At 51.8% G+C, this 141,869-nt stretch overlaps 3 protein-coding genes across 4 annotated transcripts; 1 reads left to right on the forward strand and 2 right to left on the reverse strand.

Moving 5' to 3' along the window:
- Positions 1-5,344: 5,344 nt before the first annotated feature.
- On the forward strand, positions 5,345-39,052 carry TRPV4 (transient receptor potential cation channel subfamily V member 4). 2 transcript variants are annotated; one of them, XM_033098558.1, is made up of 16 exons: positions 5,345-5,410; positions 19,480-19,895; positions 20,867-21,039; positions 25,218-25,370; positions 26,152-26,292; positions 26,714-27,012; positions 28,468-28,647; positions 29,975-30,133; positions 30,373-30,465; positions 30,779-30,852; positions 31,568-31,733; positions 31,976-32,042; positions 34,352-34,668; positions 35,942-36,069; positions 37,756-37,877; positions 38,355-39,052. In XM_033098558.1, the coding sequence occupies exons 1-16, from the start codon at positions 5,393-5,395 to the stop codon at positions 38,510-38,512; spliced, it is 2,664 nt and encodes an 887-aa protein (XP_032954449.1). In that variant the 5' UTR covers positions 5,345-5,392; the 3' UTR covers positions 38,513-39,052. The 2 variants fall into 2 exon arrangements, with proteins under 2 accessions (XP_032954449.1, XP_032954450.1); XM_033098559.1 differs by lacking the exon at positions 5,345-5,410 and adding an exon at positions 5,589-5,672 and having other exon boundaries at positions 38,355-38,514.
- Positions 39,053-46,597: 7,545 nt separating this feature from the next.
- Positions 46,598-103,701, reverse strand: FAM222A (family with sequence similarity 222 member A). The gene is made up of 3 exons (XM_033098191.1): positions 102,817-103,701; positions 73,793-73,920; positions 46,598-49,113 (listed from the first exon to the last, which is right to left on the reverse strand). The coding sequence occupies exons 2-3, from the start codon at positions 73,872-73,874 to the stop codon at positions 47,837-47,839; spliced, it is 1,359 nt and encodes a 452-aa protein (XP_032954082.1). The 5' UTR covers positions 73,875-73,920; positions 102,817-103,701; the 3' UTR covers positions 46,598-47,836.
- On the reverse strand, positions 102,977-104,164 carry LOC117017822 (translation initiation factor IF-2). The gene is made up of 3 exons (XM_033098413.1): positions 104,100-104,164; positions 103,725-103,978; positions 102,977-103,636 (listed from the first exon to the last, which is right to left on the reverse strand). Exons 1-3 carry the CDS (start codon positions 104,162-104,164, stop codon positions 103,014-103,016), a joined length of 942 nt encoding a protein of 313 aa, XP_032954304.1. The 3' UTR covers positions 102,977-103,013.
- Positions 104,165-141,869: the final 37,705 nt, after the last annotated feature.

The following is a 141,869-nucleotide window of genomic DNA, read 5'->3' on the forward strand; positions in this document are numbered from 1 at the left end:
ATAGGACCACGTAAGCAAAACGCTTAACAAAGGGCCTGGCACCTACTGGGGTGTTTGATAAAGGGCAGCTGTGATGATGGTTAATCCTTAATGACCTCTCGTTCATACCCAGAGAGGATTGTCTGGAAGGTGAGTCATTCACTCCTGTTAGCTGAGTGTCTGCTCTGTCTGAGGCTCTGGGTAACGCTCAGGTGGGTCCTGCAGGACCAAGACAGGTCAGATGCCACCTGCCAAGGGGCTCATGGTCCCCTGGGAGATGGTTAGATGGGAGAGGGCTTCTGAGGAGGTGACATTTGAGCTAAGATCTGAAGGGGGAGAAAGAGCAGGCTATGGAAAGAGACTGGCTACAGCTAGTGCAAAGGCCCTGAGACAGGAGAGAAAGCAGCATATTCTAAGGACAGACAGAGGTCAAAGTGGATGGAGCCTGGAGATCAAGGCGGGAGGACAGTGAGCGATGAAACCGAGAGATGCTGAGGCCAGTGTGAGTTCGGTTTTATTCTAAGAGCAGGGGAAGTCAGAAGCCTCTATGAGTAGAGGGGGACAAAGCCAAATCTCAATTTAAAAAGCTGTTAGCTAGGACCCTACACTCAGAAAAGGGGCTGTCTCCACACCCCGATCCAACGTCTGCCTCTTCCTGTCTGGGAAAATCAAGCCTTCGTTACTTGCGTGCTGTGCAAATCATGGGCTTCTCTCAAGAAAGTGCTCATTGACCCCGCTTACAATTGCACTCACCACTCTAGGGGTCTCCATGGACCCCCAGTAGCTTACCCAGGAAGCCCTGAATTACTGGGACCCTGCTGGCACCCAGGCCTAGGAGCCCCCTCCCTCTCCACGCCACAAGTTCAGACGAAGGCTATCTTTGAAGTGCCCATGACCAGCTGTGGGCCGGCCACACCCACAGGCCACTAGGCCTGCTGCCCAGAGAACAGGAATCAGCCAGTGGCTGAGCAGCTGAGCGGCTGTGCCCGCGGTGACAACAGTCATCTGAGGGAGGGAAAGGCTTCCTCTCCACCTGGCCTCAGGTTTCTGCCCCAGGGAGAATTCCAGAAGAGCCTCATTGAAGGTCCCTGGCAGGGCGGGCCTCCAATCTCTGGGACCAAGGCCAGCTATTTGCAGGACAGGGGTAGACAAACCAGCTGATTGTCTCCAGCCTCTTTGTATCCTGTCTCCATGGCTTCTTTGTAAATGTGGGGGGATGTGATTTCGGAGGGGCGAGAGTGCTGCTGTGCATTGGGGCAGGATCCCAGAGGAAGATCGCCAGACCCCATGCCCTCCTGGCTGTGTGACCTTAGGCAGGTTCCTTCACCTCCCTGGCTGTGCTTCCTCTCCTGTAGCTGGAAGGAAACCTGGAGGATAAAGCCCTACGCAGCGTCCGGCACTCAGCAAGTGCTGCATAAATGCACACATGCTAGCCTTGTAGTTCCTCCATCCACTTTCCCCAAGTGTTTCCTGTTTCTTCTTCTCCTCATGACTTGAGCCCACCTGTGGCACTCACTGGAGAAAGAGCCAAAAGGCCAAGCAGAATTTCTCACCCCCACCACCCCACATTCCTGATCTCATCCAGGTGGGAGTGGGAGGGCTTCCCACATCAGAGGTGAGGGGACTGAGGCACACGGAGCGGTGCCAGGTGGCTGCTCTAGTGGCTGGACGGTGCTGAGTTCAGGCCCTGACTGTACCTGATGGCAGATGGTCCTGAGTTCAGATCCTGACTGTACCACCAGCAGGTACCTTGGGCAAAGGGCTTTCAACATGCAGAACCTCAGTTTGTCCATCTGCAAAAGGGGCTGCAGAAGACCCACCCCTCTGAGGGCTGTGGGGAGGAGGGGAGGAGATGGCCAGAGTCTGCAGGAATCCAGCCCCACGTGGTAGTTTTGGCTGAAACCATAACTTGGAGACCCACTCCAGGCCCCCAGGACCTGGACACCACCTGTGGGCCTAAGCCAAGCTTTGGAGCTGTGGGGTCACCAGCTGAGCTAAGGGTCTGCTCATGGAAGAGAAAAAGGGAAGAGAGCAGAGGCAGAACAGCATGGGGAGGGTGAGAAAAGAAGCTCCTTCCTGGGAGTGTGGGGTAGAGCTGAGCCAGGATGCTTGCTGTCTTCTTGACTCAGTAGTTCTCATCTGTAAAATGGACAGATGAGAAATGGGGACACTACTGCCAACCTTACAAGCTGGGAAGATGTTTCGTAGTGTAAGGGAGAACACGGTATAAATGGGAGAGCACTCTGGAGGGGATGTTAGCTAGTCTTGGTTGGGGAAGTGCAGTGACCTCATGGGGCTACTTACTGAGCAGTGACAATGTTCCAGCACTGCCCAACCCTCATGAGCACTATTGTTTAATCTTCCCCTCTGTGCAAGGTAGGGGCCGGTACTAGCCCCATTTTATAGATGAACAAAGTGAGACCCAGAGAAGCAGAGTCACCTGCCCGAGGTCACAGAGCTTAGAGATGTGATAGAGCCACACCCACATCCTTCTGACTCCAGAGACCGTGGTTTGTTTTCTTTGAAATGTTTTGTAACAGCTTTATTGAAATATATATAATTCACATACCATACAATTCGCCCATTTAAAGTGTGTAATTCAGTGGTTTTTAGTACATTCATGGAGTTGTGCAACCATTACCACAGTCAATTTTAGAACATTTTCATCACCCTAAAAAGAAACCCTATACCCTTTAGCTCTCACTCCTCCAAATCTCCCCGTCCCCAGTCTCTGGCAACCACTAATCTGCTGTCTGTCTCTATGGATCTGCCTATTCTGGACTTTTCATGTCAGTGGAATCATACAATATGTGGCCTTCAATGTCTGGCTTGTTTCACCGAGTATCAAGTTTTTGAGTTTCATCCACATCAGAACACCTATCAGCTCTTCACTCTTTTTATGGCTGAATACTAGTCCATTGTATGGATAGACCACATTCTGTTTATCTATTCACCAGTTGAGTTGTTTCTTCCTTTGGGCGATTATGAATAACGCTGCTATGAACATTCATGCACAAGTTTTTTGTGTGGTCATCTGTTTTCATTTCTCTTGGCTATATGCCTGGGAGTGGAATTGCTGGGTCACATGGTAACTGTGTTTAACATTTTCAGGAGCTGCCAGACTGTTTTCCAAAGTGGCTGCACCATTTTATATTCCCATCAGCAGTGTAAGAGGGCTCTGATGACCATCTCCACATCCTTGCTAACCCTTGTTATTATCTGTCTTTTAGAGACTATTTTCTTATTGACTGTGCTACACTAGAGGATCTGCTGGGCGCTGGGTTCAAATCGTAACAGCTGTGGGATCTCAGGCAAGTGGCCTCTCTGTCTCCTTTTCTAGAAAATATCATAAGAATCTTTCCTTTCTAGGTTGTCAGGAGATGAACGGGGCTGCTGACAGCATCAGGGCTATGCCAATTGTAAAGAAACATGCACATGCCTTGTTTATAAGACTGGGTATCTGGGGAGATAAGGGCAGGTAAACCACGTGTAAAGTGCCTGTCAAGCGGACCCATCTGGCTCACCCATCTCTCCCAGTGCCTGGCACTCAGTCTGGCATACAGTAGGTGCTTGATAAATGCAGGCCTGAGGCGCTTCATGCAGGGTGTGATGCGGAGTCTCAGCTCCCGCTCCCTGCATAAGAACACAGGACATGGTGAGGCCAAAAAGGAACACCCACGGAGCCACAGACAGGGGAGTCATACTGCTATATTCTCGCTGGCGGCTGGGTTGGAGACACAGGGAGCAGGAGTCACACAATCTGCAACCCGCCGACTGCTTCTCTGCCAAACAACCTCACTTGCTAGCTGCAAACCATGCCTCTCTGCAATCCGCAATCCACACTTGCTAGCTCCGCCACAGCAGTTATATTAGTGGCTAATGGCTAACCGATAACAGCTGATGGTCAACTAGTCACAGCTGATGACCATGTACTACCCGAGCCAGCACCTTTCCACATGAGGCCGAGAGCCTGGAAACTGCTCTTTGGGACTTTGTGCCCTCAGGTGCTGCCCAGGAATCCTCTTAGCAGAAAGGGTTCCACTAGATGGGCTGAAGGGCTGGGCTGCCTGCAGCCTCCACAGGATTCTCAGCCTGTGCTGAAAATTGTTCCTTTTCTAAGAGGAAAAATTTTCTGTCAAGAGTCTCTTGTCTTTCCAGGGCAGAGGCTGGAGAGTTTCACCAGTGACAGAAAACAGTAAAATTAATGGCAGTCACATCCTAGCAGTGGCCCTTGTTCATACTTAGTGAAAACAGCCACTGATTGTTCGGTGCCATGAGCATCTCACTTTCTCTTCCTACTCACGCCTTCCATGCGAGGTCCACCTTCATGCTTTTGATCAATCAGTACTTTTTCCCCCAATTTTTTTTCCCCCAATTTTTTTTATTGTGGTAAAACACACGTAACAAAATCTGCCATCTTAAACCATTTTTAAGTGGACAGTTCGGTGGCATTAAGTGCATTCACACTGTTGTGCACGCATCGGCACCATCCATCCCCCTAACTTTTCATCTTGTAAAACTGAAACTCTGTACCTGTTAAACAATACCTGTCTATTCCCCTCTCCCTCCAGCTCCATCAACTGGTATTTTTAAAGCACCTACTAAGCACCAGGAAGGAGCTGGTCTGGTAGCAGCAAACAAGACAGACGTGATTCTTGCTTCATGGAAACTGATGCCCATTTTTTCGATGAGAAGACTGAGGTGCTGAGAGGGAGAGGCTTCCACCTAACCAGTGGCAAGGCGGAGTTTGAACCCAGACATGGGGCACGGAGGACGAGGCCCAGCCTCCTGGCCCAAGATGAGTCACTTCCTCGCACGGGGACCTCAGTTGCCCAGACTGTGAGGTAGGGATTGCTGTGTCCACTTTATAGATGGAAAACTGAGGCCTGGAGAGTACGGGGCCTCTCCAAAAACTGCTCCCTCCATGAGGGGCTGGGGAAGAGAAGCTTTTCCATCTGGGATTCCAGGATTTTAAACAGCTCCAACAGGCTGCTAACTGGCTGGTGGTGAGGAATGTAAACTGAAGAACCCTCATGCCTCCACCTTCCTGACCCCTGATGGAAAGTCCGTCTGCTGGAGGCATTCCTGGCTGGGGCTGGGGGCTGGGCCAGCTTGGGAAGCAGAAGTAATGGGCCGAACTAGTCGGGGGCCCATTTTACAGACAGGCTCTTCTCAAATTAAAGGAAAACAACACGTTGCTTACTCTTCTCCACAGTCAGGGGGATGAGGCGTGAGCCCTCAGCCTCAGCGGAGCTAACCCAACTCCCCCCTGAATGAATGAATGAATGAATGAATGAGCAGATGCGTGGCTACATTAACGGATGAGCAAGCAGAGCCAGGGTGGTCAAGTCAGGAGCCCGAAATCTCAGGATTCCAACCAGAGCTCTTTCCAAGAAGCGCCAGCTCTTGGATCATGATGCCCGTTTTCCAGGTAAGGAAACTGAGGCTCTTGGTAGGTTCCCCGCAGAGGCGGCGGATCCCCGCGGAGGAGTGGGCGCAGGGGTCGCTGGTCACCTTCCGCGCTGCCCTGGCCGGCGGGCGGCGGGGTGGGCGGGGTGCAGGCCCAGGGGCGGTGCGCGGCCTGGAACCTGAGCCGGGGGAGGAGGGCCGAGGCGGGCTCGCGGGCGCCCAGCCGGCCGCCGGCATTCAGGAAGCGCTGCGCTCCCGGCCGCCGGCGCCGCGCCGTCCCGGAGGTGAGTGTGGTCTGGGTCCGCGGGGCAGGGGAGGAGCGGCCCAGCGAGGTCCCCTCGCGCTCCTGGGAACGTCGCAGAGGCTCCAGAGGTTCTCTGGGAGCGCTGGAGGCGCGGAGACCCGCTGGGCGCCCTTGGGCTGGGCACCACTTCCCCTTGGGTTCAGTTTTATCACCTGTGAAATGGGCGCCAGCGTGGGCCCTGTGGTTGCAGGTCCGGGGAAGGGAGGTCCCGGGGCCAGGGACCCAAGCTAAGGAACCACAGGCAGGAGGCTCGGCAGCCCACCTTTGGGGGTCGGCCCCATTTGGAGGTGCTTGGAACAGGGAGTTGGGATCCTGAGGTTGGCCCTGGGTCTCTAAGCTAGCTGGAGGGAATTGGGAGTCGAACTTACAAAGTCTACTTTTAGTTACTGAGTCCCAGAGAGATGGCTCTTCCCCCAAGAGGCAGGAAAATCTTTAACCTCCAGCTTTGCTGTGGACTCTCCAGAGGTCTCCAAGGACAGGGAGAGACCTCCCACACTCCCCACTTGCGGGGAGACACCAACTACAGACACGTTGCTTGAGCTACTTACACCATCCATTTTGCAGATGAGGAAACTGAGGCTCCGGTCTGGGATGTAGCCAAGTGGAATTTCAACCCAGGGCTGTCCAGCTCCCAAACCCTCCCCACCTCGCACCTACGGGGTGCCCTGGAAGGGATGGGGGAGGGGAGGGCCCATGGCTGTTCTGGCTCAGTGACTACAACAAGGGCCTTGGGTGGGGATGGGGGTGGGGGTGGGGGTGTGAACCCCTGAAATTCTAAGCAGATGTCATGAGTGAGATTTGTTCTGGGAGGCTGAGAATTACTCAAGGATTTCAGTTTTGCCACTTTGGCTCTGGGGCAAGAACAGGGGGGTAATTTGGTGACTGCCTTCAGAGGAAGATGAAGAGGTGGCCCTGTTTGGAGAGGTCAGGTAGAAGGATCAGGACTGGGCCATCTGTGAGGTTAAAAGTGGGGCCTGCATGAGCCCAGACCCTGCTCTGCCACCCCACTACTGTGTGACCTTGAGCTAGACCCTTCGCTGTCTGTGGGACAGGTCATCTGTAAAACGGGGATAGCATGAGGGTGACCCACTGCCAGGGCTGTCACAAGGATGGGTGACCTGTGAGGTGCCTTGTGCAGTGCCTGGCACGCACGCAGAGCTCAGCGTTCACCATTATGGTCCTTGTGTGGTGGTGGTTGCCCCGAACATCTTAATGGAGGGGCGTGAAAAACGATCACTGGCCATTTCCAGGTTTCTCTAGTTCATTCTGTTTGAATAATGGTGGGAACCAGAAAGACTGGGGACCCCTCTTTCCCACCTTTCTTGGTAAGTCAGGGTGGGGACTCCCCAAACAGATGGCAAATGGCACTCATGGGCCAGTCAGGTTCACGTCTGTAAAAACCAGGTGGGGTCATTTGACGTGGAATAAGTTGGTGAGGGTAAACCTGGAGTTTGTAGAGCTGAGAAATCGTTCCTTGCGGAGTGTGGGTGATGTGAACAGGAAGGGCAGGGATCGGATAGGCAGGGGCTTGGTCAGACCCAGAAGCCCTAAAGGTCCAGGCTGGGAGGGTCATGCGGGATGTGTGGTCTGGAAAGGTCCGTCTGGCTGCAGAGTGGGGGCCAGGTGGAGAGGCCAGGCTGCAGGCTGGGGACGTCATCTAGGTGTGAGATGGGGATTGGAGAGGGGCGTGGGAAGGAGATGTAGGAGGGAGAGAAACACACAAGATTGGCCTCACTGTGCCTGGCACATAGTAGCTGCTCAGTGAATCTCTGTTGCCCTGTTGAGTGACTGAACACATCATTTAGAGAGGGCCTGAGTTCGTTGAGCTTCCTCATCTGCTCCTGAAAGGGACGGGGGGGTGTGTGTGGCCCACATGGTGTTGGCTGCTCTACCCCTCACAAGCCCCTGACCTGCTGTTGGCCTCAGCTCAGTTCCCTCACCCCCATTTGACTCCAGGAAGGACATTCCAACCCCCTCCCCAAATCCTAGGGACCCAGGGAACAGCTCCTTTTCTTGTCACACACAGGATCTGGTGAGCCAAGAGAACATTTCATGCCAGCCTGACCGCTGGAATGCTCTGCATCGCTAATTTGGAGTGGAGTTCACCTGTTAAAGATTAATTCAGATCTCTTGAGATACCTGTGGTCCTGGGCTGCTGCTCTGAACTCTGGGTGTAAGGTTCCGTCTGGCTTTCGCCAACCCTGGGCTGTATTAGTGGTCGTGATGACGGTAGTGAGCCTTTAGTGAGCACTTACTATGTGCCAGGTACTGAGCCAAACACTCTTAGCACATTTGGATACAAAACGATGATTGTAACTGTTTTTGAGAGCAAAACTGAGGTCTGAGCAGTGAAGTCGCTTGCCCAGAGTCTCTTAGTTGGGAAGAGGCAGAGCTGGGATTGGAACTCCATTAGTCTAATTTCAAAATCCATGCCCTTTACTTCTAAAGTGGCCTGTCCCTGGAGTCGTGGGGAAGATGCTCTGTAGTATAGAGATAAGAACCTGAACTGCTCAGACAGGCCTGCTGTACCTTCACCAGGGAGCTTGGGCAAGTGACCTGGCCTCCCTCAGCCTCAGTTTCCTCATCTTTCAAATGGGGCTCTCAGCAGCTGGCTGGCCCAGCCAGGCACATCTCATGTGTACAATAAATTCTATTTCACACACCCTCACCTCCCCCACCCCCAAATGGGGCTCTCAGCTCCCACTTTGCAAGGACAGTCAAGGCACATGGACGAAGTTTCCTCACCCTGTCCCCTGGCCTTTTCCAGGGTGTGTTTTCCTCTGGCTCATCCCCAGGGCACCCGCTGAGAGCCCCTCCGTGCCAGGCAGGCGAGCGGAAAGTAGCAGAGGCAAAGCTAGACTTGTATTTGGATAAAGGATGATGCCTTTTCAGCCATGAAATATTTACAGGCAGCAACTGAGTGCCAGGAGCCATCAACGTTTCCTACTTTCCTGATTTAATGCGTAAAAACCATGGCTGGCTGGAGCCGGGCTACATGGTTCAAATGCTAGCTCCCAGGGTCTCAGTTTCCTCATCTGTAAAATGGGGCTATGTTAGTGCCTGCTTCGTGGACTGGTTGTGGACTGTCTCCAGCACATCACTCTTTAGTTTAGAACCAATGTCTAGTGCCCGATGTTCACTTCAGTGGTGTCATAACCTCGCCCCCGCTGGAGGTGGGCAGGGGCAGGAAGGCTGACTCCCATTTTACAGCTGAGAAAACAGACTCAGATGAAAATCAATTAACGCATGGTTGTCCCACTCACTGGTTCATGGCAGAGCTGGACCTGGAAGCCAGATGTGAATGACTCCGGTCCCATTGGGTCTCTGAAAAGCCCAGTGGCCAGCTTAGCTTCCTTCTTGGAAAGCCACCTTGGACTCACCCCTCTTGGAGTCTGACCCATGTCTGTTCACATTTCAGCTCTGTTACTCACTGCTGTGTTACATCAGGAAGTAGGTTAACCTCTCTGTTCCTGGGTTTGCCATCTAGGGTTTGCTGGAAGTCAGAACTCTACCAGCGTGAGGGGGATTCGGGCACTCCCTGGAAAGCCCCTGCATTGGGTGCCCTTGGATCCCGAGAGCTGGCACCCTGGCTGGCAGAAATGAGGAAGGGAGACCAGGCCCTCATTTTCACTGTGACTTCAACTTCCTTTCCCTCTCAGTCCCTTCCTGATCATCAGCTTCCCCTCTCTGCCCCGAGCCCTGGTCCCTGCTGGCTGTGTGACCCCCAAGGAGGTCACCCCACTCCACCTCTCTGAGCAGGTTTTCTCATCAGTGAGGGTGGGTCACAGAGACCATGCCAGGGGCATAGGAGGTGCTCCATAAATGCTTGCAAGTCAGCTCCAGATGAGATCAGGGAATAGGAAAGTCCACAGGAGGTGAGGCAGGAGAAGGGGGTGACAGGCAGGCCATTGACCAAATGGGAATACTCTTATTTTTCTTCAGTGGTGAGTAACAGCTGCCCTTCCCTGCCGCCCGCCCTGCCTGCCCCCCACACAAAGGGCTGCTCAGTCTCACCAGGAGCCTGTTTTTCCTGAGGGTGGAGTGGCCTGGGTTCCACCCAGCTGACCAGGAGGGCTGACCACCTTCTGGGACAGCTCCGTGTGTGTGTCAGCGGGGGGGAGGAAATATTCCAACATACACCCTGGATGGATCCCACAGGCTCAGGAGGGGAGATCCCAGTGGGCCAACTGACCTCAGGTGGGGACCTACCAACCTGATTCACTCCTGCCTTCCTGTGGCACAGAGGAGAGGTTCAGGCATACCTGTAGACAGAGTGAATAAATGAAAGGAAGAAAGGAATGAGTGATTGAACAGACAGATCAACAAGGCAGGGCATCAGAAGAAACCACCTGCTCAGATTCAGGCTCTGGCTCTGAGACTGAGTGAGCTTGGGCAAGTGTCCTGGCCTCTCTGAGCCTCACTTTCTTTATCTGCAAAATGGACTCTTGATAGCTGTTGCCCTCTCAGGGGAGTGCTGGGTCTCATAATAGGTGCTCGGTAAATTATCTGTTAGAGAACGGGAGGGAGGAAGTTAGCTAGTTCGTTGTGTAGAGGTTCAGCTTTGGAGATCTGTCTGCCCTAGGGAGAATGACTAAGCTTATCTTGATTCCTTTCATTTGTATCCATGCGTTCATTTGTTCATTCATTGATTCATTGACTGGGTATATCTTGAGCCGCTACTATGTGCCAAGCCTTGTTCTAGGCATTGGGGACTCATTGGTGACCGAAACAAAAGAGGGCCCTGCCCTCCTGGAGCTTGCATCCATGTTCCCATTATTCCACACTCAGTTTGTTTGGGCTGCACTTTATGAGGCCCAAACAAACTGAATGTGGAATAATGGGAACATGGACGCAAACTCCAGGAAGGCAGAGCCCTCTTCTGTTTCGGACCAATGAGTCCCCAGTAACAATAACCAAGCAACCCATAACAACCAAGGAACCCAGTGGTGGGTGCTGTAATTCATTCCATTTTAGAAACAAGGAGACTGGCTCAGAGAGGTGAAGTGATCTGCCTGGGGTCACACAGCTACTAAGTGGCAAAGCCAAGATTCAAATTCCAAGTCTGTTTGGCTGTAGCATCTCAGCTCCTCACTACTGTGCCAGCTGTCCCGTGAGTTCCAAGGGGCATAGCATTTTAGAAGGGAGACCCCCAAAGGGATGAACTCAAATGGGTTTAAAAGCAGATGGTTGGAATATTAGCCACATTCCCTTCCTGCTGAGCAGTGACCTCTGCTGGGTCTCTTGGTCTCATTGAGCCTCAGTTTGCTCATCTGTGAAATGGGATAATAGTAATGCCCATCTCAGATGGGAGGTAAATGTGTAAGTGCTTGGAGCCTGGTAAGTGTTGGATAAATGTCAGTTCCCACCTCCATTCTCCCGGACTCTATTCATGTGGGAATGGAGATAATAGTATCTAACTTCTAGAGTTATTATTTGGATTAAGACAGATAGAAGGTGCTGTGTGAAATGTACCAATGAGGGCAGGCACTGCTGATGGTGGAACTTCAGGCACTGGCCTTAACCCTAATTCTAGGCAGTTAACCATAGACAGCAGCCTGCTGTTGGCATAGGCTGGTGGTGAAGCAGGCTGGGGCGGAGGGAGGACCTCAAACTGGTTTTCTGCTGCCTCGGGCTCCCTTCCTCGGCTCCCGCCCGCCCGATGCATTCATTCCACGGTGTCTGCTCTTTCCTCTGACGCGCTCACCTTGGGGTTTTGCATGTGGGAATGAAGTGGAGGGGTGTATGTACGGGTGGGTGGGTGTTCTGTGCCCTCTGGGCCTCAGCCTCCCAGCTGGGAAATGGGCCAGTGCCTGTCCTGACAGCCTCCTAGAGGTGGCAAGAGATGGAAATGAGGAAGTGAGGAAACCCTTTCTCCTAGCAGTCACGAGCCTGGCCTTGGAGCCGGGAAGTCTGGGCCCCAGCACGCTGTGCCCTGCCCTCTCTGGGCCCCGTCTCCCAAGCTGTAAATTGAGAGAATGTTAACAATCAAACAGCAGCCGCCATTTGTGGCTGGGACTGTCCTCCAGGGGAGGGGATAGGCCAGGGAGAAGGGACTCCTACGGTTCCGAGGCCTCCCTCCTCCTGGGCTGGAGCTGAGTAGCATTGCACTCCCAGCGGGACTGAGTCTGAGAGGGTGGACTCCCGGGGCGGTGCTCTGACGGGAGGCGGGAGGTGGGAGGCGGGAGGCAAGGGAAGAAGCAGCTGGAGCCTCCTGGGGCCAGGACAGCATGTCCTTGAGCCCCTGCTGTGTGCCAGACCCTCTGCGTGTGTTTAATCCTCACGATGTTCCCAGGTGTCTCTGAGGAAACTGAGGCTCAGGGAGGGGAAGCCCCTTGCCCAAGGACACTGAGGCGGGAAGGGTTATGGGGCCTAATTCTCATACCATACAACTCATCCTTTCAAAGTGTACAATTCAGTGGTTTTTTAGTGTCTTCAGCGTTGTACAGATATCATCTCTATCTAGTTCCAGAACGTTTTCATCGCCTCCCCAGAGGGGAACCTCGTACCCCTTGTCAGTCATTACCCCCCACGCCCCTCTCCACGCAGCCCCTGGCAACCACACGTCTCCTTTCTGTCTCTGGATTTGCCTGTGCCGGACATTTCATGTCAATGGAATCCTATCATATGTGGCCTTAGGGTTGCATGGTGCGCATGGACCCTTAAACCACTGAGCAACACTGAACACTGCCTCCCGGTGGCTCCCACCCTGGGACTTGGCCACACGTGGGTGCCCATGGAAGCTTGGGAGGGGGCGGTATTTGTGTGCATTGTCAGAAGCCCTCCAACCAGGGGCCTGCAGAATGACCGAGTCTGTGCTGTGGCCATACTGGCCTTGCCCTCTGTGGGCCCATTGAGTGACCCCAACCCTGCCCCGTCTAGGCAGTGTGAGTTTGAGGGGGGCACCCTCCTGGGTAAGGGGACCCGACAGGACACTGGGGCTCTGTCTACCCTGGACAGGCGGCCACTGTGCAGCAAACAGGAAGTAGGCTAGGCTGAGATCTGCTAGGTAAATACTGGCTGGCCTGGGAAGGTGCCCGGCATGGCACGATGCCCCCTGCTGCTGCCGCTGGCCAGGGAACCTGGCAGGCAGGAGGTTTCATTTGGCCAAGGGGCTGAGCTCCCAGCCGGCTGCTTCCAGCGGCGGCTGCTCCAAGGTGGTGGCCGGATCCCCGTCTCGGCCCAGCCACTCCACCCTCCCTGGTCCTCGGTTTGTTCACCCATCGTCTAATAAAAATAATATGATAACGACGACGCTAATAAGAGCCATTCTTTGCTGAGTACATGCGCTCTGCCAGGCACTGGGCTCAGTGTGTCACACACTATCTCATTTAAGCCTCACAACAGTCCCCTGGGGTGGGTGCTGGGATCATCTCCATTTACAGGTGAGGAAACCGAGGCACGGGAAGGCCAGGTGACTTCCCCAGGGTCACGTAGCTTGTGAGTTGGCAGTCAGTCTGCCTCCAGGGCCATGGTCCCCACCACCTACCCTGTTCCACTTCCTCCACCCCCTCCTTCCACCCTGCCCTTCTCGAGTCCCCTGGTCCTTGTAAAGTATCCACGCAAGACACAGGTCCTGGGGCCACACGGGCCGCTCTCAGGAGCTGGGCACACTGGACGAGTGACTCGACCTCTCTGAGCCTCAGTGTCCTCCCCTGGAAGGTGGGGGTGTTGGACAGGCCAGGTGTTTTCTCTCCAGCACCAGCAGATCCCAGGGTCCTATCCTCCTAGTCCTTTCCCCACCCACCCCATCTCTCCCAAACTGACCTGGAATGCCAGGCACTCAGGATCATGTTGATTCCGGTACCGCAGGAAGCCGGGGATCCACAGGGTGGACAAGGAGCCCCAGGAGAGGGGGAGGAGGAAGGAGGAAGTGTACTGGGTCTGTCTGAGAGCCCCAGACCTTTCCCTCCCCCCCGTCTGCCTGCACCCCTCCCAACCCACGCACCTGTCTTTCTTCCTGAACCTTTTTTCTCACCTTGCGTCAGGCCATCCCTCAATGCCCCCTGCACTTTCTCACCCCCACACTTTGACGTGCTGTCTCCTCTGCCCTCCTGTCTGCTTCTTGTTGTCAAGCCCCAGCCCATCACCTCTCCTCCTTGCAGCCTCTCCCTGTCCCCATCAGGATGAGTGTCACTTGTGCCCGCCTGTACCCTGGACCATCAGAGGCCCCTGGTCTTAGAGTGTAAGAAAGCAACTGTTTTTTTTAATGTCCCTTTCTGCCTCGGCACAGTGCTAAATGCTGGGGGGACAGCAGACCCAAAATGGACCCTACCTCGTGGAACTAAACTTCTAGAGGAGAAGAGAAAAGATAAATAAAAGAATAATAAAAATGTAAATCATGGAAACTGCTCTAAAGGGAGACACATGTTGCTCTGAGAGTGAACACTGGGAGGTCAGGAAGGCTTTTCACAGGGAGTGTTGGTTAAAATGAGACCCGAAGAGGGGCAGCCGGATGGCTCCATTGGTTAGAGCCCGAGCTCTGAACAACAGGTTTGTCAGTTCGATTCCCACATGGGCCAGTGAGCTGCGCTCTCCACAACTGGTAGATTGAAGACAACGAGCTGCCGCTGAGCTGCCAGAGAGGCAGCCGGATGGCTCAGTTGGTTAGAACGGTTGCCAATTTGATTCCTGCATGGGATGGTGGGCTGCGCCCCCTGCAACTAAAGATTGAAAATGGCAACTGAACTTGGAGCTGAGCTGCACCCTCCACAACTAGATTGAAGGACCACTACTTGGAACTGATGGGCCCTGGAGAAACACACTGTTCCCCAATATTCCCCAATAAAATTAAAAAAAAAAATCCTCAACCTGGTAGGGTTTATCCATTAAAAAAAAAAAAAAAAAAAATGAGACCTGAAGAAAGGGAGCCAGCCAGTGGAGTAGGAGTGCCAGGTAGGCCCGGAGTGGGGAAAAGCCATTTGCCTTCCTTCCTAGACTTTCATGAGCTTCCACTCTTTATGTTCCCTTGGGTGCCTTGCAAACAGGTGGCACTCAACGGATGCCTGTCGGAGTGAATTAATCCCAGGAGGGAGGGAACCAGGAAAAACCAGCTCCCTGGAATTCTTCCTCCTGGGTGTAACAGCCCCCACATGCCCAAACTTGTCCCCAGATTTAAGCAGCTTTCCTTGATCATGTAATCAGGAGGATGGGATTTGACAAGTGTGTGCCAGGGTTTCCATGAGATCAGGCAGAGCTGCAGGGGTGGGTGGGCACTGGTGAGGTAAGGGTGGGCCCTTCCACCCTGCACAGTGGGGGGCGGGACAGGGGGGTGGAGCCGGAGACTCCCTCATCCCCAGATGAATCCAGGATTCTCAGAGAGAAGGCACCTGTCATTCACTTAGTCGTGCAATTTGCTGTTTACTGACGGCTTCCTTTGTGCCAGGTGCTTGACTCAATTTGTAGAATTCTCACAATAACCCATTAAGATCCCCACCGGTAGGTGAGAAAAATGAGGCCCAGAGAAGCTGAGTAACTTGCTTGAGCTCGCCCAGCTAATGAGTGAAGGACCTGGGAGTCCACCTGCTGATCTGTCTGACGTCAAAATGCTCACTCTTTCCATGCCTCACCAGCTCCCGCCAGGTGAGGAGTGGATTTGGCTGCCCCGACTGAGTCCCCAGGGGCCATCAGAACAGAATGTGTGACCTTCCAGATGGCCCTGTTCTTAGAGAGTGCGGGGCCTGTCAGGGCAGAGAGGAACGCTTGGGGACTCTGGCTCAGCCCTGTGTCTCCTCACCTTACTCAGGAACCCCTGCACCTCGTAACTCAGCCTCTCCCGAGCCCTCTGGTCTACGCAGCTTCCAACACCCTCAGATATGACTGCTTCTTGCTTTGTCTGGCTGTTGACTCTGCTTCCCCGCCAGAAGGTCTGCCCCAGGAGGGCAGGGATTTCTCTGTCTTGCTCCCATCTGTGTCCCCAGTACCTGGCACACAGTAGTTGCTCAATAAATTCTTGTTGGATAAATGAATAGATGAATGGTTTCTAATCTTGCTCCTTGGGCCCTGAGATTCAGATCCTCCCTTCCGTCCATCCTGCCACAACTACCATCTGTGCGTGGACTACAGTCTAGCGTATATGTATATTCAAACACAGGGTTTGGACGCCTAAAACAAAAACATTTGAAATCCACTGCTTTAAATGAATGCAGTGGTGACACAGCATGTGTGGGGGTGTCGACACTCATGTAAACGTCTGTGATGGAGCCCCTGATGCTCGCCTGGTGCCACGAAGCATACAGGACGCTCACAGGCCGAGGAGAAGCCCGAGGACTCTCTGCCTCTCCCCCGGCTGTCTCCCTCCTTCCCTCCTAAGTCTGGCAAGTGTTTGGAATGTGTAATTACAGCCTCCAGGGCAAATTAGAACAGGGAGGAACTCTTTCCCCAACCACAGAGAGCAGGGCAGTGTGTGGGGAGGGAATTGCCACCGTGCAGTGTGTGTGTGTGTGTGTGTGTGTGTGTACACGTGTGCGCTGGTGTGTACACATGCGTGGGTGGTGTGGTGTGGAAGGAATCCAGGGTTAGGATCCAGAGGCCATTTGCTCCTGGGTGGCCTCACAGAGCCTCAGTTTCCTCAGCTATTCAACGAGAGCAGCAGCCCAGCTTTGCTCACCAGACTCGGGGGGATTAACTGAGGGCATGGCAGGGAATTTGGTGAATTTTAACGTGGTCATAAATGCCAGGCTGTCGTACTACCTATATGTGCATAGTAAGGGCGTGAGGAGGGCATAAGGGTGCTGGTGGTGAATAAGGCATTTTTCAAGGGCTTAATAGGTACCCAAGAGACACCTGACCTGCCTTATGTCCTAGCAGTTCTACAGGACGGATGCTGTTATTGCAACCCTCCTTTTAGGTAGGGAAACTGAGGCTCTGAGCGATTAGCATGAGCTGGTAGTAATAATCCTTACCTCCCAGGGCTGTCGTGCAGCTTGAACAAGACACTGTAAGGGCTCAGCATGGCGCCTGGCACTCAGGCTGTGTCAACGGAGGGGTTAGGGCAGCCCAGGCTCTGCAGCCAGCTGCCCAGATTTGAATCCTGGCTCTGTTGCTGACCTGCTGTGTGGCCTCAGGCAAGGCACTCACCCTGTCTGAGCCTCCGTTTCCTCCTCTGTAAAATGGGAATTGTAGCAGTGCCGACCTGCAGGGCAGGTTTTCCAGCCTCAGCACTATTGGCCTTTGGGCTGGATCATTCCTTGTGATGGGGACTGTCCTTGCATTGTAGGATGTTTAACAACATTCCTGGCCTTGGCCCACGAGATGCCAGTAGCCCTCTCTCCCCTGCACAGTGTGACAACCAAACATGTCCCCCGACACTGCCCAGTGTTCCTGGGGAGCAGAATGGCCCCCACTGGGAACCGCTGGTCTAGGGTTGCAGTGGGGATTGGGCGAGAGCACAGTGTGAGGCGTGGAGGCTGGTGCCTGGCGCAGAGTGAGACCAGCATAATCCTGATGATGATGGACGTGCATTTCATAATTATTATTTCATCATAATTAAAACGCCAATAACGATCACCGTGGGCCTTGCCCAAGGCTATGAACCATGAGTAAGTGGCTGGGAGGGGATTTGAACCCCAGGCTAGCTGACTTCAGACCCCCAGTAGTGGAGCCCCCAGAAACCCTGCGTGCTATCTGGGTTGGAATTCCTTAGGGTGCAGGCCCTCCTGGCTGCTTCCTCTGGCCTTGGGAGCTCCCTGAGCTGGGGAGTGTCCATTAAGCCCTGCCCCGGCGGGGGAAGGGGCGACTTGGGAAGGGGTGCTGTCACTAGGAGGGTGTTGCCAGCAGAGTCATGTGCCCAGTGCCTCCTCTCACCCTCACCCTGGCGTCCCCAATGAGGCAGACATTCCCCCCTCAATGCCTGTACCTCCAACAGATACCCCTCCCTGCCTCAACATGCCCCTCGTTCCTGCAGAACAAAGCCCAAACTCATGCGGCAGCTACTGGGGGCTGAGGATCCAGGTCTCCCTCTCCCATCTGGCAGGTGGATGGGAGCTACTGTCTTCTGTGGTCCTACTAGGTACCAGCACTGAGTGGGTGCTTCAAATTCCTGAAGTCACTGGTATCTCCCAAGAACTCTAGCAAGAGGTGTGGTCATCCCAGTTTTACAGGTGGGGAAACCAAGGCCCAGAGAGAGGAAGTGATTTGCCCAAGATCACACAGCTGCTAGTTACCATGGCCAGGAAAGAACCATGTATATCTGATTTCAGAACCTGTGCTCCTAACCTTTCCTTCTTCCTTTGATTAGAATCACTGACAGCTCACAATTTAATCCCAAGGTCAGCAATGGACGTGCCTGATCTCATTTAATTCTTCCCGCAAACCTATGAAAAAGCTACTACAATTGTGCCCACTTTACAGACGAGGAAACTGAGCCTCAGGTAGCTAAATAATAGGTAAATGGTAGAGCTGGGGTTAGAACCCAGGCTGGAATGACTGTAAAGTCCAGGCTCCCCTTCCACACTAGTGTCGAGTGGGACCAGTCCCTGGACAGAGCAATGACATGTGTGTGCCCTGCTGAGCCCATCAAGAGAGGCCTCTGGCAGTGCCCCCCACCCCTCTCTGGCCCAAGCCTTCCCTCCTGGCAGCCACAGAACAAACAAAGTGGGAACCCGTCTTTATTTGTTCCTCTGCTAATGTGTCGGGCAGGAGGCAGACATAGAAAAGAGAGCTTCTCAGACATCTCCCTACAGCCCGGGTGGCATGGGGAGTTCCAGGCAACTCGCCCTCAGTGCAGAGGGCAGGGGGCTACCGGCCAGCCAGCCGGGTCTTGCCCCTCCCTGCCCTTGTTCCGGGCTGAATGTTGGGCCTGGAACCAGAGAGACCTGTGTTCAAGTCCAGCTCTTCCCCCTCTAAGCTGTGACTGTCTTTCTTGAAGCTCCCGTTTCCTCATCCGAGACATGGAAACAAATAGTACCTTAGTCGTAAGGTCGTTTGTCTTGTAGCACCCTTGTAAGTGTTGGGTATGCAGGAGTGAACAAGACAAAAGCAGCCTAAGAAATTAACTAATCCTGTGAACAAATGGTCAGGGAGGGCTTCCCAGAGGAAGGGGCAGTTGAGTTGGGAACCCAGGAGGGTAGGAGTTAACCAGGCAAAGGGTGGAGGGGAGGGATTGGCACCTGGCACTGGAAGCAGAGTCTGTGGCCGGGGGAAGTCAACTACAGTCTTGGAGCATTGCTTCCCTGCTCTGGAAAATGGGGGTCATAGGGATGGTGCTAGGCGAGGAAATTGAGGACTTCTGGGTTCACTACTGAGGGACACAGGGTTCACAGGATTTTTGTAGCATCTACTGTGCCTGAGGCATGCAGTTAATCGTTATATTTTATAATAGTAGGTGCTGACTGTCAGGCACTGTGCTTTGACGGCCCCATTTTACAGGTGAGAAGACCGAGGCTGTGGAATGTTGACTTGCCCATCATCACACAGTTGCTCAGTGTGGAACCTGGCTTTGAACCCTGCTTTGTGGGGCTCCAAAGCTGGTTAGGTTGGTCAGGAGTCAGCTTCAGGCTCCAGGTTTGGGGTCCCAGTGTGATTCGGAGGCCCTTCCTCCTCCAGCGAATGCCCAGGGTAGCTGGACCAGCAGCTGACTCACATTTCCAGGGCCCTGAAAGAGGCTCCTGTTGCAGCTCCTGCCTGGGGCTGGCGGCCAACCACATCTGGGAGTGGCTACCCCACACCCCTGTCATTACAACGGTGGCTTTGAAGCAGCTGGCTGCAGTGCTGTTTGCCCACGTGGGAGGGGGCTTCCTGGAGCCCCCACCACTGGCCGGGCTCTGCCTGACTCTCCTGTTCCGTTGCAGGCCAAGCAGTGCAGACAAATCGGGGTCAGCATGGCGGATCCCAGCGACGGCCCCCACACTGCACCTGGGGAGGTGGCCGAGCCCCCCGGGGATGAGAATGGCACACCTGGTGGGGAGGCCTTCCCCCTCTCTTCGCTGGCCAACTTGTTTGAGGGGGAGGATGGCTCCCCCTCACCCTCACCAGCTGATGCTGGTCGCCCCTCTGGCCCAGGTGATGGGCGACCAAATCTGCGCATGAAGTTCCAGGGTGCCTTCCGCAAGGGGGTACCCAACCCCATTGACCTGCTGGAGTCCACCCTGTATGAGTCATCGGTGGTGCCTGGGCCCAAGAAGGCACCCATGGACTCGCTCTTTGACTATGGCACCTATCGTCACCACCCTAGTGACAACAAGCGGTGGAGGAAGAAGGTCATGGAGTGAGTATTCCTGGCTGTCTGGCCAATGGTCTCCCCCTCTGTATTGAATTTGTCTACCCATCCATCCATCCACCCATCCATCCTTCCATCCACCCACCTGTCCACCCTTCCATATACTTGTCTGTTTATCCATCCACTCATCCATCCATCATCTACTCATCCATTTATCCAGCTACCTATCTTTCCACCTGTGCATCCACTTGTCCAAACCATCTGTCCATCATCATTCAAATATCTGTTTACCTATTTGTTTATCTTTCATCTATTTGTCCAGCCTTCCACTCATACAGTCAACCTTTCATTCATCCACCCCTTATTCATCCATCCATCCACACTATTCTCATCTACCCACTATTTCTGTTCATCCAACCAGTCAGTTATCTATCAAACTATTCACCATTTATTCATTCATTTCATTTCTGATATTTTTCTAATTTCTCTCCCTCTCTCTCTCCTTCTCTCCCTTCTCCTCCCTCCCTCCTTCCCTTCCTCCCTTTCTCTCTCCTTCCTTTCCTTCTAACCCCCAGTTCAGTCATCCAGCTGTCCGTTCATCCATTTGTTCATTCACCCATTCATTTGCTCAATCACTGACTCATGTTTTCATCCATTTGCCCATCTATCATCCATCCTTCCATCCATCCATCCATCCATCCATCCATCCATCCATCCATCCATCCACCTACCTTCTCCTGCTGGCACACTTCCCAGCTGCCCCTCCTGGGTCTTCTCCAAGTGTCACCTTCATTCCTGGGCATCTGGTGGCTCTCCTGGGGCTTGGGGAGAGTTCAAAGCTCCAAAGCATTCACGCTTTCTCTCCTACGGAGACCCGGCTGAAAGAAGAGGAGAGTGGAGAGAAGTCCCTGGGTGTAGTAACAGCACAAGGCCATCTCAGTGATGCATTAGACAGGCAGCCTCCCATCCCCTAGATCACCTTGTCTGGGCCCTCCCATCACCCTGCCTTCCCCCTCCAGGAAGCAGCCACAGAGCCCTAAAGCTCCTGCACCCCAGCCGCCCCCCGTCCTCAAAGTCTTCAACCGGCCCATCCTCTTTGACATCGTGTCCAGGGGCTCCACCGCTGACCTGGACGGGCTGCTCCCCTTCTTGCTGACCCACAAGAAGCGCCTGACTGACGAGGAATTCCGGGGTGAGCCACCCAGGCAGGGATAGTGGGTAGACCAGCCGGGATGGGGGAACGGCCTAGCACTGGGGACCCCAATACTAGGGAGTCTGGTCCTGTGTGTCCATTACCATATTACTTAACTTCTCTGGGCCTTTGTTACCTTTATTCATTCATTTATTCAGCCTTTATTTATGAAAAGGTCAGTGTAGTACCGTGTTTCCCTGAAAATAAGAACGGATCTTATATGAAGTTTTTGCTCCAAAAGACACATTAGGGCTTATGTTCAGGGGACATCATCCTGAAAAATCATGCTAGGGCTTATTTTCCGGTTAGGTCTTATTTTGGGGTAATCATGGTAGATAAGCAGATTTTACCTACCTCAGTTTAAATTCCACCCCTTAAGTGATGTGTGGCCTTTCTGAGCCTCAGTTTCCTCATCTGTAAACTGAGGACTAATAATATCATGTACTGGCCTCTGAGAAGAGAGAATTCCATAGTGCTGAGCACAAAGCAGCTAGGGTCCCAGGAGCCCGTACTCTCTCTGAGGGGAGCTCAAGGGTGGGGTGGGGGGCTGCAGGGCATTGGAGCCGGGGTTCCTGCTTCTGCATCTAGGCTCTGCCCCATCCTGCCCAGCTTTTGGCTCCCCTCCCCTAGGCTGAATCCCCAGTCACCACAGCCCTGGGATTCCCCCAACCTGGAGAGCTCGGCCTCCAGCCTTGTCCAGGCTCCAGACACCCACCTCAAGGCACGAGCAACTTCCACTGCCCCAGGCCTTCCCTGTAAATCCAGGAAGTTGGCCTGTGAGCCCCTCGGCCCAAGCCAGCCACCTACTATGTGCCAGGTAACAGGTGAGCCATAATTAACTGGCCAAATGACACCACAGATCAATATAAAATGTCAAGAATTGTGTCCCCTGCTCCAAAGGAGGGTGTATCTCAGGAAGGCCGGCTGTGGTCTACCCTCGAGGCTCTCTTGGGGCTGTCGAAGCTTCGGGGAGGTCAGGAGGGGCCGTTTTTCGAGGCGCAAGGTACTTGAAATAAATTAAGTGCCAAAATCTGTGACCGAATCTGTGGTATGTTTTTCACATATACCTTTATCAACCGGATTCTCTGAGCACCAGAACAATACAATGCAGTATCGTCAATGCAGTCAGAAAATTTTTAAAAAATTTTAATTTGTAAATGACCGGATTTATTAAAAAACAATCATTCGTGGTGCCCCGCCAGAGGATGTCACCTCGTTTGGAGCACACACTCAGCGTTGTGGGAGGATGGGGGCTCCTACCTGCCCTCAGAGGGTCTCAGTGTGAATAATCTCCTTGGATGTAACCCCTGGCCAAACGGCCCCTCCTCGCTTCCCACGTTCGTTAGGCAAAAGTGGGGAGCCTTGGGGCAGAGCGAACCCCTGTGAAATGGGGACCATGCAGCCTGTGCCTTCAGTGGACAAAGCAGCACCATGTGGGGCTTGCCAAGACTCCTGGGCTTCTGAGTTCCGGACGGAGTGGGGGACACAGCCTAGGCTGGGAACCCCCAGGCAAGTGTGTGTCTGTGCATGCGTGTGGGCGGGAGACTCTAAGTAGGCTTAGAGAATGTATAGAGGGGGATTTACCAGGAGGCCTGTTAAGGAAGTTTCAGGGCCCCTCACTTTCGTTCTCTGGCTCCTAATGCCCTGGACCTAATTTTGAATTAATAATTGTGTTTGTTTTCATAAACAAGACCCCACATTGTATAAGCCTCAGGCCCCACAAAACCTAGATCTAGCCTGGATTTCTAGCCAGAGGCCCAAGAGCTGTGACCCTCTCGCTCACCCGCTTCTGAAGTTTGACCACGACCCTACGTCGGCTGCCCCACCCTCTCCTGTGGGCAGAGACCCTTTGCCACCTGGTGGTTCAATCATGCAACTGCATGTCCCCATTTTTTGGGAAGATGCTGTTCTTGGCATCTCATCCCAGGACCTAGGCTGGCAGCCTCCCACCCCGCTATAGCCTGGGTCTGGGGTTGTGGAATCCCAAATCCAGGGTCTAGTTCCATGCCAACAGAAACAACTTTGGGTTACCTGTGGTTTGGAAAATCCTGTGGTACCCAACTTACTGCTTCATTGAATGTTATTAACTCAACAAATGGTTACTGGGCACCTACTATGTCTCAGGTGCTGCATGCAGGCCATGGGGTGAACAATGGTGAGTGAAGTAGACATGACCCTGTCTTTAAGTTGCTCACAGTCTCCTGGGTGAGACTGATATTGAAATAAATGCACAGTTGCAAACTGTAATGTGTATCAACAAGAGGTATTATTGGTCGATTTGACCTAGCCAGAAAAATCTGGGAGAGCTTCCTAGAGGAGGTGACACTTGAGTCTGAATGAGTTGCAGTTAACCTGGTGAAAAGAGGAAGAAGAACCAGGGCGAGGGTGAAGGAACAGCATATGCAAAGGCCCTGTGGCTCACTGTGATCAGAGTTGTACTTGTGGTGACCACTCCAGCTGCAGTGTGGACTGAAGGAAGACTAGAGAGACTGGGGGAAACCAGGCAGATGCCTTGGGCACGCGGGAGAGCCAGTGGCTGGGCCAGGATGGTGTCGTTGGAAAAGGAGAGTGGAGGAGGGATTGGAGACATAGGAGGTAAAATCAACAGGACATGCTGGGGGTGGAGTGGATATGGGGGAGGATGGTGGACAAGAGTGATGCAAAGGTTTTTGACTGGCTGGGGACACCATCCTCGGAGCAGGGGACATAAGCAGGCTGGGAGTGGGTTTTGGGAGGGAATGATGATGTCAGCATGAAGAGTTGTGAGTTGCCTGGCAATTAGAAAATAAGTAGAAAACAGACTGAGGCCACTTTGAGGTTCGAGCTGAGTGTGGGTGTGTCTGGACAAAATCCCCAGGGCCTTGGCCAGCATTGGGGCAGCTCCTCTCCCACTTACATAGGTGGGGAACTGGAATTTGTTATTCATTCAAGAAACGGTTACCTGGTGTTGGCGCTGGCTGGGCACCATGGGTGCAGCAGGAAGCAGCCAAGAATGAGGCTTGTCCAAGTACCCACATTCCTGGGGCGCTGGGACTGGAAGCCAGGTCTCCACGGGTCTTTTGAGTTCTCCCCACCGATTCCCAGCAGCTAGGGCGAGGTTCCTGAAGCATCTCCTGTGGAATAGTAACAGCAACAGTAGTATTTATTGAGGACTCCTGTCTGCCTGCACTGGGCTCATCAACAAACATCTGTTAGCGCATCCATCTCCCTTTGTGGCCTCAATTTAGCTAGAAAGGAAACTGAAGCACAGAAAAGCCTGCACAGAAATTGGGAGCAAAGTCAGATTTGAACCCCAAGGTGCCTGGCTCTAGAGCGGACCCCTCTATCCACACCTGCAGTTTCCGTTTCCGCTCCCATTCCTGCATTGGGCCATTCCCGAGGCCCCCCACATGATTTTTGCCCCATGCTTGATTCACAGGGGAGTTTTCTTTTTCATTACTCATTGTTTTAAAGTATAAATCAATTCATATAGCCATAAAAATTAATACAAGGGAAAGAAAATTGCAAAGGGACATTAACAAACATTAGTGGCAAGTGTTAGGGACCCATTAGTAGCAGAGACTGACTTTATGAGAGAGATTTGATGATGGGATGAAAGCTTGCTCATGGCGGGACTTCAGTTGCTGCATCTGTGGAACCTCCAAAGTCTTCTCCCACCCCCCCCAAGGGAATTCACGGCCACAGTGGCAAGCAGTCCATACTTTGGGGAACACCGCACCCCCTCTGCTCCCCTCTAGGGGCACTAGTGTAACTGCTTCATGGGAAAAGGATCTATGTTCAAATAGGTGCTCAGAGGCTGCCTGCTATATCAGCCTTAGAGGGTCACAGTCCTCATTAGCATATTAACGGCTCTGACAAGTCCTGTAGTAAAGAAATATGGTTGACTTTGTTTAACCCAGCATTCCCCACACTTATTTGATTTTTAAAATTCCCTCCAAATCTGCTTTGGTAAATACCCATCTCTGTATAGGCTGCGGCTTCCGACATTTTAAAGAACTTCGGCCCCTTTGAGTTTATTTGACCCCACCCCCCACCCCCGCTCAGCTCCCGGGGGAGCAGGTGAGGAACAGGCTCAGAGAGGAGGGCTTGCGAGAGTCCGGAACTCTGGCTCCCTGCCCAGTGCCCTGTCCTGGGCTCCAGGCTGAGCAGCCTTCATCCTGTCCGTCCGTCCCCCGCAGAGCCGTCCACAGGGAAGACCTGCCTGCCCAAGGCCCTGCTGAACTTGAGCAACGGTCGGAACGACACCATCCCCGTGCTCCTGGACATCGCGGAGCGCACCGGCAACATGCGCGAGTTCATCAACTCGCCCTTCCGGGACATCTACTACCGAGGTGGGGCCCGGCCCAGGCAGGTTGGGAGTGATGTGGAGGGGGCGGGGGCACCACCCTCGTTTGTCGGACCTCCCAGAGCTCTGGTCTGGGCCCCAAGTGCCAACATGTACCTAGAAACCGATTGTTGAATGAATGAAGACACAAATGAAGGAAACAGTAACTACCCCTTCCTTTGCTGATACTCTGCATTTCAAAAGCAAAAGTGCCAAGACGCTGGGATGCACTGAGCCTAGTGATCCGTGAACTTGAAATTCTGGGCCTAAGATGCTGCGGTTCCGGATACACTAAAGCTCTATGATAATGGTTCTGTGAGCCAACAGGGCTAAGAGGCCTAAAGCCCTGTCACGAGTCCCAGCTCCTGGGTCTCTCAATTCTGAGATTCTGTGAATCAGACTGGACCTTTCAGATTCCGGAATATGAGGAAAATCTGAATTTTATATCCAGAGTCCAAAATTCTGTGAGACCATGATGCCATTGTTTCCTCCGGGATTAAAGCCTCTTGTGAGTTTGAAAGGTCCCCACATCTGGGATCCTACAAGTCAGATGGACACAGTTTGAGCCTAAAATTCTGCTTGCAGATCTAGGACTTCCTGCATCAGAGATGCCACATTCGGAAATGATTGTCTGAAGGTCCATTGGTGTCCTTGGGTGGAGCCAACCAAGGCTCTGGCATGCAGCCCCCCTGGCCCTGATTTGCACACTGCACCCCACTCCCTTCAAGCTGGGTCAGGTCTCTGCTCTGCGGGAGCCCCGGGTAACTGTCCTCCCACCCCCTCTCTAGGTCAGACTGCCCTCCACATCGCCATTGAGCGCCGCTGCAAACATTATGTGGAGCTCCTCGTGGCCCAGGGAGCCGACGTCCATGCTCAGGCCCGGGGGCGCTTCTTCCAACCCAAGGACGAGGGAGGTTACTTCTACTTCGGTGAGGAGGCCTGGTGGGGTGGGGGGCGGAGGGGGGTCCATGGTAGTGTCCACGGCCCTGACCCCTCCCCAAATACCTAGGACACAGGCTGTATGTTGGTCTTGGTCATTGAGGTCTTGCCTTTGAGGGGTAGAGCATCACCTCACTTCCCTGAGCCTCAGTTTCCCCATCTGTACAATGGGGATCATGATGCGGTGTCAGGACCCCGCACCTTTTCATGTGCATCCTCGCATGGCCATGCCCCCAAATAGCCACATGTCATCTCCTCAGCATCACCCACAGAAATGTGTAGGCACCGCAGGACACGTTCCTGTCGGCTGTTGGTGCTGCGTCCAGCGTCACGATGTCTGTCCCCCAAGTATCTGCCGGCAGAGCCCCACCCTGGGCACCTTCACTGACCCTCATCCACCCCGGCCCACAGGTGAGCTGCCCCTGTCCCTAGCTGCCTGCACCAACCAGCCCCACATTGTCAACTACCTGACGGAGAACCCCCATAAGAAGGCAGACATGCGGCGGCAGGACTCCCGTGGCAACACGGTGCTGCACGCGCTGGTGGCCATCGCAGACAACACTCGCGAGAATACCAAGTTCGTGACCAAGATGTATGACCTCCTGCTGCTCAAGTGTGCCCGCCTCTTCCCCGACAGCAACCTGGAGGCCGTGCTCAACAACGATGGCCTGTCGCCCCTCATGATGGCTGCCAAGACAGGCAAGATTGGGGTGAGTGCTGGGTCCAAGGGCAAGGCCAGCCCACCCACTCTTGTTCCTCTACACACACACACACACACACACACACACACACACACGAGGGGCTACTGCTGGCATTCATTATTATTAATACTCACAACCAACTCTCATCAGGCCAAACCCAGTGTTTGGCTCCCTGCTATGGCTCCCTATTGTCCAGCTAAGCTACTCAAATTCATCCCAGAGCCTCTGTCATTCCACTCCACTGGATGCTTACAGCCCCACTCCCACCTGCCAGGCCAAGCCACTGATAGAAACCCGAGTCCCAGGGCGCCAGCCCTGCAGTACTCCCCTATACCCTACTGCCAGGGTCCTGGCTTAGCCCCTCACCTGCTGAGTTGCCCCTGCGCCAGTTCCTTCCCCTCTGGGGGTCTCACAGCATGGGACCTAGAGCAGGATTTCTCAATCTCGGCACTACTGACATTTGGGGCTGGAGGGTTCTGGGCTGTGGGGCTTTACTGTGCATCTTAGGATGTTGAGCTGCGTCCCTGGCTTCCACCCGCTCGCTAGATGCCAGTAGTACTCTCCACCACTGTGACAGCCAAAAAATGGCTTCAGACATTGGCAAATGTCCCCCTGTGGGACTCCATCGCCCTGACTGAGAACCAAATCTGACTGCTCTCGAGTCAGGAGCACCTGGGGCTGGGGCCTGGCTCTGCCACTTTTCAGCATGTGACCTCAGGCATCTCACCTTTTCTCTCTGCGCCTCACTTTCCTCATCTGTGAAATGGGCATAATAACGGTGCCCTGTGGTGTAGTGTTGTTCTGACAACTAGATGAAGTAATCCACTTAAAGCTCTTGGTACAGAGCCTGGGATAGGTAATAAGTGCTTGGTAAAAGGTAGGGGTCATTATTAATCTACTTAAAATATGGCAAAAATTGCTACTACATTTGCAATTTATACCAGAGTCTTGGGGTAGTGGGAAAGGCCCAGGTTTAAATTCTGGCTTTGGTCTACTAAACTTTATGGCCTCAGGCAACTCCCACCCCTCTGTTCCTCAGTTTCCCTGTGTGTAAGCCAAAGAGTAGGAGTGGTAGCAGGAAGGACTGGTATGATACGAATAATTATTACTAAAATGAACATACTAACAAGATTGATTAATTGCTGTTTTAAGTACATAAAGAAGATATTCATTACAATTCAGATTTTTAAGGTGGGCCTGGGTTCAGTCTGGCTTCAGCTGACTGCTTTGTGGCCTCAGGGAACACCATTTCTCTGAGCCTCCGTTTGCTCATCTGTAAACCAAGATGGCGAGAGAAAGAATTAAACAAGAGGATGTCAGGGAAGGGCCCGGCACACAGCACATGCTCAGGGCACATGCCCTGCCCTCTATCCTGCTCTCTGGCGAGGCACCATTTGATGGGTTGCACGGGGGCCCCCTGGGGTCAGACCCCTGGGCCCCCTGAGCCTCCCTTTTCCCATGCAGGTCTTTCAGCACATTATCCGACGGGAGGTGACTGATGAGGACACCAGACACCTGTCCCGTAAGTTCAAGGACTGGGCCTACGGGCCGGTGTACTCCTCGCTCTACGACCTCTCCTCGCTGGACACGTGTGGAGAAGAGGCTTCCGTGCTGGAGATACTGGTGTACAACAGCAAGATTGAGGTGGGCACCAGGCCATGGGACAGGGGACAGGGCCCAGGGTAGGAGGGGTGTGACTGAGAGCAGGGAAGGGACCCTGGGGCCAAATGGGGGAGCCCAGCCTCTGTAGCCCAAAGCAGTGGGTTTGTGGGCTGAGTACAAAGAAAAAGTATCAACTAAATGCCCAGAACAACGTCTGACACTGGGGAAAGGGGAAATGAGAGGATTGTAAGGACTGGGCTTTAAGGGCAGGCTGGACTGGGTCGGGATAGTGGCGCTATCATTTCCATGCTGTGTGACTCAGGACAAAAGACCCAACCTCTCTGAGTCCCAGCTTCCTGTTTTGTAACAAGGGGATAAGCATAGTGCATATCCCATTGGAGGACCAAATGAGTTATTTTTAGAACAGCCTGGCACAGAGTAAACATTACATGTCAGCTATTATCATTAGTAGTTGTTATATGAAGTTTTGAAAGCTCTTTTTTTCACTTAGCAGTATTTTGCGAACATCGTTCTGCACCATTAAATATTCTTCTGCAATATCATTGCTGTGTGTAAATGTACCACATTCTAATGAATGAGTCCTCTATTCTTGGCCGTTGGGTTTGTTTCTGCATTTAACTATTAGGAATAATATTGCAACAGCATCTTTGTGGCTACATTGTGGCACAGATCCATGGTTATAAAGAAACAAGTCATTAGAGGGATAGGATGCTGTACAAATGGGGCAGAAAGTACTGGGGCCTGGGTGCAGAAGGTCTCCCTTCCAGCCCCAGCTCTGTCTCCTTTGGACAGATGCTGTCCCTTGCTGGAGCTCACTTCTCTCATCTTTGAAATTAGTGATTGACTTGATTTAGATTGGGGGTGACTGAAAGTGTAACACCTCTGGTTCAAACTCTGATTGATTGGTAGTGTCTGCCTAGGGAACTGTATAGAGAACTATTGTGCAGGCCTCAATTATTGATGTCTGCCCTGGGTTCACAGTTGGAAAAATAAGCCCAGGGATTTATATTTTTGGCAAGTTACATAGGTGATTTTGCTACCAGAAGCTGGTACTATCCACAGATTGGAGCTGGGGACCATGAAAATAGCTTTCCACCTCTGGGTTCCACGGTATGAATCTAGAATAGGCTGGAAAGGTAAGTTGACGCAGAATTGGGCAGAGCCCGAATGCTGAGCCTAGAAATTTGAGGCTGATTCTGAATCCCCATCAAGTCCCCTGTGAATCTTCGAGTGTTGCTGAAGAATGGGTCAGGAGGAGAAAACGCTGTCAGGGCAGAGGGTGTGGGAAGGCATATTAGAGTCAGCCTGTCCATGGGAGGGCGGTCCCTGACCATCCTGCCTCCCACAGAACCGCCATGAGATGCTGGCCGTGGAACCCATCAACGAACTTCTGCGTGACAAATGGCGCAAATTTGGGGCTGTTTCCTTCTACATCAATGTGGTCTCCTATCTGTGTGCTATGGTCATCTTCACCCTTACCGCCTACTACCAGCCGCTGGAGGGCACTGTGAGTGACTGTGAGATGGGCAGGAGCTGGGGTACAGCCGGGTTCCCATGGTTTCCCTGTGGGAGAGATTGGAGAAAGCTCCGGAACAGGACAAAGAGGTGCACCCCCCCAACACCTGGGGGAAGAGAAGGAGGGAGAAGGCTCCCCGGAATCCAGATATTTGGGGCGTTGGGATACAAATGGATCTGGGTCCAGCTGGTGGGGGGCTGGGTGAGAACCTCCATGTCTCCTACCCCCAGCCGCCATACCCTTACCACACCACAGTGGACTACCTGAGGCTGGCTGGAGAGCTCATCACACTCTTCACTGGGGTCCTGTTCTTTTTCACCAATGTGAGTGCTTGGCCCCCAACCCCACCCACCCTGCCCATCCTCTTCCTCCTCTCTATGTCTTTTAGCTCTCCTCTCTCTTCTTTCTTCTCTCCTTTTTCTTTTTATTCCCCCCTTTTTTTCTTCCACCTCATTCTCCAACCCTGTGCTCTCCTTCTCTGTCTTTTTCTCCTTTCCCAATAGAAAAGAGTCCGTCGTCTTTTCTCTGTGCAACTCCCTGCCTCCCTTTCTTCTCTCCCTTGCTCTTTCTCTCCTCTTCTCCCCTCTGCACTTGTGCTGGCTCCACCCTTCTCACATGCCTCCATCCTACCTCCAGATCAAAGACTTGTTCATGAAGAAATGTCCTGGAGTGAATTCACTCTTCATCGATGGCTCCTTCCAGCTACTCTAGTAAGTGGAGGTCCCTGGGCTGGCAGCTTCTGGGTGAGGAAGATGGGGTTGGGCTGGGACATCCTCTAGACTGAAGGGGGCTGCTGACTCTATTAAGAATAAATTCACTGAGCCTGGACAGCTATAGCCCAAAGCCAGGACAAAGCCAATCAATGTCAAGTAATAGAACCTTCTGATTAAAGCAAGATTTTGCTTTCTAGAGAGTGAACCACATATATCATGGATAGAAATAATTTAACCTCTTATGCTGGTGATTGATAGCTAGTGTCTGCCTGGAGTGCCATGTTGAGAAGAATCTTGAGGCTGTGTTTAGTGAGAAAGAGTGCTGTGATTGATTAATGATGTCTGCATAGGGCACAGGATTTGTTACTGCATGTGTGTTACATTTTTTCCCTTTTCCTTAGCGTTAGAGAACAATGAAATTCACTTAACCCAAAATCCCCACTGAATCTTTCTCTAGCAATTCCAGAGGGCATCACTTTGGGCTCTTGCAGGGCCTCAGGACCATTGCACACAAAGCAATTGTCAATTAATTGAGTGTTCTGAATTAACAGAATGCTGGGGAACCCAGCAAATTCACTTTGTTTATCTCCTGGGGCTCTCGAGGGCATCAGGATGTCCTGGTACCCTGGAGGGCTTGGGGCATGTCTCTCCCTTCAGGGACTCATTGTCTCCTCTCCCTTCTGGCCCCTCTCATGGTCTCTGCTGGCTGTAGCTTCATCTACTCCGTGCTGGTGATTGTCTCGGCGGCTCTCTACCTGGCGGGGATTGAGGCCTACCTGGCCGTCATGGTCTTTGCCTTGGTTCTGGGCTGGATGAATGCCCTTTACTTCACCCGTGGGCTGAAGTTGACAGGGACCTATAGCATCATGATCCAGAAGGTATGGAGTGGGGGACCTTCTGGACTGTGTGTCCCTGGGGGGAGCCACACACGCCATGTACACATGTGTGCACCTAGTGCCTGTGGACCTGAGGTTGTGGGGCACTGTGGGGGCAGCAGGCAGGGCCTGGCCATCAGGGAGGGACAAGGGTGGAAATGGAAAGAAGATTTGGGAGGGAGGTACTGGGAAGCGAGAAACCATGTGTCTCATCTTTGCCTCCATTACCCTGGTGGGGCCGGTAGATCCTCTTCAAAGACCTGTTCCGCTTCCTGCTGGTGTACTTGCTCTTCATGATCGGCTATGCTTCAGGTGAGTTCTGGGTGCCCAGGTGGGCCTGGCGGGGGTGGCGCAAGGACTAGAATGGCAACCCTGAAGTGTGGAGGAAAATAGCCAGCATTTGTTGAGTTCTCACCATGTGCCAGGCACTGGGCTTTCCCAGCCCTGCCTCATTTAATCTGCCCAAGAAAGTTGCAAAATGAGTACTTTATGATCCCCTTTTACAGATGAGGAAACTGAGGCTTAGAAAAGTTAAATAACTTGCCCAAGTTCAAAAGCTAGGAAATGGAGTATTTGCTATTATTGCAAAAGAAGCCACCTAAAACTCAGTGACTTAAAACAACCATTTATTATTTATTGCTCACAAGTCTATGAGTCATCCGTCCTGAGCCAAATTTCACTGATCTGGATGGGCTCCTCTGTGTGTGGTCAGGGGGCAGGTTGGCTACCAGCTTACTAGTCTCACTAGGATGGCCTCAGTGGGGATGACTTTGTTCTCTTCTTTATGGTCACTTGTCCTCCGGCTGGCTAGCCTGGGCTTGGTCACATGATGGTCTGAGGGTTCCCAGAAGGTGAGTGGAAGTGTTCAAGGTCACTGCCTGGCACAGCATCACTTCTGCCTTGCTCTATTAGCCAAAGCAAATCTCAAGGCCAGCCTTGGTTCAAAGGGCAGGGAAATAGATTTCACCTGTTGATGGAAGAAGCTTCAAAGCCACACTGAAGGGGTATGGATACAGGGGAGGGTAGATTTTAATAATTAACCTACCAGCCCGGGTCTTTTTTAAAGCTTAATACTGGCTCCTTCCAATATGCTGCCATGGAGACATGATGTCATGATGCCATGAGACCTCAATGTCACAGGCTATAGGGGAAGGACCGAAGATGGGGCAACTGACCATGCCATTGGGCTGGTCCCCAATGGATAGGTGATCTTCCATCCAGCGCCCAGTAGTGGAAAGGGAGTGGCCAACTCAGGCTTCACCAGGCCTCATTCACATCTGAGGAGGTTGGTCTGGGGACCAGCACTGAAGCAGGAGTCTGATGGTGGCGATATTTTAACCCAGATGATTTTGGAGAAGGAGAACTGTAGCCCTCGCTAGGGAGAGAGGGACAGGCCATAGCTGCCCTCTCCCAGGGATAGGACTTGGAAGAACTAGACGTAGTGTCAAGAGTTCCACAATGGTTGCAGTAGGACTCCAGCCCTACTGCAGTCCTAATTATAGAAACTGAGGCAGAAGCTTAGGGGTTAAAGTAGCAACTTAGTGGTCAACTTGGCCCCAGGGCTTCTCCTGCTACAGGACACTAGATCCCTAGTCTGAGATTGACATGACACAAACATGACATGTGCTGCTGTTCTCCACTTTTGGGCCCATGGCAGACATTGCTAATGGATCACAGAACTATTTTTCTGATGAGTCCAGACAAGATCTCAGAATCCTAAACACACATTTCAGCAGCCACTACATGATTGAGTAGCATGAGCATATGAGTTGAAACCTGCATACCATAATCCCAGGCTGAAGGCACTAGGACACACTATGTCCCACTGACTGAAAGGGCTCCAGCTTCCTTATCCTCCCTGCCCTGGATGGTGTAAGGACAGTTATTGCTGCTAAACTGTGTTAAGAAGGACTCTGAAGCTTCATCCAGGCTTAGTGGGAAGGGACGAGCACCAAGATCAAAATTTGAGATGTCTGGAGTGGGTGAGGGCCTTGGTGAGCACAGCTTCTGGGACAGTCAGGACTAGTACCTGGTTTCAAGTTCCACTCTTCCTCTCTGAGCTGGTATGGGCCGAAAAACAGGAACATGAGAGAGTCTTCCCCTTGGAATGCTGGCATTTCAGGCTCCCAGGAACTGGCTAGATGAGGGCTTCTCTAGGAACTGTCGGCTAGATGAGGGCTTCTCAGCCTCAGCACTGTTGCTATTTGGGGCCAGATGATTGTCTGTGGGGGGCTGTCTTATACATGGTGGAATGTTTAGCAGTGTCTTGGGCCTCTCCCCGCTAGGTCTCAGTAGCACTCACCTCCAGTTGTGACAACCAAACATGTCTCCAGTTGTTGCCAGATGTCCCCTGGGGGAACAATCGCCCCAGGTTGAGAGCCGCTGGACTAGATCCTGGGAACCTCTTCCTTGTTAGCAAGAGTTTATGGAAAGAGCAATGGCTTTGGGTTCAGGAGGACCCAGGTGTGGCCCTTGGCTTGGCTTACATGCTGGGTTACCTTGGGCCAGAGCTCTCCCCTCCCCAAGCCTCAGCTTCCCCCTCCATCAAATGGGAATGATTCTCTCCAGCTCTCAGCTTGTGTCTTCACACTCAGCGAATGCCACTGTCACCCCTCCCACAGCCCTGGTGTCCCTCCTGAACCCATGTGCCAACATGAAGGTATGTGACGAGGACCACACCAACTGCACGGTGCCCACGTACCCCTCGTGCCGTGACAGCGAGACCTTCAGCACCTTCCTCCTGGACCTCTTCAAGCTGACCATTGGCATGGGCGACCTGGAGATGCTGAGTAGCACCAAGTACCCCGTGGTCTTCATCATCCTGCTGGTGACCTACATCATCCTCACCTTCGTGCTGCTTCTCAATATGCTCATCGCCCTCATGGGAGAGACGGTGGGCCAGGTCTCCAAGGAGAGCAAGCACATCTGGAAGCTGCAGGTGAGGCCCCAGGACGCCCACCCCACCCTGCCAACTACCCTTGTTCCAAGATGGGGAGACCTGACCCATTGCACCTCCTCTGCCTTCTGCTCCGGGCCAGCTACCTCCTCTTCTGCCTCTACTTCCCTGTCTATAAAATGGGTATCAAAGGCTGTTGCCTACTTCCTAGAGCCGCCTGTTGCATTTGCAGTGGCTTCTTGCCTGACCACCAGCAGTGGTGTCAGATTCACCTTGCCGTCTAGCTCACAGGACACGGTCGGCCTCACCCAGCACCACTGAATGAGCTCTGTGGGCACAGGAAATTCTCAGAGAGTATCGACATTGCAGCAGGGGTCCACGCTGAGCCCAGGGGCAGCATCTAGGCTCCACCGCCCCTGAGGATGCTCCGTCATTGAGGAGTTGAGGAGGAGCCGATGTGGACATGGGCCCCATTGGCACAGGGGAGCTGCTGCTTTGCTTCCCAAAGGTTTCCATGCAATCCTGGAAAGCAGAGGCCCTGGGGGTTACAGCCCGCCTGGGCCACACACAGTTCACGAACCAGAGGTTCATAATAAACAGTGCCATCCGAGGCCCAGGCATGCAGCACCCACATTTACCTTGACTTGGTGCCTTTCAAGGAAATGGCACAGTGAGGAAAAAATTACTCTCCTCCCAGGTCTGGTCTCAGAGAAACATCCGGGCTTGCTCTTAACCTTAACTGGACCACTGACTTCCCAGGTCTTGGTTTCCCCACTAGGTGTAACTCAGAAAGTGTAAACTGGCAGCCTGCCGAGTGCATTTGACCAGCAAAGATTTACTTTTCTTGCACTACCATGTTTTTAAAAAATGTAATGCAAAATTTTTAAGTTAAGGGATTGCATATAAAAATCCGGGTTTCTGGCCTTTCTTGAAAAGTTGGAGGCCTGGCAAGACGGGCTCACATCTCTGCCAGGGAGGGCTTGGGTCAATGTGAGGCAGCTGCCCCCTTTACAGGGGGCTGTGCTCCCTGGTTTGCCCCAGTCCCCACCCCTCCCAATACTAAGTGGCAGCGGCTGTGCGTAAGTCACGTGGCCTGGGATGGGGCTTTCGGGCATCTGATCCTGCTTCACTTATTTGTTCTCCTGCCAGGCCCCTGTGGGTATTTGAGTTTATAACCCTGTTTCCAGGGGCAGACAGAGCCAAAAAGCCTAATTGTCTGCCCACCCCGGCCCGGCCCATCATTTCTGCCATTAGGGCAGTAGGCGCCAGCTGGCAGAGCCTCACCAATGGCCTGCGTGCCCCTCCCTCCCTGCAGTGGGCCACCACCATCCTGGACATCGAGCGCTCTTTCCCCGTGTTCCTGAGGAAGGCCTTCCGCTCTGGTGAGATGGTGACGGTGGGCAAGAGCTCGGATGGCACCCCGGACCGCAGGTGGTGCTTCAGGTGAGGCAGGGTGGGCGGGGTAGAACCATCCCGCAAGATTGGGCCCACATTTTCTACCCATTGCAAGGTCTCGAGCCACGGAGGCCATGATGGTCCTGGCCACAGTGCAGTTCTACCGACTGACCTTGGCCAAGTTGCTTTACTTCTCAGCCTCGGTTTCTTCATCTGTGAAATGGGGACTGTGATAGCACCACCCCCTTAGGCCAGCTGGGCGGGTTAGATGGGTTAGCACATGAGACATGCTGGGCCAGCCCCTGACACACACTGGGATACCCACATAGCAGCTCTGTCCCTTGCAGAGACTTGGAGGCAGTACTCATCTCAGAGCATCACCCTCTATGACGGAACAGTGGGGTGGGCTTTGGAGTTTTGGCTGAAAGGGGGAAGCTGAGGAGTCTGCAGCTTCCAGGACTTGGGATGTTATGCAGATGTACGGGGAATGCCGGCTTCTTAGGGGAACCCCTGGGTCAATCTTATCTCTTAAGGGGAATCATTCTTTGTAAAGGGATTGCCAGCATAGGGTGCAGCGTCATTTTTGGAGTCAGGCAAAGTCAGTTTCTGCATCTGGGAAGTGGGGATGATAAGAGAACCCACCTCATAGGCCAGCCAGTCAATCCTGTTCAATTTGAAACCAAAGTTTAAATCCCGACTCTAATTTATCAGCTTTGTGACTTTGCATGAACAGTTACAAGGCCTCAGTTTCCTCATCTGTAAAATGGGAACAAGGAATGTATCTTCCTCACTGGATCCTGCCATGTAGCAATTGTTCAAGAAATGGAGATTGGATTAAAAATAGCAAAAATGATTTTTAAAAGGAAAAGTTATATTGAGCCAATTTGGGCCCAAGAGGCTGTAATCTGACTATGAGGGTGTCCCAAGAATAAGAGGCGAGAGTATCAAGAGGGAGCTGCCACCCACCTTCAGATGAGTGATTAGCGAAATTTGGTGCATCCATACAATGGAATATTATTCAGCCATAAAAAGGAATGAAGTACTTAGACATACTATAACATGGATGAACCTCTAAAACATGCTAAGTGGAAGGCCGTGTACTGTATGATTCCACTCATCTGAATTGTCCAGAATAGGTAAATTTGTAGAGATGGAAAGCAGAATAGAGGTAACCAGGGTCTGAAGGGAGGGGGAGTGGGGAGTTATTGTTTGATGGGTACAGAGTTTCTGTTTGGGGTGATGAAATGTTTTGGAAACAGATAAAAACATTTTGGAAACAGATAAAACCATTTTGGAAATAGATAATAGTGATGGTTGCACAACCTTAGGAATATACTGGGGGGGTGCCAAAAAAAGTACACATTTTAAGAGATATTTTTATTACTTTTCGAAGTTGAATTGAATTACGCTAGCAATGTGTAGTATGATGTTCACTCAAAAGATGGCGTTCATCAAATGAATGCTAGCATCATTCATTGTATTATAATTTTAACACAGTTTTTTTCTTTCTTAAAATGTGTATACATTTTTTTGGCACCCTCTGTATTTAATGCACTGAATTGTGTACTTAAAAGTGGTTAAAATGGCAAATTTGATGTTATATATATTTTACAAGAATAAACATAAGGAGGAGAGTGTGCTGGGGAGGCCAGAGCAGGGAGGCTGCCTGGGGGTGGGGAAGGGTGCCGTCTCCCTGGGGGCTTCCCCGACCTCTGTCTGCTGTGGCCCCACCAGGGTAGACGAGGTGAACTGGTCTCACTGGAACCAGAACTTGGGCATCATTAACGAGGACCCAGGCAAGAACGAGAGCTACCAGTATTACGGCTTCTCACACACTGTGGGCCGCCTCCGGAGGGGTGAGTGGAAAGACTGGGGGGTAGTAGGGGAGGGAAGACTCAGGGGTGCAGAGGGGAAGCCCTGGGCCAACCACATCACTAATTGGTTTGAGCAATCCCATCCCCTTTTTGGGACTCAGTGTTCACATCTGTGGAATGGGAGGGTCGGATGGGCTGACCGCTGAGTGTCCTTTGCTGCTTGTCAATGCCTGGGGTACCTCTCTTCCACTACACTAAGTGCATGAGACTCACTGGGGAGGTCATGGGGAGGACATGGGCACTCAGGCATTCTGACCTGGCTTGAATTCTGGTTCTCCCATTTACTCCTGTGCGCTCCTGGGAAGGCACCTTGACCTCTCTGAGCCTCAGTTTCCACCTCTGTAAATAGGGATAATATGTCCCCCTCTAGATCACTATGGTGTGCCCGGTATACAGTAGGTGCTCAATATATGCATGTGCCCTCTCCACCAACCCTCACTTCCGTCATGCTCATTATAGATCGCTGGTCCTCGGTGGTGCCGCGCGTGGTGGAGCTGAACAAAAACTCGAGCCCAGATGAGGTGGTGGTGCCTCTGGACAACATGGGAAACCCCAGCTGTGATGGCCACCAGCAGAGCTACCCCCCGAAATGGAGGACTGATGATGCCCCCCTCTAGGGGCTGTGGGCAGGGGCAGGGTCTCCAGCCTGCAGCCCAACCCCATTCCCTCCACCTGCCCATTTCTAGTCCACCTGCATTTCAGTGGGGCCTCTTGGGGGCTCCTCCACATGCTCCTTTGACCCCCAGAGGTGAGGGCCAGGCGGAGATGCCAGGGTGGCCCCAGGACCCTCTGGTCCCCAGGCTCCTGCCCCCAGCTCTGCCTCCCCACCTGGGCAAGGGGTTCCTGGCTGCCTGTCTCACTCCCATGGAGTCACATAAGCCAACACCAGGACCCCTCAGCCCACAGGGGCTCACCCCTGCCTCTCCATTATTTATTTGCCCTGCTCTCAGGAAAGCGGCATGACCCCCACCACCAACGGAACCTGCCAGAGGCCTCAGGAGCCCGTTCCAGGCGCGCTGCCTGCCAAGCCCCCAGCCCCACCCTGCGCCCTGGGCTGCATTGCACGGTGTGGTGGCTTTGCTGAGGGCCAGGTCCTCGGGTAGGGTCACATCCTCTGTACGTTCTGTAGAGGGTCTGGGGTTTGTTGGTGCTGAATAAATGTTCATTCACTGATGGTGGAGATGGTGGTGACCATGGTTGGGGGAGTGGGGACAGGCATGGGATGACAGCAGCAAGATGGGAGAGCTAAGCAATGCCTATGGTGGGGGCACGGAGATGTAAACGAGGGCAGTTGTAATGGCCAACGCGCTGGTTAGAGTGATGGTTCAAGGACTGGACTGGAGGAGGTGGTGGCCTGAGGGATGGGGGTGCTTGGAGTGGTGAGGGGAAGGTAGAGATGATGGAATGGTGGGAGAAGAGTAATACTGGTGGAGGTAACAGTAATGTAGGTGGGGGGAGAGTAATGCTGGTGGGGGGAGAGTAATACTGGTGGAGGTAACAGTAATGTAGGTGGGGGGAGAGTAATGCTGGTGGAGGTAACAGTAATGTAGGTGGGGGGGAGAGTAATACTGGTGGGGGGAGAGTAATGCTGGTGGGGGGAGAGTAATGCTGGTGGAGGTAACAGTAATGTAGGTGGGGGGAGAGTAATGCTCACCAGAGGATACTGGTGCTGTTCCGGGGCTCATGATCTCTCTTTAATAGAGAAAAGCCCGAGGCTCATCACCTCTGAAAGGCAGAGTTAGAGCCAGGAATGGCATTAACTTCTCCGAGACCACAGAGACCATTGGAATGGGGAGAGGTAGTTCCCGAGGGAAGTTGGAATGTTGATACCTGTGCTAGACTGTGTCAGTGGCCCCAATTTCCGACTCTTCCCTTTATGCTGTTGCAGTATAACTTTGTGCTGTGCTCTCACTGTGGTCAAAGCGTACATTCATTTCCCTGGGCTTGGCCATGTGACTTGTTTTAACCAATGGAATGTTAACAGACATACCTAGCCCTGCCCCTCCTTCCACCACCCCCACCCCCCAGAGGATGAGACATACGTGAAGTAGAGCTATGTCATCCCAGGCAAGCCTAGCTGAGATCAGAGGCACCCCACAGATGCATGAAAGAGCTGTTTTTGTTTTTGTATGCCATTGAGTTTTTGTGATTTTTTTTTAAGTGCAGACATCAATTTTGTGGCAATAATGGATACAGGCACTAGAAGAAATAGTAAATAGAACTTGGGCAGGCCAAAAATTGAATGTCTACTGCAGTCCATGTTAGAGACGAAGAGGCGGAGGCTCAGAGAAATGAAAATTCTCGCCTGGCTGGTAAGTGGTGGAGGTGGAATTTGAATCCAGGCGTTCTGCCCTCAGATCCCATCCTGGAGAGAAAACACTGATCTGAGGGCTGAGAGGTGATAAGGCCAGGTCCCTTATGCAATGAAGATCCTGGCTGTCACCTGCCACTTTTGCTGAACCTCTGAGACTGTCAGGTCCCATTTAGAGCCCTCTCCCTTTGAACATGCCCCTAACTTTATTCCAACAAGGATTTCTTATTATGTGCGTGTATGTGTATTTCATAATGATAAAGCACTTGTATGTCATATTTGACAGGAAGGCTTTTTTCATCCCAAGTTTAAAGCACTACTGGGAAATAATTAGCTCTACTAGAGTCAAAAACAATGGGGCCCCATCAGAAAAGACAGTCTCAGAAACTCTCAGATCTTAATTGAACAATTACCTCTTATGTCTATGAATAGTTCATTATTACATGCCCTGTTATTATTAGCTGTTATTATTGTTTTAGATGAATGCTGAGGATTTTTTAAAAATCAAAAAACTGTTTTCCACCACACTGTTCATCTCCCCCAAACAGACGCTTCTGACATTCCCAAATGTCGCCGTCGGCAGCTGGGCTCCACACCTTGCCCAGATAGCAGTGTATTCTGATTACTTCAGTTGGTTGGATGGGACAGTTAAATAGTCCAGGCCTCTGTTCATGCTGTTATTAATCTTTGAGTGAGGACATTTGCATGAGAATCAGGCACGCCCTACCTTTATTTTTTAGGACTCCCAAATCACTGGGCACAGTGGGTAGATCATTGTTCATCCCAAGTGTAGAGATTGAAACAAAAGGAGGTGGTGGTGATGGAACAAGAGGGCAGGAAGAGGGGCACTGGAGTGGAGATCCAAGCCCCTGGGATGGAGGGCGGGAGTCTGGGCCAGGGGAGCCTGAGCCGCGAGTCTTGTGTTCGTGGAGGAATCACAAGAAGGAAGAAGCAAATGAACGCAGATAAGGCACATACCATGTGTTGGGCATTCATCTCTCAGGGACCACGTGCAGAACTTACGGACTGCTGCTGATGCCTCCCCCGAAGTCCTGTGCCCTTTTCCCTATTTACAGCACCTCATTTTATTTAGCGTTCTCACCCTGGCTCAGGCAACCACTGTGACTCTATTTCCCTTACTAGGTATTGGTTGAAGAATAGCCATGCGAACCAGTTCTGACCCGTGAGACAAGAGAGCAAGTCTGAAGGAGGAGGAAGTCTGGGAAAATAAGAGAAATATAGGAAGATACTGTCTTCTCCTTTGCTGGGCACTGTCGTGTCTGGATGTGATGGCTGGAATGGCAGCCGCCATTTTGGGACCATGAGGGGCTTGGTGGAACAGAAACATGAAGAGGACATGGGTCCTTGGTGATACCCTCAAGTAACTAAATTAATCAACCCTGGGGCCACCCTACTTTAGGGCTTCTTATGATTGTTTGAGATAAGACATTTTATTTCTCATTTAAACCAGTGAGTCAGGGTTTCCTATTACTCTGCCCAACTCATACAGATACAAGAACAAATTTTTATCCCCACTTGAAAAAAGTGAGACCCAATGAAGTAAACACACTTGCCTAAGGACACACACAGCCTGGACATGGGGGAGCCAGGAGCTGAACGCTGTCTTAGGAGGAGAAACTTTGGTTGAAGGATATATATTTTTTTTAACTGCGCATTTTGGCTTTTCCAAAGCATGCACACAGTCCTTTTTCTCCACAGCAACAGGCTGTAATGGCTTTTAACAGGTGAGGACAAGGGAGGTTGGTTGGAGCTGAGATTCAAACCCAGATCCCCGGATCCCAGCTCACAGTCTTTTCAGTACCTCAAGGTGCTCAGTGACATCGGAGAGTCCCCCTTGCTCTTAGCCTTTCCCATTTGGGATGCACTTGCTGGATCCCACAGATTAACCTTTGGCCCTGCTCAGGGTGGGGCAGCTAATCCTGAGATTGGCCACCAGGGGCCACTGTAGTCACATCCAGGGGCCTCCTCAGAGGCCTGAGGGAAACTTAGAAGCAGGGGACATGGTTGGAAGAGCCCCTAGCTGAGCTCCCCTTAATTGTGCCCTGAGGCTTAAGACTCAGGAAATCCCCGACTCTCCAGCACCCCACCACTACCGCTACAAGGAGAGAAGCTGGCCTAGATCCACCTCTGGAGAGTCTAGGACCTAGTTGCTGTGTGCCCTCAAGAAAGTTGCCTCCCCTCTCTGAACCTCACTTTTCAAAATAGAGGTACACATCCCCTCTTCTCAAATGAGGGCTCCCTCTCTCCCTGTGAGTCTTCTCCCTCTTTTGGGTCTACTTTGACGGCGGACAAAGACCATTTAAGGTGTGGTGGCCCCAGAAGTGAGGCCCAACATTTCCAGGTCAGGTTTGGATTCCAGTCCTTGCTCTGTCACAAACTTATTATGAGACTTTGTATTGCAGTTGGGAAAACCGATCAAGTCTCTCCTCTCGGGTTCTCAGTTTCATCAATTGCAATACAAGAGGCAGGACTCTGAAGTCCTGAAGTCTTGTTTGTTCCTTGGGATGTAATAGAAACAAAAACTTAGATGATCAAAAAAGTTAGGGAAATGCTGAATTAAAGTTGAAAGGGTGTCTTGCCTACAGGACTTTTCAGAGCCTTTAAAATGCTAAGGTGATTTGTTTCACTCCAAGTGGGAGGGGAGATTCGAATCTGTTTCTCAAACTTGTGTGACCTGGAAACCCAACTTTCCAAGGTGACAATCATCTGGACTAGGTGATGACAGAAATAACACATCTAACTTTTGGGGCATCTCTTACCTAACAGGCTCTGCGCTGCCTGGGGGATTTGACCACCCAGCTCCTATGTTCAGCCCACATGGTACGTGCTTTGTAACGTTAGCCTCACTTTACAGTTGAGAAAGAGTCAGCTCAAAGTGGGCGATCACTTGCCAAAGGCCACATGCTGGTGAGGGGCAGTATCAGGATCGGAACCTCCAGGCACCCACTGCCCTCTGCTGGGGGGGGTGGGGGTTGCCTCTCACGGACAAATTTGCCCTGTCATCCTGATCACACATCATCTGGTGCCATCGCAGTCTGTCAGGTGCCACCATGCCCTTTGACAGGTCAGGAATTGAGACTCAGAGAGGCCACACAAGTCGTCCCCGGGTCACACATGGAGTCTATGGGATTCTGATGTCTCTTCCCCTCCTCCTGCCACCCTCTGGCAAGCTGGTGATGGTGGTGATGTAAATAAAATATTTTGTTCACTGGGCTCGCCCACCTCACTGGCCACGTTCCATCTTCCAGGGGGCTGGTGGGGACGCCCAGACCCTTTAAGAGAGCCCGGATGCGCAGGCGCAGTGCAGCGGAACCTTGGCGCGCCCGGAACGGGCGCAGTCCTGGCTGCAGCTGGGACCTGAGCCTTACAGTCGCTGTTTCGAGGCAAGTCAGGGGTCGAACTTGTCTCAGCTTCCCCTTCCAGAAACGGGACTGCTCTAAGTGCTGGGCAATGAGCTAAGGAAACACGGAGCCGCCCTGGAAAGGTCAGTGTCCCTATAGCGATCCCTCTATGCAGGTGTTTGCGGAAGCTCTCACGCCGCTCTGGGACAGCTCTGATGTCTCTGGGAGATGTGGCGATCTTTTAATAGTTGTTGTGACAGTTGGTAACAATATAGTCGAGGTTATGTGCCAGCCACATGTCGCTACTATGCTGGACTGCTTAGCTTTAAGTGGTGTGAGACCAAGAGCTAAATGGAAAGGAGGGGTGTCCCCGGAGAGACTTAAGAGACAGAGGAAGGATTGCACCTGGTTAAGGGGCTGGACCGGATGGCAGATTCTCCCCTCTGCTCCTTCACCAGCCCGAGGTCTGGCAGCTAGAGATGTGGAACTCAAGGCTGGACTAAGGTTCTGGAACCAAACAGGCCACGTTTGGGGGTTGGCAGTGGTTTTATGTTCTGTGCGTAGAGTGGTAGTTAAGAGCTCTAACTGAATCAGAAAGCCTGTGTTCCTTCTATTCCAGCTGCTTCTCCGTTCTCCATCCTCAGCTGTGTGGCTTTGAGCAAATCACTGCCCTTCTCTGGGCCTTACTAGCCTCATCTGTGACATGGGAAGGTGCACCTGTATCACCTGTCGCGCGTGTGCCTGCACAGGTGTGAGGACTATATACAATAGGTCCACAAATAGCTTTATTTCGATCGATGATGTTTCGTTATCACGCTGATGAGATGCCACAGGAACTTAACTCTTGTTTATGTCAAGTGGCCTATGGAGACCTCGGTTTTGTCATACATCGTTTTGCTTCAAGTCGGAGACCCTATGGACATTAAATGAGGGCTTACTGTACCGTTTAGCGCTGCAGCTGGTGACCAATCTGCCTGCAGTGATTGTGGGTGGTTGGTAATTGTAGCAGCGATAGTGACATTCTCATTGTCACCTGTGCTGCCCCTCCAGTGTTGTCATCAAAGGTGATTGTATAAAGGACAAGGGTGCCGCGATGTTGGAGAGCCCTTTGAGATCAGCTAGCTCAGCTGCCGGGGAGAAGGAACCCTGCCAAGGCACCCCAGGAGCCTGTGCCAGGCCAGGGCTAGAACCCCAGCTGGGCCTGGGGCCGGGCTCAGATTGTGCCACTCACGTGCCCCAACCTACCCTGTACACAGACCTGCCTGGCAGAGGACGGTTTCCCAGGACAGGAGGTGGGTCCTTAGCTCCCACCTGCAAATATGAGGGACCTGGCCTGGAGGGTGGTTCTAGTCTCACCTCCATCCCCTCTCTGGATGCCCTAGTGTGGGTGGGCATGGCAGTGGGCGCAGGATGTGGGGACCTGGGCTACCCTGACATCATGTTGGTGCTAAGGTGGTCCCTAGGATCAGGCCAACACCCAGCCGTAATGGCTGTAGACCTTGCTGCCCTGCCCCCTCCCAAGTACCCACACTGCTTTTGTCTCCTTGAATTCCATCTCTGGTCTGGTTGGGAATGGAATTTCAGGGCCACTCAGAGTGGCAGTAGCAGGATTTGAACCCACATCTAGCTTCCGAGGCTGGGTCTGCTGGGCTTGCCTGCCTCCAGGGGCATCCCCAGGTGCTATGACGCCCCCAGGGGTGTTTCTGCTATGTCTGAGGGTGGAGGCTGGGGAGAGGATGTGTGTCTGGAGGCAGCCTGATGCAGGACGTGGGGTTGATGCCTCTTCCCATCTCCATGGCTGTTTTTCGCCTTCTCTGTGCCCTCATCTGTAAAATGGGGATGGTTTTATTCTATGCCTGGGAGGGGTGTTGTGAAGCTCAATTATGTGAGGTCAGAAAAGCACTTTGTCACCTGCTGTCTACACAGTTTATGTTTACTCACAGTGGCGTTCCACACAGCACTGACTTACCCAGCTCGTCCCCCTGCAGGACTCTGCTCTCCAGGGCATGAGGTTCCTGGTTCATTGACCCAGCTCAGAAGGGCCCAAGTCCCGCCCTGGACATGGCCCCTGCCTCTTGGAGCCTCCGTTTCCTGCTCCATGTTCTGCCAGGCTCAGGGGCCTGGACTTAGGGAGGTGGATGTCCCCACTGCAGGGTCACATCCAGGGAGTCCCCTCTGTCCCCACCTCTGCCAGGACCTCACCATGTCGGGCATCCATGCAGAGCGCCGGGCATGGGAAGGGAGGCCCGCATCAGACTGGGGACTCCCCAGTTCCCTCTACCCAGATGTCAGTGGAGAAGGTAGGGACAGGACGTGAGGAAGAACCTGTGCTGTGAGATTCAAACCCCCAACTTTCAGACCTGCTGTGTGACCTCGGGCAGGTCACTTCACATCTCTGAGCCTCAGTTTCTTCCTCTCGAATACCCACTCCATTGTAAGGAGTGTTGAGGCCCCAACAAGACACATTGTATATGGAAATGCCCAGCACACAGCAAGTGCCTGATAAACGCTGAGCTCCCTGGGGTGGGGTTGGTTACTTGCACACCCCCAGGCTCCAGGGAATGAGCTGTGCTGGGGCTGGCCAGGGAGAAGACCACTAACCAGCCACTTTGGCCTGTCCCCAGCCACACTGCCCCCATGGAAGCCTGGAGCATGCCAGGCTCAGTGGAAGAGCTGGGAAGGAATTCAGTAATGTAGGGGGACGCCACCCCCAGACCACATGTGCACTATTCAGGGATGGAGCCAAGGGCCTGGGATCGGTTCCATCTCAGCTGCTCTTCGTATGGATCGCTGGCCTGCCACGTGAACAGGGCAAATGACAGTGTCCACCTCGAAAGAGCTGGAAGAGTAAATGGAACACCGAATGCAAAGTGACCCAGCACAGCGGGTGCCAGGAGGCTCGGGGCTGCTTCCTTGGGGCTCCAAGCCTGGTCAGCAGGGGAGGAGACAGCCCGTTTTACTCCTAAGGGGAGGAAGAAAGAAAACACAAAACAAGAGCTACAAAACAATCCCACAGCTGAGACACCATCTGTGTTTTGCTTTTTTCTTTCTCTTCGTTTTTAAAACAATATAGTGCAGACCGCACTTCTCACAGTAGAATATAATGGTCAATTTTAGTATAAAAAAAAAACATTCTCAGAGATTTGTAAATGCACTTAGTGCTTGAACAGGCCTTGGAGAGAGATACAGTACCGCTTCTGGAGCGCCAGAGGGGCCAGGACTTGGGGAATTTGGGCCTTGGGGACTCAGTGGGGGGGACCCCTGCCTGTCTTCCCCTGCTTGATGAGCAGGCCTTGGAGGGAGCTGGCTGGAAAAGAGTTGCACTGGGTCTCCCAGTTAAAACCAGAAGGTTGCCCCCTCACTGGCTCCTAGGAGAAACCCTGAAGAGGGCATCCTATGGTCCTTCTGATGGGGTCTTAGACGACAGGCCCCTTGTTAGCCCCTATGGTACCTTTGTGCGAATAGGGAAATGGCACCCCTTCCTCAAGATTCGGAAAATTGCTGTAATAAATATACAAGTCTAGGATGCAAGTGGTGTCTCCTTGGATGAGGTGCCCTTGTGCAGTGCACAGCCTACATAACTGTGCCCAGCAGCCCTGTACGATGTACTGGAGAGAACGGGAAAGGTGGTAGTCCGGGGTTTGGAGATGTGGGATGGGGGTGCGATTTTTCTGTGTTGGGAAGGAATGGGGGGAGGGGCAGGAGAGTCTAGAGGAGGAGGTGCAGGGGAGCCAGTAATAGTCCCCGGAGCCTCTATTCGAGTGGTCTTCACCTGGATTGGCCAGTGGAGGACACTGAGGGCCCAGTGACTTCTTACAGTCCCCCTGTGCTCCTTTTCCAGGCTACTGGGGGGCTCGTGGGGGCAGACGCTACCTGACCCCTGGGAGCTACTTTGACCTCACTCTGACTCCAGACCATCACCTTTCTTCCTTCATCCCACCCTGGCCTGAGCTCCTCTCCTGGGAGAGCCAGGAAGAACCACTCCTATTTTTAAGTGGTTTCTCTCCCCCTGCTGCTCTGCCAGTGTGGATGGAGGAAGGCATGGAAGTCAGCAGCTGCCCCAGAGCCTCCCCGTGTCCTGGTAGCTGACAGGGGGAGGGGCCTTGGTGAACAAGGTCACCCGGCCAAACCCCAGCAGGCCCGGCAGCAGCCAGCCTGGCTTCCCTGTGGGCATCGGTGGGCACAGGGCGTGCCCCCACCCTGCCCTGCGGCCTGCCTCCCCCCTATCGGTGCCCTGTCCATCTGTCCGCGCGTCCGCCGGGCGGGCCTTATCTGTAGACTGGCAGGCGGATGTGGGCGTGCTGGTGGTCGAGCAGCCGGGGCACTGCCACCGTCTCATAGCCCTTGCCCAGCATCTGCTCCTTGATGCAGGGTGGCCGGATGTCGTTGATGAGATACTCCAGGGACTGCAGGCTGCTGCTTAGCACGGCCGTGTTGCACACGCTCTTGCTGGGCAGGCCTGACAGTGCCTCGGCGGGGGGCCCCGCCAGGTCTCGGGCCACTCCAGGACCCAGCTCCGTGACGGCCACCGCTGCTGGGTTGTAGCAGTCGCTGGTGGGGGTCACCAGCACACTGTTCCAGGGGGCGGCAAAGTACTGGCCCACTGTGAAGCTGGTGGGCAGCCCCACGCTGCAGTTGAGGGGCGACCCACTGGCCCTCTCATACGCCCGCCCCCCGCAAGCCTCGGGGGACTTGTTGGCCACCGTGCCACCGCTGTAGGCCCGCAGTGGCTGGGGTGGTGGTGGGGGTGGCTTCTGTGGCCACAGCAGGTAATCCAGGCCGCTGTCCACGTACCCTGCAGGCTTGGTGGCCCCCGCTAACGTCAAGGCGGCAGTGCTTCCCTGGCCCAGCTCGGTGCCTTTCCGGCAGTCGGGCAGGCCGGCAGCCGCCGAGTAGGCCATGCTGGGGAAGCTGGGCACAGGCCCGTGCTTGGCCGGGCTGGGGTGGGGCACGGCCACGCCCTGGCAGGCAGCGGGCACGGCACCTGGGGCCTGGCACTGCTGGTTGAGCTGGTAGAGCAGGCTGTGAATGGAGGGCAGGTTGGAAGGCGGCAGGGCCATGCCACGGCCCGGCAGAGGGATGACGGAGGTGGCAGTGGCAGCAGCTGTAGGCAGCCCAGGAGGCGGGGCGGGAGCCTCGGGGGGCTTGGGGTAGGCCAAGGGCCCCAGAGTGCTGGGTGCTGGGTAGGGTGCAATGCCCACCTGCACGGCAGCCGGTGACAGCTTGGTCCGCTTGCCCTCGGCGCTCTTAAGCACGCTTTTGGCAGACCCCGCGGGCGCGGCCACGCTGGAGGAGGAGACGGCAGCCTTGACAATGGCCAGCAGGCCCTGGTAGCCGGCGGCGTGCTGCGGGTAGGGGCTGTAGCGCTGGCCGCTGGTGTCGTAGCCGTTGACGGTGCGGCTGAGGTGCTTGTGCTGCGGCACACGGATGGTGGTGGGGAAGATCTTAATGGACAGTGGGCTGTTGGCCACCTTCTCAGCGTAGGCGTCCAGCTCGGCGGGGCTTGGGTAGCGGGAGGAATGCATGGAGCTGGCCACCGTCTCGCCTGTGGGGACAGGTGAGGAGAGCAAAGCGCAGGTGAGCACCAACCTGGTGACATGGGGAGGCCGGCAGCCACACCCTCCAGGGCTCCCCAGGACTCCTGGAGCTGCAGGCCACCCTCCCCTCACTCATTTCTCCTTTCATCCGTTGGCTCCTTCATTCACTCCTACATTTTTAAGCTTTGGATCAACGTGCAAAATATGTAAGCAGAGCCGCACACAGAAGCTTGCTGAACTTTCACCAATGGGACCCGCTTGTATAACAACACCTAGGTCAGGGGACAGAATGCTGCTGGTCCCCCAGGGGCCCCCTGCACCCCCTCCCAGTCACTAGCCACGCCCAGGTGAGCGGCTCTCTGACTTCTAACCACATGGACTAGTTGTGCCTCGTGTTTGTCCGTGGAAAGATGGACTCATGCAATGCACGAGCATTTGTGTCGGCCTCTATCACTTAAGGCTGTTGTTTGAGAGATCCATCCGGGTGGCCATGGTTTGTTTTTCGCATTGCTGTGTGCTGTTCGTGTCTGACTACATCACAATTTATTCATCCTACCTCCTGTTGATGGCATTTGGGTCGTGTCCAGTTTGACGCTGATACAAATGGTGTCCCCGCCCCCGGTGCATGTATTCAGTGAGTTTTGGGAACACGCCCAGGAGCAGAATTGCTGGGACACAGGGGAGGCGAATGCTCAGCTTTAGCAGAAAATACCCTAACAGTTTGCCAAAGAGACTGTGCCAGGCTACACGCCCACCAGCAAAGCACAGGGGCTCGATAGCACAATACCTCAACGGCGCTTGGTATTATCTGTCTTTGTATCTGCCTTGGTGTCGTCTGATGAATGTTTACTCCTCCCTATCTTCTCGGTGCCTGCCTTTCCTCATCTGTAAAATGGGATGCTTCTGTGAGTTGCTCCGTGAACAGAGCTCAGCATGGCCGGCGTGGGGAGAGGTGGCGCCAGTGGGCGCTGCTGCTGTTGGCTTTCATCTGGGCTCACCTTGTCTTGTTCAGTCAGTAGGCAGGTGAGAAGGAGGGTCCCCCAGTCCCTCCCTGAGTCTGCCTGTCACCTGCAAGGCCAGTGTGGTGGCCACTGCCTTTTTTGTGAGCTGTTGGCATGAGGCTGAAGTATGTTATTTGTGTGACAGGCTGACTATCCCCACGGTCAGTGGGCACAACTGGCCACGGGGGAAGCAGGTCACTGGTGGGCAGACCCCCTTCTTTCTAAGCTCCCTCCCCCAGTCCTGAGACAACCCTCGGTGCCACCCAGGACCCTCCCCAGGTGTGGGGACTACACGAGGCAGACAGTCCCCCTGCTTGGGCTTTGGAGGGCCTGGTTGTGGGGCTGTGTGGCCTGGTTGAGGCTGTTTCCCCACCTGTGGAACAGGGGTAATGATCGTGCCAGGTCTGTGGGGTGGCCTCGAGGAAAGACTGCACCAAGTGGCCCAGCAGGGGGTGAGGTGCACAGTAGCTGTGGGGTGATGGTGTCCTCTCTGGGCCCTTAGGCAAGGAGGACAGTACAAGTTCTCCCAGGCATCCTGCCTTCCTCCCAGGGCCCACCAGTGATTCCCCGGGAATTTGGGAGGGGGGCTTCACGACACTGAGCCTCAGTTTCATCATCTGTAAAATAGGGGTGATACTGCTGCTAACGCTACCTCCCACGGTGGCTGTGAGGGTTTAACCAGTCACGTGCCGGGGAGCACGTTAGCAGAAGCAGGTGCTCTCCTAGTGTGAGTTCGTAAGTACCCTCCCTGTCCGCCTGGGCAAGGGCGTTCCCGGGAGAGGAAGGGGCAGGGGCGTGTGCACAGGTGGGCCTGGCATTGTGGCTGGGGCAGTGTAGACACCATGTTCCATCCTTCCAGGGCCTCACCCGCAACTCCCTCATGGGCTCACAGCCAGTCCGGGCAAAATGTGTGCTGTGATGGGGAGGGCAGACCGGATGGGGACGTGGGGGAGCCTCACCGAGCCAGGGCTCCAGGGATGGCTTTTCAGAAGAAAGAGCACCCCAGTTAAGGTGATGGTGAAAGGGGTGAGGAGGGAGGAGAGAAACGTATTTCAGGCAGAAGAAACAGCGTGGGCAGAGGTCCAGCGGTGAGGAAGCATGTCTGGGTGGGAACCGTAAATAGAGAGCAAGCAGAAGCCCAGAGCAGCGTGCAAAGAGCGAGAGAGGTGGCTCGGCAAGGGGTGCGTGGGGCCAGAGCACAGGGGTGGGACGCTCTTCCTTGCAGGGCAGTGGTTCTTAAGGGGCACTCCTGTCCCCCAAGGCACACTGGCAATGTCTGGAGACCTGTTTGGTTGTCACAACGTTAGGAGGGGGTGCTACTGGCATCTAGTGGGTAATGGTCAGGGGTGCTGCTAAACACCCTATAGTGCACAACACAGCCCCCACCACAAGGAACTGTCGGCCCCAAGTGTCAGCCGGGCCCCAGGGCGTCAGCAGCCAGGGGAGGTTTTAATCGGAGGAGGGCAGGGACAGGGCCAGACATGAGTGTTAGGAAGGTCATTCGATCTGCCTTGGGGTGCAGGGATGTGGTCTGACCTAGGCAGGGCAGCAGGGAGGGCAGAGGTAGGCAGTACCAAGCACCCCGAGTAGGCTGGGGCAGTGCCCTTCCGTCCCTCTGGCCTAACCTGGGCCAGGCAGGTAGAACTGGCCACGGGCCCCCATCCTGACCCTGCCTGGGGCAGCCCCCACCTAAGTGGCCTAAAATAAACTCAGTGTGGAGAATGGAAATGTCACTTTGGCCAACGGGGGAATCTTTCTCCGAGATTGGATTTAAACTACATTATACAAGCAATTTCATGGGCACTTAGCACCGCTCGGAGAGTCCCGCAAAAAAGGGACCAGCTCTTCATTTACCAGTCATAAATCAGCAGTTGCTATAATGAGCACAAAAATGTCACTTTTATGCAATTTTACAGATGAACAAAACTGGTGAAATTAACTGTGGTAACCTACTATAGTCAGCAAAAGCGGCTGCTGGGGAAAAAAAATTTTATCTGCATGTATTTCTGTTCCTCTTAAACTCTCTTCCCAAGCAAGTTTCTGCCATTGTGGTGTGAAAACTCATTTGTCCTCACCATTATACTTTCATTTGGAGTTTATCTTGAGTATCCAATGAGCCACCAACTGTGAAAATGATTAAATCTACAAAATCTATCTAATGGATGGAATAAATTAGGTGTTTCAAACTTTAAGAAGAGGGGGGTGGGAAAGCAATGCCTGTTTCTAGTTTCCGTTCATTGAAAGAAGGGGCCTATGTGGCCCCTGATTGGTCAACAGGGCAAGAGTGGGTTGGTGTCTATAGCTTTTGTTGGAGCCGATGGTGGTGCCATTGTAACACAGAGCCTGCCCTTTGGTGAGCGCTTAGGATGTGCTGGGCTCTGGGCCTATGGCTTTTCTTGGCTCCCTTTCTTTGGAGCACCTGACAGCGCTGAGAGGTGGGAGGTGGTCCCCATTCCACAGCAGAAGAAGCAGATAAGTTGTGGCATTTGGCAGGTGGCCTCCAAGACCTGCCATGCCCCCCACCCCAGTGATTCTCACCTCACGGTATTCATGTCCTTGTACGGTACCCTCCCACTACAAACGGGGCTGAGCTGCATGACCTATGAGATACCGTGGAAGTGAAGGAGTGTAATTTCCAGGGCTAGGTCATAAAAGGCACTGTGGCTTCCTCCTTGCTCATTCTCTCTTGGACGACTTGCTCTGGGGGAAGCGGCTGCCACACGAGGACACTGGAGCAGCCTGTGCGGAGACGCACATGGGGACCAGCCGAGGCCTCCTGCAACAGCACGTGAGCCTTCTCGGAAGCGGGTCCTCCAGCCACAGTCAAACCTTCCGATGACTGCAGCCTCACGAGACACACAGAGCAGAACTGCCCAGCTGAGCCACGCCTGAAGTCCTGATCCACAGAAACCACGAGAGATGCTGCATGATTCTTGATGTTTTATGCCACTAAGTTTTGGTGCAACTTGTTATGCAGCAACAGATAACTAATACAGGCCCCCATTTTACAGATGAGGCAATGGAAGCTCAGAGCTTTCTGAGACCACACCCTGGTACGGGGCACAGCTCGAATGGGGACTGGCCTGCTTTCCAGGTCATCTTCAGGTCCCTCTCCCGTCCCTCCCTCTGCACCCGGGGGAAGCCAGGAGACTCATGAGGTTCTCACTCTTCTTCCAGAGAATGAGGAGGACAGTCCTGAGGAGGGACCATAAAGTCAGCCGGAGGTGACCCCCCGCCCGGGGCCACACGGGCAGGCAGCTCTTACTCCTACCCTAGGCTGCTGCCTTGCTTCTAGAGACTGCCAGCTCGTGGCCTGAGCCGGTCTCACCTGGACACAGGCTTGGTTGGGCCTGCTCAGTGCTCTTTGGTGTTTTGGATGTAAGAAGCTTCAGGTGGACAGGCAGGTCACCAGAGTCCCGTCTCAAACCTGGCCTGGCTGCCATGCCGCTGTGGCCCCTGCTTTATGCCTTGTTCCTGCAGAGCTTTCTCCTGAGCCACCCAGGGTGCCTCAAACCCAGCCTTTTCCACCAGAGTAGCCGTGGTCGTGGCTTGGGGTCCCGGCCACTCAGACCAGCCTGGGCTCCTGACCCCAGCTTGGCTGAAGGCTCTAGAGCCTCCCTGGAGGTGGGCCCGGCCACCAGTGTTCGGTGCCATTCCGTAGCTTTGCTTTGGCAAATATAATGACACAGTAAAAGGCCTCACATGAAGGAACCAGCTGAGCCTGCGGTCTCGGACAAGCTTCTAAGTGGTGGTGAGGATGGGGGCAGCATTCACAGGGTTAATGTGGGAGGGGCCCATGGCCCTGTGGGCCCATTGGGGAACCGCAGGGCCCAGCCTCGAAGCTATTTCCTCTCTGCCTTCCCTGAGTCCCCTGTTGGGTGAGGGGCCTGGGCTTCATCACTGCATGATTGCTGGGGGTTTGTCGCTCTGAGGAGCCCACCAGACGTGGTTCCCTGAGCTGGCTTGTTCACTGCTGTGTCCCCACTCACACATACTAGTGCTCAAGAATGTGGTATTGAATGGATGACGAGGCTGTGGCCAGCTAGACGTATCCAGACCCTGTTCACTGCCAGTCACAACACCTGGGAGGAGCTAAGCCAGACGCAGCTCCATGGACCACTGCCTTCCAGAAGCCTCCCTGCAGCCCCACAGCCTCTGGATGTTTCCTGAGCCCAACTGTGTGGCAGCAGGCACTGCCTTGGGCCTTGGAGATGCAGCAGCTATCAAAGCAAAGCAAAGGCCTATCCTCACGGGGCTGACCGCCTAGCGTGGGGAGACAACGCTGTGTAACATGTCAGGCAGCGGCTCGCCCATGGACGAGAATAAAGCGGCTCGGTGCGCTGGTTTTAAAATATGTCCACAGAGTCTGTGACACACCCCCTACAAAGGGTGGCACCTGATTTCCCTTCACTTGGACTAGCTGGGCGGCTCGATTCCACTGAATAGAAGGCATGGTGTGGGTGATTTGGCCAGCACCCACCACGCGATGTGTGAGTGGGTGATTTGGCCAGCACCCACCACGCGATGTGTGAGGGAGCAAGCCTCAGGAGATCGCAGCCCCCAGGCCGGGGCTTCCAGCAGATGCCCTCCCCTCCCAGCGACATCATGGAGCAGGGCTTCCATCCTCATTGGGCCCTGTCTGTATTCCAGAACATTCTAAACGGCTGTTGGACGCCATTGAGTTTTGGGGTAATTTGTCACACAGCCCTAGTAGTATTTGTCACACAGCAGGGTATTGAGGACCGAGAGTGACGAGATGGAGGGGTGCCTACTTTGGACAAGGTGATCAGCGAAGAAGCCTTCTCTGGTAAAGTGGCTTTGGAAGAAAGATCAGGAGGTGAGGGAGTGAGCCACGTGGGTGTCTGATGAATGGGCGGTCTTGGAATGGGGCGAGTGAGCGCGAAGGCTGAGGGGAGTGGGCGAGGCGCGTGAACGGAGAGTCAGCAGGGGAGGGCTGCAGAAGATGAACGGGAGAGGTGGGGGCGTGCAGGGGTCTAACACCTGTTGGAATGGCTATTATCACAAAGACTAGAAATAACAAGTGCTGGCGAGGATGTAGAGAAAAGGGAACCCTCGTGCACTGTGGGTGAGATTGCAAATGGGTGCAGCCACGATGGAAAGCAGTAGGGAGGTCCCTCAAAAAATTAAAAATAGAGCTACCTTATGACCCGGCAATTCACCTTCTGGGTATTTATCGAAGGAAATGAAATCACTGTCTTGAAAAGATATCGGCACCTCCTTGTTCACTGCAGCATTACTTACAACAGCCAAGACACAGAAGCCACCTAAGTGCCCATCGATGGATGAATGGGTAAAGAACATGTGGTACATATTCACAATGGCGTATTATTCAGGCATAAGAAAAGAATGAAATCTTGTCATTTGTGGCAATGTGGATGGACTTCAAGGGCATTATGCTAAGTGAAATGAGTCAGAGAAAGACAAATACTGTATGATCTCACTTATGTGTAAAATCTGAACAATACATATTTAAAAAAACCAAGCTTACAGACACAGGGAACAGATTGGCGGTTGTCAGAGGGAGGCAGGGTGGGTGGAAGAAATGGGTGAATTATTATTATTGTTTTATTTTTTAGTTAAAAAACAAAAACCAAAACAAAACAAAACCAACCTCAAGTGCCCTGTGAGGCCCTGGGCTATTGTTCCACATCGGATGATGGGAACAGAGAAGAGCTAGGACCTGACCCCGGTTTTAACAGGAGCCCTCAGGCTGCTGGTTGGAAAATAGGCTGGAAAAGGGGCATCAGGAAGAAGTCCTGGGAGTAGCCTGATGGTCCCCAGGAGATGGAGTACGCAGGAGGTCCTCCAGCAGAAATATGCCTTGCTGGGCATTAAAATAGCTTCTAGAAGGCTCTGACAACAAATGTGTACGGTACAGGTATGTGGAAAGAGGTTACAAGGGGCTGGCTTTGCCACATGAACCTTGGTGTCCCTCCTTCCCTCTCAAAGGGGTTCAAACTAAGATTTGAAGAGAACAGCCCCAGATGAAGCCAACCGGGTCCCGGCCTAGGCCGGGGCATTTTATTTCTTCTCTGTGCTTTTCTGTAATTGCCAGTGGTAGCCACAACTGCTTGTTGCTTTAGGGTAGGGGGCAGGCTAGGGCCCCGTTCCTACCAGGCATCCTATCCTTGATGTCTGCGTCATGCAGCCGAGTCAAAGCGTCCTCTGTTTCCCGTGGCCTTGAGCCGCCCAAGGCACCTCCTTTGCTCCCTGTCCGCTATCATCAGGCCAGGTCTGCTCCTGAGCAGAGCACACAGGGGGGTTGGCAGCCTTTTGAGAAGGCAGGGGGGTGCGAATGCCAGCTGAGTCACAGACACCTGGGTTCAAATCCTGGCTCTGCCACATACTGTGTGGCCTTGAGCAGGCGCTGCCCCTCTCTGAGCTTTGGTTTCTCTCTTGTGTAAAAGGGGGACAATGCTATTTCTGCTGTTGACCTTGGAGAGTTTTTGTGAGGACTGTCAAGGGTGCCTACCCTCCGTGGGGGCTGCGGTTGTTGGTGATCACTTCACTAAAGCCTCTTCTGCCGCTTCCACGCTCCCAGCTGCTTCTCTCTGTAAACCCCTCCAATGAGGCCGTCTGTATGTCTGAACGACTCGGTGCATTCGCGGCCCCGGCCACCTGGCTCAGACCTCCCTCTGGCCCCTGGACGATGTCCTCTCACATGCCGACAGCCACCCTCTGTTGAGAGTTTGCCTCTGGACCAGGTATTGTGCCAAACGCTCAGTCCCCATGGCGGCCTTGGGAGGTGGGCCCTGGTTTCAGGAGAGGAAGTCAGATGTCCAAGGAACAGGGTGTCAAGCAGGGGTTGCAAACACACATGCCCACATGTTTTTGCTGACCACTGGAGGACAGATGGGCTGGGAACAGCTAGAAAGCGCAGGAAGGGCAGCTGAAGTGTTCAGGGAGGGCGTGCCCTGCCCAGGGACGTTCACTTTTGAAACGATGTTCAAACACCAAGCAGGGCAGACTATACGCCTGGTGGGCAGGGTGAATGTGGCCCACGGGCCACCAGTTTGAGACCTTTGATGGCACAGAAAGGACTTGTGAGCCAGGATCTGAGCCCTGATCATCTGTCTCCTGGGCCCCTGCTCTCAGTTACTAGGTACCATGGATGCTGGGACTCGGGCCAGTTCTCTCAAGCTGATGCACCTTCCTGTGCTAACCCAAACCCCACAGGTCCTTTAGTGTCCAGCTTGCATGATTCCTCCTTGAGCTGACCCCCTGGACACCCTACTCATGTGGGCTGTGTCCCTCTGTCTCCCACATCCCATGCCTGGATGGGAGGTGCCCCATCTCTGGGTCCCACCTGTACCTAATCCAGAGTGATGAATCCGGGGTTGGGTGGAATGTCCCCACCGTGCCTGGCACACAGTAGATGCTTGAATTATGTGCTAGAAGAATGAAGTAAGAGGAGCTGCCTACCCCTTCCTTGTCTGCTGGCTCTGACCCTGCAGATCACAGACAAGTTACCCCCCAATCCAGGCAGCTTTCCCTGACATGCCCTTCCCCGCACCCCCAGACTGTAGCTGTCTGTTGATTTGTCTCCTAGGCTAGATTTGGAGGCCTTTGAGGGCAGGCCCTGCTCTTGCTCAGCACGCCTAAAAGAATGGTGCAGAGTCCAGCAAGTCCCGTATCAGTGCCTCCGAGGCAGCCGCCAGACAGAACCTGGGCTCCTGGGTGCGGACACAAAGGCGCCGAGCCTGTGAACTGCCCCACTCTCCGCCTGCGCCTGCATGGCCCCCATCAAAGCCTTGTCAGGAAATTTTAAAAGGCTGCTGTGAGTGCGGGCTCGTCATCTCTGCCATTAACTTAATGTTATGGGCCTTTTACAGGTGCGTTAAGTAGACATGGTTATTAACGAGTATATTAAGCCAATTAAAAGCAGCCCTTTGTGTGAGATTTAATGTTGCTACAGGGAGACATGAAAGTGGGGCAGGACTCCGCAGTGCCCTGCCTTTCGGAAACTGAGCAGGGGAGAGGCCTGGGGGCTCTGCTGTAGAGACCACAGAGGGGAGAGGCTCAGGCTCTGGCTGGAGTCGGGCTGTGGTGGTTTGACGCCCAGCGTTACCACCTGATGTGGGGGCCCATGGATAGCAACATGATGTGACCCTCAGTCTCTTGTCTGTAGGGGTGACGGGTGGACGTCATCGTTGCCGAAGTCGGTGCAGTTCTCTGCACTGTAAGGCAGGGGGTGCTTGCTCATGGAGGGGCAGGTAGAGGTGGGGATGGTGGTGGATGGGGCAGGGGTGCAACGCCAGCCCAGAGTGGCTGGTCCCACACTCCAGGGTTCTCTGTGGCACCCCAGGCATCTGCCATGGATGTACACCAGTCTGTCAGTTACCATCCAGCTGAATGCAGGTTCCTACGGATCCACTGGACATACTCCTGGAGAGGTAGTTCCCTCAGCAGACCTCAGATTGTTTTGGCTGTAAATGGAGCTAACTGTAGCTTTCCCAAGGGAACGGTGAGAGAATTAAAGTTGTGCCAGGCACACAGTAGGTGTTTAGCCATTTTTCTCATGCTGTTGCAAGTTTTGCCTATTGCCTTCTCCCTTAAGGCTCAGGAAGTCACAGGGGGTGTTATCTGTGTGGAGATGGTGGGGGAAGGCGTGTCCAGGGCTGTTCCAGGACAGAAGGGGCCCCTGGGCACAGGGCCTGGCCCCGGCCCGCAGGGAGGAGCAGCCCACATCTGCATTCCCCTTGGCGGAGACACTCTGCCCTTGGAAGTGGCAGCCTCCTGAATGCTCAATTAACGTGACACTAATTAGCTGGTGGCACCGGCAGAATCCCTAATGAGGCTGCCCAGGAAAGGGGCGGGGCAAGGTGGCTGGGCCAGGGCAGAGGCAGCTGTTCTCTGGCCTCTGCTGGGAGGGCTGTGGTGAGGGGCAGAGCGGTTGCCAGCCACCCTGACTGCCCCAGCTCCCGCCTACTGACTGGGGTGTCCGTCCACGGGCCTTTGACGTCAGCCTCGGGTGTGAATCCAGGTGCCCCAGTTACTAGCTGGGAAACCTCAGGGAAGTGACCACAGTTCCCTGGCCTCTGTTTCCCCTAAGGGGACAGAGATTAAATCAGAGGATAGATGTCAGAAGGCTTGGTACATAGTGCGTAGAAAAGGCTGGCTGCCTTCCTTCTAGCTCTTTCTGGGCCAGACTAAGCAGCACAGGGTGGTGGTTATATCGTTGGGCACTACACAAAGGATCCTCTCTCATTCTCCACCCATGTGTGTGCACACATGTGAGCTCAGACACACATGCTGAGACATTCAGGACCATCCTGCACAAAGCCTGGCAGGTGCTCACAGGCACACGCGTGTATCCACACACGCCTTCCACACCCCTGAGCCCGGGCGGGAGCTCTGCAGTCCCTGTAGGCAGGCCTGGGAGGACTTTCATCCATCCCCAGCCTGACTTTCCTGCCCCTCACCTGCGCCTCAGTTTCTCTTATCTGCTCCCTGTCTGGGCTCTGTCTTTGGGAGCCCACTCCTTACTCTCTCCCTGTCCCCAGGTCCCTGGTTGGTCTGTGCTCCCGTCTAGCCTGGCGGCTGTTTTCGCCCTTTGGAACTGTTGCTTCATCTCTCCCTCCTTTATACCTCCTGCTGTCTGTCTCCATCCACACCCAGGCTGGTCTGACGCTCCTACCCCTCCCCTCCCCACGCCAGTCTCAGTCTCCAGCTCTCACTCTTGGTCCCTCCTGCCACTGGTCCCTGCCCTTCCCCATCACTCTCATTCTGTAGCCATTCTGTGGCTCTCTAATCTGGAGACTGGGCCATTATAAGTGCCGCAGACACCGTCTCTCACTTTTTGGCTCATCTCGACTATTGTATGGTATATTTTGCTGAGCTGCAGTTTTTAATTTTAGTATGGTTCAACTTGCCTTTTCTTTATTTGTGCTTTTTTCCTTCTCAGTTTGCCAATACTTTGTATCCTGAGGATGCTAGTCTATCATTTTCTTCAAAGAATAATATGGTTCTGTTTTCCACGATACAGTAGTTCCCCCTTATCCATGGTTTTGCCTTCTGTGGTTTCAACCACCTGTGGTCTACCACAGTCTGAAAATATTAAATGGAACATTCCAGAAATAAACAATTCATGCGTTTTACGTTACGTGCCATTCTGAGTAGCATGATGAAATCTTGCACCGTCCCACTCTGTCTCACCTGGGACGTGAATCCTCCCTTTGTATACACTACCCACCCGTCAGTCACTTAATAGCCATATTGGTAATCAGAGAAAGAGAACACATTCACCTAATTTTTATTATAATATAGTGCTATAATTATTCTACTTTATTAGTTATTATTGTTAATTTCCTACTGTGCCTAATTTATACATTAAACTTTATAACAGGTATGCATGGATAGGAAAAAACATAGTAGATATAGGGTTTGGTAGTATCTGTGATTTCAGGCATCCCCTGGGGGTTTTGGAACGTATCCATCATGGGGGGATAGCTGATAAGGGGGGAACTACTGTATTAGATTTTTTGTATTAGATTTGTAGTCTGCCTAGAAGTTGTTTTTGTGTATGTGTGAGTTAGGGCTCCAGTGTCATTTAGTCCGTATGGGTAACCAGTTGTCCCAGCGCCACACATCCTACCCCAGCGAGCTGTAAGGCCCACTTGGTCCTTGATTGAGCTCACTGGTGTGTGGATCCACTTTTAGACACTCAGCTCCATTCCTTGGTCCCCTCCGCCCCTGCCCCTTTGCTGATCCCATGGTCTCAGCCTTAAGCCATGGCACTCCCGGTCCTTCCACTACCCTTGTATTTCATTGTCAAAAGCGCCTTGACCTTTCGTGGCCCTTTGTCCTTTCCTTATCGACTTCAATGTCAGCTTTTCAAGTGACACACACAGGTGGTCAGGATGTAGGGATTGGACTGAATTTTTTCCACATCGAATCTCTGTCCATGTGCATAGTATATGTCTAAGTTTATTTAGGTCTTTAAAAATAGAATTGAATAAATTTATATTTTTCTCCATAGAGGTCATTTATCTCCTTTGTGAATTTATTTTAGATTCCTTAATAAACTATAATAGTATCACAATTTAGAGAAAATGGAAAATTCCTAGATAGACACAAACTACCAAAATTGAATTAAGAAGAAATAGAAAATCTAAATAGACCTAGAACAAGTAAAGAGATTGAATTAGTAATCAAAACACGACCCATAAAGAAAAGCCCAGGCCAAGATGGCTTCACTTGTGAAGTGTACCCTACATTAAAGAAGAATGAATGCCAAATTTCCATAAACTTTTCTAAAAAAGAGAAGAAGACGGAACCCTTGCAAACTAATTCTGTGAGGCCAGTATTACCCTGATTGCAAAACCAGACAAAGACACAACAAAATAACTGTAGACTAATATCCCATATGAATATGTATGTAAAAAAATCAACAAGTTGCTAGCAAACTGAATACAGCAACATACAAAAAGAATTATAAATCATAGCCAAGAAGACTAATCCCAGGAAAGCAAGGTTGGTTTAACATCGAAAACTCAATTAACGTAACACACCATATTGATAGAACAAGGGACAACTAACTACTACATGATCAGACACAGAAAAAGCATTTGACGTCATCCAACATCCCTTCATGATAAAGACACTCAACAAACTAGGCTAGAAGGGAACTTCCTCAACCTGACAAAGAGTAGATAGGAAAAACGCACAGCTAACATCATATTTAATGGTAAAAGAGAGTGTTTTCCCTCTAAAATCAGGAACAAGACAAAGATGTCCACACTTGCCACTTCTATTCAACATTGTACTGGAGATTCTAGCCATGGCACTTACACAAGAAAAAGAAATAAAAGGCATTCATATTAAAAAAGCAAGAAGTAAAACTGTGTTCACACATGCCATAATCTTGCACACAGAAAATCCTATGAAATCCACTAAAAAATCATTAGAACAAACAAGTTCAGCAAGTTTACGGATACAAGACCAATATACAAAAACCATTTGTATTTCTATACACTCACAATGAACAATCCAAACTGATATTAAGAAAACAATTCTACATGTGGAAGCGTCAAAAAGAATTAAATACTTAGAAACAAATTTAACAAAAGAAGAGTAAAACTTAGAATCTGAAAAACAGAACACATTGTTGAAAGAAATTGAAGAAGATTTAAATAAATGGAAAGACATCCCACGTTCATGAACTGGAAGACTTCATGTCAAATGGTAATGCTCCCGAAATTGATGTACAGATATAACACAATCCCTGTCAAAATCCCAGATGGCCTCTTTGCAGAAATTGACAAGCTGATCCTAATATACGCGGGACTTAAAAGAGCCAAAACCATCTTGAAAAAGAAGGACAGAGTTGGAGGATTCACAATTTAGAATTTCGCTACTTACCACAAAGCTACAGTAATAAAGACAGTGTAGCCCTGGCACAAAGGTAGACATATAGATCAATAGAATAGAATTGAGAATCCAGAAACAAACCCTTACATTTGTGGTCAATTGATTTTTGCCAAGGGCGCCAAAACAGTTCAGTAGGGATAGACTAGTCTCTTCAATAAATGGTGCTGGGACAAAAGGTAGCCATAGGCAAAAGAATGAAGCTGGAACTTCTTTCTCACACCATACACAAAAATTTACTCAAAATAGGTCACAGATGTGAAGCTAGGAGCTAAAACTAGAAAATTCTTAAAAGAAAACACAGCAAATTTTCACATCCTAGGATTAAGCAAAGCCTTCTTAGATATAACACCAAAAGCACAGGTAACAAAAGAAAGTCTGACTTCATCAAAATTAAAACCTTTTATGCTTCAAAGGACACCATGAAGAAAGTAAAACAGACAACCATAGAAGGGGAGAAAATATTCGCAAATCATGAATCTGGTAAGGGACTTGTATCTAGAATGTATATATAAAGAACTTCTACAACTTAATAAAAAAGAAGCCAATTTAAAAATGGGCAAGAGAGCAGAATAGACATATCTTCAAAGAAGACCTACAAAGGCCAGTAAAGCACATGAGAAGATTCTCCATATTCTTAAGTCATTAGGGAAATGCAAATCAGAACCACAATGAGATACCGTTTCACACACACTAGGAGGGCTAGAATCAGAAAGACCTGGTAAGTGTTGGTGAGGATGTGGAGAAATTGGAAGCCTCATACACTGCTGGTGGGAATGTAAAATGGTACAGCTGCTTTGGAAGCCAGTTTGGCAGTTCTTCAAAAAAATTAAGCATAGAGTTAACCATGTGACCCAGCCATTCCACTCCTAGGTATGTGCACAAGTGAAATGTAAACATATGTCCACACAGAAACTCGAACACACGATTGTAGCAGCATTATTCATAATTGCTAAATATGTGGAAACATTCCAAATGTCTGTCAGCTGATAAACGGATAAATAAAAGATGGCATATCCACACAATGGAATATTATTCGGCAATAACAAGGAATGAAGTGCTACTACATGGATGAACCTTGAAAACACTACACTAATTGAAAAACAGCCGGACACAAAAAGCTACATATGATTCCATTTATATGAAATGTCCAAAGCAGGTAAATATGTAGAAAGACAGAAAGTAGTTTAGTTGTTGCCTAGGGCTTGAGGGGGTGTAATGGGTATCGGGTTGCTTTTGGGGGTGATGAGGAAATGTTCTGGAATTTGATGGTGGTGACGCTTGCACAGCTCTGTGAATTTATACTAAGAAGTCCTCACTAGTACACTTTGAACGGGGTGAATTGTATGGTATGTGTGTTACCATACACATAAAGCTGTTTCCCAAAGATTGTAATAGTATCTTTTTTGTAACCTGTGTTTTCCAGTTCTTTGTTACAGGTGTGGAGCAGGAGCATGCAAACCTGGCCTGTTGCCTGCTTTTGTAAATAAAGTTTTATTGGAACACAGATATGCCCATTCATGTCTGTGCGTCTAGGACAGTTTTCATGCTACAGCGCAGCAGAGTTGTGTGGTTACATAGAGACTGTATGGCCTGCAGGACCGAAAATCTTGGCTCTTTACTAAAAAAGTGTGACAACTTCTGTTGTACAGGGATACAGTTGCGTTCTTGTGTTGATCTTATATTTGTGATCTTGCCGAATTCTTACTCTCTTGGGGTCTCTATGCAGATAGTTTTACTTCTCTTTAATCCTTGTAACTTGTTATTTATGTTCCCTGTCATATGCGCTGGCCAGGACCTCTGTACAATGTGGAAAGGTAGTGATTTGGATCTGTCTCCTCTGATTTTTATCTACCCTCAGGTCGGCTTGTTGTGGTTTGTGGTTGAATACTCTGTAATAGATGAAGGGAGTTGCCTGCTTTCCTAGTTTGCTAAGAGCTTATCTGTATTTGTTAAATCATAAAAGGGGGTAACTCTGTCCAGCCCTCTCCTAGCCCCTCTTCTCTGAGGCTGTGCCCTCTCCTAGGTCCCCTTCCCATGGCAGGGGCGGCACTGGACCTTCCTTCCACCGTCCCCCCAGGCTGCACTCAGCAACAGCTACATAATTGGATCTGCTGTGCGGGCAGAGGTTTGTTTTTAATTTTATTGGAATTTTAAATTGCTTTGTCTCTTCCGTTTTTATTGTGTCAGTGGAAGCAGCTGCACCTGCAGGAATGCTGGGGGGGCAGTGGCCCCAGCCTCTCAGAGTCAGGCTGTTGCATGAGGGTGGCATGAGGGGTGGGAGTTGGGGAGAAGAGCTGCTCCCTGATTTGGGGGTAGCAAGCCTTTCAAAACTTCTCATCGAGTTGAGAGAGAGGTCCGGGGAACCACTTTTTCCCTGTGGGTATGAGTGTGGGGCGGGGGGCTCCCACCCTCTGGAGGGGATGGGGGCAGGTAAAGTGTTTGAGTCCACATGCCCTGGGGGTTCTCTCCTTCTGTTCTTATCCCCACATCACAGCGGAGGAAACTGAGGGCCAGAGAGGGCCGTTCACTCTCTTGCCCAAGCCCACGCCCCATGCAGGGCAGAGCCAGGCCTTGACCCAGACTGTGTTGGTCTCAAAGCCTGTGCCCTGGGGTCTCACAGGGAGGAGGGCAGGGTGGGTCCGCTACCGTCCCTTACAGAGGAGCAGCCTGAGGCTGCATCACTTACACAGGGTGGCAGCTCGTGTCACTGTCCTGGGGTAGCTGCCTCCGCTCCCCTCCTTGGCCTCTTTGGATGACAGGTCCCTGAGTACCGCCCCGCCCCCACCAGCCCCCACAGCGCCTCTCTGGAGCTGTCTGCACAGCCTGTACTTTTAGCAGCATGTGACTCAGAGTTTACGTATCAACATCATGATGAGAAAGTCAAATATTTATTGGCAGGGAAGGTCCTGAGCAGCTGAGAAAAACAGGCTTCGGTCGCAGGGGTGGGCAGGTCCTGTTTGGAACCCAGGGACTCTTGGGAGTAGTCCAAGATCTTAGGCCTGAGGTAGGGGACAGGGAATGGGCTTTCCCTCCCCCAGCATCATTTTTTCCTTTCTTTTTCTCCAGGTCACTTTCTCTACTCACCCAGAACAGGCTACGACAGCCAACTCCCAGGCTCCCGTACCTGCCTGACCTCGGATCCTAGACAGGTGAGCTGCCATTTCTGGTTCGCTGGCCATGTTGAGGGCATATGTGGTGGCCATATCCTCACGCAGCCCTGAGTAGTCAGGCTCTCTGGTCCCATTTTACAGGAAGCGTGGGGAGGAGGTCTCAGACTGGGCCACATCTTCCCCCCACCGGGCTTCTGACATTAGCATCACAGGTGGTTAGAGCTGGACGGCTTCTTAGGGCCATCTGATCTGACCCTTCACTTTCTAGAAGGGGGAACACAGGCCCTCAGAGGCTGACAGACTCATCCAAGGTCATGCTGAATATGGATGGCCCAGTCGAGACCTTTCTCCCTTGGTGAGAAACACAGCCCAGTTCCAGGTCTGGTCCATAGGGACAAGAGGGTGGGCTTAGGACCTGACTTCCCAGGAGGAAAGGGCAGGAGCCTCCTCTGCCAACTGTCCAGGCCTTGACTGGCGGCAGGGTGCCCAATTCAATTTGCTTATCTCCCTTCCTGCCTCCCTCTTTCCTGTGCTCTTCAATTACAGGCAGAGACAATGTCTTTTCCAATAAGTACAAAGATATCAAAGAGGCTGAGTGGGCAGGGGCAGCAGGACGTCCTTGGTAGACCTCCACACTCCCTAGTTCCAGCCTTGGAGCAGGAAGGAAGGACCAGCCCAGGTCATCAGGTCCAGTCCCAGCTGGCTGCAAGAGGCAAGGCAGGCAACCCGGGCAGCTGGACAGCAGCAATCAAAGGGGAAAATGCACAGATCTTTTGAGCTAGCAAGTCCATCCTGGAAGAATTTTTCTTTGCACAGATACACACACATGAATACAAAGGACGTTCATTACAGTACTGTTCAGAATAGCAAGAGACTAGAAACAACCTAAATGTCCATCAACAGGGGTATGTTATTATTCTTTATCCATGCAATGGAATACAGTGCAGCTGTTAGAATGAGGGCACTCTTTCTGTCCGATGGGGAATAATCTCTAAGATATACTGGTAAGGAAAACAGGCAAGGAGCTGAGAAGAGTGTGTAGGGGTGTGAATGTTTGCTTAAAAAGTATTTACTGCCCCTCATACATGTGAGTATTTTTCAGGGGGGTATTTAAGAATACACTGGTTTCCTCTGGGAAGGGCAGTTATTTTTCATTCTAAATTCTTATGTTTTCTGAATGGAGTGCCATGGACAACCTATTCAGTTGTATTTATTCAGAAGTATTTAATTTGAAAAAGGCAATGAGATGTGGGGCGGCCGGATGGCTCAGTTGGTTAGAGGGCGAGCTCTCAACAACAAGGTTACGGGTTGAAAATGGCAACTGGACTTGGAGCTGAGCTGCGCCCTCCACAACTAGATTGAAGGACAACAACTTGACTTGGAGCTGATGGATCCTGGAGAAACACACTGTTCCCCAATAAAATAAAATAAAATAAAATAAGGCAATGAGATGTTCTCCCTGGAGATCCCATAAAGGAGTGAAGGGGGCTGGTCATGAAAAACATTTTTCCTTGAAACTGAAGGCCATTCCAGATTGTCTGTCATTGTTCTGTTTTTGATGAGACAAATATTTCATTAAAGCCCTGTCTCTGAAAGGACATCAGAGGACCTTCAGTTCTGAGGATGTTGATATAATATCTTAGGTCCCCTTTCTCTTCCTAGAAATACCCTGAAAGCAACATGGAACAAAAGCACAAGCTCCACTCTTGGCAAAACTAGGAGATCACTAGCCCCCTAAACAAGCAAAAAAATAGGTGGCTAGGCTGCCCAAAGCAATTGTGATCAAGTGGGGCTAAGGGAGGAAGCAGAAGGAAGGTGCCACAGCTGTAGATTTCAGAAAGAGCCAGCAGTGTACACTTCCCAGATGTGAAGGGCACACCCTGAGGTATAAAATTGAAACTCCTTCTTTGCAATAGTGAAACCCGGGGTGCATCAGCTGGAAACAGAGCTTCCTTAGACCCTCTTGGTTCCAAAGAGCAAAGGAGGTAGGGATCGATAAGAAATCACACAAATATACCATATTTGCAGGAACCTGTTTGTCTCTGGGGCAACTGAAGGGAAATAGCTGGGCTGGGAGAAACTCACCTCCTCTAGAGGTAAATAATCAAAATTGAACCAGCATAGGACTTAATAACATATGTATATACATATATATATATATATATATATATTCATATATGTATATGAAAAGTGAAGGAAAGGCGAAACATAAGTAAAGTAATGGATGGCAAAAATAAAAACCCCAAAACCCAAAACCAAAACACTTCCCATCAGAAAAATGTGGCCCCAGAAGAGATGAAGATTATGGCTAAATATTTCATTGTGAAGGAAAAACCTTAGTAAACAATTATTTCTATAAAGCAAAAACACAAAGCAGATATACAAGAGAAGAAAACTTATTGCAAAAGGGGAACATGGAATGAATGCAAGAAAAAAAGGCACAGAAAACACAGGAATAAAACTGAAAAAAAGAAAAGGAAATAAGGAGTTAGAACGGTTTAATCAGAAGAGAATATATAGGGAAGATGGGAGAAAGACAGCCAGCCTACGCTTAACTGGGAAAGAAAGAAACTGAAATAATACACGCTTTGGATCTGCCTGTCAGAAGGGCACAGTGCTGTGTTCCAGGAAAAATAGATTTGAATGGTCAACCCTAAGACACATGCTAGTCAAGTAATGACATGAAAGATATGGAAAGATCAAAATGAAATACAACGGAGAAAAAAATCAGGCTTCCCCTTCTCCATGGCAACATTCAACATTAGAAGAGAACAGAACAAGGTCTACAGAAATCTTCAAGGAAACAAAGTGGCCCAGAGATGCCTTTTGACTTATTCAAGTAGAAAAGTGACAGCTAGACAGTTCTGAAAATGCATGAACTCCAGGAATGCTGTTCACTTGAGACCTTAAGCCACAGACTAGAGGGCCAGCTTCAGATACTAGGAAACGAAGGCAGAAGTACTGGTGGTGAGCGCTGACCCATTTACCCATAAGACTCAGATTGAAATTATTGGGAGACGGTGTAATGTAACCAGATGCTATCATTACAAGCCCTAGGACAGTAACTGTATCCTAATAACAGAAGGGAGGGGACAGGGAAAGGAGACAGTAATGTAAGTACATGGATGTCCTCATTTTTAATAGCTGGGATCAAAGAACATCATTTAAAGCTGATGTCAGGTAATAGAGGTTTAAAGGTTTGAAATGAACTACAAGAAAATGTTGTACAAAGAAAAAGAAAATACAGTTGGCTCTCGATCAACATATTTTGTATCTATATGATATGTATTATATACTGTATTCTTACAATAAAGTAAGCTAGAGAAAAAAATGTTACTAAGAAAATCGTGAGGAAGAGAAAATACATTTACAGCACTGTACGTATTTATTGAAAAAAATCCATGTATAAGTGGACCCCCGTAGTTCAAACCTGTGTTGTTCAAGGGTCAACTGTACACTAATTACATCATATTGTTCATCTTAGGGAAAGTAATAGATACTGTTCCAAAGAAATAGAGAATTAGGGATTATTTAAAGTTACACCACTAGAAAAACACTAGCCTTCCTCATGATTAATAGGTGTACAAAAGAATACAAAAAAACACAGATCACATAGGGAAAGACTTTTAGAAGCAATTAAAACAAAGCACAAAATGATTGAGTTAAGATGAGACATCTGTCATATCAATAAATGTGAATGGGCTAAACTCTCAAAAAATTTAAAAAGGCATTCAGATTGGATCACAAAATTTAATCCAACTCTATAGTATATGAGTCATATCTAAACAAAATAATCCAGAAAGGCTGAAATAAAAGGATTGGCAAAAAGGTCTCAAGAAAAATGTGAATTAAAAGAGCAAAGGTTATCATCTTAACAGATAAAATTGAATCTACCCCCAAAGTCATAAATACAGCAAAGAAGTATGCAATTCACAATGAGGATTTAAGGTATTAATATCTATGTGTTAAATAACATTGTATCACCACTCCGAACACCAAACATACAGGTGCTACAAGAAGAAAAAGGTTGGAACACAGCAGTAGGCATCTAATTCATTTCTCTCTACATGACAGGTAAGTAAGGATATAGAAGACTTAATTTACATAATAAATAGGGTAGATATAATTAGTATACACCAAAATCTGAATCCTGAAAACAGAACCATATCTTCTTTTCAAGTCCCCATAAAAAAAAAAAAGCCTCAAAACTCACAAAAATGACCATATATTGCAAAGAAAACTTTGGTAAAGTACAAAAAGTAAAGATTATAGACAACATTCTTTGATCATAATGCAGTAAAACTAGAAAAAACAAAACACAAAGCAACTATTGCCTGGGTAAGAGGTGGAACTCAAACGAGCCTTAGGTCAAAGAAGAAATCAAAGCCAAAATTATAAAATACCTAGGAAAGAATGATAATACTACGTAGTAGAACCTACAGGATATAGCTAAAGCAGTGTTCAAAGAATTCATACCCTTAATTTCCCCCTTTTTTCCTTGTTTATCAGTATAAAGATTTAAGCCTCTATCTCAAATTAAAAAATAAAGAAAACAGAAGAAGAGCTTAATAAAGGCACAAATTAATGAATTAGAAACTAGGAAGGGCTCTGGGTAGTGAACACAGAATGTGAGATATAGATAATGTATTGCAGAATTGTACACCTGAAATCTATGTAACTTTACTAAAAATTGTCGCCCCAATAAACTTTAATTTAAAGAGAAAAAAAAAAAAGAAACCAGGAAGGGGTAATTACTAATAAATAAATCCTAAAGATGAATCTTTGGAAATAGGGGACAGATAACCTCATTAGTTAACTAACCTAACTGAGAAAAAAAGTTGGGGGAAAAAGTACAAAATATATAATATGAGAAATAGAGTGAAATAATTTTGTTCAACCTCATGCAAATAAATTTGAAAACGTGGACAAAATGAATACTTTTCTAGAGAAATGTAATTTACCAAATTCATTCTAGGAAGAGAACAATTAACACAAATAAATTATTACAGAAGAAACCAGAGAACACTATCAAAGAGCTACTCACTCAACCCTTATAAATGCGCTAGCACAGAATGTTTCAAGGAGGATCACCCGATCTTTAAAGAACAGATAATCTATTTCTACTTCCACTGTTACAAAATCTATTTCTATTTACACTGTTACAAAGCATAGAGAAAGAAGGAAATCCTCCATTCTCGTTATCAAGTGAGCATAACACTGATAGCAAAATCCCCCAAAACACTGTTTCACGAAAAGAAAACTAAAGACTACTGTCATTGATGAAAATGAGACAAAACTCCTAAGTAAAAGAGCACATTCAATCCCTCAGTAATTATAAAGAAATATTCACCATAACCAAGTGGGATTCCACTAGGAATGCAAGGATGGTTCAATATTAAGAAATCTATATCCCTATTTCTATCAGTATATCAAAGGGAAAAAAACTATATGATCATTTTTATAGACACTGAAAAGTCATTTGGTAAACTTCAACTTCCATTCTTGATTTTTAAAATTATTAATAAAACAGGGATAGACGGATGCTTATTTAACCTGATAAAAAATATCTGCCCCCAAAACAACATTTTGCTAAAGGAGAACTACTAGAAGCTTCTCGTTCAAGTCAGGGACAAAGCAAGAATATCTATTGTCACCATTATTATTTTTCATTGTTCCAGGGATAGAAGCCAAGACTATTAAAAAGACAAAGAAATTAAGGTATAAAACTTCCAGTGTAGGAGGTAAAATGATCATTTGCAAGTGATATGGAAAACCTAAGAGACTAAATTTAAAAATCATTACAAACAGAAGATTTCAGTAAGGTGGTAAGACTTAATAGCCTTTATGTAAACAACCTCCATTTATGGAATAAAAGACTAGCCAAAAAAGGCTATCCAGAAGATGTAAACTTAGAAAATGTACAAGATTTAAACGAAGCAAAATATTAAAACATCCCAAGGGACGCACAGGAAAATCTGAACAAAGAGAAGGATATATCATGTTTTTGAAGGGAAAGACATCAACCCCAAAATGGCATTTCTTCCTAAATTAATTTATAAATTGAATGCAGTCCCAGTAAAAACACAAACAGGATTTTTGTTTTTACCTAGATGATTTCTATAGTTCAGACAGAGAAATAAACAGAACATCAAGGAAACTCTGCATGGGGGCCTGGTGAGTGAGAAGGAACACACACCACCAAATATTAAAATATGTTGTACACACGCTGCAATATAGATGAACCTTGAAAACATTCTGTTAAGTGAAAGAAGCCAGCCATAAAAGGCCACATACCATGAATATATGATTCCCTCCTTACGAGAGTCCAGAATATGGGAATCTATAGAGAAAGAAGTAGGTGAGGGAATAAGGGAATGACTGCTAGTGGGTAAGGGATTTCTTCTTGAAGTGACAAAAATGCTCTAAAATTGACTGTGGTGATGGCTGCAAAATTCTGTAAATATCCTAAAAACCATTGACTCGTGCACTTCAAATGAAAAGGGATTGTATGTGAGTTACATCTCCATAAAGCTGTTTAAAAAGTTTTAAATGTATTATAATGCTACAAAAATGAAAACATTCTTGCAGTGATGCTTGATGAGACTTGGATCCACAACCTCACACTTGACACGAGATAAATTACAAAACAATCGGATATCAGATATTTTAAAAATTAAAATGTAAAAGAACTAGAAGAAACCCTGTGGGAGAAGTTCTGTGTTTTTTGTTTTGTTTTGTTTTATTTTTTAATAATTTCAGCCTGAGGAGGGGCATTATAAATATGACACAAAAATCCAAGGTCTAATTCCATCATATACAAAGAGCTCCTACAAATCAGTAAAGGACAAAAACAACCCAATTGGAAAAATGGACCAAAGAGATGACTAGATAAGTCCGTCAGACCACATCTATCAAAATTACAAATGCACATACCTTTGACACAGTATTTCCACATCTAGAAATTTATCCTGTAGTTTTATTCACACCTTTGTGGTTGTTTAGCAACAGATGGGGTATGGTTCTACTTAGGGGACTAGTCAAATAAATTATGGATCATCCTTGCTCTGGAAGACTATATGGCAAAAGAATGAGGAAGCTTTTTAGATGCTGACATATAGGATGTATTGCTAAGTGAAAAAGTGAGGTGCAGGACAGTGTGTACACACATTTGATGGGACGTGCATAAAGGACACACAGGAAGCTGACAACACAGGCTGCCTCTGGAAGTAAACGGGGCTGGACAACGTGGGGAGAGGGAGGCTTTTGTCTGTACATGCTTTCATTCCTTTTGAATATTGGACCACGTGAATGTATTACCATTTCTGAAGATACATATTAAAAAGGGAAAAAGCAACAGTGTAAGCACACTGCTAAGTGGCAACGGATCCGGTGCTATAGGATAGGCGCTAGGGAGGGGTGGGGACTGAGGTGCACTGGGGAGGGGCGTCCCCTTTAAAAAGGCAATCGTTCAGTTCTAACCAATGGCTGCTACAGGACCACAGGCCTGTTTCCAGATCCTCCGATTTTTTGTCAAGAGACACTAGAAAGCCAGATTTTTATACAAATCGCTCTGTTTTTAAATGTTTCCAAATTCTTCACAACTAAAACAACAACAACAAAACTCTAGGGTGGCTTAAAATAATCCGATCAGAGAGCTTAGGATCCCTATCCTAGGTACTCAAGGGGGACAGACCCTTGGTGGTACCAAGTCCAGCTCCCGAATCTGACACATTGAAAAAGCAAGGCCCCTAGAGGGAAAGGAGACACAGCGAATCAGGCCCTGAATGGCCTGAAAATGGTGGTGAGCGAGACAGACATGGCATCTGGTAGGGTCACAGGGGGGCTGGCATTGGGGCCATGGTGCTGGCAGTTGTTAGAGAAGGCTGCTGGGAAAGCGGTCACACCCAGTGGGAGCTGGCCGGACAAAGGGAGTGGGTGCCACTCTGGGGGAGGGCCTCCAAGGATTCAGCACTGCATGAGCAAAGGCCGAGAGGAACACGGCGAGCTCCAGACAGGGCTGGCGTGCAGAGGGCATTCCTTCCCTGCCCGGGTACTGCCCTGCAAAGGTCTGAGGTAGGACAAGGCTGGTGTGTGCAGGAACAGAAACAGAGCCCTGTGGACTCAGGGTGGGCAGAGGAAGGGGAGAGTCGGAGGGGGTATTGTGCAGGGTGAGGGCTCCCACTCACACTTCCGCAGCTCCAGGCTCTTGCTCGGGCAGGCCAGGTGTTGGCCTGGTGGGTTCTGGGTCCTCTGCAGACAGGCCAGCATGGCTGAGCTGGGGGCCTGCGGTGCGGCACGCTCTGCGGCAGGTTCCCTGTGAGGAGGGAGACGAAGTGCTTGTCACACTGGCTGCCATGCCCACCTCCCACCTCCCTCAGCTGGGACTCACCGCCAGCAGCCTCCCACTACCCTGCAGAACATCGGAGACTTTCCAAGCAGACACCCTTCCTATTTGACAGATGCCGCCGAGAGGTATCAAGAGGCTCCTGCATGGCCTCACAGGAAGGAAAAGAATCCAGATCTCCTGAGTGGTGGACTTCCACCATGACGGGGCCAGAACTGCTCAGAGGGCAGGTTACCTCCTCCAGGGTGGCTTCCCTGATGCCACAGGTCTGCTCAGCCCCTCGCCCCTCCATGTTTCCTTCCAGGTGGTGGCTTCCAGTTCCCTTGTAACCACCTTGGAGCAGATCTGTAGTCCTGCCCCCTTCAGCCTTGAGCTCATCAAGGGCACAGACCCCGTCTGGTCATTTTGGAAGCTGCATGGAGGGGTGCCCAGGAATTGCCAGTGGAAGCATGCGTGTTCCAGTTTATTGAAGCTGGTCTGCCTCTTGTCTGGGGTCTGCTCACATCACCTTGGAGGGCCAATGTCCAGGATGGCGTCCCTGAGAGAACGAGGGGGGCTCCCACCCTGACCCATGCTGAGCTTGGCCTTGACCTCATACTGAGCTCTGAGTCCAGGTCCCAAGGGCCCCAATGGAAAGGGCAGCCCTGGCAGGCTGGGTAGAGGTCCCCATAGCTGGCAGCTCAGATGTGACTCCAGACAGGTCCACATTTGCTCGCTCACCCAGAGTCAGATGCCCAGTGTTCATATGGAAATGCACATTTATTCTCACAAAACCCACTTTTCTGAGAACCCCGAGTCCCTGAGGAGCAGGGTGTTACAGGCAAGGGTTTCCCTGGAGGCCATGGGAGAGGGTGGGGCTTTCCCTGCCAGGTCTTTCCCTTCTTCTTAGTAAGGAGACAGCAGGCCCAGGAGTGAGCTGAACACTGGACACCCCTGATGTCCAACCAGCCTGGGCACCCCATCCCTACGACCTCCTGACCCCACCCCACCCCCATGCCCAGAGTCCCAAGCAGCCAAGCTTGGCCAACTCAAACCTCATGCTGGTTTTAAAAAAGAAAGAAGAGAGTGTGTGTGGTGGGGGGGTCCGGGGGGTAGTTGGGGGGTTGGGGGCGGTTTAAGGGGAAGAAAAGGAAGTTATTTAATACTAAACAGGTGTCTGGAGCCCTAAATTCTGCCGCTTTCTTCTAATAATGAAGTATTCATGAGGAAAAGCCTTTTTTCACTACTTTCTTAAGATACTAATTTCACAACAAGCTCCTTGTTACCACGCAATTATTCCAATCTTGTATTTCCCCGAGACGGTTGCAGCCTCCTGTCTGTCCTGGCCTCTTGGTAAATGAAAGACAATCACGTAACCACCTTTCATTATGCTCTATTTTACTTTCAGCAAAGGTACCCTGAAAGAAATGATTTACACTGAAAGGGACTTTTATTCAGTTTCAAAACCAATTTTCTTCTATTACTGTCTAAAAAAAAAAACACAAGAGCGAGAAAGTAGGGGATAGATGGGGGAGGGTAGGTGGTTCTCATCCTTCCCCCACCCCCCAATCGCCAGCTTTAACACAGCGACGTAATAAAAGCTACAGTATCCACTTTCTGGCTTTGATTTCTGGTAATTTTAAAATATGCCATTACAATCAGGCAGAAATTATACAGTTTAAAAAGGGAATGAAGTGGGGCTTATTGCAGAGATGAAAACCCTTGACTGAGGGAACGAGGCACCGGCTCCTTGGGGACTTGGGACGTGAGCAGGCGGCAGGAACAGGACTCCCTGGGGCCCTTTAGGACACAGCCGCACACCCTGGACATGCTCTGCCCCTCGCGGACACTTGGGGACACGTGGACATGCCGTCCACCACACTGGGCGTCCACACACACGTACTCACTCACTGCGTATCTGCCTGCACATGGGCATATAACTGTTGCACCCTTGCCCACACCACGTGACACACCCCTGCACACCGTCTGGCACCCTCTCACACACACAGAGGCAATCTACAGACACAGACATGCACACCTGGAAGGTAAGAGGCCAGTGGCTACCCCACGGCACAGCTTCGCTCCCCCACTCCAGCCAAGGGCAGCCTCCACCTCCTGCCTCTCTGATGCAGGGGTTGGACAAGGCCAGCTCTCCCCTCTGTCCCAAGCCTCTCCCTCCACAGATGGGGAAACCCAAGCCAAAGGGAAGCAGCACCCTGCCCAGTGGCACCCAGCAGGCAATGGCTGGGGGAACCTGCCCCTTCACCACTGGGCTACAGTGCTGCCCACAGCCCGAGGCAGTGCTGGGCTGGAGAGGAGGGACGCCAGTGACCCAGTACACTGAGGAAACCTGGGCTGGAAGCCTGCAACCTCCCGCAGCCCAGCTCCTGCTGTGCACCCAAGGGAAGCGACTGCCCCTCGCTCACAAAAGGGGCTCCATGACCCCTCCCAGGTCATTTTCCTCCAGGGTCCTGGACTGGTGCAGCCCCATCTCTGGAGGTCCTCCCCATCTCTGGCCTTTCCCTGGGGGCCAGGGGCCCAGAGGCCCAGCCCCCCACACGTCCCTACTGCCACGCATCCCAGAATGCTTTGCAGCTGAAAAGGGCAGGCTGGGGGCTATAGTTGTTAGCAGGGGAGGGGCAAGCTGTATATTCTCGGGCCTTTCTGGACTCCCTCTCCTGTCCTTCCAGTCGGACTCTGCTTTGCAGAGGGCACTGATAATGGACACCCAGGCAGTTCTGGGAGGCAGGAGGTCATCTGCCCCACCTCGGGACACAATTCCCCTGAGGCCTAAGCTCTGCTTTTCCAGTGCGGCCACCTGCATTCATCCCTCACTTCTAGAGGCCCCCCCCCCAGTTCCTCCAACTCACTGCCCATTCTCCCAGGAACCCCGTGTCCTGCTGCTGGGGAAGGTGGGGGGCCAGGGTGGGAGGGGAACAAGGGCCAGCTGAGCATGAGGACGAGTGGACCACCACCTCCAGTTTCTGTATCATCTCCATCATCAACATGCAAAATGAAGTCAGATCCCTCTTCTTGGCCTTAATACTTCTGTCTGGCCTCACACTAGGAACCAGCGCTCCTTGCCTGGCCCTCAGGGCCCCCAGGACCTGCCACCTTCATCTCTCCCAGCTTCCTCTTAGCCCTCCTGCCAGCCTGGCTGCCTCACACCTCTAAACCTTTGCCTGCGCCAGTCCCTCTGCCTATAGCACTGCTTCCCTGATCCACTTTAACGTGGACTCTGGCTCCCCACCTCTGGGCATCCGCCTTCACAGCCCTCATCACACGGAGTTGTAACTGCCAGTTTTCATGTCTGTCTCTGTCCACCGGACTCTGAGTTTCTCAGGGCCAAAGACCATGTCTTATTTGTCTTTCTCCCCAGTGCCTGGCACGGTAACCGTTTAATAAACAGGTGCTGAATGAAAGGCTGAATGAATCAATGAACTGGTTATTGTCAGATGAAGTGATGGAGGCCCAGAGAAGCCAACTGCCCTGCACAAGGTCACACAGCAAGTGGGGGACAGAACTGGGGCAGGCACCTAAAACACTCATGATCCTCCCGTGACCCCACCCTGCCCCTTCTCTGTTTAGCATCATCCCATCTGCAGAAAGCCAGCCCTTCAGAGCCCCCACCCACACTCATTACTCCCCCAGCCAGGGACCATCCTGGGAGCGCTGCTCATTTTGAAACCCTATCTGCAAATCGGGCTGTTTATAAGCCCAAGGTCTTTTGTGACTTTAATAATAAAAAAGGGGAGGGGAGGGAGGGGGAAGTGTCGCAAGCCTCAGTGATTAGAATGCTTTGGCACCATCCCTGACATGGGGGCTGATAAGACACCTTATCTCAGAGGCACCCCTAGGAAAAGGTCCCCTCCACCAGATAACGCCCCCAGCCATCGATATGCCCTTTCATAGCTGAGGATTTAGATAAAGGAAATGTGACAGGGGAGGGGAAAGAAAGGAAGGAACTTTTCAAGTCCAAGGAGGAATTGAGTCTGTGCTATTTGCCTTGGCAGAACAATGCATAGGAGAAGGACGTCTAAAGCCTCTTTATTTTTATTTAAAAAAAAACAGAGAATTGGGGTCTGGGGCCCTGCCTGCCGTTTGTCATCTCTCCCTTTCTGTCTGGCTTTCGGGAGCCCCAGACCAGTGGGAGGGGGTAACTCGAAAACAACAATCCCCCCACGAGTACTAATAATAGCAGCGCGCGTTTATCAGGTGCTTCCTCTGTGCCACACCCCGCGGGCATCCTGTCTGTTATACCTCGCCACATTCTCCTAGCAGCTTCTGTGGTCCGTTCTGTTTTCAGTCCCATTTTACAGATTAGGAAACGGTCACAGAGAGGGGAAGTCATCTGCACAAGGTCACACAGCTTTCAGGTGGCACAGCCCGAGGGTGTCAACCCCCACCAGAGCTGCACCCTCAGCCCCACTCTGTACGGCCCGCACCCCTGGCTCCATCGTGGCTGGGGGCCTGCCAGCCTCCAGCTCCCAGACAGCTAGGCAGAAGGAGCCTGCTTCTCCCCAAAGCCCAAATCGACTTTGATGCTACTCCAGGAGGGGCTGGGGTCACAGAGAAGGAGGAGGTAAGAGGAGGGGAAGGAGGACAGGCTCCCAAGGAGGCCTCTTATCCCATAAATATTCATGGAGGACAAGTGTAAGGCCTGTCTTGGGCACAGCAATACTGAGATGGAGAAAGCCTAGGCCCGTCCTCTGCCAGGGAAGCATTTTGAAGTGGCTGTTATTTCCCCACCCATCATTCTCATTCATTCATTCATGCATGCATGCATGCAGGCAGGCAGCAAACACTCCCTGAGCATCTTCTGTGGGCCAATCCTGTGCCACATGCTGGGAGAATGAAAATCGGTGGGTGTCCTACCAAAAGGGGACATCCAACCAGAACTGGCTTCCCACTCCCAAAGCTGGCCCATTAAAAATGGGCTGGTTCCTCCCGCTGGCCTCCAATGTTTCCCTGAAGCGACAGGTGGGCAGAACTTTCCCTGTAGTCAGCAGTCTGCCCCTCACCATGCTGGGCTGGCCTGGAGCAGGGCGCAATGTGAGTACATACTCGGGCTCCCCAGCAGCGTGAAGCTGGGATCCCAGGAAGGCCAAGGGCCGTGCCACTTCCAGCCCCTGTCCTTCCTCTCTCCCCGGGGCTGCCTACTCTGGCCTCTGTGGCTCCACTCAAGGCCAAAGACTGGCGGTGGCTTGGAGGCGAAGGTCATGCCAGTCCGGCCCTTCCCAGCGTCCAATGAGACTAGGAGTTCAGAGAGGAGGGCCAGCCCTGGAGGCCTCAGGGTGGCACCTGCCAGGCAGTGCCAAGCACTGGGGTTCTGACTGACCTTGAGGAAGTCACGGCACCTCTGTGAGTCTGTCTCCCTCACTGAATCTTGATGGGGAGCAGGCCAGCGGATGGTAGGAGGGCCATCCAGCCTGCATGAGGGGATATTATAACCTGGTTTGCAAACACAATCCAGTGTGCTAGCTTTGTGCAAGACACAGGGCTAGGTCTTTGGCGCATTGGCACACAGAAGGGTTTCTAGAAGCAGTCCATCCTTGAGGGATTTAGAATCTTGAGTAGAGATGAGACAGGAAGCTAGAAAAACCCAGCAGTTCATGTACAGATTAGTGGAGCGTTAGGACTAAGCGAAGGAGACTAAGCTATTTCCAGGGCCTCACAACCTTGCTGTACGTGAAGCCCATTCTCCTTCACCCAGGCCTGGCCACAGAGTCAGTCCCCAAATGCAGGGAAGAATTTGAAGTGGTGGCAGGAGGCCCAGGGCCGGGGGAGGGGAATGAGCAATGGATTGGGAGGCTGGGAGAGCTGGGGTCAGATCCTGACTGGATGGCCCTGAGTGGGTGGCTTTTCTGCGTGGGTCCTACCACCACGAGCCGGGCCAGCATGAAGCCTCAGAAAGCTCAGTCCTCCCTAAACATCGCGGGGTAGGATCTGCCTGCCCCTGGCCAGAAGGGAATGAGAAACCGTCGCCCAGGAGTGCCAGGGAATCTGCGTGCACGGTGTCTCCCAGAACAGGAGGATCCACTGTGTGCCTTTCTTCCTCTCCTGTCTCTATCCCTTTCTCTTACTGTGTCTGCCTCCCTGTCCTTCTCCTCCTTTCCCACTGTCTTCTTTCTTACTCCCTCCCTGACCCCACTCTCCCCTACCCTTTCCCTCTCTCCCCCCACTCTATCTCTCTGCAAAGCAGCCAGAGGAAAAGCCCACTCCCAGCCCCCTCCTGCAGCTCCCTCCCCCACCCCTGTTCCAAGCCTGAGGCCTTCCAGGGGACCCTGTTAATAATTAAATGTTAATCTAAAAAGCAATTTGAGCTGCGCCTAGGCAGATCTGGTTAGAGATTACATTAGCATGGCGGAGGAGAGGGTAATTTTCTTTAACCCCTCTCCTGCTCTCTCAAGCCTGGGAATCTTTAAGTCACACTGGCACTGCTGATTAAACTGGCGCAGGGCTTGGCTGTGGATAAGGGGCCTGTGAAAAGTGATTATTTCCCACTGCCATTTGGGCCACAGCACGAGAAGGGGATTTTCACTTTCTTTTTTTTAAGGCGGGGATGCGGGGGGCATTGCCCCCCTTCAACAGGCGGCCTCATCTACTGCCAAGATTACTGCTGCGTTCATCCCCACAATTGGAGGTCGCTCTAAAATGCAAATCTGGACACAGAGCATACCTGGCGCCCTCTGGTCGCAGGACAGAAATGCCAGTCTCTGGTTGGGCGACACCCCTCCATTCAGCCCTCACTCACTGTTCCTAGCCCCTCATCTGGACCTGGGTGAGGCACCGGAGCCACAGATACTGGCAGGTCTGGGCCAAGGAGAGGCCAAAAAGCGAACTGACAATCACTCATTCTGGACAGAGAAGTCCCAAGGCAGGCATCCCCCAGAAAACACCTCTCATAGCCACACTGGCAGGCCTTTGCCCACGTAATCCCTTCTGTTTGCAAGGCCTTCTCACATCTCTACCCCTTGAAATTCTACTCGACTTTCTACGGAAGTCCAGGTTTCTCAAGGGCTTCTCGGAGACATACAAAGTGCTTAAAGAACGTCTGATGAGTAATCGAATGAATGGGGCTCCTCGCGTGTCTCTCCCTGACCAGTTCCCCTTGGGTTCGGGATGCTACGACCAGGGCCCGTGCATAGCAGGCCCTCAGGAAACCGTCAGCTGAAGGAAGGATGGGCGAGAGGCTGGCTCGGGGAGTCAGGGCGAGGAGGGGCTCAGGAAGTGTCCAACTGGAACGCAGGCCTGAGGTCTGGGGGTGGGCGGCGGGTCTGGGCCTTCAGCACCACGGCCAGATCCCAGCGCAAGTGCCCTGGAGAAAGGGGCGGGGCCAAGCCTGGGAGCATAGTGACGTCAGTCGCCATGGGAACTAACCGTGTATCTGCCCTGGGCAGCAGTCTAACCTCTCTGAGATGGCATGACAATGAAGCACCCACGTACTGTATTCCAGAGCCTGTGCTAAATGCTGAGGTAGTGACAGACCCTGACGGGGAAGGGAGTCAGAGGGGCAATTACAAAGCAGGGTAACAAGCCAAGATGGGGCCACCTTATCTACCCTGGGAGTGTCAAGACAAAAGGGCAGCCCTGCTGTCTCCTCAGGTTAGTCTCCACGGTACTATACCCCGGGCTTTGGAGCCAGATGCCTGAGCTTTATCTCTTAACTAAATCCCAGCTTTACTCCTTAACTCTGTGGCCTATGGCAAATTCCTCTCTGAGCCTCAGTTTCCTCATCTCAAAGAGGGGTTAACTCCTTACCACAAATTAGTACAAATAAAGTGCCAGAGTCATAATAGTGACTTCCTAAGTGGTAGCCATTATTAGTATGATTTTTTATTATCGCCATAATCATCGTCATCAACAGGGAAGTTGGCAGGATACAGCCAAGGGAAGAAGGCAGTGAGAGAGGGTCCCAAGCAGAGGACTGTACAGGCAAGTGTATGGAGCCGTGAAAGAAACTGGCGTGTGTGGAGAAGTTGAAGCAGCTTCAGGTTGAAGAAGAAACCCTCTTGGTGAATAACAGAGAGCACGCCCTCTGTAGAAGGCCAGGCCGAGTCACCAGGACAGAGGGGACAGGCGCAGGGACCCCCACCTCAAGGTGGGGTGATCAGCTTCCTGGGGACAACTGCTGGTTCAGGGCAGGGCGAGGCTAAGAGAAGGTGCTCGGTGGATGTATTGGGGGGGCTCATATGAAGGCTCAAAAGCTGCCCCCTTCAGTGATGGGGTTAAGGGAGCAGTCGTTGCCACTGGCCACAGACCTGGTGGCCCTCTCCCAGAGCCAAGGTCCCCCCAGGGGCAGCACCTAGGGAGTGAATGGGGGGGCTCGTTCTCATGCAAACGATCCTTTCGTAAGCCCTAGATGGGGGAGCAAAGCACCTAAATCTCAGAATCCCCCCCCAGCTTCCACCCCCTGAAGCATTCTTCCCTGACAGCCAGATCTCATGGTGGGAAGTTTGGGGTGGGGCCAACTGTACAAGCCACTGGAGACCTCCCCTCTCCTAGTTCTGGCTTTGGCTCTTTAATGACAAGTGCTGTCAAGTCTCCATCATCACCCCCCAGAAAAGGGGTGGGGGGTGGGTGAAGCTGGGGATCAATACATCAGTGTTTAGACGCTATACTGGGGGCTGAGGGAGCTCAGGCGCAAGGCCTCCACCCAGCATTTTTGGAGAGAGTCACAGAACCTTCCTGAAGGAGCAACATATTAGCAGAGACCAAAAGGACGGCGAGCGTTACCAGATGACACTGGATAACAGGATAACAGCTGGAACTGTGTGTGCAAAGGGCAAAAGTAAGACCCACCAAGGACCTGGGAGGGGTTAGCTGCTCCCAGCCATCCTTTCACCTGTTCCCCTGCCCACCCCCATTCCTGTACCCACAGTTCAGGCTTAACTCAACGACAGGAAAGGAGAAAATCTAATAATCAGAGCAATAATAGGAGCTAGTTTTTATTTCCAGTGTTCCCCGTGGGCTCAGCACTTAACAGACATCACCTCATTTAACCTACCCCCCACTCGGGAGAAAGAGAGAATTACTATGGTCACCGTACCCACGAGCAAACAAAGGCCCTAGGCAGAAGGGGCTGCCCGGGGACCCAGGCTGGTTGGTGGAAACGGCAGGAAAGCCTAGCAGAAGAGACGGGAAGAGGATTAGACCCCAAGGAGAGATGCAGAAGGGAAGAAGACTGGGCCCCAGCAGGAATAGCCAGGAGTGCTTAGGGGAAAAGAAGCTGAGAAGCCGAGGTGGGAGGGGAGGATACAAGTGGCTGGTGAAGGCTGGTCTTGATTTTAGCCTGAAGCCAAGGTTCAACAGATGCTTCCAGAGGTTAGGCTGGTGCAGAAATAAGTGGAGACTTGGGGCAGGGGCTGGGCAACAGGACAGGGCACTCGAGCCCAACAACAGAACCAAACACACACGCACACACACACGCGCGCCCACACACACGGGAACCACAAACGGCTTCCACCCTTTGCTGGGCTGGGTGGGGAATGCAGTATCTCTAATCCTTTTATGGGTGGAGGAGCTCCCTGTGTGCCATCAGGCCACAGGGAACCCTAATGTTAGCACTGGGGTACAGGGGCCAGACCACCTGGGTTCCAACCCTAGCTACGCCACCACCTGGCTGTGTGACTCTGTTTATCTCTGGGGAGTCTGAATTTTCTTCTTTGTGCTTCTCTGCATTTCTAATTTTTCTACAGTAAACATGCATCACTTTTCTTTCAAATAGCTTTTTAAAAGGGATTGAACCACAGACGACCAGGATGCTGGGGTATATTGTAAATTCACTGACGTGACAGGGAGCAGCTGCTCCAGGACGAGGCAGTGGCAGCAGGGAAGGTGGAGATGGGTGAGGAGAGAGGCGGGAGGACAGGAAGGCTCAGACGCTGGGAAAGCCAGGATGGAGGGAAGCAATGAGCTTTGGGGGGGAGCGGGGGAAGAGCGAGATCCGGTCCAGCCAGCCCTCCAGCAGTTCCTGTCAGCACTTTTCTACAACAGACCCCTGCTCCGATCACGTGCCCCATCACCTCCCAGCTTCCACACGGCCCAACACACCATTCTCCACCCTGCAGAGGCCAGGCTGAGCCTCTCCATGAGGAATTCACTGCCTTCTCCGCTCAAAACTCCCCCACTGGCTTCCATGGCCTTTCTAACAATATCCTCAGAGGCCTTGCGTGAACCTCTTCCCCTCTCCTTCCCTGGACTGTCCTTCCCCCCCCCCCCCGCCCCCCACCCTGCTCAGCTGCCCTGGCTTTTCTTCTGGTCCTCTAACAGGCCAACTTTGGTCACGTCCCAGGGCCTTTGCATTGGCATTTTTATTTCTACCTAAATACTCTACTACAGTGCTCTCCCAGAGAAATGTAACGTGTCATAAATTGTCTAGTCGCCACAGGAGAAATTATGTTTAATAATTTATTTTATTTAATCCAGTATATCCAAAATAGTACCACTTCAACGTATAATCAATACTCAAATATTTCACATTACTTTTTTTCACACGAAGTCTTTTAAATCTGGGGTGGGTTCTACACTTACGGGACATCTCAGTTCAGACTGGGTAGCACTCTCTGTGCCAACTCAGTCTCCTCATTCACCCCTCAACTCAAACATCACCTCCTCCAAGAAGCCCTCCTTGATCCCCTCATCTAAGTCGGCAACCCTCTGCCCTGGCCATTATCCCGTCACCGTTGTAGTTCCTTCATGGTCATTCCCACTCTGAAATTATCTTATTGATGAACGATTTAACATCTATCTCCTCCACTGGAGCACAGATTCAGCTGTGTTTGCACACTGGGGCACACAGTAGGTGCTCAGGGTAGGCAGGTGGTAGAGGATGGGAGTCGGGGGGGCAGCGCGGGGCTCTTGTACCCCTACCTCATTCCAAACTGTACTCTCAGTGAGAGGCAGAGGCCAGTATGTATGCATATGTGTGTGCACACATGGGTGGGGGACATGTATGTACACACACACACACACACACACACACACACCCTCCCCTCTCCCCCCACTTATGAAAAGCAGGCCCAGAAGATGGGCCTCCTTTCAAAATCAGCCCCGCGCAGAAAAACGGCTGTGACAGCACAAAGCCGAGATTGAATCAGCGACGGGCCCGATTGCCTGGTGACGGTTACAAATGATCTGATGTGGAAAAGATGGGATCAGATGTGTGCAGAACAACGGCTGCTGGGAGCCCCCACAGGCCAGACAATGGGCTGCTGGGCAGGCAGGCGGGCAGGTGGCCCCCAGAAGCTCAGGCCAGAGCATGCCGATGGGTACAAGGCCCAGGACAGGCTCAGCAGAGAGCAGGCCCGTCCGCGCTGTCATGTCCCTGCACCAACTCGCTCACGGGAGCCCTGCTTGACCAAGCTGGTCATTTAGGCAAGGCGCAATCAGACACGTCGTGAATGCTTGACACCCGGGAAGAATGTCCCCCTCGTGAGACCAAGTATACAGCTGAATTTTCCTTCATCAGACTTGTCATTTCCAAATACTAAAAGGTGAATATTATTTTTGTAATAGGGGAGATAAAAGAAACTTTGCCCTCCTTCTTGCACCCCACCAGCTCACAGCTTTTGCTCTCTGAGCCTCAGAGAAGGGGAGGCAGGAGGGAGCCAGGCCCCCCCGTCATTCACAGTTCCAGGACAGCCACTAGAACTGGCTCCTTCCCTACCCCCAAGGAGTAGGGCAGGGGTCTGAACCCCTGCATGTGCAATCCCCAGGTTCTCAACCAACTACTATTGAATGTCATCTTACTGCGGCCCTCTCCACAGTCTGTTTGAGGAGATTGGGTCCCAAGAGACCACATGGCTTGCCCAGGGGTGCCTAGCAGTGAAGTGGCCAAGCTGGGGCCTCACAGACCCATCTCTAGCCTCTTTCTACTTCAAGGCCAGGCACGTAGTATATGCTCAATAAATCCTCACTGAACCAAGGGGTACATTGGGGCCTGTCTTTCCCACCGGCTTCTTGCATGGCCCAGGGCGTGCAGGTCTCCTGTCCTCTCTGGTCATCTGCCTTGATGTCTCTTCCCCCTCCTTTCACTGCAACCCGACAAACGCCTCCGCACATCTGGAACACCTGGACCCCCAGAGAACCGAGAGAGGGCTCATCAACACAGTGGTGAGTGGGCACAGGGGCAGGGCTGGCAGCAAGAAGTCATAAGCCTCCTCTCAGACCTACTGTCACATGCCCCACCCCCAGCCGTGTCCTGGAAGCGCAAGGGTTGGGAAACTTCTGGAGAAGGGGTGGGCCCCTTAGGAGGTGCAGGCAGGGGCTGCTTCATCCAGCAGCGACCACGTGCTGGACACCACATCTCAGCCTTGGGCTCATCCTGAGAGGTGTGGGCGTATCCTCTTCTCCCGTTCTCTAGTGGGGAACAGAGGCTCAGAGAGGATGAGCGTTTGTTGGTGGGGTCTGGCTGTGGAGCTGGGTCTATGGGACTCTCGTGCCTTGGCAGGGCTGTGCCAAAGGAAGGCTGGGATTCCAAGTGGGTACCCAATGTCCTACAGAACTGGTCACCTCCCCCAGGTGCCGCCCTGGTCCTGAGGGGTTGGCATGACTGTAAGCCAAGAGGCTGGTGCCAAGCGGCTGTTCTGAGACCAATGGAGTTAGCCCTCTACCACCACAACCGGGATGGCACCACAACTGGTCCTTGCTCTCCAGACCTCGAGGCACTGCCCGCCTCAGCTCCTGACTGGCGGCATCCAGAGAGGCCCAAAGAGCACCATGGCTAAAGTGCAAACCCAGAACTGCTGTGTTTGAACCCTGGCTCTGCCACTTACCAGCGGGCTCTCTTACGTAAGTCTCCATGTGGAAAAGGGCTAGAAGCCACACCTTCCTTTCCTGGCCATGGTGAGGACGAAGCCAGATAATCGAACTATTGAGTGCAATCACTCACTCAGTGACAGTGGCTACTCTCACGGTTGCCCTTCCAGGTCCTTGAAATCCACTGCCCGCTAGATGCTCACGGTGCCAGCAATGTCCACCCCAGCTTTCACTGTCACGTGCCAGAGGTCACAGCAAGAGGCTTAGAGAGGTAGAGAGATTTGTCCATGGCCACGCAGAGCAGGAAGAAGAGACTGGGGGTGCGTCTGCAGCCCTGGCCCCGAGACGCTTGAGCTCCAAGACCTAAACCTCAACTCCTTCCCGCACAGTTGGTCCTTCAACTCCTAGGGACAAGCCCCAACTGTGCCCAGGGGAGCGGGGATGGCTCAGCTAGCCAAACCTTGCCTGTGCACCTCCTGTGTGCCAGGCTGTGGGACTGGAGAAGAATCAGACACAGCAGAGATGATTAGGCTCACACCCAGCAAGCCCAGCCCCGGATCAGACGGAGATCCAAGGGAGCCCAGAGAAGGAAGACGGAGCATCTGAGCCCCTCGACTGTGTGCTCTGGGTGCAAGGGCAGTGCCTGGCACAGAGCAGGGGCTCAGGGAGTCTGGTGAGCCAGGTCTTTTCGGGCCAGCTGTATGATGGAGGCATGAGGGCGTTTTGGTGGAGGGACATCCCGCCAATGACAGCTGCCAGAGGTAGCATATTGCAGTCATTCACGCACTGAGTGCTAACTTCCCTGAGGCAAGGACTGGTATTATCCCAATCTTTCAGGAGGGGAAACTGTGGCACAGAGGAGAAGCTGCTTGCCCAAAGCCATTCAGTAAGGGACTGGTGTATCTGGGATTTGAATGCATATCCATTTGGCTTTGTGATCATGACTACCCACCCACAGCCCCTCAGCATGAGAGAGTGTGCAGGGCAGGGGTGGAGGGTGCGAGAGGAGACAACACAGGCTGGTGGAGCTCGAGATAGGGAGGGTCCTTGAAGGCCAGGCCCATCATCCATAGGCAAGAGGGAGCCACAGACAAGGTGTGGTGCTGGCCCATCTGGGTTCACACCCCAGATCTTCCACTCACCAGCTGTGCAGCCTTGGGCAGGTCAACTAACCTCTCTGTGCTTTAGTTTCCCCATCTGAAGAAAGGGGTTCAGATCAATGAGGCTGAATTTTGCCACACAATGAAATTTGTGTGTTTATTAAATTGGGGGAAAAAACCCTGAAAGCTGGTGAATTGAAGCAGTCCCCATCAGGTTTGGGGACAATCTAGTTGCTGCGCCTAGGGCACGTTTTGGCACAGGGCAGTGGGCACAGCCTGGCATACGCCAGCCCAGCCGGGCCAGGTGGGTGCAGGCCTGGGGAGGGGTGGCAGCAGCGTCTCAGCCTCACCAGTGCACGCGCCAGCATGTGCGTGCGTGCGGCTGTGTACGTTGCTGCAGCAGCTTCTATGCAAACATGTTAATTTGTTTTCATTTTGTGTTTTTTTTCCCCTCGCAGGATAATTGGGTGAGTTTGAAGTCTTGGCGAGGCTGCTGATTATAGCTATTTGGGTGGTGCCCTCGCAGGGCTTGGGCCCTGCCTCTGGCAATGAAGGCGGCAGCGTCTGGGGTTGCCTTGAAGGGTGCGTGGAATTGCTACTGGGTTCTGGGGGCTCTTTCTGGCTGGGGATGGGGGGATGGGGAAGGTGTGACATCCTGGGACCCCCATCATGCCCTCCACCAAGACAGTACCACATCCCTGAAGGGTGCAAATCCCATCCACAAACATCTTTCCTTTGCCCTGTTTGCTGCAGTTAAAAAAAAAAAAAAAAAAAAAAAAAAAAAGGGCAGTTTGCCAATACTAAAAAGAAACTAAATAAAATTCCACCTCAAATTTTCATTGTCTTGTTTCTTTTGAAAACAAACTAAAACTGGCAGCTTTGGAACCACTGAGCCTACATTCCCACGAGGCTAAGTGGCAGCTGCTTTGTTCACTGTGCCACCTGGTTGGCCCCACGGGCACCTGAGTTTTCTGCCCTGGAGAAGGACATGGACTTTGGTGTCCAGTCGTCCAAGGCTCAGACCGAGGCTGCACCCTGAGAAGCTGTGTGGCCTCAGCAGGCATCTGCCTTCCTGAGCCTCTTGTCCCATCTGTAAACTCCCTGCCTTGCCTTGGGAGGGTTAAAAGGAGATGGCCCAGTTTTCAAGAGCATAGTAGGACTCAGAAATGTTCTTTGCCTTCTGTAGAGGAGGGAGAGCCAGGGTGGGAGCTCCTTGCGTGTCCTGTACTTGACCACATCCTCGGACATGCAGCCTCGTCACTGCTCTGTTTGTATCTGTTTCTCCTGCTAGGCGGGGACCGGGGCTTTGTTTCAGACTTCAGGGAAGGCACACTATGTGCCACACTGAAGAGCTGGGAGAGCAGCGAAAAGGCTTGGGGCTCTGGCAGCGGTGAGCAGGGTACGAGACCCAGAGGGGATGGTCCAAGCCTCCACCAGACGGGGGGCATTTAGGGAAGAGGCAAGTGGGAGCTACCCGTGCAGAGAAGGCATGCATGTGCATGTGTGAGTGCACCGGGGAAGGGGACAGTGGAGGCACTCGCTGTGGGAGCTCCAGCCTTAGCAAAGGCCAGAGGAAGGAATGGCCTGATGGGTGTCAGAGGGCCCCAGGCAGCTGCAATATGCTGCCACAAGCCAAGTGGCATTTGGGGTCTTCCTGTGGGTAGTTCTGGGCCTCCCACAGAGCTGGGCTCATATAGGGGACTTGGTCAGTGTCTGCAGCGAACAGCTGCCCAATGGGCTAGGTGGGCATCAGGAAGAGACTAAGGGCGGGGCCTTCTGGGAAGCTACCTTCTTTGTGTTCCTGGCTCCTTGGGACCCTGGGACCCTTGACCAGCCATTTCAATTACCTGAGCCTTAATCTGCTGACCTGTAAAATGGGGCTGTGGCAAGGATCCAATGAGACAATCCCTGCCACATGCTTATGCTCCTAAGAGTTACCCCCATATCCCCACCACCTGAGCCCTACCTCAGCTTACCCTCTCACCTCTCCCAGGACACAGTAGGAATGCTGGCAACCCTACGCCACGTTTGTGCAGCCTGAGTGTGCAGACATCGAGTTCAGCGCTTCACCCACATTGTGGCATAACATCCCCCAATGGTGGATTCTATTTCATTCCCATTTTTAAACCCAGAAGGGGTTTAAACCGGGCTCAGAGAGGGTTTAATGGGTAGGGCAGCACTCAACAAGGTCCTGGATTTGGCCCCCACTAAGGCTGCAGCTGCTGGCCTGGCCAGAAAGGGGGGATGGAATGGATGCCTGGTGCCTGCCCAGAGAGTGAAGACAGCCAGCAGCCTTCTTGAGGCCGCCCAGGCAATGGAGTTGGGCACCTCAAATTGCAGCCCTGGGTCCCGGGACCCTAGACCAGCAGGGCACAGATCCTGGCCCTATGACAAGCTGTGGGAGTCTGGCGAGTCACCTGTCCTCTCTGAGCCTCAGTGTCTTCACCTGTCACATGGGACTACTGTCCTTTACCTGCAGGGTTGGTGGAGTGTTTGGCCCAGTAACGGCACATAGTAGGCCCACAGCAAACCCAGTAATTGGCTACCGGAGACTCCATAGCAGCCGGAGGCCCCCGGGAAACAAGAGGAAGGCAAAATAATGGTGGAAGGAGGCGGAAGAGATGATGACAGGCTCCTGGCCAGTCCCCTGGGGGTGGTGGCAGACCTCTGTGGAGGCCTCGGACCGCCCCAGTCACACAGGGTGGCAGCTGGCAGCACCCCCTCCCCCACTGAGCACCACACAAAGGGGCCTCTATTCCTGGCTCTGAGCATTTATCCCTGGCCGGCTGGGCTGCACCGCCCTCTCCCCACCCCGCTGGCTGCCCACCCTGGCCTGAGCCTGCTCAAGCCTACACAAAGGCTGGAGTGTCCCTGCAGAGCCAGCCTGGCCTCAGAAGACCCCATTCACAGAGAAACAGAGAGCTCAAAAGGGTCCTAGGGAGGGTTCGTAGTGGGTGGCAAGGCCACATCCAGGCCACAATGGGGAGGGGGTTGGGAAGGCATGAAAAAGACTCCGGAGTGGATGAACCTGCCCATGAATCTGGCTCCAGCTCCTCCCCCCGACCTGTGTAAACTTAGGTCAGTTTGGACCTTGGTTTCTTCATCTGTACAATGGAGACAATGATAATAACATGTGCAACTTTCTGGGCTGCTGAGGGCTCGGGCGACGTGGGGCCTGGCGCCGTTAGCATCCAGGACCTCGGAGCCACATCAGGGTACCTAGGGCAGGGGGTGGCAGGCAGGGTCCTGGGGCTTGGCAAGATACGCTCTCAGCCCTTCCTCAGCCCTACCCTGCCAACCTGGGGGAGGGAGGAGGAACGGCACCCCCTTGTAGGCCATTCCACCCTCCACTCTCCATCCTGCAAGGTCCATGTGTTGGTACTGACCCACCATTGCCCTGGCCCACTGCTGGCAGTGGGATGACAGCAGCTACTATTGATGAAGCACCTACTGTGCGCTGGAACTTTTAGCTCCATCATCTCCTTTCAACCCTATGGCTACTCTGAAAGACACAGCAGGAAGGCACCATGGTTACGGGCTCTGGAGTCCAGCGACCCAGGTCCAAATCCCAGCTCTACCACTTCTGGCTGTGGGACTCCGGGCCTCGCCCTTCCTGTTGATGCTGGAAGTGCCTGTGCAACAACCAAATGAGAAAAAGCCTGCTTGATGCCCTCAGCTCAGAGCCCAGTCCCGGCAAGCTTGAAATCCTGACCACTGGGTTATTTTCCCCCAACTCACAGATGGGGAAACTGAGCTCCAGCTGGCAAGGCTCAGTGCCTGGCACGCAGGAGGTGGGCAATAAACCCCATGGATCATTCTAGGAGATGGACTCGTGATTCGAAGCTAAGTCTGGAGGACTGAGCCCTTCTTTTCCCCTTGAGGATTTTGCAAACATATTTTAGCAGTTTGTTCTTGTTTCACAGATGTCCTCAGCTCCATGGGCCACGTGGCCTGCGGTGGGTGGGGCAGGAGAGCCAGGCCTGGAGGCTGACCCATCTCTCTGGCTGACCCCCAGGAGAACCTCACCCCGCCACACAAAGTCCTCCTTTCTCCCTCCCACCCAGTCGGGGGCAGCCAAGTGAACAGCGGAATACCAAATCATTAAGCTGGCGCGCACCATCCGGGCGCCCGGGAACACTGTGGAGTTTCCCTTTTATGTTTATAGCAATTGTATGAAAATGTGCAACATGAAGCGGCACCAGCTGACAAATGAGACGAAACAGACAGGATTCCGGGCCGGCTTTTTTTCCGGGCCTGATTGGCATTAATTGTGAGCGTTTACAAAGCACAACTCGGCGCCTGACATTTGCTTCAAGCAAACGTTTCCTTCTAATAGTTTTAATGATTACAATGGGAGCTGGTGATCACCGCCGGGCAGGGAGTGGGCTGCCTGGCTTGGGCTCCTGCCAGAGGCCTGGCTAGCCTATGCTTGCCCGGGTCCCAGGGGTCCCACTTTCCTCTGCTGCCTGTTGCAGGAGGGCTGCACCAAGTACCAGGTCTCGGGGCTTTGGGCATGGGGACCCCCCCCATGGGGCCTGGCTGCTGGCACACACCAAGCTGCCAGTTTATAAAGTTGATGGGGAAGCCTACAGGTACAATGATCCTGGGCACAGACTTGGGAGAGAGCGAGGGAAGGAGGGAGAGGAAGGAGGGAGGGAGGGAAGACAGTGGGACTTGGCTGGCCTGGCTCTGAGGCTGGATGGCCTCAGACTCCTCATCTCATAATGGGGGTAGGAAGGACCCCACAAAAGCTGGCTGCTATTTCCTTGTTGTTTGATCTGGACCAGATTCCTTCTCCTGTCTGGGTCTAAATTCCTCACCTGCAATGTGAGGGATGGGACTTGGTCAGCTGGAGTCACAGAGATCAGGGCTCTAGTCCCAGCTGTGGCTTCTTTCCAGCCGCATGACTTTGGGAGAGTCTCTTGAGCTCTCTGAGCCTCAGTTTTCCTCATTAATAGAATGGAGTTCATAATCCCCATGGGTTGCACAGTGATTTCTAGACTCCAATGGAAAGGGCATAAAAACTCTGATTGCTGGCAGCCCAAGAGCCTGTCTCATTCCCTCCCTGGAAAGTCCTCTAAATACCTCACTCATGCATTCATTCACTCATTCATTCATTCATTCAGTAAACATCAATTGTCCTGATTAGGAAGCTGGGAAGATATCCGAGAACAAAGCAAAGACCCTCCCTTGGGGAACAGAAGTGACAGACCAATATAGAAGCATTTCACATGCAGTATCCCATCAACTGCTCGTTCCCATTTTACAGAGGAAGAAACTGAGCCACAGAGAGGGAGAAAGGACCGTCTAAAGTCATTGGGATGAGGCAGCGCAACAATCAAACCCTGGCAGGCTGCCTCCGAGGTGAGTCCTTTCAGAACCCCGACAACCAGCCCACTCAGGCCCCAGGTGGAAGTCCCTTCTGAGGGTCTGGGGAGAGCTGACCTTTGGGTGGGACGCATCTGTGAGCTGGGCACCGCCGCAGGAGGCCTGGACCCTGGGAAGAACAGTCTGTGAGCCTGAGCGGCCCCACGGGGAACTGGCCCAGCTTCCTCATGCCTCTTGGAAGCAGGTAAGGAAATGAAGTCTCTGAGAATATCCCCAGCCCCTCTGGGGTCCATTTCCTGGGCTAGAAACGGGAGAGGAAGTGCCTTGTGTGTGGGCCCGCAACACACTCATGCCCACATTTCCATCAACACTGTGCAATGCCTCCTCCATGCCGCGTCCCGCTCCAGAGGCCTGCACACAGCACCACCGAGGTGGCCGGGAAAGCACCGCAGGTACAACCGCTGCATGGCCTGTGGCATGTGCAAAGGCCCGGAGCCGAGAGAGAAGCCGCTGGGTACGGGAACTGCTGGTAGTTTGCTGAGGCCTTCTCTCGGCAGTCAGGCCCCATGGGCCCTCTTAGCCCTGCCCCACCTGGCCCCCTGACTTTGCCAGGCTCACGCTGCAGGAGGCCTCCAGGATGGGTCCCAGCTCTGTGCTCGGCTCCAGCCCGAAAAACCTTAGCAACTGTTTCTGTTGGAGTCAGTTTGGGGGGTGGGGCAGGGAGAAGTTTTTTTTTTTTTTTTAATGGGGATTTTTTTTCTCCTTTTGCATATGGTGGCACAGATGGGCCCATGATCCATAAAAACTGTTTGCAATTAAACTCCTACTTTGCATGGCTGGATATGTCAGTTGTCTGAACCACGAGCGTGGGGTTCTCCACTGACAGGGAGCTGGGACGAGGCACAGGGTGGGGCCAGAGGCTGCAGGACGGGCAGACGCCCAGGAAGCTGCTCTGGGCTTGGGGCCCGAGCTGATGGGATGTGGAAACAACCATGCCAGCTCCCTCTCTGGGCATCCCCCAGCCCTTGCCAGGAGTCGGCGTTATGGCCAGGCAGCTGGGGTGGGACTTGGCAGGGCTTTCCTGCCCAGCAGAGGCTTGGCCAGTACCGGGTGCCTGGGCTGGGGGGGTGGGTGGGTAATGAGGGTGGACAGAGTGGAGCTAATCACCCAGAAACTGGGTCTGGGACCCAGGACAGGAAGGAGGAGGGTCGTGCAGTGCGAGCCATAACGGGGGTCCAGCAGGCAGAGTGCAACGGCAGGTTCAAGGCTGAGAAGTCGGAACCTCTGGCCCAGCTGGCAGAAAGGACCTACAATAGTGCCAAGAAGAGCTGCCAAGGGCCACAACGGGCTCCTTCCTCATCCCCAGGGGAGTTGGCCCAGCCTCCTTGTGGCTCCTTGAAGCAGGTAGCGAAATCGAGGCAGTCACTGAGAACATTGCAAGGACCTGGGCTTCTCTTTGCCAAACCAACAGCCTCTCTGCCTTTGGGAGCCTTTTCAGAGGGCCTCCAGAATGGGGTGATGGGGCCTGCTCCCCTTCCACTATTCCAGGGCTCAAAATGCCAGCCTGTCACCCCAGGATGCTTGCTTGTTTGGGTTCACAAATGTATCATTTGGCTTTGGGAAATCCTGAGATCGCTAATAATTGTTCCCTGATGAAAAGAAATAAGGCCCTGATACCCTCTTCCCCCGCCCCCTCCAAGCTGGGAAAGAAAAGTCATAAAAATAGCTTGTTATCTCACCTATTGAGGCTCCGACTGGATGTTACTGCTAATTGGGTATAACATCCTTGTCTTGTTCTCTCAGAAGCTAAATCAAGAAAGCGCCACTGCTGCGAACTAATTATATCTCCGGCCTGCAGCCTGCAGCTTGTCTCTCCCTTTATTGAGTTAAAAAATGGTCATGAACCTTCATCTTTTATCCCCCCAAGCGCTGGGTCCAGGCTGCCCGCCAGGCACAGCAGCAAGGCAGGGACAGCACTTCAGGAAGGTCTAGGAGGTGTCCCAGGGCTGGCAGCAGGGGCCAGGAGAGCTGCCAGGGAAGCCTCTGCCCCAGGTAACCGCCTGGCTCCCTCTCCAGCCCCACCTCCAGACCCGGTGTCCAACTTTTCCTGGAAAGAGGGACTCTGGCCTCCCCTCCTTGCAGCTGAGCACTTCAGTCCAGCGAGTATTCATTATTCATTTATACATTCAACAAACATGTCTTGGATGCCTACCTACTGTGTACCAGGCACTGTTCCAGGCTAAAGCTTCTCGGAGACCAGAGGTAGCCCCAGGCACCAGCTGACCTCACCCTGGGTTCATGGAGATGTTGAATAAATACACTTAGACAGGACTGGGTTGTGCCACTCAACCCAGAGCAGCCACAGTTCCCTACGACAGGGAGGCAAAGCCCCAAGGCCAAGACCAGCCCTGGCTCCCTCCACGGTCCCCTCTCTCTCCATATTCCAGCCATGCAGCCACACACTCCTTCCTCCACCTAGACGCTCTTGCCTGCCTGCCTCTGAGCTGCTTCTGATGCTGTTCCCTGCACCGAGAAGGGCCCCCTGCCCTTTCCTAGAAGGCCCAGCTCTGGCTGTTGGAAGTCAACCAGCCTGGAATGACAGCAACTCCAGAAAGGCTGCCTGTCTGTCTGCTACGCTCAGCCCCGCCCCAGGCTGTGGACTTCGAGACCTGAGTGTGAATGCCAGCTCAGCCACTCAGCAAGTGCATGACCATACTCTGCGTGAGCACTCTGAGCCTTGGTGTCCTCATCTCTAAAATGGACTGACTTCTTCCTAGAGGTGCTGAGACCCACACTGCAGGTGTGCTGCAGAATGATGAAAGAGTGGGTGCCCACGAAGGACCTAGCTCTGAGGAAGAGCTCAGTGAATGCTGTTGTCATCATCCAGACTGAAAGCATCTGGAATCTGCCCGGTGTGCTGGGCTGTGTGGACGGGTACATAGGTCTCTCCGGGAGATGGAGGAAGGTAAACAGACTTACACCACCACAGCTCTCATGGCTGAAGAACAAACCCAAACCCATATCCTAGAGAAGATGCCCCAGAATCCCTCGCTCTGGTACCTTGGTCCTCTGAACCACATGCAGAAGGGCCAGAGGGACACCTGAGCTCATCCAGGCCAGACAAGCAAAAGGGCTTCAGCTCAGAAATTGCTGCTGCCTGCCCAGAGCCCTGGAAAGAACCCAAGGTCAGAGAAGAACTCAGCAGGGGAAGCGGGCAGCAATTGATTGGCGATGCCTGCCAAGGGCACAGCGGTGTAGGGAAAGCCAAGCGTGCCACAGATTCGCCATCCTTGACATTTTATAGAGGACATGGCTGAGGCCTGGCTAGGATGGGGGTGTGACCTGCTCAAGGTCTTGTAGCTCATAAAGACAATAGCTGGCCCAGAACTGGTCCCCTCAGCCCCTGCCCAAGGATCCTCCTGTGACAGCCCCACCCAGCTCAGTGCCCTCACAGGCAGAGGACAGGCAAAAGCTTGCATGGATAACAAATGGAATTCTGTTGACCTGCCATGTAGGCACTTCACCTCCATGAGCCCGCAGTTTTTTCATTTACACAACAGGGATGAAAACACCCTTCCCAGAACCATATGAGGAGTAAGTGAGAACAAAATGCCTAAGCCGGAAGCTCCATCTAGCACACCGCAGACGCCAACAGTGTCCTGTGATTCCCATAATAGGCAAAGGTGTTTAGACAGAAGCCCCCAAAGCCTGCAACTGGAAGTGCTTCCACCTCCAGGGAGCCTTCCCTGGCTACCCCACTCGGGTAATAATTTCTACCTCTGATTTCCTAGCGTACTTTGACAGACGAGGAGCCCCAAAGGGCCATATCTGGTTTGTTCCCTACTGCCCCCTGCTCCTGGCACAGTGCCTACAGACTGTGAATTCCTGTATTGTGGTGACTAACCCACTGTACTGTGCTGGTATGTTGGAGGCCTCACCACCTTTCAAGGCAACTGGGCTTGTTCATCTTTGTGTCCCCAGCACCTGGCAGGGAGCCTGGCACAGACCAGTGAATCTCTCTAAATGAGCGGATGAATAAAGAGCGAAAATAGCAGTTCCTGTTTACTGCCCACTTGCTATCGGTTACTGCCAAGCCTCACAGCTGCCCTCCAAAATGGACTCCTGGCTCTTCTGACAGATGAGGAGACTGAGGTCACGCAGATGCTGACGGGCAGGGCCAAGGCCCAAATTCAGGGCTGGGGACTGCACGCCCAGAGGCCCTACCACCTCTGCCTCCTCCAGGGCCAAGCTCTGACCTGGACCCTGTGGGGCAGCTGCCTCTGCCTTGGCAGCAAATCTTGGAGCAGACAGCTGGCAGCTGGAACTCCCTCCTCTTCCTCCTCCTCCTCCTCCTCCTTCTCCTCCTTCTGCTCCAAGGGAGCCCCCCCCATCCCAGGCTCTGGGTCATTAATTTCTATGTCATGAAGACCCCATCCCCAGGCGCCTGTTCATAGCCAGCCTTGGCCTTACCCCTGACCCTCCAGGCCTTAGACCCCTGTGCCCTCTGTACAAAGGCAGAGGCTCCTAGGGTCCCAAACTGCAGCTGTGGCCAGCATGGTTTGCTATGGTGCCAAGATGACTGGCTGGGGCCTGAGCCTGGCCCATCCAGCTCTGAAGGGCTCAGTCGAGCTCACCTAAGCACTCCCCACACTCTAGCTCATCCCACCCCCAAGCCTGTGAGAAAACTACTATGATTCCCTTGGACAAATGAGCAAAGTGAGGCCCAGAGAGGTTAAGTGACTTGTTTGAGCACACACAGCCAGTAAGAGTATAAGAGACAGGGGTCCACCCCAATCACACTTAAGGCCCTGCACACCCTCCTAGTTTATCTCCCTTTAACCTCTGCCCTCTTATAAGCTTCCCCTGCCCTCCTGATCATACCCCTTGGTTCTCAAACTCCCTCTTGCCAGTGACATTGCCATTCACCCAGTCTTCGGGGCCCGGAGCAAAAGCTCCTGTTAGGAAACCCTCTGTGACCAGCTGCAGATCTTCCCTCTTTGATGTCTTTCCTCCAGCCCTGCTCTGGCTTTGTCCAGAATCTGAGTTAGTTGCAGACTCATCTTACTCCCCATGGAGGCGGTGGGCTGTCTGATTCCTTAGAGCTTTGCCACCCAGAGAGTGGCCAGCAGGGTGCCCTGGCCCAGGCTGATGCCAAATGTTTAGAACGGAACCACAAGAGAGTGGAGGAGAGGGGAGCTGGAACCCCACTTCTGGCTACCTACAGACTTCATACTTCTGCCATTCTCTGGCTGTGTGACCTTGGGCAGTGATGTAACCTCTCTGTGCCCCCGTTTCTTCCCTGGTAAAATGGGGTAGTAACAGCACCTGCATTTCATAGGGCTATGACACAAGCCCTAGGAGGAAGAGAGAGGTGCCCTCCACCCAGGAATGATTACCATTATTATTTCTGTCTGCACCAGTGGCCAGCACAGGAATTAGGGGGTCAGAGGCTCAGGTTCCCCGCCTGAGTCTGATTTACTGGGTGTGTGATTCTGGGCAGGTGGCTCATTCCCCAACACCTCTATTTCCCTATCCCTGTAATGGCACTAATGCCGCCCCGGGAATGCAACACCCTATCTCCGCACCGTCTTTTGTTCCAGGCACGCAGTAGGCACTCAGATATTTCTCAACTAAGGAATCGATGGTCCAGGTGGAAGGAATCCATCCTCCTTGCAGCCTCCTCCCCCGCCCCAGCCTCAGAATCCCCCTCCCTACCCCCAGCCTGCGTAGACTAAAATAGTCATTAGGCAGATTTCAAAAGATGTCAGTAGCTTATAATTATAGTCGACATCCTTCTCAGATAAAAGTGATTACCTTGGATGCAAATCACTTAGCAACCAATCAGGGCGGTGGGCGGCGCCCGCGGAGGGGACCGGCCGGCGCGCAGCCCTCCTCCCGCAGCCCGCCCCGCACAGGCAGAGAAAGCGCACAATAGCTCTTGACACGCAAATGGGTTAACACAATAAAGGTGGCTCCGGCCTCTGCTGGGGGAGAGCAGCAATTCCCGGCCCGCGGGAGGTAATAAAGCGGCCCTTTTGTGCGTGCCTCCTCGTTCTCACCCCCGCCCCGAGCCCAGAGGAATCGCCGCCTGATTGAATTACGGTCCATGAATATGAGCTGCTCCACTCGCTTCCTCCGGTTTGTGAGGGATTGGAAGGCGGAGGGGGCACGAGAGAGGTTGAGGAGGGGCCCCCTGGGCAGGCCCCAGTGCCCCCCCAGGAGCTCAGATGGGAGCCACATGTGCTCACCACGTGGGGTGCCCTGGGCAGGTGGGTGGGAGACCCAGCAGAGGCAGCTGAAAGGGTGGGGGTCCCAGACCTGCCCTGGGGGATCTTTGGTCTTTGGCTCCAAGAGGAACCGGGAGAGGCTGTGTTCAAGGCTCTGTTCTGAGGATGAGGCTAACAGTGGTCACAAGAATGTGCATTTATCGAGTGCTTACTGTATGCCACCACCTACCTGTTCTAAGCCCTCACTGAATCCTTACCACACCCTGGGCAGTGGGTGCTATTATCAGCTCTTTCTCACAGATGAGGAAACTGAGGCTCAGAGAGGCAAAGTGACTCACCCCAGGTCACACAGCCAACAAGTGTTTGACCTGTTCCACGATCTGGCTGTTTACCACGAGCCACTGTCCACCACTAGGGGTTAAGTAACCCAGCCCAGCCCCAGTCCAGGGCAAATGTGAGGCTCAGAAAGGACAGGGGGTGGGAGAGCTTACATGGAATTAGACAACTGATAAGGATTACTGGGGGTGGGGGGACAAAGCTAACCTTGAGAGAGGGGACTGCCCAGAGAGCTGAGAAGGCTCACCACCCATCAAGGGAGCTGTACCGAGATCCTCTCCCCTGCTTAAGCCTCCCCCACTCACCTAAGCCTCCAGGACACAGCCATCCCAGGGCCACCCCTTCCCCTCATTCAGCACACCCCAGCACTCACAGGCAAGCTACGCGGCCACTCCCACCGCCCAGAACACTCTTTCCACCCCTCTGCCTGGGGGATCCCCATTTGTCCTTTCTGAGAGTCACATGGCACCCCTCCTACAGGGCCCTGGGGACCCTCAAGCTAGGTCAGCAGCCACATCTGCCAAAGTTGCCTTACCCCCACTGACATTCTTGCCTTCCCCACCAGCTGGATGCCTACCAAGATGGTCCCTGGGATATCTGGGGGCAGCCACACACCCCACCCCAGTCAGCCCACGGTGGCAGATGACAAGGAGCCTCGGGCTGGCTCTTTCAACCCTTTCTGTCAGGCGAGTTTCAAGCCATACCTTCCTTCCCTCAGTTCTGGAGAAAGGTACGGGGGTGAGGGGAGCAGGCTGCCCACAAGGCAGGGCAGCAGTGGCTAGGTACTCTGCTCAGCGTACCCTGCAGCTAATGGGGAAGCAGGATTCCAACTGGGGTTTTAGTGTGGCAAGGCATCTCACTGAGGCCACACTCTCTCCATAGCTGATAGCCGCTGACTCTTGCAGGATCTCTGTCCAAGAAATGGGGCTGCCTCCCCTCCACCCATGGAAGCGGATGGGAAGACCTGGGGACTCTGGACCCAGTGTAATTCAGAGCCAAACCTCTGCGGTTGCCAAGCTGAGCACCCTCAGCCCATCACTTCCTCTGTCTGAGCCTCAGTTTCCTCATCTGTATAATGGACCCCCGCACATGAGGCACTGCAAGTTGTAACTGAGATCCTATAAAATGCCTGGCATATAAGAAGATGCTGGGTAAGCTGGCACTCCGTCCTGCATTTCGCTTGGTGCTATTGCCAAGCCCAGGGAAGGGAACAGAAGGAATTGCCCAATTCTGACAGCCTTTCCCTCCGCCTTGGCTGTGGAAGTGTAAATACTCCACGAAGGACCTCCAACTGCTGTGTTTGTGGATCTCTGGCACACACTCTGAGTTTGTTTCTAAACTGGGAAGCTTCAAGAGGCAGGGCAAACAGCCCTTCTGCCCACCTCTCCCCCCATCTGCTACTGCTCCTCTGTCCTTGGAAACCTGTGTGTTTAACGATACCATTTCAGCTGGAAATATCATCTCCCTGCCAAGCCCCCAAAAGCGGCTCCACTGATATTTATTGACCTGTTAATCTAGCTAGAGCCTGGTAGGAGAACAGAAAAAATGCTCGCTGCATAGAGATGGGGCCTGGCTTCTCATAATGACCTGAGATACACTCTCTTCTGTTCTCACCCCACCCCATGCTGCTGAAGCAATGACACAGTTAGTTCTCTAACCTTTTCCTAGAAATGTGATCACAGCAGTTTCACCCACATCCCACACTGGCAAATTGCTGGAAGGAACTTAGAAAAGGAATCAAAGAGCCAGCAGCAGGATGGGGGGGGAGGAGGTGGGGGCGGTCCTCTGGGCCTTCACAGGGAACAAGGCCAGTGCTGGGGTGCCAGTACCTGATCCCCGACAAAGCTGGCCCCTTCGCAGAGACACACTTACTCAGACCTTGGCACTTACGGGCCTGACTTGCCCTTCATTCACTCAGTGAGCACCACATGGAGCTTGTCAAAATCCTCTTCAACACCAAAGGAGCGGGGCAGTCAGGAGTTCAAGCTTAGCCAACGCCCCTCATCTTGGCCTTAAACAGCAGGGGACCCCCTGAACTTGAGGAGCAGCAGGCAGCAGCAGCTCCTGTGTACTTTCCCTGGCTGGGGGTGGGGCACCCACATTTTCCTGAGCAGAAGTAGCCTGTTTTAAGGCAGGGGGCCCACAGCTCTCTAGGGACCCCGGGAATTTCAGCCTGCTGGTTGGGTATGTGGTGGGGTTCAGGGAGGTGGTCTCTGCAGCATCCCTTTTGAAAGGAGAAAGTTGCTGTTTGGGAATCCTAAGCCCCCAGGCACTGCCAGGCTATGTGACCAAAGCTGAACACCTGTCCTTGGGGGGAGGAGCATCAGCGGGGACAGCTGGTGCTGCCTCCCTCCCCCACCTCACCAGGGCGCTGGGGATTTAGGTCAGAGGGCTGCATTTGGGGCGGGGGGAGTCTGCCTTCATCCCTCCACTTCCCAAAGGCATCCAGCCCCGCCCATGGTTACCATGAGATCCGCCCCTGGTTACCACGACCCCCGCCCCCTGCGGCCTTGGGTCAAGGCAAGTCCGGTCGCCACGGCAACCCCAGTGGCGTCGGAGGCCTAGTCGGAGGCCTGATAGTGACATCACGCCGCGACCCCACTGGGCACCCGCTGTCCCTGCGAGTTTTTTGTAGGAACGTGGGATGTAAGGGGACCCTGCTACGGTCTAGCCTTAGAGAGTACAATCCTCAAAAGCGGCCACCTGCATAGACGAGACTCCACAGACCCCTCTGAGCTGATGTCCCTTGAAGATCTCAGATGTGACTTGGGAGAAGCCCAAGCTGTCCCATTCTGGGTGTCCTCGTCAAACACTACAAGACGCGGGAGTTCCCGGGGAAATTTTCGGAAGACTGAACCGCTACCCCTGCTACCTTTGTTGGTTTCAGGGGTGGGGTGACCTCTGGCATATGCCCAGCCAAGGGCCCAGCAGAGTCCCTACAATGGGCTCCCAACCTCCACGCTGGCCGATTGGCGAGTCCAGACAAGTTGTGTGTGAGAAGGAAAGGGGCGGTCAAGAGGCACTTCTGCTTCAGTATCCCCAACAGCCCCCAGGGTCCCTTTATTTCTAATCCAGACTGCCCCGACGCCAGGGGTTGCCTCCCGTTCCAACCAGGAACCCCACCCCGCGGAACTCACCGGATCAGCCAGGCCGTCGAAGGGCCCCAGGTCTCAGCGGCGACGACCCTCCGCTCGCCGGGTCGCAGCCATGCAGAGGGGGCAGAGCTGCCTGAGGAAGCCCCTCTTGGGAGCTGATACCTCTCTCCGGGTGGGAAAGGACGCTATCAGTGAGCGCGATCCAGGCGTCCGAAGTCGGGGGTGGAGGTTCTCTCTGCTCAGCGGGGGTCGCGGCCGCCCGGAACCCGGGCCGCGCGGGCGCTCAGGCGGCGCATCCTCACTTGGGGCCTGTGCTCACTGCGTCCGGCGGGCGGCGCTGCGCCTCCCCTAGGGGTCCCGCTCAAGGCTGCAGCTCGGCCCGCGCCGCTCCCCGGGGCGCCCTCTCCGCCGGCGCCCGGAGCCCGGCGGCCGCAGCCCCTCTCGCCGGCCCCAGCTGCAGCCGGTCTTTGTTGCTTCCTCTCGCTCGACCGCCCGCCGGCGGCTTGCAGCCCCCCGGTTCGCCCGGGGTTGGGGGGAGGGTCGTCTCCGTTGGGGTTGCACGCACCTGCAGCGGCCCGGGCGCCTCGCTGGGCATGCACCGGCCCCCGCAGGTTGCAAAGAGCGGTCGCGAGAATGCACCGGCCCCTCCTCCTCTTGCTCCGAGCCCCGGGAGTGGGGGGAGGGGAAGCCGGAGAGCAGCGGCAGCCGAGGCGGCGGCAGCGGGAGGCGGAGGCTCGGATGCAGCGCCGGGGACCTCCGCGCCGAGAAATAACAAGTCCGGGTGGAGCAGGAAGGACGTGGGGACCGCCGGGAGAACGGTGCACCGGGCGTGTGAGCTCGCGAGGTGCAGTAGAGGCGGCGCGCGCTGGGCTCTCACGCGCCCATGGCCCCGGGCGACGCGCGGGGACTCCCGGGGCCTCAGCCTCGCGCCGCCCGGCGCGCGCCGGCGCCTCGCCTCAGGCCCGGTGCTGCGCGCTTCGCCCCGCAGGTGGCGGGCCCCACTCTTCGCCTCCTCCGGCTGGCGCGCGCAGCCTCTTCGCAGAGCCGCCGGCCCGGCTGTCCTGCCCGCTGCTTCGCTCCAGCCCGACTGACAGGCGAGAGCGCTGGCAGCAGTCGCTGCGTCTCGCCCCTCGTCCGCCCCCTGCGGTTCGGCCCAATCAGCGACGGCCGAGAGGCGGTTACCAGGGTGACGCGGCGCCGCGTCCTGCGGAGGGCGTGGCCGGGGTCCGCCACGCGCGTTTTTCGCGGCAAAATTCAAAGGCCGCAGGGAGGCTCTCCAACCTCCTCCCCCAACTGAGGTGAGGCGGGGCAAGCCTCGGGAGGACTGCAACTCCCGGTATGCAGCGCGCCGGCGCCGGGCGGAGGGGCCCCGACTGGGGGTGCAGCGCATGCTGGTACTTGTAGTCCCTCTGTCTGGAACCAGGGATGGGAAAACCAGTATAATTTATTGAGCACATATTTAATAGCAAATTGTTAAAAACGATAAAGGACGCTAACACATATGTAACGAAGTACTTTACCTAATCTTCATACACTACAATGAGGTACGTTTTGTTATCACTCCCATTTTACAGAAAATTGATATGGTAGGTACCATTATTATACTCCCAATTTATAGAAAAAATTGAGGTTAAGAGATGTGACATAACACTCTATGTTGGAGTACTTAGCCCCAAGGCATATTTTTTTGGCAGTGATGGATTTTTGGCATCACAGTTGAGAAGATCTCTGGAGCACTAACTATATGCTGAGCTCTTTGTAAGTTCCACCTCTTGGAATCCTCACCACATACGTGGATGGTAGGCACCGGTATTCTCCCCCACTTAAGAGATGGGGAAGTTGAGGCACAGCATCACCTGGGGTCCAAATTTTGAAACCATCAAACTATACTGCATTTTGCCTTAATCTAAGCCGCTTCATAGCTTCTCACTTGGTCTGCCTGAGAGCCTATGGGTGGCCCGTTTAGCAGTCCCATTTGACAGCTGGTGAAATTGAGTCCTGGGAGGAATAGTTCCCTCAATTCCCATGGGTCCATCACACAGTAAGCTGGGCAGGCAGCTTTCCAGGAAAAACCTCAGGACTCTACAGAAATGTAAAGCAGCAGCCATACTCCTCCCACAATCCTCAGGCTATGCCCCTGTGACCCCCACTGGACTCCCACGGAACCTGGATGGGGTTCCAGCCCTGTTGGTTCCAGCTAGCTGTTGGCCTTGGACGTTTAACAGGATTGTGAGGGCAAAGGGGGTTATTGTGTGGAAAGGATTCAGAACACAATAAGTGCTCAATAAACCCAGTTGTGGTTATCAAGACGTGGTGGGCTCTGGAGACCCTGGTGAGTGTACTCAGTGGGATGAGCTCATTATAGTTGGCCTTGGCCTACTTCCAAGAGCCAACCCACCCCTACCCAGAATCTGGAAGAGGCGCCCGCGGGGGAGCTCCAGGACCTGCCCAAGTAGGACACCTGCCGCCCTATCTAGGGCAGGAGCTGGCCCTGTTTCACGCCGCCAAGCGGCCAACAAGCGCGCGGTTGCCAGCAACACGCGGCTTCAGTGCCCCGTTTTAGTTCTCCCAGCCACCCCATACAACGCCCCCGGGAGTTGGGGTGGGGGTGGGGATTTACCTGGAAACGTCATGAAGCCGCCAGCTGCTTACACTCTGGGGCCAGCAGTGTGACGCCATGGCCTGTTGCCCGGGTGACTCGCTGGAGGGACCGGGGGTGTGGACAAGTGGGAAAAACGCGTGGAGCTCTCAAGCCAGGTGCGGGGTGAGGGACCGCGACTACCAAAACCCTGGGAAGAAAGAGAGGGCAGGAATGGGAGAAGGCAGGGGGCCACACCACAGCCTTTCCAAAGTTTGGGATTTTTTTTATATCGTAGGTTACCATGACTTGACACCAACTATGGAACAGGCAGTGCGCAGAGCTATTTATATCACATATGTCTATCTCCTTTCACCCTCACAGCAACCCTGTGAGGTCTATTCGATTAATATCCACATTTTACAGCCGAGGAAGGTCATGTGACTTGCACAAGGTCACACAATGACAGAACCTAGTCCCAAACACCATCGCCCCTGACCTTGATTTACTGTGTTCTATGCCAGCCACTAATTGATTGGTCCTGACCTTGAGGGCAAGTTTCTTCTCCTCTCTGGACCTCAGTTTCCTTTGCTGTAAAATGAAGGGTGAAGCTCATAACCCAACCTACCAATCAGACGCCAGCTGGCACCCACTCTTGGCCTCTCGGGTTTCCAAAGGTCCCCACGTGATTCCAGGGTACAGCCAGGGGTTTAGCAGATCTCAAAGGCCCACCATCTCTGAAGTCTGTGAGTCCATAATGTGCGAATGGTGAGATTTTAGGCAGCAGCAGGTTCGAAGGTGGATGTGTAGGTGGAGCGGTGTCTTCCAGGTGCTTCTGACACCCCTCTAGGCAGGTGAACGTCCCCACCCCCGATGATCAGTCACAGGCCTTCACTTATAGTACCCAAACATTCATAGTACCCACCTGCCTCACACAACCCCCCACATGCCCACCTCCCTGGTCAGGTCCCTCATTCCCCTCTATCTCCAGCATTCCCTCGCTCTTGGTGGTGTCCAATAACTCTGCATTATGTGAATGGAGACAGTGTCAAGATGGATTTGCCATGGTCCAGAGAACCACCAGGGGGGCCAGCCCCTGAATGCTGTCTCCAGCCAGGGATCTAAGAGGGGGTTGGGGGACAAAGAACACCTCATTCCTCACTGCCCCTGTATGCCTCTTACACACAAGACTTGCACGTTCCCCCATGTGTCTCCTGGGCTTCTAGGCCTTTGCCCATGCTGTCCCCTCCACTAAAATATCCCCCTCCAAGTAGTTGATTCTTGCTCCTCCTTCAGATGTCAGCTAGGGTACCACCTCTTTTGAGAAGCCTTCCCGGACTGCCACCTTCCAGGATGGAATGCTTCCCCCTTCATAGATGTACCCAGTCTGTGTTACAATGGCCCACTTATTTGTCAGTCTTGCCCACCATCCTGAGGGCTCTGTGAGGACAGAGACTACATTTGAATTGCTATATCCCTAACACAAGCTGGGCATACAGTCGACACCTAATAAAGGGTCATTGAATTAATCTCTGAATCAATGAATAAATGTGGCCCAGGTTTTTGTTTTGTTTTCTTGTAGAAGAAGCAGGGAGAACAGGAGGGAAGGGAATCAGACTGACTGCGTTTGAACCCTGACTCTTCAGATTACTAGCCATGTAACTCATTTGCTCGGTGCCTCAGTTTCCCCCATCTGTAAAACTTTTAAATGCCACATAGGCACTGCTCAAGGGGCCTGGAGCCTGAAACTTTCGCTCCTACCCTCCCACATATGTAAGGTTAGTCATGGTCTCGCTTGCTGAGGCCTGATGCGAATTCATTCATTCATTCATCATTTCCTAAGGACCTGCCCTGTGCCAGCCACTGGGGATTCAGCAGTCCCTGGACTCGTGGAACTCAAGTTTCACGGGGGACAGAGAAGGCAACTAACAGTTATCATCCAGGGTAACAGGAAATGGAAAGCCCAAAGCAGGCTCCTGACCCAGCTGGTGGGTTGCTGGTGGTGGGAAGCCTAATCAGCTGCCCTATGAAACATGAGTAAGAGGTACCAAGGGTAGAGGTGAGGGAAGGGCGCTCCTAGCAGAGGCAACTGCCACTGCAAAGGCTTAGTGTCCCAAGTGAGGGAGCTGTGAATGTCCCAAGAGCAGAGGTTGGTCAGAGGCTGAGATAGGGCTGGGGAGGGAGGCAGCGAGGCAGACACTGAGCCTTTATCCTGGTGGGAGAGCAGGCCTGCCTCAGCCTCTCTCCCCAGCCCCCAATTGCCTCACCTGCCCTCGTTGCCATAATCTAGGCCAGAGCCTGGAGGGAGCTGAGCCCCTATTGGTGCGTACCACGTAGATTTTTCAGAGATAATTTAATCAGAGCTATTAATAAGCAGAAAAGAAAGAGCTCTTTATGCTCCTCCTGGAGAAAAGGGAAAAGAAGCAGCACGTGTAACCTTGTTATTCACCCAGCCCTGCCCCCCAGTACCTGGAACCTCTCTCTGGGGCAGGAGAGAGCCTGGGGGATGGGGCAAGGAGGCCAGAGGATGGGGGATTTAGGAGGCCCAGATAGCCTCAGGGCCTGGCCCCTGCCAAGCTCCACAACCACACCTCACCCTCACACCCTCTAGCACTTTGGCCTCTTGGCTGCTTGAAGGTTCCAAACTGTTTCCCACCTTGAGGCCTTTGAAAAATCTGTTCCCTTTGCTCAGAACATTCTTCCTTCTGCTCTTCACACAGCTGGCTCATTATCACACTTTAGGTCTCAGCTCAAATGTCACCTCCTCAGAGAAGCCCTCCCTGAATACCCCATCTGAATTTATTCTCCCCAGAGCACTTTCTTTTCTTTTTCCCTTCCCAGCACTTATTAATGTTGGCAACTCCCTGAATATTTGCGGGTTGACTTGTTTATTTTCTGTCTCCCTGTCTTGACTGTCAGCTCTGAGGGGAGGAACCCTGTCATTATCTTCACTGCTATGTCCCCAGCACCTTGCATAATCACAGACACAGAGTGGGTAGACAGAACTGGGGAGGGTTCACGGGGCCTGTGTTGTTGACATAGGAACCAGGAAGTGGTGGGGGTCTTTTCTACTTGGAAGACCCCTCAGAGAACCTGAGAACCATTAAGTGTCTTCCTTGTTTCACCACTGGAGATCAGGAGGCCCAGAGAGGGGAAGGTACTTGCCTAACGTCCTGCGGTAAGTTTGGGCCAGAGGTGGGACTTGAACCCAGTTCCATGAGTCTCATCTCAAACACCACCTCCGTGTTTGAAGGATTCTGAGGCCTCATCCAGGCTCGGAAGGGAAAGGGTGCTGTGCTGCCATCAATTTGTGGTGTCTGCCATGAGTCTTGGGTTGGCTGTGGAGGAACACGGGGGCGATCCCTGTGAATGGAGGCTTCGTTCCTTCCGTCAGTGCCCCCATCTTGTCATGTGACCTCCTAGACAAGTCAGCCAACTTCCCTGGGTCTCAGTTTCCTCATCTGAAAGTTGGGACTAGGCCTGCCTATCTCAAGGACTATAATGAGACAATAATATAACACTTCCTAAGACCGAAAGGGTTCTACAAATATAATCAGTGATTATGATTGTAAAATGTAGCAGCAACAATAATACTAAGGTAACATCTGTCTAGTGAGACCCCATTGTGGACCAGGCACTACCCCAGATCCCATATGGGATCTGTAAACCTTGCAATCAGCCCACGAAGAGGAAGGAACCCCTGGTGTGTGGTACGGATGTGAAACCTGAGGCTGGGATCCGTGGCCTTGCTCAAGGTGGCATAGAGTTCCTGAGTGAGCGGGACTAAGCTTTAAACCCTGGTGGGGTCTCTTTGCAATAGAGCGTTTCTGACTTAGCTGGCAGCCTTAACCAACAGGAAACAGTGATTGGAGGTGGAGGTGGTCCCCATGACTCCATAAGGTCATCTCTGCTCTCTAGCCAGCTGGGCCTGGTTCTCCCAGGCTCTGAGTGGCAGGGAGATTTCCAGGGGATTAAACCCAGCGCACTGCACTCCGCCTCCTCTCTGGCCTTTTAAGGCCAGCAGGCCCTCCTAAGCCTGTCTGGCAGATCTCCTTTTGTACAAAAAGTTATTGACTTATCAAGGTTAAAATACATTCAGTGCAGGCCAATAAAACAGGAATCCCGCCGCATCCCGGCTGTCATGTGCAGCCTGGTTTTCATGGCAACAGGCCCTCTTCTGCACATGAAACGGTTCAGTTGTGCAAAGTTCAGGCGTTACATAAACAGGGAGTTAACAACAGCGGCAGAAATCAATGTCTGTCCAGGCATGGCCTGGGGAGATAGCATTGATTGGGCCCTTATCGATAGGCTGGGTCCCTGCTTCCTGCCCAGTCGCCTTGGGTTCCCTCCCTTGGTCCCAGCCCCTGGCTCAGACCCAGAGAGCTCCAGGAAGGTGCCTCTGGCCTTACCCCAGAACCCCTTTCTGCCCGGGATCCAGGGAGGGGGATCTGCTCAGCTGTCTGCAGCCGTTTTGTAGATCATTATCATAGAGGCCATTCCATCGTCTTAAAATATGTTCACACCATTGTTAATGGAGAAAGCATCCCTTTGCCTCTTAAGCCATTCTTGTGACAGGAACAATCCCACTGCCTCTATGTTTAGCCATAAAAACCACCCATACATCAAGATGTGCCCCCGGTGAAGTCAAGTCGACCAGGATATGGAACCAAACTGGCTGTGCAACCTTGAGTAAGTCACTTTACCTCTCTGAGCCTTGGCTTCCTGTTTTCTAAAACGGCAAGAATAACAACACCAAGTTCATGGATGCAGAGAGGAAAGAAATGAAGGGACACTTGTGAAGCGCCTAGCTTAGGGCCTGTGGAAGGAAGCTAACCTTCTGTGTTTCTCGTCTACTAGAGATTCCACCGGATACCCTCACGAAGCACAAAAGAGCAGGGAACTAGGAAGTGATATTTGAGTTCAAATCCCAGCTCCATTGCTAGCTAGCTGTGTGACCTTGGGCAAGTCACTTCACTGCTCTGAGCCTTGGCATTCATTCCCTCATATAAAATGGGGAAATTGCCTTTGCAAGAGTGAAGGAAGAATGACATGAGCTCAGCCATATGAATGTTCCGAGCACACAGAAGGTGCCTAAGGAAGACTTATCAGTGCAGATCCTTCCCCAGTGTTCCAATGTCAGACCCGCCCACCCTCACAAAATGGGAAATCTCATGGGATTTTCTTAGGAAAGGCGGGTTCAAGAGGAAAGAGCTGTCAGTCCCATTTACTGGAAGGTTCATAAGGAGAAGGGCCTGGTCTTGTTCATCTTTATATGGTCAAGCCTTGGTACTGAGCTCAGGTATACAGTAAGGGCTCAATACAAGTTTGTTGAACAAAGTTAAACTCCTGTGGAGCGCTAGCGAGGCCCCTTAGGATCTATCATGGGGTAGCATGGAGCCAAGGGGGTGGTTAGGATGATTTGGGATGGTTGTGGGAACTTTCAGCCACACTGGGTAGAGCAGAGACAGCCAATTCACCACTAAAATTTGTACCCCTTTCTATGGAATGGACTGGACACCAGGAAGCAAAGCCCAGCTGAGCTATATAGCCTAGGACTATTTCCAGCCAAGGCTGTGTGAGTAGCTTTTACCAATGGAACGTGAGCAAGCATGATGTAAGAAGTGAATGTACCTCTTCTCTATAAACTTTCTTTTCTGCCTCAAGGCAGACGATCTACCCTTCTAGATCAGAACAGAGCTAAAGATGGATGGAGCCTGGGTCCCTAAATCACTTGTGGAGGAAAGTTGCCCACCTGTCGACCAACAACACAGGCTTTGAACTGTTGAGTTTCACCACTAAAATGCCAGGGTCTATTTGTTATAGCAGCTGGTGTAGCCATCACAAATTCACAGGACTTCCCGGAAAGGACTCAGACCCCCCAGCCGGGCCCCCTCTGAGTCTTGGAATTTTGCAGAGCTGAGAGGGCACCCTTATTTGATAAAACAAGTACAGTAAACTATTAAGGTTAGAATCCACACAGTGGATATTTGGGTGTTCACTGTAAATATCTTTCAACTTTGTTGTATGTTTGAAATGTTTCATAATAAAATGCTTGAAAAAGAATCTCTACTCCTGTATTTAAAAAATTTTTCTAGGAACCTTAGGCTTTTGGGACGGTGCATCAGGGACCACTAGCTGTGGTGGGTGTGGATAAAGGGGGTCAGGAAAGAGAGAGCTCTGGGGTCCCCACTCCATCCCCACCTCACCAACTTCAACCAGAGCACATTCAATTTCATTTCTTTTTCATATTGTAGTTCAGTGAATGATTTAATTTGAAAAATGGTTTCTATTGTCCTAACAATAAAGCTTTGGAAACCACTGAAGTCAATCCTCTCATGTTGCAGGTGAGGAAACTGAGGTTCAGAGAAGGCAAGGACTTGCCCCAGGTCCCACAGCATGCCAGTAGCTAGGCAGGAATTCAAACCCAGGTTTCCTGGCCCCCAGGGCAGAGTTTGTCTCTGTGGTTTTCTGAAGGTTCTCTGGGGGTCTCCACCTTGGGGGCTGCTGGGAGGCTAGGAGGATGGGCCCACACCAGGCAGGACTCCCTCACAGCCTGTAGCCTCCAGCCGGAGCCCTCTCCCTTTGTCTTATATGTTGGTTTCCAAGATATTCGACCAAAAGTTTCTGCAGGTGGGCAGTGGCTGTTTGGAAGGCGATGGAGGATACACTGGAGAGGACTTCCCAAGAGTTTCCTGGAGTGGAGCCCCCCCATCTCAACTCTACCCCCTTCTCTCTAGCTATGATGGGAAGATGGATCGAGAGAGGCAGGGCTGGGACAGACCACTCAGGAATGATGGATTTGAGCCCCGACCAGAAGCCTTCAGGGTCATCTGGGGCTGTGAGCAGAGGTGAGAGGTCACCCAGCTGAGGCAGGTGGGTCATCGAAGGACAGGGACAGGGAGTCAGCTTAGGGGTTGGAGGGCTGAGGATGGAAGGGGTAGTGTATACTCTAAGTCTGGTATTACTCTAGCACTAGCTGTCTCATTCATTCATTCATTCATTCCATGGCTCTCGTGTACCAGGTCCTGGGCTGGGCACTGGAGATTCCAAGATAAAGGGACATCATTCCTGCAGGGAGAGGGGCAGGTGGGAAAACAGTGTCACCTCACCCCACCCAGCCAATGACCAGCCATGTGACCTTGGGCAGGTCCCATCACCCCTCTGAGCTTTAGTTTCCCCATCTGGAAAGTGAGGATAATTACAGTTGCAAACTGATAATGTGTGTGACACCTGTGACACAGAGTTTGGTGTGGAGAAATGGTGGCTCTCTTCCCCAGACTACCAATTAAAAGAGAAGGGTCACATTACCCTATCTGGACTGGTGAGATTCAGATAAGACAGAGGCATGAGTTCAAATCTTGACTCCATTTGTAGCTGGGTGACCTTGGGCCAAATCACCTCCCCTCCCTGGACTTTGGTTTTCTCCTCTGCAAAAGAAGCATAATAATAATAGTAACTACCGTAGCTGATGGTTATGAGGTTTTAATGAGTCAATATACGGAAGCATTTAGAACAGTGCCTGGCCCACAACTAACACTCAAGTGAATGTTCCTCATTGCAGTAAGTGCTATGATGGACTCAGTCTGTCATAGCAGTAATAACACCATTGCTAAATATTGATGTGGTGCCAGCGGAGGACTTGCAGACCCTCTCAACCCATCCTGGTGCCTCTGTGCCAACTCTAACCCATCTGAAGGGAATTCCTGGAGCTCTGGCTTCGATTGGTTTTGCTAGTCCATCTGGGCTCCATGAGCACAGTGCTGCAATCAATTAGCAATGCCTGCACGGGCAAGGGAGGGGAGAGTGGCAGAAGGCATGCCATCTATTAGCCGTTCTCAATGCTGGCCCAAGCCCTCCCCTTGTCCAGATGGGGAAACTCAGGCTCAGAAAAGGAAAAAAGACGTGCTTAAGGCCACACAGGCAGTCACAGACAGGGCTCCCATGCCTGCCTCCCTGACTCCTCCATGGGCCCTGGTCTATGTCATTTAATCCTGTGGAGAAAAGTCATTATTTTGCCATTATATTTCCCAGCCTGTTTTCTGGAAGGGAGTTAATTGATTTAAACTTTTCCAGGATGATTCTCCCTCCTCCTTTCCCCCGGGGCCCCCATTCTATTATTGCTCTGCCTTCTGGAAATGAGTAAGTGGTATCTGTGAGGACAGGCACGGAAGTCCCTAGGGAGGGCCTCCGAGAGGGTGTGGAGAGTGTGGACCCTGCCCGGGGCTGGGTCTTCTGGGGACCTGCCAGGACTCAAGTGTGTGGTGTTGGTAATGCTCCTAGTGCTACCTCTTGTGCCATGCACTAGGTGCAGCTCAGAGTGTTCACTGGCTCTTCACAGCTCGCCAATACACAGAAGGGGAAACTGAGGCATGGGGCTGGTCCCAGGGCTGGGATTCAAACCCAAGACCACCTGGCCCCCAATTCCTTACTCTTTGCTATTCACAATCAAAACCCAGTTACCCCAAATGTCCTTTCAGATTCTCACCCCAGAACTGTGAGCTTGGCTGAAATCCCTGTGATCAACTGTGATTATTGGCACCCTGCTTGCTGGATGAGGAAACTGAGGCCAAGAGGTGAGGGAGTGACTGATCCTAGGCCACCCAGCAAGTGGGGCCAAGGTTCTGTCCCCTGTCTGCCCCCACGGGAGAGAAGGACAGCAGAGGCTCAGAGCAGGGCTGGCCGCAGCAGTCTTCCTGCCGATTCATCTTCCAGGCTGAACTATTTATTTATGCACCCCATTTAATCAGGATATGCCATAATTAGCGGCAGATCTGTGCCTCCTGCCCATGGTATTATTTATTTCGGGTTCCAGGCGGCCACTTCCCGGGGCTGAGTGTGCACTGGGCCTGGATTTCAATCAGATGGGGCCACGGCAGAGCTGTCCCAGGGGACCTCACAGTGGTGATGCCCCCCTCGGAATGATAAATGAGCCCGCAGACAGCAGAAATGCTGCCCAGCTGCTCTGGGGGGCCAGCATACATCGGGTGGGGAAGGGAGTGTTCGCACCAATCCCAGGGTCCTGTTGCTGAGGAACTCCCCCTCCCCCAGTGCCAGACAACAGCCTGGCATTCCCTAACCCCAGGAAGAAACATACAGGAGAGATGGTACAGGCCTCACTGCAGTCCTGCTTCGAGAATCCTAAAGCTGCAAAGAACTTGGAAGGGCCACCTGTCCCTATTGCTGTCTCAGGACAGGGTTTTATGTCAGCAGCTCTCGGCCCTTGACCATGGGGGACACACTTCTGCTCACAGCCCCCATGGCTGGGAAGTTCCTTCTGCGGTCTAACTTTAGTCAACGTAAAAGCATTTGCAACTCTGTCCCCCTGGTGCTCCCACGAATGACACCCTCTGTTGCTGTCTGGAAGGAGGTGGAAGATACAGGAAGGGTGTAGAGCATGAGAAAACATTCTTTGGATGCTGGAGGGAGTGGAAAAAAATAAACGCTAACTTTTACTGAGGCCTGTGCTGAGGTGCCTCTGTTTGCTCAACTGTAAAATGGGATAATGGCAGGAAGTTGCATGAGGATTAAGAGTTAATACACGCAGAGCCCCTAAAAATTACCCTATTCACAGTAGGTGCTCAACCATTGTGCACTGTTATTATTTGGTGGTTAATTCTTACACTACCCTGGCAAGTTAGATCCACACCATTTTACAGATGAGGAAACTGAGGCCAGTGTCTTGCGCACAGAATGGGCCTCATCATCCTCATTTTTCCAGACAAGGGAACCAGGGTGCCAGGGAGCCGCTTAAGGGTCGACTCCAGCTTGGCAAGGGCTCTGGGGGCAGTCCCACCCCCTAACCCCAACTCCTCCTTTGGAAAGTGGGAACATAGGGGACCTCATCAGGTGCTTCAGGAATCAAGTGAGGGCATCTAGGGAAGGCACCCAGGGTGTGCCTGGCAGACAGCCATCCTCTGGCCACAGGGGAGCTGGGTCCTGGGGCCAGCTCTGACGAGCTCCAGGCGAGTGTTTCACTGGTCGTGAACTGATCATACTGAAGCTGGCACAGCTCCCTGGGGTCTGCTGCCAATTAGGCCAGATGCCCACAGGGGGATCCCTTTGTACCTGGCCTAGTTGGGACAGGGTTTGTGGCTGAGTCTTCCCCAGGGAAGGCTGCTTCCAGGCCAACTGCCCTAATGAGGTCAGTGAGAGATGTGGCCCTAACAGGTGGGGCAGGGCGGGGGTGGGGGGTGGGGAGGAGGTAGGGCTTCACCTGGGTCTCACTTTGCAAATGAAAAAAATTGAGACTCAGCAAGGAGAGGTAACTGCTGAGGACACAGGCTGTAAACCCTGGAGGCTCTGGGAGGGCCCCTGATAAACAGCTCCCCAGTGCCCACATCCACCAAGCTGGTCTAGATCCAAAGTGCTTTTGCTGTGTGACCTTGGGCGAGTTACTCAACCTCTCTGAGCCTCCCTTGCCTCAGATGCCAAAACGGGAATAATATCTACCTGGGATGGGGGCGTGATGGATGTGAGGATCACAGGATGCGGGACACACCTGCCGCTCAGAGGATTCTGATCTTGAAATAGGACAAAGGAGTGTTGTGGGGGAGGCCCCTTCTGTGTCTACACCTGTGCCTTCTCATTTTTCCCAGGTTGTTCCCTCTGCCGAAAAGACTGTTTCTGGCCCCCTTTCCCAGGCTGACTTCTACTCACTATTCGGACCCAGCTCAAGTGTCACTTCCACAGAAAACCCTCGCTGCCCCTCCTCCACATATGGGTTGAGTGCCACAGCTTTGCCCTGGTCACACTCCTACCTCACTGTCAGCTCTGCGGGGCAGCGACCCTCACTATCTGGTCTGCTCTGCAGCCTAGGGGATCAGCACGGGGCCTGGCACGTGATAGAGGCTAACAAACATTTGTCCAATGACTGACTCGCTCATCGAATGAGTGAATGATGGAACCGATGGATGGAACTCACTAGCGTGCTGGTGTGGTCGGAATGTTGTGTCCTCCCAAAAGACATATGTTGAAAACCTAACACCCAAGGTGATGGTATTTGGAGGTGGGGCCTTTGGGAGGTGATGAGGTCATGAGGGCAGAGCCCTCATGAAAGGGATTAGTGCTCTTATAAAAGAGGCCCCAAGAGCTCCCTAGCCCCTTCGGCTATGTGGGGACACAGTGAGAAGTCTGCAACCAGAAGAGGGCCCTCACCCAACCACGCTGGCACCCTGATGCCGGACTTTCAGCCGCCAGAACAGTGAGCAATAAATTTCCATTGTTTATAAGCCACCTTGTCTCCGGTATTTCGTTACAGCAGCCTGAACGGACTAAGACACACGCCCATCTCTCTTGGCTCCCCACCCCTCATCCTTCTTTGCAAAGAACCAGGAAGCTGGAAGCTGGGGTGGCAGCAGCTAAATTTGAATCCCTCGTAACAGGAGCTATGCAGTTGTAAAGCCAGATTCTGAGCTCTGGGAGCTCATTTGCTTCCTCTGGAATGGCTGGTCAGGCAGAAGCTGCTAGTTTCAGGCAGAAACCAACTTTGGGCTGCCCACCTTTGGGACCTATGAGAGCAGCAGAAAAGACTGATCTGCGATCTGCCAGGCCTGGGTTCCAATACCAGTCCTGATGCAATCTAGCTGGGTGACCTCAGGTGAATGCCTTCACCACCTTGGTCCATACCTTTTCCCGTCTATGAAATAGACTTGCCTCCATCCTGAAGCTGCCATGTGCACTTAGGGAAGGCCGTGGGATGGGGAAGAGGCACCATGAGGGCATAGCCTGTCCCACTGCCTGACCTCCTCTTCCAAAGGAGGGCCCAGGCCCCAGTTCCTGGTGTGCTAGGCTTGAGGGACCCTCATCATCTGCCAATCCTATCCCTCCCTCCTTTTCTGCACTGATGCTGAGCGCTCGCACTGGAAATTTCCACTGTGAGAAGAGCTAAAAGTATCCACGATCATTTACTGAGCACCTACTACATGCCAGGTACTGGACATTCCCGCCCTCACTGGATCTTCCCTAGCATTCTCATTTTACAGATGAGGAAATTGAGGCTCAGAGAAGGAGAACAGGGCCCAAGGACATGCAGCTGGGAAGTGTTGGACACAGGACCTGAACTCACCTGCCCCAATCCCCCAGCTCTGGAAACAGCCTCTTCTGTTGGCTCATGTGATGGCTCATGGTCCCTGTGACTTCACAGAAAATGTCAATTAAAACCCACCTTCCAACTGGAGACCTGAAGATGTGAAGGCAGAAAAGGAAGTTATTTTGGGGGGAGTGGGAGCCAGACAAAGAAAAGAAGCCCTTTGGAGAGACCCCTGATTATGATTACCGGTGTCTGATTAACAGTAATAATAATGCACATTTTGAGCTTTGACCACATGCCACGGCCATGGAGGCCTCCCAACAAGTCTCTTAGGACAGGTTCAAAATGTGTCCCCATTTTGCAGACAAGGAAACTGAGGCTTGGCAGTGCTGTGATTTGAACCCCAGTAAAGCCAAGGCTTATGCTCCTTGGCCAGTGGCCTTGCACAGGGATGGCATCAGGAAACGTTTGTTGATTGACTGACTGACTGATTAAAAGAAGGAATGATTTAATGAATGAATGGCCATCTCTAGGATGCCTATTGGGGGGCTGGCAGGGGCTGGAGAGGAACCTCCAAATCCAACCCAGGCCCTCCAGGCCTGCCTCCTGAACTCCCACGGGACCTTCCATCTTTTGCCTCATCTAGGGAGGAGGTAGTGACCCTCCAGTGGGCAGGGCAGGGGCCAGACTCCCCCAGCCTCCCCTGTCCCTGAATAATCACACTCTTTTTGACTTATTGTTTAACTTTACAAGCCCCTTGGCTTTTATGAGGGTTATTTATAAAGCTCTGGGCTTTGATCCACAGCATAAAAAAGCAAACTCCTGTGTCTGAAAATGTCACCAGGGATTAGGGGAGCCTTTGAAGTCCCCTTCCTGCAGGCAGAACCCGCTCAGCTTCCCCCCTCCAAAGCGCCTCCAAGCCTGGGAGCCCTGGCCGGGGCCTAGGGGCTTCTTTGGGATAAAGTGGCCCCTGTCCAGATGAGTGGCAGGTAGGGGTCCCCTCCCCCGGAGCACTCTTCCCAGCTGGGCACTCTTCCCATTTCCAGGAAGGACTGGGCCTCCCTGGTCTCCAGATGTTGGCAACATCTGTCTCTCATGTTTATGCACAGCCAGAGGCTGCTATCTTGTGTCCCTGAGCCCAGCAGTGGAGACTGGGGCTTTTAAAAATGGATTATTATTACTGGCTTACTGGGAGGGAGGGGGCAGGGTATGTAAATAGGCAGGTAGGGTCCAGAGAACAGTTCTTAGTGAAGGCTCTCTCCTTCCTCCCAGCTCTGGGGCCTAACACTCCACACTGCCTGGTCAGGAGGGACCTTTCATTTGTTTCTCCCCCTCTATTCAGTCAGGTGACAGCTGGAGGGGTTCAGGCTAGCTCACGGGGGCAGTGAAGAGATGGACCCAAGTAGACAGTGCAGAGAAGCAGCAGGGTTCCCTGCTCCCTGCCTAGGAACCCAGCAGCGTGAGGCCACAGGAATGGACGGGATGACCTTGCCTGCCTCCATTCAAACATTCACAGTGGCCTGAGGGTGTTTCTAGGATGTTTTCTCTCTGGCTTTCTCTGGATCTTGTGGGACCTCCATGCATCTTAGTAGCCAATAGCAGTTGAGGAGGTGAAGTCCCAGCTTGTCTCCTCTGAGCTGTGTGATCTTTGGCAAGTCCTTACTGTCTCTGAGCTTCCCTTCCCCTATTTCCAAAGCGGGGTTCCTCATATCAGGTAATGTTGTGTGGGATGTTAAACGAGGTCATTCTTGGAAGCATGAGGGATGCTTGGAAGTCCTTGTAGGAGCCAGTGGTCCCACCCTCCTTCTCCAGGCCTGGCTTCTTTCCTCAAGTCCCAGAGGAGGCGAAGCAGGGATCCCAGGGGAAAGAGGCTGCAGCCAAGGTCCCCTGTCTGACCCTCTGTCCAGCTTTCTCCAAGGGTTGGCCTCAGCTCGGGGAGAGGACAGCCACCGTGGCCATCCACAGTGCTGGCCTCACTGCCACAATCTTTACTTACACCTTTTAAAGGTCACCTAGGAGGGATGGGGTCCTTCCCTTTATGGGGAAAAGGTGATAAGGTGGCAGTGGGTGTGTGCAGGACAGGGGGCTGCATGTCAGGGGGAGGGGTTGGGAAACAGGACTGTGGGAAAGTTAGGGTGGTGAAGGTGGGGCCATGTGAGCAGATCCATGAATAGGTGTGCAAGGAGACTGAACTGGTGGACGAATCAACAAACTCTGGTCCCCTTTTACCATGGAGCACTACTCAGCGACGGGAAGGAATGAACTCCTGATAAAAGCAACAATATACGTGAATCTCAAAAACAAAAAAATTACGTGTTTGCACCTGCTATGCCATCTGTCTGCAAAGTTTCCTCCCTCCCTTTGTGTGAAATTCTAGAAAAGGCAAAACTATATGATGGAAAGCAGATTGATGGTAGCCTGGGGGCCAAAGTGTGGGGTTCAGAATTGCCCAAAGGGGCACAAGGGAAATGGCGGGGGTGATGGAAATGTTCTGTATCTTGATTGTGTTTACATGATTGTATACATTTATACAAATTGTACTTATTTGCCTACATTTGTATACTCAAACTGCACACTTAAAATCACTGAATTTTGTTGTATGTAAATCACACTTTAATAAAACTAAAAATTAAAGTAAAAACCTCACATGCAAATATTAATAGAAAACAATTCATCGTTACAGGAGACTATAAGATTAAAAAGTAAACAAGTAGAACTTTCTCCTATCTTTGTTTCTACTTCCCAGGAGCAATCCCCAATGCATGATTTCATTTATTCACTCATTCACTCACTCACTCAACTAATATTTATTGACTGTCTACTATGTGCTATGTACCACTGTAGCTATTTTTAATAATCATGTGACTATGTGTGACCTTCTAGAAACATTTCCTAGATATCCTTTGCTTTTAGGTGAATGTGAACATACAACACTCTATTTTGCACATTTTTTTCCCCAACCAACAGCTCAGCCTAGAGACAGTTCCACGTGGAGCACATTTGCATGTCGTTCATGCTTTTCAAAGGCATAGGAGTCTGTTGAACAGATGAACCAAAATGTTTAAACCTGTCCTCTCTTCACAGACATTTCGGTGGGCTCAGTCTTTCATTTTTTTTTTTTATCACACATGGCACTGCAGTGAACATCCACGTACACGCAGGTGGGCTCATTCACAGAGTAAATTCCTGTGGGTCGAAGAACCTTTATATTTCAAAACTTGATAAAGTTCAAAATTTAAATCTCTTAAATCAGCCCTCTGCTTGACATTTAGGTGTGTTTCCACTCCTCTCAGGATATGGACCCAAATCCCCACTCACACTGATAAACCGCACAATCCTGCCCTGGCTGAATATTCCTGCCTCATCCCTTTCTTGCTCCAGCCTCTCTCTCCTACCTCAGGGCCTTTGTACCTGCTATGCCCACCTGCAAAGCTTCCTCCCTACCCCATCCCCTTCACCTGACTAAACTCTCCCTTACTCTTCAGAGTTCATCCTATAGGAAGCACTCCCTCCTCCAAGGAGCCTTCTCTGATTGCTGCTGATAGGGCATATCTCTGTCACAGCTTTCAGAGACCCAGTTCCTGACTCTGTTGCTTTCCTGCAGAGCACTAACCTCCATCTATAAAGATATGTGTTTTTCTGGGATCCTGTGAACAATGCTTGCATCCCCGGGAGACCGAGATGGGTCAGAGATGGGAATCTCGGGACAGAGACGGGAATCTCAGGTTGGACCCTCGGGCAAGGATTGGTGCACAGGTGATTGTTGAAGGAAGTGATCCCACAGCAGATAAGTAAGGGAGAAGGGGGAGCAGGACAAGGAAGGAGAGGAAGCCAAGTAGGGCGCAATTTCAGGCAAAGCCTCACAGAGGGTGGCTTCAGCCTGATCCCGTACAGGAGCTCACGGCTGTAAGTTATACCACAGAGTTACCCTGGCCAGAGGCAAGGGAGCTGGATTTTCACCCAAACTGTGAGCCCCAGCATAGGGATGACAGCCAGACAATATAAACTCCCTGGCTCTCAGAATATACTAGCAAAGGAACTCTAGTAGCCTGAGGATGACTCTTTGAAGGAGTCACAAATGCAGGCGCCTGGAAGAAAAGCACACAGAAGCTGGTGGAGGGGCACAGAGAAACGGTCAAAAGAACCGTAGGGGCTCTGACCGGAGTATTGATTGTACCCACTCAGGTGCAGTCTATTTTCATCAGTATCCCAAGCACCTAGCAAGGTGCATGGAACAGAGGAGACACTCAAGAAAGACTTGGTGAATAAGTGACTGAATCAAGGAATACACGTGAGTGTAGGGAGGACATTCTAGCAGGAGGGATGGCATAAGCAAAGGCTCAGAAGTGGACCTGGGCGATGGCACTTGTACCAATCCAAGGAGGGCCAATCGTTAAATTTTCAGAAGTTTTGTGAGCCCGTAAGATCTCATCGATAGGTTCTTGGAACTGTGGCGAAATGACGTATAATGAAACCAGTTTTATCGTAGACTAATTGATATAAACAAGAGTTACGTTCCTATGGTATCTCATCAATGTTATAACAAAACAGTGTTGAACGAAACAATGTTATTCAAAGACCTGCTAAATTCTGACACTGACGAGGATACTGCAATAGAATCCAATGACACTTAACCACCCAGAATTAGCATCAGACTCCATAGGTTAAGGGGCACAGACTCCAGCAAGACTGCCCTCCCTTCAGATGACAGCTGCAAGTTCAGGGGTCCTTACACTTATGACCAACTGGCTACGAAGTCAGAGGGTCCCATAAACCCCCTCAAGTTTAATCATTTGCTAGAACAGATCATAAAACTCAGGAAAGCACTATCCTTGTGGCTACAGTTTTATTATTTATAAAGGAAAAAATCAGGACAGGACAAATGAAGAGATAAATAGGCCGAGGGCTGGGAGGGTCCCAAACTCGCGGGGACGGTGCCCTCTCCCCATGGAATCACCCTTCTGGCACATCAGTGTATTTACCAACCAGGAAGCTGTACTGAGCTTTGGTGTCCAGAGTTTTTATTGAGGCCCCCTTTTCTGAGCATAGTTGATTGGATCATTGGTCACGTTACTGAACTCAGTCTCCAGGCTGGTGGGGAGGTACTCGATGCCCCAATCTTCTAATCACATGGTTGGTCTTTCTGGTAACCAGCCCCCCTCCTGAGTCATGTCATCTCTTAAACTCAGGTGTGATCCAGTGGGTTCTTGGATAACAAAGACACTCCTATTATTGCAGAAATTCCAGGGATGTATAGAGTTGTCCTCTCAGGAACCAGGGACAAAGGCCAGTCACATCCTTTTTCTACAACACATGGTAGTTACTGAAATTTAAATTACGTAAATTTGGAGCTAAATAAATCATAGTATAACAGTGATACATACTCCAAATTCATCATTTCTTAATGTTTTACTACATTTTGCTATTATCTATGCTTTTGAGGTTATTTCCCTCTATTGTGCCTATATGGTGGCAACGCTACACAATGGTGTCTGCATATCTCTCTCCAACGCCACAGTCGCCAAAGTGTTGGTAACTTTCAAGTCAGAGTACTTAACACCACAGAAACTGGCAAACACTCCCAATCAGGGCGTAATTTATCGTGTTGTCGACTGTCTACACTTAGAAAGTAATGGGGAAAATGTTAACGACACAGATTCAACTTCAAAGTGTGTTGTGTTTAGCCGTTAGAGGTGACTAGCAGAAAAAACTGAGGAAATATTCTGCCAGTATTCAAAAACCGTTTTGCAATTTAGCAGAGCCGTTGTTCACCTCACTGACAAATGAGTGAAGTCCTGACAGACATCTCCGTCGTTTCACTTTCAGCTTCCCCGTTAACACTTAAGTGAAAATATCAACCCATATTCATGCCTGAACTACACTTGTTCATCAATTCCAACCATAGGTTGGCTACAGATACCAGAGTTTGGCAAAAATCAATAAAAGCATTTGAGGAGAATCAATTGTCTCTATGGAATTTACTTACAATAAAGACTATTGTATATTTTCCTATTATTTTTAAATTGTGGGTTACCCACCAATATCAATACAATACCTGTCAATGACGGTTATAATTATGCACACAATTGTATGCATGCATAATGCACACACTCTTCTCCACCCCCACCCCCCCCAGAGAGCAGGGACTAAGCCATTGTGATTGAGCAGGTTGGATGGAGTGGGAAGGACAGGGCGTCCAAGGAGCTGAAACTGGATCTGTGGCCCAGTTCAGAGAGTGCAGGAGCGTGAATGCCAGGCTCAGAGAGGGAGAAATCCGGCTGTAAGTCACACAGCGAGGAAGTGGCAGAGGGGAGTTAATCAGACGGTTGTGGTGGGGCCTTTCCTTCTGTTCCGGGTCCTCTGCTCCCTCCCCCTAACCCCTGCAAGACTCCAGCTCATTTATCTTAGGGGCAAACCTGGGGTAGTTTGTATCTGGGAAGTTAGCCCATCCCAGCTCTGGGATCCTGTGAACAGTCATTTGTCAGGTCTCAGAGTGCCAATTAGTGGGGCACCAGCCTGATTAGTCATTGTGGCATGGCAGATTTGGGGGAATTAATCAGGCCAGAGGTGGTGGCAGGGAGGGGGAGGAGGAAAAGAAGAGGGGAAGGGGAGCATGGGTGCTGAGTGATGGAGGCCCTGGGTGATTAGTCTTCACCAGTGGCCATCAGGCCTGCCTGGGGAGCAGCAGCCATTGCTCCTGGGAGACGCTGGCGGGTGTGTATAGGGTGGGGGTGGGGGGTCTGGGGCACCAGGAGGGTCTGCCTATCCTTCCCTAGAGACACAGTACTGGTTTTCAGATTCAGGTGGCTCAGAAATGACCACAGATGGGGCCCTGCCTCCCATGCTTAGATTTCAGAGGTTAGAAGGGAATGGAAGACAGGGGCTGGGTGTCTGTGGGGGTGCTTTAGGCAGCTGAGCAGCGTGGATGGGTCCCAACCCCTCTCCTGCTTGGCTCTGGCTGGCTTGGGAGAACGTCAGGAACTGTGTCTCATCTGCTGAGGCTCAGCTGACTCTTCCAGGCAAGTGGGCCCCCTGACACCCCACCTGGAAACTAGAAGCTGGGCAGAGTTTTTCAGCTCATGCCAATGTGCTCGTCTTTTAAAATATGTTTCCACCAGGACTGTAGGGAGGCCATCTGGGGGCTTTGTTGGCATTAGAAGAAAGCATTTCCCTCCGGGCAGATCAATCAGGAAAAAGCAGCCCTGTGGGTGCAATCATTGCCCAAGGCTACACTTTCTCCAGGCTATTGACGGCCCTTGGCAAAAAGCTCAACAAGCGGACCTGGAACTGAGTTTCAGGTGCATTTTACCCCCAATCATACTCCCTCGACCAGGTACCCCAGGATAGGCACAACCTGAACTGTATCCGATAGCCCTGTTCCTGTGTTCGGACCCTCAAGGACTCTCTGGAACCCCTGTGACATCATGGAAAGAGCACGGGCTCTGGAATCAGCTAGCACTGAGTCCAATCCCAGCACGGCCTCTAGTTGTGTGTGTGCTCGCTCACTCCCCTCTCTGGGCCTCAGTTTCCTCATCTTTAAAATGGGGATGATACTAGCTCGTCCATCCCAGGGCTCAGGGATGATTGAAGGTGATGAGCTGTGCAGCCACGGGGGCCCCTCTTACGTGCTCAATACATTTTGGGCCTTTACTCCCTGGCACCAGCCCAGATCCCAGGACACACCCTCCTAAAAACCAGGTTTGCCCGTCTCTCTCCCTGTGGCAGAGGAAGAACCCAGGCTGGGGTTTGATGATTAAGGAGGCTGGCAGATGACTTGAGCACCGGGCCTGGAGTTTGGGGCCGGGTGGGCACATGACAGGAGACAAGACCCAGCCCTCAGAGCAGTGGTCCTTGGCTTTTGGGGTCATGGACCCCTTTGGGCATTTGATAGAAGCTATGGACTCTCTACCCAGAAAAATGCATCTGCACATAGTTTTGCATGTTATTTTAGGGATTCATGAACACAGTAAAATCTATCCATGAACCCCAGAGGTCTCTGCACCCACTCTCCCCCGGGGGGCCATCAGAGTACTGGATTCTTCCACAGGGCAAGGAGAGAAGGAAGGAAATTGGTGCCTATTGAGCTGATTTTATATGTCATACCTCATTTAAGGCTCTCAGCAACTCCGTGGGGTAGTAACTCTTCCCATATTACAGATGAGGAAACTGAGACTCCAAGAGGCTAAGAGACGTGTCCAAGATCACACAGCTAGTGACAGGGCCAGAACTTGAGTCTTGGTTGTCTACTAGACAACTAGTAGAAAGCTGTTCAAAGCTGTTCTACTAGACTAGACTGAGGCCTTTTCCTGGTGGGCAAATATCCTGCTCATGCTTTTGCCAGGAGAAAGAAGGGAGTCAAAAGCTTGGTTTTGCTAGCCTGATCCTGAAGGCTAGGAAATGTCAATTGCTCTGTGCCTGACTCCTCACACACCCTCTCGTTGCTCCCGTGGATGCCAGAGTCCTATTTGCTGCAGCCGCCAGAAAACATTCATCCTCTATCCTTCAGGTTATCCAGGCTTTGTCTCTGGATCAAGTCAGATCAAACTATCCTTTTCCCAGGAGAACTGCCCACCGAGAGCCACATAGCGAATGAGACCTTGACAGTAAGGGTTTATATAAGAACCACACGTGGAATGTCTCTGCAAAACAGCTATCAAGAAACTGACCTGTAACGTCGTCCATGGTCATTTTATGTCATATTGATTCTAGAATGGCCCAAGGGACACATCTCAGGATTCAGACCTGAGAAAAGTCTCTCTGTACAACCCACAGATTTACCTCCCTTAAACTTTGCTTTTGGTGGACAATGAGAATGAGGAAAACTGACTTGTTTGCCTTTTTGCCATGACTGCTAGGAAGCTCAGAACCAGGTTTAGATGTCCATTGCTATAATTTACCTTATCCTAGGTTTTCTGATGGAATTTGTTTCCTCACGTACTGTCAGGAAAAAGGGTGCCTCTTAAACAATTTCTAAGGGGATACGTCAATCTAATAATTGTAAGACTGTGGAGAACAGAGAGAGGGTAGTCAGAGAACGGAGCCTTTTTTGTGCATATTTCCCTGTACCCCCATTCGTTGGCATAGGCCTTCCCCTCTCCCACTGCTTACTTCCTCTGATGTTAGAGCCTGGTTACTTCTCTGTTTCCAACTCTCTTTATACTTGGCTCTTATACTTTATTTCTAGTTTTAACAATATAATTTTTAACCAGGGGTATTTTAAATGTCAATTGTCTCAAATCATTTTTTTGGAAGCAACACAGTTAGCTATATAAGACACTACCTATCTTTAAATGCATACACACACACACACATACACACACACACCCACAAACACGCACATAGACACACGTATACACCTCTGATCTGAAGACTTTCCTACTCTTTGCTTGCTAGGACTCTGGTTTGTCTATGTTCTGCCCTCTCTCACCTGGAGCATTCTGGAACCTGGTGCTGGATGAAAAGATAAATCCTATCGTATTGCTTCTCTCTTCCCCCGGTCCCTGTGATCTCTATCATTTTCCCACTGGCCCAGCAAAGGAATCAGAGATGATGACGGGTCTGCAGACAGGGGCATCCAGGGAGTAAAGATACTTAGATCTCAGTTCCAATTCGAATTTCATCACTTTTTCCCACTAGGGGACTTTGTCCAAGTTTCTTGACTTCTCTGATCCTTAGTTTCTTTCTTTCAATAATGAAGACAAATAATAATACAGACTGTTATGAGGATGAAAGAGCATATAAAGTGCCTGGCGCACAGTCAGGGCATAGTAAATGGTTACTACTTTCACTGCCCTCTGTCGGCACTGAGCAATTATCTCAAGCCCTAAGTCTGGAAGCTTATGGGTGACTGAGATGTGAGAAATATTCTTAGACCTCACAAAGGGAAAACTACCAAAACCAGAAATCAACATCTATCAATCCATTCACTTACAAGTCGGTCCATCCATCCATCCATCCACCCATCCATCCATTCTTGATCCATCCATCATCTATCTATCCAACATCCGCCCATCCACCCATCCATCCATCCATCCATCCACCAACCACAAATCTTTCTGTCTTTATCTATCCATGTAACCATCTTACCCAGCCATCCATCCTTCATCATCCATCCTTCCACCTATTCAATTACTTTTCCTTAGCACCTTCTAAGTGTTACTTTTTAGAGATAAAGAGGAGAATAAAGCATAATCTTTACTCTTAAGAACGTCTGGTCTCCAGGGGAAGATGGGATACACAGAATATTTTCTCATATGTGTTTTTCCTTCCCCACCCCTGGGCAGTCTGGAAAAGAAGTGTGGGAAATGTTGTCTCTACTCATATCATTAGATATTATTAGCACATTAAATGATCTGACAAGTCCTGCAGTCAAAATCTCTTTTCAACCGTTATTAACCCAAAGGACCTGACTCTAGATCTATGTTAAGAAGATTGCCTGTTAAAATCCCATGGCATGAGATTGTCTCAGAATAGATTTTGGAAAATGCTAATAAACCAAGGAAGAAAGAACCAAATGTCGTTTAAAAAGCAGAGTAGCATTTGATTATAACCCCAACTATAAATAAATATCCAGGAGTCCATACTGATATAAATAAATGACTGAATAAATAAACAAAAGGGAGAATATACAAATCTCTTGTGCAGAATAATTCCAAAGGAGGGGGAGAATAACCTCCCACTCCTTAAGTATAGGCCGTACATAGTGATTTCCTGCTACAGAGGACAGTATGGAAAGGAGAGAAAAAGTAACTTTACAGTGGAGAAGCCTGACAAATGCTACCCCAGCCGCATGTTCAAGAGTAAGACCAACAGTGATACGTCAAAGGCATAGCACGGCCCCTTGATGTGACGTAATGAGGATGGCACTTTGTGTTCTTCCCTCCCATAACCCATAACCTCAGTTTGGTTGCGAGAAAAATATCAGACAAACCCCAGTTGAGGGACATTCTACAAAATATCTGATCAGGACGCCTCAAAATTGGCCAGGTCATCAAAAACAAGGAAAACCTGAGACACTGTCACAGCCCAGAGGAGCCCAAGAAGAGGTGACAACTAAATGTAATTTAGGATCATGGAACAGGAAAAAAAAAATTAGGTAAAAATGAAAGAAATCTGAATAAAAAATGGACTTCAGTGAATAATAATGTATCAATATTGGTTCGTTAATTGTGACAAATGTAGCATATAAATGTAAGGTGTTACTATTAGGGGAAAACGGGCTGTGGGACATATGGAAATTCTCTGTATTATCGATGTCATTTTTCTGTACATTTAAAATTGTCCTGAGATTAAAAATTATTTAAAAATAAGCAAATAGATAAACGAGTAAATAAAACTTCAAACAAGAAAAGTATAGGGTTTGGGGAGTAGTGGGGGGGCAATATGTCCTGGTTGGGAGGGGCTATCTGAAATCAGAGAAGCCTGGCTTCCTAGAGCTACTTACTATGTGATCTGGAGCAAGTTGCTTAATCTTTCTGAGCTTCATTTTGTTCATCTGTAAAACGGGGATTTTAAAATGTTGACTGTTCGTTCATTTGGATTAAATGAGGCAACGTATTTAAAGTACTAGGTACCAACAAACACCCTGGGACTTTTAGGTTTGCTATATTATTTTTTTCTAGCAGGGTAAGTGGAGAATCTTAGAAGCCTGCGGGGACTAGGGATATTGGGACCAAGACTTGGAGAACTGATAGAATATGGGTGGGGTTGGGAGTTGGGGGTCAGCTTTCTCCAAAGCACAGAGGTCCTTCCTTTTATCCTTAACTCTTACCCTTTGGTTTCAGGGCTAAGGGGCGTGGGAAGAGATAGAGACCTCACAGATAGGCTCCTGGCTTTCCCACCCCAGCTATGGCCCCCAGCTTGCACTCCCTCTGCCCGGGTCTCTGGGCTAAGTAAGCGCTAATCCTTCCCTGATGAAGCACCTGTATCTGCAAGCAAATGAGCTGGCAGGTGGCAGCCCGGATAAAATATGACCTGCTCAGCAGGAGATTTGCTTACCAGTCTGGAGGCAGCCCATCCTGCTGCCTGCAGCCTGGAGTCCTCAGGATAAAGCATAAATCACCTGTGCCCACAGAGCAGGTGGGAGGGCAGGCGGCACCCGGAAGAGTGAATGCACCCCTGCTCTGTCCCCAGCCTATGGACACTTTCTCAGTAGCTTGTGGAAAAGAGCCAGGACTGGGAATCCAGAGACAGGGAAGTTCATTCTGGCTCCACCACAGACTTGCTGGGGAGCCTTGGGCAAGTTGCACTCCCTCTCTGGGCCTTTGTTCTCAACTGTCTCAGATAAGACCAATTGTTCCTCTTTTCTTCATGGGTTTGCTACAAAGGGTAGCATGGGTTTGTTCAGCTCTGGATGGAAACACAGAGTGTTTGTTATAATCTTGATTATTACTATGTTGTTACTATGTTGGAAGTCCCAGTGAGGAGAGCTCAGTGGCTGGTAACTTTCTGGTGGGTTGGTAAGTTGCTTTAGGGACTTACCTTCAAGACTACAGTATCTATTGGCAGAAAACCGACCAAAGACTTTTCCAAGAGGGCAACATGATTCATGGAAAACATGATACATGGAAAAGCACAGGATTTGGTTTGAATCCTACAGCTGCCACTCATTAGCTGAAGGGACTCACACAAGTCACCTTTCCCCTTTGAGCCTATAGTTAGCCCGTATATAAAGCGAAGTGAAGCACACACCTTTAGGTCGGGGTTATGAGGTTTAAACGAGAGCACCTGGCACATAAGCAGCGACCTGATGAAGATGAGTTCTTCGAGGCTGAACCAGGTTTACAAATGAAATTTTCTAACTTTCTACTCAGCTCTTTACTGAGATCTCAGAAAGCCTTGAGGGAAATCTCCAGGACTCTGTGAGCTGAAGCACTGCCCACCCCCCTGTCCCCTGCCAGGAGATTTCTGCAACCTGGACCTGGAAGAAGACCCCTTGGGAAGTGCTCCAGCCCAGGGGCTGCGGGGGACGGCATGATGAAGACAGAGCCGTTTGCTAACATCATGTGGCTGCTGTGACAGTCTGTTAATGCCATTTACAACGTGCCGTAATTATGTCTCACACATGCTGGTGGCGCAGCCAGCAGGAACGTTCCCTGGGAGGGGCCTCGGAAAGATTCCTTTAGCAAGGTGGGGGGTTGGGCTTTCTCAGGAGGCTGGGGCGACTAGAGGCTCAGAAGCCACTGTGAATTCCTACCCTTGGCTTCCCTGGGAACCGGAGAAAGAGTTCACCCCTGCGTGGACCAGGGGTTCCCGTCCTGAATTGCTGTAGAACTTTGGGCAAGTCATGAGTCCTCTCTGGGGCTCGGTATCCCCTTCTGTAAAACAAGGATATGGGGAAACAGAAGAGAAGTGTACTAGTTCTTAACATTTTCTGTAGCATCTCCCTAGAAAAATGCACATACTCACATCCAATCACGATATAGCCTGAATTTTCAGGGTGCTCACGAGCCACTGAAGTCCATCATAACGCTCTTGACCCCAGGTCAAGAATCTCAGTCTAGAGCAGGGGTGTCCAAACTTTTTTCAACGGTTTTCACCAAGGGCCGTATGCGGTAAAATATACACACAGCCGGGCCACTCACTCGAGGTGAAGTACGGATTGCCTCACCGGGTTTATTTAAGTAAACTAAATATATTTTTGGAATTTGCTGCGGGCCAATTAACAATGGATTGCAGGCCGCAGTTTGGACACCCCTGGTCTAGATCATTTCATGGACCTACTGTCAATATGTTTCAGCCTTATTTCTCCATTTGGGTTCTGAGGTTGTTGTCTGCTGGGTGCTGCTGCCACGTTGTTTGGGGCACAGGTATTCATGACAGTTAGCTGCTCACTCTGGATTGGGTTCCTTATCCTGAAGTGCCCAGGTTTGTCTCTTACGGCTTGTTGTCCTGAATTTAATGAGCCAGTGAATTTCTACAATGCTGCTCAAATTCTGACATTCTGGGACCGTCGCTGGTTGGTGACGCTCATTATCCTTGAGGTTTGATAAGAACAGCGCAGCTTTGGAGTCAGATGGGTCTGAGTTAGAATCTCTCCGTACTTCCCTGCTGGCAAACCACCAGCTTCCCTGAGCCTCAGTTTCCCCTTCCAGGAAGCAGGTTGCCATCTGGGTTAAATGCAGCAATCCTCTCAGGTGCCTAGCACAGAAGAAGCACCCCATACCTGCCAGTTTTCTGCCCCCATCACCCCCCACCACCGCACTAAAAGTCCCTCCTCTCCCCTTCCTGGAGGAAGCTGAGAAGGAGTCTCCGGGAAAAGCTCTAGGGGATGGAGAAGCCTATTTCCAAGTCATTAGTCCCCTAGCGTCGGGCTGCAGGACGGATTTTGATCAAGAGCAGGGTGACATTTGGCAAAAGTTGCTGATGAGGGATTGAATGATTAATCGTCATGACAACCGGGCTGGAGTAATGACAGGGATGCGAGGGCGCCCGAGTTAAACACAAAGCGGCCCCACGAGCCGGGCGGTAAATTACTAGGCATGTCACCACTGCGCTTTTGGAGAAAGCGGCCGTGCGTTCCTAATGAGAGGTTAACTGTGTCCCCAAAGTAATTACAGCCGATTGAAGAGGTGGCTGGTAATTAGAGGATTAGCGGTGATGAGGCTCACCTGCATGGTTGTCATGGTGATGGAGGGTGGGTGGGGTAGGGAAGCGAGGAGGGTCGAGGAGGGTCTAGACTCCTCCCCAAGGCAGGTGCCAGAGGCCTCTCTAGAGGCGCCAGCCATGCTATCCACCACCCATGGGACGGGCCTTGGGGTAGTGGTGGGGAAGCCCCAAGCTTCTGCCCCTAATGGCTGGGCCTCAGTTTTCCCATCTGTAAAATGAAGGCTTGAACCCATTCGAGAACATGGACTAGCAAAGCTGGAATTCCAGAACATGCTGGCCAAGTCAGGTGACAGCTTTTTCAGAATCCAAACAGTCTTTAATTTGCCACCCTGCCCCCAAGCCTGGCATTGCCAGGACCCAGGAAATCACACACAAATTCCACTTCTTGGCTGAGTGCCTCAAGTCGAGGGTCTGAGCACGAGCCTCAGTTTCCTCACCTCGAACATGAGAAGAAGAAGCATGGTTTGTACTTCTGAGGGTTGTTTGGAGAGTAAAGTGAAATTATAACTGCAGAGCACCTAGGACAGGGCCTGGCCATGGCAAGAGCTCTATAAATGTTAGTAACTATGATCACATTGAGATCACCTCTCTTCTCCACTGACCCGGGGTAGCTGGGGGCCGGGATGGGACAAGGGTCTCAGCTTTGTGTTGGGGAACGAGCTGAGCCCTCCCGCAAGTGACAGATGACAGGGAACTCCGCGGGAAGGAAGTAGGTGCCCACGTTTTGTTCACTTGCTGTGCATCCTTGGTCAGGGCGCTTTGTCTCTCTGAGCCTCTGATCCCCGCCTACCTGAGAGTAAGGAATGAAACGCTGGATGTGTGGGGGGCACTTACTATAAGCCAGACCCACACTCTGTACTTTATAACTATTATTTAATTCGATCTACCATATAACCCCTAAAATATACTCTTTTGCCCATTTTTGAGAGAAAACCAAGGCTCAGAGACGTGAAGTGACCAGCCCAGAAGCACACAGCTGGAATGTGAGAGAACCAAGATTTGAACCCAAGTTAGTCCAAACTTCTCACACTTTCTACCCTATAAGGAGGCTTCTTTGAGTCGCAAGGAGAAGGCAGGCCCACCACCTCCATGTAAGGGGGCAGGGCACTCCCCCAAGGGTGGGCAGAGCTTGGAGAGAGGTCTCCCGGGATTGGCCAGGGCTGCTATGACATCACCAGGGCAGGACTGTCCCTACTGCTGTCTGGGTAAGCAGCTGCTCTCGCAACTAGTGGGGTCTGTAGGCCTCAGGGTCTGGTTTGAGATGCTGGGGTATGGGGAGGGCGACACTGAAGACCCCAAACCTGTCCCTGGCTCAGCTGCTGGCGACGCCTGGCGTCTGGGCACAAGGCTGGGTGAACCGCTGAGCAGAGGGGCTTAATTATTCCATCCATAAATGATAAGCCCTGTTCATTTCCAGGCCTTCATGACTAATTTATGGTCTTATTTAATGTGCTCGTTGCCCGACCTTCCCTGGGATCGCAGGGAAATGGGTGGGGGTGGGCCTTTCTGGAGGGTGCAGCGGGCGATCCCGGCTACCACAGCCATTGGGCCACATGGTCTCCTCACACACACATCCCCCAAGAGAAACTGAGGCCTCCGCCCTCAGGCTGGCCTGCCCTGTGGCAGTTTACAAACCCATTTTCCTCTACTGTGCTTCTTTGAGAAGATGCTGGAGCTTAAGCTAAGGGCAGTGGCTCTGGAGTGAGCAAAGTCCCAGGGTCGAGTCCCAACTCTGCTAGTTTTGAGCTGTATGACCTTAAGCACGCGTGCTTCCCTGCCTCAGCCTCCTGGTCAGGAGGATTAAATGCGATAACACAGATGCTTGGTGCGTAGTAAATTCTCAACATAGGCTAGTGGTTATCACTGCTTTGGGGTTTTCACATACAATTTTTTTTAAATTGGGGAGTACTGGGGAACAGTGTGTTTCTCCAGGGGCCATCAGCTCAAAGTCGTTGTCCTTCAATCTAGTTGTGGAGGGCGCAGCTCAGCTCCAAGTCCAGTCGCCGTTTTCAATCTAGTTGTGGGGAGCACAGTCCACCATCTCATGCGGGAATCGAACCAGCAACTTTATTGTTAAGAGCACATGCTCTAACCAACTGAGCCATCCGGCTGCCTCTCACGTACGATTTTATTATTTTTGGGGAGCCACTGCTTGGGTCCTGGTGACCCTGGGATGGGCCTCATCTTGAAGTAGGATACCCGGGCTCAATCACCAAGACCTGCTTCTGCTCTGTGCAGAGAAAGCTGCAGAAAACGCTCCTGCATGAACCTTGCCCAAGCCACTAGGAGCTTTCAGTGTCAGTCTCACCTCCAACTGTGGGCTGTCTTTGGTGACACCCCTCCCCCAGTTTCCTTATTTGTCACAGGGCCTGCCAGCCTAGTATTCAAGTTGCCACAAGCCAGAGGTCCCATCAAGGAATTGTAGAATTACTGTCTTTGGCCAATTTCTGGAACCTACACAGGCCCTCCAGCCTGGGTGGCTGACAGGCTCTGCATCGGGGGTGGAGGCAACTTACAAAACCATAGGACCTTGGAGCTGGCAAGTAGCTCAGAGAGCACCTCCTCTAGCCTCACACTGCACAGATGAGGATGCTTATAACATGGCTGCCATATATTAAGTGCTTACTGTAGACCAGGCACCATGGTCTTAGCTTGTCACCTATTGTCTCATTTAATCCTCACCACAACCAAGGATGGGACAGACCTGACTAAGCCCATTTCACAAAGGAGGAAAACAGAGGCCCGGAGAGGTACAGAGACTAAAACAAGGCCACACAGTGTGACCCGCCTCCAGGTCCAGGCCCTTCCACATGGCTGTCCCACGTGTGTTTGCATGTTCAGGCACAGGCATGCATTCCTGTATACGTGCATGTTTGTGTGGAGGTGCCAATCTGAGGATGTGAGTGCACACTCCATGCACACGAGAATGTGTTCAGGCCGTACCCGTGCATGTCATCCGTGGAGCACACCTCCAGACTCCCTGTCCAGTGCTCTTTGCCCCTACCCAGTGCCTTTCAGCAAAGAGCTGGTTGGAAATGGGAGCCTTTCAGCCTGGGGGCTGTCCGGCTTCCCACAGTCCTCGAGGATGAACTTTCATTTGCATGGTCATTTGCAGCCACTCCCACAGCGGGGACCAGGGAAGATGCCCTGTTGACCCCCTATACTGCCTGGCACTGCATCGCAGTTCAGTGAACCTCACGGGAGGTTCAGTTCCCGTGAGGTCATTTCTATCATTACCCCCATTGTGTAGATCATGAAACTGAGGTTTAGAATTGCTGAACCAGGGTCACACTGCCAGCACGGGGCCAAGCCCAGGTCCGATTCTTGGTTTGGGGACGCCAAATCCAGTGGTGGATATGGAGGACTGAACAGTCAGGAGGGGCTCCAGGGAGAAGAGGCCATAGAACCCTGGAAGGAGGGGTTGAGGAAGCAGAGATGGGGAGGGCAAGAGGGACTCTGTGTGTGCGTGTTTGTGTTACAAGTACGTGGACGTGGAAGGGTATGTTTAATCATCTTTCAACAAAATGATTCAGAGTCTATTATGTAACAGGCACATAAACAACAACAAAAATAATGACATGGCAAATATGTATTTAGTGCTTATGGTGCACCAGGCAAGTGAGTTCTGTTAACTCATTTAATCCTCACAACAACCATATGAGATGGTAACGTTATCATCCCCATTTTATATATGGGGACACAGCAGCACAGAGAGGTGAAGTAACCTGTTCAAGGTCACACAGCTGCTAAGTGGTAGAGCTGGGATTCAAACGCAGGCCATCTGGACCCATGGTTCGTGAACCCAACCATACCACTCTCAAGCTGGGAGACCTTGGCAAGCTGCTGTCTTACTCTCAGCGTGGGAGGACACGCATGGTATGTGCGTGTCTTAGAGGGCCTGGGCTGTCCTTAAAAGACCATGAACTGGGTGACTGAAAACACAGAAATTTATTTTCTCACAATTTAGAGGCTGGGCAGTCCAGTTCAAGGTACTGGCCGATTCCGTTCCTGATGTCTCATTCATTCTCTCTCTCAATCTCTCTCTCTCTCTCTCTCTCTCTCTCTCTCTCTCTCACATCTCTTCTTATCAGGGCACTAATCCCATCACGAAGGCCCCACCCTCGTGACGTCATCTAACCCTAATTACTTCCCAAAGGCCATCACATTGGGGGTTAGAGCTTCAATATATGGATTGGGGGCGGGGAGCACAAACATTTGGTCCATAGCAGTACATATGCTGTACACATGTGCACACGTGCATGTATGCATTTCATGTATGGGTTTGTGTGAAGGTGCCTATGGGTACGTAAGGACATGGCTATATGTATGTAAATGGGTGTGAGCATGTAAGCATATGTGCCTCTGCTTATGTACATCTGAGCACGTGTGCATGGGTCTGTAAGAGGTTAGGAAAACTCATCCCAGGTCAGCTCTTCTGCCAATTGGCCTAAGAGCCCCATGAAAGCCAGGGACACACAGAGAGGGGTAGGGTGGGGCTTTCGGTAGGTAGGGCCCAAGAGCTAGTGTTCCCTGGAACCTGGGGGAGGGGACTCCCCAGCGGCTCATGACTGTCGCCCTGGCCTCCAGAAGACATTAATAATAGATCAGCAAATTCCAAATGTAAATAGGGCAATCAGGCCCGAAAACACAGACATTCATCACCCAGTTACAAATTACGCTGCCGGCCCTGATGTAATTACCGGAGTTCAGCTCGATGCATGGAGCCACCCCCACCCTCTACCTGTGCATGTTGCTTTGTGCTGATGTTCTTCCCTGAGGAGGCTCCCCCACCTGACCTCACAAGGTCTCTCTGGCTGCAGCCAAGGGTCTCCAGCTGTCTTAAGCAGCTATGAAGATAGAAGAACCCTGAGATCCTTGTGCTTTGGTAGCAGAGCTGTGAAGGTCATGGGGCAGACGCCAGACAACGGACCTGCTCCCGTTTCGGCATGACTTGTTGTGTGGCCCTGGGCAAGTCACTCACTCTTTCTGACTCTCAGTTTCCTCTTCTATCCAAAGTAGTTAACAATACAATTCAGTGTCAGAGCTTTCAGCTTGGCGGTCAGAAGGAGCTGAGTTTGAATCCCAAACTTACTTGAGAGGCCTTGAGCAAGTTTCTTCCCCATTCTGAGCCTCAACTCCTTCATCTGTAAAGTGGGGATAATGCCTATTTTACGGGATTATTGTGAGGGAAGAATGAAATAATATTTTTCTTTTAATTGGTAAATTTAACTCATTCACATTTGTTGTAATTATAATAGCACATATAAAATATATATCATTAATACATCAAAAAATCTCTATCCATATATAGAGGTTATATAATTATGTGGCTGAACTCTTTTTTGCCACATTTGTTTATATTTCCTATTTATGAGGCTTCCTTATGTTTCCTTCTTTGCCATGGCTGCTTATCAGTTATCTATTAATCCAAAACTTAGCGGCTTACCACAATAACCATTTACTATCTCACAAGTCAGGAACCGGGCAGTGGCTTAGCTGGGTGATTCTGTCTCTGTATCTCTCATGAGTTTGCAGCCATAGTGGCGGCCGAGGCTGCAGCCTCACCTGAAGGCTGGATCGGGCTGGAGGTGGCTCCTCAGTTCTGCCCCATGTAGATCTCGTAGGGCTGTTGGAGGGTCCTCATGATATGGCAGCTGGCTTCCCCTGCCGCCAGTGACCTCAGGGAGCAAGGCAGAGGCTGCCGGGTCTTTAATGACGGAGCCTTGGAAGTCACAAGCTGTCATTTCTGCAATGTTGGTAACACAAGCCATTCTCTTCATGTGGGAGAGGACTGTGCAACAGGTGACTACAGAAGGCAGGGACCATGGAGGGCCCACCTGGAGCCTTGCCACCACACTTGTCTTGTGTTGGATTGAAAGATAACATAGGTACATAAAGATTTCATTCCAGGCACGGGGAGAAATTCATGAACTCCTATGACCCCAGGGCCCAGCACAGCGCCTGGCACAGAATAAGCATCAACAATAATGGGATGGCAAGAAGGGGGCTGTAGCAGAATCTGGTCTCCTCTCCCCAAAGCCATTTCCTAGAGGCCAGCAGGCCAGTAGCTATTAGGTTGGTGCAAAAGTAATGGCTGTTTAAAAGGTTAAAATAATTGCAAAAACCGCAATTCCTTTTGCACCAGCCTAATACTTGCAAGCCTGCCTTCTTGTTCCTTGCACCTGACCGGCCTCAGCTCAGGACCGGCTGAGCCATGTAGGGCCAGAAGCTCCTGCATTCTCTGAAGCAGAGAGGAGAGTCTAGACCAAAGGCAGTTTCCAGGCCTGTCTAGTCCTAACTTTACATTGATCAGTAATTAAACGCAGCCTCCAATTACTGTAACGTTTGGCGAGGCACCAAGCTCTTGTGAAACCTTGCAATAAACATCTGCTTTATAAATTGCCTCTCCGTGCAGCGCACCAGCAGGGTTCTTGGGGGTTGGGGAGAGAGAAATTGGAGGCCTGGGAAAGGGGGGAGAGGTGAGGGAGGAAGAAAGACAAAAGGAGAGGTGAGAGGGAGGGAGGAGGAGGAGAGGGAGAGAAGGGAGAGAGTGACTGTCCTTCCAAGATGTGGTTGGATGTGGGACGGGAAGGGTCCCACTCGGGGCCCTCACCATGCTCTAAGGTAGAGGCCTAGAATTTAACCCAGAGCTGGGGAATCCTTGTCTTTTGAGATTTTTGTCAAGCACTACACACACATCTAATGCAAATTACTTTTTTTTTCTTTTTCCAAAACCCATGATATCCCACTTGCCAGCCATTTACATTTAGAGGGAAAACACAGAGATTTATTTGCTATACCAGCAGCCCTGAGGTGAGATCGTCCCCGGGATAGAGAGGAAGAGTGGGGTCAGTGGTTTCCCACCACAAGCCAGAGGCCCCCCCCCACTATCCCCTATGGGCCCATGTACCCCACTCTGTCTCCTTAGGGTCTTGCTCAGACAGGCCACAAGGAAAGGGGAACCCCCAAAATTGGAGGTCTGGCTCAGCTCCTGTAGGACTTTAGGCAACTGACTTTGCCTCTCTGGGGCCTCTGTTTCTGCACCTGTGAAATGGGTATAAAACCACCAATGGAGGTTGGAGAGGATTAAGGGAGTTGTAAGCAGGGAGTTGTAAGTTGTAAGCAGGGTAGCAGAGTGGGCAGGAAAGAAGCTCTGAAGTCAGACAGGCCTGCTCCTTGGGCCAGCCACTTTGCCTCGTGAGCTTCAGGTTTCTCATCTGGAAACGAGATGATAAGAGAGTATCATCTCACAGAGGTGGCATGAAGACTAAAAAACCAGGTGAGCTGCACAGTAGGCACAGCTATTGTTCTTGTTGGTACTATTAGGCACACAGAAAATATTCAATGGATAGAGGAGCTAGGACCCCCCAGGGCCTACTAGACTTCCCCCCGCCCCGACTTTTCTCCCCACCCTTTGCCTGATGCACAAGAAGACGATTTGATTGATCTGCCATCCCTGACACTGGTAGCACCATGCACTCTCCAGCCTGCCTGTTTGTTCACCAGCGCTGGAGGAGCTCAAGGACTTCCAATGGGTGGGGGCGGAGATAAAGGGGAGGACTGTCTGAGGCCACACTACCTGCCTGAGAGACGCCCACAGCCACCCAGGGCAGCTGAGATAGAATTAGCTATCCCAGGTGTCACATGCTTAGCTGATCACGTTAACACCAGTATGATCTTAATTTCCACCTGGGAGATGGCGGTCGTGTCCCTCTCTCTTATTCTGTCCACTTTGGAAAGGTAAGACGTGAGGCACGACGAGTGGGGAGGCCTCTCATCTCTTCACCCAGGTAAGTTGCCAAAGCACCTGAGAGCCCATCATTAGAAGCCCATCCCCTAGCATTAGCACGGACACTTGATCCTCTTTAAAAATGAAAACGGACCCCAGAAGGCTGGTGGAGAGAGTCCCTCCTACTTTAGCAAGAAATCATTTATGAAATGACCTAATCTGAGCGTTATTGGGGATGGTCAGCCAGCCTAGTGCCTCGGTCGTGGTAACTATTTGATGAGTGAATGAATAAATGCGTGAATGAAGCCTGCCTTCCATCTGTCTGGTGCTGGCATTCCCATTACGACGTTCACTGCAGAGTCCGTCTAGCCTCATTGCGAATCCTTTCCCAACTCCGGAAGCTCATTGCCTAGAGGGCAGCCTGGTCCGTTTTGAGACAACTCCACGCAGCACGGGAACATGTTCCATATATTGAGCTCAGACTCACTCCCCTAAAGCTTCTCTAGGGATCCCCCTTCCCCGCAGCGCGGCTCCAAAGTCACTATCCAGAAAACCCTAAGTCACAGAGAAGCAGTTGCCAGTAAGTTCTGTAAACGCTTGCCCTGTTACCTCAGGATGTTTGTCAAGGAAACTGACATAGCAGGTGAAGTTTCGTTCCAGTGAAGCTGTCAGCCCAAGGCAGCACACAGGTGCTCTGAGGAGTGAGAGTGTGGCAGGATGATAACTAGAGCTCACCCATGCCAGGTGTTAGGCGCTGTCTGAATGCTTTCTCATGTAGCAACTCTACTACTCCCCACCCTGCAATGCTGTCGGTGCTAGGGAATGGAGACTCAGAGGTAGTGACTTACCCCAGGTCCCACAGCTGCTGGGTGCCGGATCAGGGATCTGAACCCAGATTGTCTGGGCACCTAAGCGTAACACTCAACCACTACAATACTTACCTGTGAGTCAGGATTTTCTTGATACTGTGCAACCAAAACCAAATATGGAAATAAACTGGATGCAGAGCTGTTACAAGACAGCGGCTGTCATCCCTCACTCCTGACTTCAAATGTTTATGTCTGTCAAAGCAGCTTCGTTGTTCTTCCGAACTGACTTTATGAATACATATATTATATCATTGAGCGCTCCTTTGGTTACAAGTGACAGAAAACCCAACTGGCTGGAGCAGAATGGTTCCTACAACGAAACACTCCGGGGGTGGTGCTGGCTTCAGGCACAGTGTGATTCAGGGGCCCTGGCGACGTCATCAGGCCTCCAGTTTTCTACATCTCTCAGCTCTGCCTTTCCCAGTATTCGCTTCATTCTTAAGACGCCAAGGTGAACTCTGGCAGCTCCAGGCTTATCCCACCCCCATCCGAAGCCCAAGTCCAGGAGATAAAGGACCTTCTCTGCCTCTACAATTTGCATGGATGTCACGAGCCTGACTGGCCCACCTTGGTCACAAGCTGGTCCCTGAAATTTTCCCTGTGGCCAGGGGATGTCTTTGGCATTGGGTCCACGCCCACTCCTGGTGTGGGGTGAGGGGGAGGGGGACTGAGAGTGAGGGAAGGACAATCGCCCTGAAGGAAGGTCAGGGTGTTGTCACCAAAAGAAGGAGAAAGGATGCAGGATGGCCAGGAGGCTGCAAACGTCCACGGGGTATAAATGTCACACTTTGTGTGACACGAAAATGCCACGAAAATGTTTTTGTTCCCGTCTTACACACTGGGTTTCCACCTAAGATTCTACCGTACATGAATTCCATGCGTACAAACAGTTTGAAGATCACTGGCCTACAATACCTTAAAAGCTGCAGAGGTCTGTCACAGGGATGGGTATTAATTCACCAACTGCGATGGCATGAGTGGGTTTGCCATTTCTCAGTGGGATAATAATTATGATGCTAAAGCTACTGTTCACTGCATGCTTGCTCTGTACATGCGATTAAGATCCAGTGTTGCTGGAGGAAATTGATACTCAGAGAAGTCAAGTGACTCGCCTAATGTCACTCGGGTGGTAAAGGGAAGACCGAGAACAAGAACCAGGTCTGCTCGACACCAAAGCCAGTATTTTCTTGTTTAGAAAAACTTGTATTATATGTTTATATTTACAGACCTAACAGTTAGTTGTTGAAAAAAACCTCCAATAGTAGAGAAGGGGAGAAAAGGGAA

The sequence above is a fragment of the Rhinolophus ferrumequinum genome, chromosome 25 (genome assembly GCF_004115265.2).
Source record: "Rhinolophus ferrumequinum isolate MPI-CBG mRhiFer1 chromosome 25, mRhiFer1_v1.p, whole genome shotgun sequence".
NCBI classification, from domain to species: domain Eukaryota; kingdom Metazoa; phylum Chordata; class Mammalia; order Chiroptera; family Rhinolophidae; genus Rhinolophus; species Rhinolophus ferrumequinum.

Coding starts and splice junctions, on each gene's coding strand:
- TRPV4 (XM_033098558.1), top strand. Junction 34,669..35,941: donor AGCACATCTGGAAGCTGCAG/GTGAGGCCCCAG, acceptor CCCTCCCTGCAG/TGGGCCACCACCATCCTGGA. Junction 36,070..37,755: donor GACCGCAGGTGGTGCTTCAG/GTGAGGCAGGGT, acceptor TGGCCCCACCAG/GGTAGACGAGGTGAACTGGT.
- FAM222A (XM_033098191.1), bottom strand. CDS start 73,874: ATGCTGGCCTGTCTGCAGAGGACCCAGAACCCACCAGGCCAACACCTG. Junction 49,114..73,792: donor GAGCCTGGAGCTGCGGAAGT/GTGAGTGGGAGC, acceptor CTGTCCCCACAG/GCGAGACGGTGGCCAGCTCC.
- LOC117017822 (XM_033098413.1), bottom strand. CDS start 104,164: ATGCGCTGCACCCCCAGTCGGGGCCCCTCCGCCCGGCGCCGGCGCGCT. Junction 103,979..104,099: donor GCTGCATACCGGGAGTTGCA/GTCCTCCCGAGG, acceptor CGCCCTCCGCAG/GACGCGGCGCCGCGTCACCC. Junction 103,637..103,724: donor AGCACCGGGCCTGAGGCGAG/GCGCCGGCGCGC, acceptor AGAGCCCAGCGC/GCGCCGCCTCTACTGCACCT.